Source organism: Bombina bombina, chromosome 2, assembly GCF_027579735.1.
Source record: "Bombina bombina isolate aBomBom1 chromosome 2, aBomBom1.pri, whole genome shotgun sequence".
Classification (NCBI taxonomy): Eukaryota; Metazoa; Chordata; class Amphibia; order Anura; family Bombinatoridae; genus Bombina; species Bombina bombina.
In genome coordinates, this window is record NC_069500.1 from 94,654,194 (window position 1) to 94,798,372 (window position 144,179).

The following is a 144,179-nucleotide window of genomic DNA, read 5'->3' on the forward strand; positions in this document are numbered from 1 at the left end:
CTACAAAGTACTACAAGGTGATATAACAATGAAAATAGCCTCAGTATGCAGAAACCCTCCAAAGAATAAAAGTAAAAAAAAATAAACCTTCCCTGAATGGAGAAACTTTCCAGAAGATGGAATTATACTTATTTCGTATAGCGATGAAAATTGAGGTTAAGAAATGGCAAAGTATGCGAATAAGATAATGCAGCACAGTACCTTGTTTCAGCGTGTTAGGATTACACAGTTTGGCAGTTCAGAGTCACTGCTGATAGGAAGCAGGAAGGAGACTGAGTTCCGGAGCGGAGGTTGCAGAGCTGTGAGTGACGTCAGTTTCAGCTCAATGGAGCCGGAGTGAATGCAAGCAGGTAAGTGTGGTTTTCGGGAGAAACGGCACAGACGAGCAATAGACAGTATTCAGGCAGTAACTTATAAGATGGACAATAGTCACTTACTTAATACAGGGAGGTGCCGGAGGGTAGATGGAATACTCACTGCAAGTAGATTTAGAGTCCATAAGTGGAGAGTGATATCCAAGGGATAAAGGATCACAGATTATAGACGATATTGCAGCCGCCGTACCAGAAGTTCCTTGGTTGGTGATGGTAAAACTCAGCAGACAGGCTAGGAACTAGAAGGCAGAGAAAGTAAATTTTATGATCAGTAGTGCTCAGAAGAGCGAGGCTCAGTGTTACTCAGTTGTGGAATAACAAAATACTAAGCAATGAGTGCTTAGTGAACAGGTGCTTTATGGGAGAACGTAGGCATTGATTGGTAGAGACAATTAAAGGAACAGTATACCTAAATTCCCTGACATGACTCCCCCCTCAAACAAGCTGATCCTCAGCTTGCAGTCTAGGACGATCTGGAAACCTCCGGTGAAACTGGGATACCAGACGGGATGCATTAACATTAGAGGCAGGTTCCCAAGTGTCATCTTCTTCTGAGTAACCTTTCCACCTAATCAAGTATTGTAGAACACCACGTGAAAACCTCGAGTCAACAATCTCTTTCACGTCATAAACCTCAGTATCAGAACTGGATTCAATCGGTGGTAATCGTGGGAGTAAGGTTCGTGTTGGGGTGTAAGGTTTCAGGAGGGAGACATGAAATGTGGAGTGTATTCTCATAGTTGGAGGTAATGCTAGGGAAACAGCATTCCTATTGACTATTTTGACAATAGTAAAAGGTCCACAGAATTTTTGTGTCAATTTTCTGCTAGGTAGATGTAACTTCAAATTTTTAGTGGACAACCAAACCTGATCACCAATTTGGTAGTTTGGTGGTTCTCTGTGTCGTAAGTCGTAGTAATATTTTTGGTTGATCTGAGCTTTATTGATATTTTCTTTGATAAATCTGAAGTTGTCTAGAAGTGCGTTATTTAGTTCATCTACCAAAGGAGAAATGGAAGGTGTGGAACTGATAGTAGTGGTGGTTGGGTGAAATCCGTAGTTAGCAAAAAATGGAGATAATTTTGTGGAAGAGTTGGTTAGGTTATTATAAGAAAACTCAGCGAATGGTAAGTATGTTGCCCAATTTCCTTGTTGGTAAGAACAGAAGCATCTTAAGTATTCATCTAACCATTGGTTGATTCTCTCTACTTGTCCGTTTGCCTGAGGGTGGAAGGCTGTGGTGAATTGATGAGTTATATTGATGGATTGGCAAAGACTTTTCCAGAATCTGGATGTGAACTGAGATCCACGGTCTGAAATCAGAGTGAGAGGAACACCATGTAATCGAATCACATGTTGTATAAAAAGTTTGGCTGTTTCTGAAGCAGTAGGGAGTTTATGAAACGGAATGAAATGTGCCATTTTCGTGAAAGTATCGACAATTACCATAATTGTTGTCTGATTATCAGATGGAGGTAGATCTACTATAAAATCAATTCCTATTTGTTTCCACGGTCTATCTGTAGATGGGACTGACAGAAGTAGTCCATAAGGTGCTTTACATTCTGTTTTGCATGTTTGACAGGTGGCACAACCTTTTATGTAATTTGATACGGTTTTCCTTATATCTGGCCACCAATAAATTCTGGTTATGAGATCAACTGTGCGAAAAACTCCTGGATGTCCAGCTAAAGGTGAATCATGATGTTGTTTTATTACCAGGTCTCTCAAATCATCCGGGATGTAAATCTTATCTTTGTAATAGTATAGTCCTTGTTTTTTTTCCATGGCCACGTTTACATCAATTGGGGGTGTGATTGATGATTTTTTGATGTCTGTGATGAAGTCTGCAGCAAGACCAATGAAACGTTCAGAGGGAATTATGGAAGTGGGCATATCACTTGGGGTGGTTATGGATGTCTGACGAGACAAAGCGTCTGCTTTTCCATTCCTATTGGCTGGGTTGTAAAGAATCTGAAAATCAAATCTTGCGAAATACAAACTCCACCTAACCTGTCTGGCAGATAGAGTTTTGTTATTTTGCAGGTATTGTAGGTTTTTGTGATCTGTGTAGATTATAAACGGCTTTTTTGCACCTTCTAGGAGATGCCTCCAAAACTCCAAGGATTTGCGTATAGCCAATAATTCCTTGTCTCCTATTGCGTAATTTCTTTCAGCAGATGACATACTCTTAGAGAAATAGGAGATTGGATGTAAGGGATCTGTTGATGTTTTCTGTTGGGATAAAACTGCTCCAATAGCAAAATCTGAAGAATCTACCTCAAGGATGTATTGTAAATCCACGTTTGGAAATGTGAGAATGGGAGCTTCTGTGAAAGCTTGTTTAAGGAAATCAAAAACTCTTGAATGTGTGTTATTCCAATGAAACTGTTGTGTAGATCCTGTGAGTTGAGTAAGAGGTCTGACAATTGCAGAGAAATTCTTAATAAATTTTCTGTAATAATTGGCAAAACCTAAAAACCTTTGGAGAGATTTTTTGTCAGTAGGTTGTGGCCAATTTTTTACTGAATCAACCTTCTCGGATTGCATTTGAATGCCTTCCGGAGAGATTGTATAGCCAAGAAAAGATATGGTAGTGTTGTGAAAGGAACATTTTTCAAGTTTGGCATATAGTTTATGAGTTTTCAATCTTGCTAACACCCATCTAACATGTTTTATGTGATCATCTAAATTATTAGAATAGATGAGAATATCATCTAGATATACTACTAAACAAATGTCAAGTAGATCTCGGAATATATCATTTATGAAATGTTGGAACGTTGCAGGGGCATTACATAGGCCGAATGGCATCACAAGGTATTCAAATAAGCCATACCTAGTTCTAAATGCGGTGAGCCATTCGTCGCCTTCTCTAATTCGTATAAGATTGTAAGCCCCACGCAAGTCCAACTTAGTGAAAATAGTAGCATTGCTTAATCTTTCGATTAATTCGGGAATTAACGGGAGTGGATAGCGGTTTTTTACTGTCCTTTTATTAAGCTCCCGATAATCGATTATCGGTCTCAGAGTTGAATCTTTGTTTGTTACAAAGAACATTCCCGCTGCTGCGGGTGATGATGAAGGTCTAATAAAACCTTTCCTTAAGTTATCCTGTAAATACAATTTTAGATGATTTAGTTCAGGTTGACTTAAGGGGTAAAGATGTCCCACAGGTAAAGTTGCACCAGGAATGAGTTCGATTGGGCAATCATATACTCGGTGGGGTGGAAGTGTTTCAGCTTCAATTTTGCTGAACACTTCTTTGAAATCTTGATAAGTTTTAGGTATTTGTAACTGTTCTGTTTCTGAGTGTAATATTACTGGTTGAGGGAAACAAGTGTTTTCACAATAAGTAGAGTGAAATTTAATTGTTAGGTTTGACCACTCTATATGAGGATTATGTGTTTGTAACCAAAATAAACCCAATACTATTGGAAAATGGGGTGAGGGTATCACATCGAACGTTAAGTATTCTGTATGTCCTTCCTTTGTGGTAACTAATATAGGAATAGTGTTATAGGTTATGGGGCCACTAGAAATAACAGAACCATCAATAACTTTTAGCGAGACTGGGTTTTGTTTTAACACAATAGGTATTTTATTCTGTTGTACAATAGATATGTCGATGAAGTTGCCGAAAGCTCCTGAGTCAACAATAGCGGAAGTAGAGAGTCTCCTATGGTCCCACTGCAACAGGAGAGATAAATTACAGTAAGATATAGGTTTTTCAGAATGTTTGGTTATGTTACAGTGTGTAGACTTACTCTTTTTATTCTTGCGTAATATTGGGCAGTCCGAGACTGTATGGCTAGGATTTGCACAATACATGCAGAGTTGGTTAGTTCTTCTCCTAAGCCATTCTTCTGGAGTGAGTGGCCCCCTTAGAACACCTATTTCCATTGGAGTGGGTTGATCTGTATGTGGAGTTTTCTGGTGGGAGTAAGTAGGATTGCTGGATTTAAATGTTGTTTCCATATGTCCTCGTTCTGCCTTCCGTTCTCTAAGCCTGCGGTCGATTTGGATTGCGACTTTCATTAAGGCTTCCAAGGTGTTAGGTAACTCTATGCGTGCCAGCTCATCTTTAACGGGGTCAGAAAGACCTAGACGGAACTGGTTTCTGAGAGAAACCAAGCTCCAAGCTGAATCAGATGCATAAAGCTTGAATTCAGTAGTATATTCTTCTACTGATTTCTTTCCTTGTTTAAGGTTCCTCATTTTCTGTTCGGCAGTGAATTGAATGTCTGTGTCTCTGTACAGCTCATCCATAGCTAGAAAGAATTCAGACAATGAATTTAAGGTGGGATCATTTGTTTCATATAAATGATCTGCCCAGATTCTGGGTTCTGATCTTAGAAAAGAAATTGTAGATAAAACCCTAACCCTTTCAGTAGGGTAAGTCTTGGGTTTTAAACTATAAAGGAGATGACAGGCATTTTTGAACTGCCTATAGGATTTCCTATCACCATAAAATAAATCCGGCAAACTGATCTGTGGTTCAGTAGTGGGGGTTTGTTGTTCTTTACCCTCCTTGATCAATTCCCTGAGTACCTGGTTTTCAACTTGTAGATCTAGTATAGCCTGACCCATTTGGTCTACCTTTTGGCATAAGTTATACAGTGTTTGGGGAATGTCAGCTGGATCCATAATTTTTTTAATGGCTTAGTATTATGTAATAATTAGCCTCCCAGTGGTGATACTGTGGTATCTTGGAAGTAATTCAAATGCAGATTCTGTAGCACTAATTCTAATGGGAACACACACTTTCATATGTTCTCAATTAAAACTGTGTGCCTTTATTGTATGATAGATAATATGTATACAAATAGTTACTGGGAATGAGAATGTACAAATAATATAGTCTATCAGATATCACAGATAGTACAAAAGAAGGCCAAGATCTACAAAGTACTACAAGGTGATATAACAATGAAAATAGCCTCAGTATGCAGAAACCCTCCAAAGAATAAAAGTAAAAAAAAATAAACCTTCCCTGAATGGAGAAACTTTCCAGAAGATGGAATTATACTTATTTCGTATAGCGATGAAAATTGAGGTTAAGAAATGGCAAAGTATGCGAATAAGATAATGCAGCACAGTACCTTGTTTCAGCGTGTTAGGATTACACAGTTTGGCAGTTCAGAGTCACTGCTGATAGGAAGCAGGAAGGAGACTGAGTTCCGGAGCGGAGGTTGCAGAGCTGTGAGTGACGTCAGTTTCAGCTCAATGGAGCCGGAGTGAATGCAAGCAGGTAAGTGTGGTTTTCGGGAGAAACGGCACAGACGAGCAATAGACAGTATTCAGGCAGTAACTTATAAGATGGACAATAGTCACTTACTTAATACAGGGAGGTGCCGGAGGGTAGATGGAATACTCACTGCAAGTAGATTTAGAGTCCATAAGTGGAGAGTGATATCCAAGGGATAAAGGATCACAGATTATAGACGATATTGCAGCCGCCATACCAGAAGTTCCTTGGTTGGTGATGGTAAAACTCAGCAGACAGGCTAGGAACTAGAAGGCAGAGAAAGTAAATTTTATGATCAGTAGTGCTCAGAAGAGCGAGGCTCAGTGTTACTCAGTTGTGGAATAACAAAATACTAAGCAATGAGTGCTTAGTGAACAGGTGCTTTATGGGAGAACGTAGGCATTGATTGGTAGAGACAATTAAAGGAACAGTATACCTAAATTCCCTGACATAAGCTCTCCACACCTTATGATAAATGTGACGTATAACAGGCTTACAAGCCTGAATGAAAGTGTTAATAACCCTCTCAGAGAAACCTCTCTTGGCAAAAACTAAGCGTTCAATCTCCCCGCAGTCAGTCTCAGAGAATCTAGATTTTGATGAACAAAGGGACCCTGTTCCAGCAGATCCCTGCGACAAGGTAACTTCCATGGAGGAGATGAGGACATCCCCACCAGGTCCACATCCTTCACGGCCATGATGGAACAATCAGTATTACTGATGCTTGCTCCTGCTTGATGCGGGCCACTACACGAGGGAGAAGTGGTAACGGCGGAAATATGTAAATTAGATTGAACCTCCAAGGCACTGCTAATGCATCTATTAGCTCCGCCTGAGGATCCCTGGACCGTGACCCATATCTGGGTAGCTTGGAATTGAGCCGGGATGCCATGAGATCTATCTCCAGCATCCCCCATCTGTTGCAAATCTCTGCAAACACCTCGGGATGTAGAGACCATTCCCCCGGATGAAAGGATTGTCTGCTGAGGAAATCTACTTCCCAGTTGTCCACACCTGGAATGTGGATTGTTGACAGCAAGCAGTTGTGTGCCTCCACCCATTCCAGAATCCGAGATACTTCCCTCATTGCTAGGGAGATCCTCGTTCCCCCCTGATGGTTGATGTAAGCCACCAAGGTTATGTTGTCTGATTGGAATCTGATAAACTGGGACGAACCCACAAGAGGTCAAGCCTTCTGAGCATTGAAGATCGCTCGAAGTTCAAAAATGTTGATCGGAGGAGGGATTCCTCTTGAGTCCACAGGCCCTGTGCCTTCCTGGCACTCCAAACAGCTCCCCATCCTAATAGACTTGCGTCCTTAGTCACAAACTCCCAGGATGGTCTCAAGAAGGATGTCCCTTGGGTCAGGTGATCTGGACAGAGCCACCAAGAGAGCGATTCTCTTGATCGGTTGTCCAGAGAAATCTTTTGGGACTGATGCGAATGATCGCCATTCCACTGTCTCACCATGCACAGCTGAAGTGGTCTGAGATGGAATCTGGCAAAAGGAATGATGTCTATGCTGAACACCATAAGACCAATCACCTCCATACACCAAGCCACGGAGGGCCTTAAGGAGCTCTGAAGGGCAAGACAAGCAGAAGATAGCTTGTAACGACTCTGGTCTGTAAGGAATATCCTCATGGATATAGAGTTCACCCTAGTACTGGGAATAAGAGAACTCTTTTTTAAGTTTATCTTCCATCCATGAAGAAATAGAAGAGCTTTTGAATGGTCTTCTGCCAGACAACAGGATGGTGCTTGAACCAGAATATCGTCCAAGTACGGCGCTACTGCTATACCTCTGGTTCTGGCCACTGCAAGCAGAGCCCCTAGAACCTTCGTAGAAACTCTTGGCACAGTAGCTAGACCAAATGGAAGTGCAATAAACTGAAAGTGCTGGTCCAGGAACGCAAACCTTAGGATCCTGAAGTGTTCCTTGTGTATTGGAATGTGAAGGTAAGCATCCTTCAGATCTATTGTGGTCATGAACTAAAGAAGGGATGGACCTTGTCTCTTTCTTGAATGAGGGGACAGCTAGGAATTTGTTTAAGCACTTTAGGTCCAGAATCGGGTGGAAAGTTCCCTCATTCTTTGGGTCCACAAAAAGGTTTGAGTTGTATCCCCGACCTCTTTCTACAAAAGGTACCGGTCCAATGACTCCCAGGGAGGAGAGCTCCCTCACGCACCCCAGAAAGGCTTCTCTATTTTCTGGCCTTGAAGACAGGTTTGATAAAAGAAACATTTGTGACTGTCTGCAAAAGAATCCACCAGCTGACTGGAGTATATCCAGAGTGGAAGTGCTTCAAATTGTCTCTTCTATAGCAGCATCGATAGACGTACAAAGTAGCACCATTTTTAGAATGAAAGAGAGAACAGAGGGGCACCTCATGTGTAGAACCACCAAACAAGTTTATAATCACATTGGTCTAAACAAGCCAAATGGATACTCACATATCGTAGGAGCACCCTAATGTGCTAGTAGATATAGGCTGATGAACTTATGGGCGCATCAGCTCATCAACTCCAGAGGATTCCTGTGCACTGGAAATGGGAAATAAAGCAAATGGGCACCACATGTGCAGATCAACTATAACCAAGTGACAAGTGTATTAAGAATGCCAAAGGGGTACTCATATTTATAACGAGCACACCTATGTGCCGGTAGATACAGACTGATAGATTTTAAAAGGCGTATCAGCTTGCTTACTCCAGGTTCTTTAGTAGTTCCAATATACATGCAGGATAACGTGAGAGTCTATAGTCCAGTTAATATCAGCTAGACTCAGGCAAGTAAGGTAATTCCACTGAGCTTTAGTTTGTTAAAAAAACATATATTTATTTAAAAAACAAAATATAAAAACAACAAGCAGTGGATAAAGGGGTATCCAGGTATCCCCCCTTAACATGCAACACATTTCTCGGCACTAAGAGGGACGTTTCATCAGGCATAAAGGTAACTTTATGTTATAATTATGTAACAATGTGTTGTTTATAGGTAGTTAAGGGAATTTGTATTTGTTATCATATAGCTTTATAAAGCACTAGGCAATAAGCCTGCCCAGGGGGCAGATTATTTAAAAAAACTACATGACCCCCCCCATTTCTGAGTTCGCTCCATCATACCTCAATAAAAACACAACAACCAGTTATGGGGAAGAAAAGGCCCTAGCTTGTTTATTAACCAATAAACAACAAGTTAAACTTTATTATCAACATTATAAACGTTTCATTTTCTTAACATTCACCTAGTGCTTGCTTTTGTTCTCTCTATAAGCCCCCACCCCTTTTCAGGGCGGGGCGTCCACCATCACTTTCCCCTTTCTGTTACCGACAGAAGTACCAGCCATTATCCATCAGACGTAAGCCTCAATAGACCACAGCAAGCACCCCGCCATAGCTGCGACAAACCCTCTTAACCATCATAAACTTGGGAGGGAGGGTGGGAAAATCCCTTCCTTCTGTGCTGCTCCTGACTCTGCAACTGCTGACTTCAGCTGGGGAGGAGTATTTAACTCCTCCTACTGTACTCAACCCCTCCAGCGGAGCATACCAAAACACTACCATAAAGGGGGGGTCAATAATGCCCTATTTCTCCAGGCGTCGCCGGGCTGCTCTTGACCCCCCATTTCTGAGCTCGCTCCATCATACCTCAATAAAAACACAACAACCAGTTATGGGGAAGAAAAGGCCGCAGCTTGTTTATTAACCAATAAACAACAAGTTAAACTTTATTATCAACATTATAAACGTTTCATTTTCTTAATATTCACCCAGTGCTTGCTTTTGTTCTCTCTATAAGCCCCCACCCCTTTTCAGGGCGGGGCATCCACCATCACTTTTCCCTTTCTGTTACCGACAGAAGTACCAGCCATTATCCATCAGGCGTAAGCATCAATAGACCACAGCAAGCACCTCGCCACCACTCGCCCTCAGCGAGTACCGTCACACAGAGCTAAGGCCTTTTCGATCCCCTCTTTAATAGTGAAACCCACTTCATTCAAGTGAACCCCATCACTCAGGTAAAAACACCTGCCCTACTCACCTTCGAACTCCACGTGCCTAAGCCCGATACCCCCCAACCTCCTCTCATACCCACTCATTGTCCTATTCACCTTCCTTCTGGACGATTCTAACTTCTTTGAGTCCCAAGCAGAATGCCACACCAGCCGGCTCTCGATCTCCGACCACACCAAAACCAAACCTGGGAACAATACCAACAATCTATCCAAACCATTCTTCATTTCCCATAACAATTCTTTCTGGGACATGTACCCTAGGTCATTCTCCCCCGCATGAATGACCAAAACCTGGGGAGGGGTAAACATCTTAGAGTAATCCACCACCTTCCCAACCAACTGAGTCCATTTCATCCCTCGAATCCCCAACCACCTTAACTGCACCTGCTCCCTGGAAAAACCCAACTGCAACCCTTTTTCTTTAACGGCAGCTGCCTTCCTCACCCAAAAAACATAGGAGTGTCCTAAGATCCAGCACCTCACCGGCCCTGCCAAATAAAGAAGATTGTAACTTATCAATAGCCCCCCGGTTGCAACACCAAGCCCTGTCTCACGTACCCCCGAAATCTATCAGACCTCCATCTGCCAATCTTTCTGATCACCCCCGCATCCAACCCTAAGCTTGCTGCCTCCGTTGCCGCCCTGATCCGGAATGAATGGGAACGAAATTTCTCCCCTTTCAACCCCATAGCGACCAACGCCTTCCTCAAGATTGCCACAAACTGAAATCTGGATAAAGGGGCCCCGTCCACGTGCACCAACAATGGCCCTGCGGTATGACAGGACACCACCAGAAACTCCTGCATCGTACCCACCGGGCAGCAATGACCCCCAATCTCCCGCAGTACTACCAACACACCTTTCCCTTCCTGATCCGTTTTGGATCTCCTCACCCAAAGCTCCACCGATCCTTCCTTCAACACCACATCCTGCCTACCCAAGCCACTGATATCCCGCCTGTTCATGCCCATCAACTCTGACACCCTGAAAGCTCCGAAAAAGGCCAGCACACACGCCATTCTAAATAACATCTCCTCATACCACGAGGAACAAATACCCCTTAACCTCTCGGTTACCCCATCCAAAATTGCAAACATTAATGGCCGTCGCCCACCTGCCCGCACCCTTCTTCTACATAAACCCTTGACCGCCATACACACCACAAAAACCTTAGTCAAATCTACCCGTCCCAAAACTTTAAACAAAAAGGCCAAAGCCGCCATTCTCTTCCGGATTTCTGAGGGCGACAGCCCCTCTCTCTCCCAACACCTTATCCATTCCACCAGTGTTCTCACCCAATCCTCACCGACTCCTTGTCGCTCCTCCTGCTCTACCCTATTCAGCCACATGCACCACACTCGGACGTAAGCCCTCCATGTGCTAGGAGCTAGTGCCCCTTGTACCAGATTCAACGCTCCTGGCAACCAAGTTGCCACATGTCCTCTCGGCATTCTATGCCTTCCGCGTCCACCCCCCTGCCGCCTCTCGGAACCAATCCCACTGAAACCGGGATAAAGAGTCAGCAATTACATTAAGACGCCCTGGGACATGCACCGCTCTCCATCAAATATTACAATGCAAACATTCCAACACAAAAGCCCTTAGTAAACGTATCACCGCCGGGGAATTTGCCATTAGGCGATTAATAGCCCACACCACACCTAAGTTGTCAGAATGAAAACAGACCCTCTTATTCCTAAGAGCTTCAGGCCAAATTCTCAAGGCCACCACCAACGGGAAAAGCTCCAAAAACGTCAAATTCCTAGTCAGGCCCCATTCTGCCCACACCTTTGGCCAAGCCCCCGCACACCATTTACCATTCAGAAATGCCCCAAAACCATGGGCTCCCGATGCATCAGTATATAAACACAATTGGTCGTCTGACCACCCGGTTTCCTGAATCAAAAGTCTCCCGTTTAAATCTTCCAAAAAGATTTTCCAAATCCTCAAGTCCTCCTTCACCTCCGAAGACAATCGGATATGAAATTTCGGATTGGTCACACCCACCGTTGCCAATGACAATCTGCGACAGAAAATTCGCCCAATGGGTATAATTCGACCAGCGAAATTCAGCTTCCCCAACAGCGATTGCACCTCCCTGAGCAAAACTTTTTTACTGCTCAGGACCCTATCAATCACCATCCGCTGATCCCGGATTTTTTCTTCCGGAAGTCTGCACTCCATCCTGATCAAATCCACCTCGATCCCCAGCAAGCTCAAAGTTGTAGCCGGGCCCTCAGACTTCTCAGCTGCTACAGGAATACCAAAATCCTGAGCAACCACACCAAAAACTTCCACCAGCAGCTCACACACCTCTGACCCAGCCGGGCCCACAAAAAGGAAGTCATCTAGGTAATGAACTATCGAGGCTTTTCCCAACTTCTTTTTCACCACCCATTCCACGAAAGAGCTGAACTGTTCAAAATACGAACAGGATATCGAACAGCCCATTGGGAGACAGAGGTCCCCATAGAACTGGTCCTCAAATTTACACCCCAGGAGGTGGTGACACCTCGGGTGAACCGGCAATAACCTGAAGGTGGATTCCACGTCCACCTTGGCCATCAAGGCACCCCGCCCTGCCGCTCTCACCACCGCAACCACCTTATCAAAGGAGGCATATTTTACCGATACCAGCTCCGGATCAATGCCATCATTCACCAATCTGCCCCGTGGGTGGGACAAGTTGTGTATCATCCGAAACTGCCCTGGGGCCTTTTTCAGCACCACCCCCAATGGGGACACTCTTAAATTCGGAAGCGGTGGGTCCTGAAATGGGCCCGCCATTCTCCCCAGCTGGACTTCTTTCCCCAATTTTTCCCACAACAGCTCTGGGAAATCCCTTACCGATTTCAAATTTCCCGCAAAAACCAACCCCGCCTGTTCCCTGAACGGGATTACAAACCCCGAACTAAACCCCGTTAACAGCAATTTTGCATCCCCCGCTTGCCCCTGCTCACGAGCGTATGCCTCTAACCACTGGACCATCTTTCCTACTTTCACCAGAGTCCGTGCCCGCTGGACCCACTTCCCCTGGCCGGAAACATTTTGCCCTGGAATGGCTCCCTCCGCATACTGAGCACTCGTGCTTCTATTTGCACGAGGTCCCGAACCTACATTGTCCCTCATTGAACTGGAAACATAGGCCCTTGCGTATGGCCGTTCCAGTTCCAGTGCCAACTCCTGCACTACCCCCTGTCTGCCCGTAGCCCTGAAAGGAATGATTACCCCTCAAAGGGGTCATCATCTCCAACCAAATTCCCATATCCCTGTCGTCCCAACGCATCACTGGGCGGACTGCCATCCGCTGCCTAAATCCCTCATCATACCTCCACCACGCCATACCCCCATAAGTCCTGAAGGCACTAGATATCTAATCATAATAGCAAAATAAGGATGCTCCTTGCTCTGGGAACTTCTCACAAAAAACACTAGCTAGAATGCAAAAGGCCCGGGACCAGTTCCCGAAAAGTCTTGGGTAACTTCCTCCACCTTTTCTTTCTCTTCTCCTCCTCCTTCTTGCCCTTCTCCTTCTCGTCCTCCTTCACCTCTAACACATGTTCCAAGGGCAACAGGAAGAAAATCTCCACAAACTCCATCTTCCCTATCTTCTCCCTCAATTCACCCATCAGATGGATACCTAACGGGCCCACCGAGCATAAGCAAGGCCTCTTGAGCACCCCATCTGGCACCCTAATCACCTCCACTACTGCTGCTGTTGGCGTCACCCCTGCACCCGCAACCCCACTAGTCTGCGGAACCGCTCCCGACGTCCCAGTCCCTGGGGGTACCCATGCTGCCGGCTCCGAAACCCCTGACCCACTAGGCTTTTCCAATGCCAACAACAACCCTTTCAAACCAGCTACTATTGTCTCTCTCTCACCGTTCCCCACCACATTCACTCCTGGCGCTCCCTCAGCCATCATCTCACCTGCAGGCTGCTGCACCGTCAACGGTCCCTGTCCTTGGCTCGACACTGGCTCTCTCCTCTGCTCTCTCCCTTCACTCTCCCATCCTCTGCTGTTATCCAACCTCCTCCGCACGTCATCTCGTCTAGCAGGAGACCGCCCCCTGCTGTACCTGCTCCTTCCCCGATCCCTCTCCACTCACGCCCATGTTGGAGAAGTAGGCCTGCCTTCGCCCTGAGGCCGCCGTATCGGTGATCTAGACCTCCGGCATCTGCCGGACCCCACTGTGGGCGAGGAGCCCCTCTCCCTCCTGCTTCCAGAACCTAAAGACTGTGCAGAAGACATGATAAGATCTCCCCTCTTCCCCACCCTATCCCCTCCAGCCCCCCGGTTTCCTTCACCCTGCCCCATCCCCTCTACTCTCCATTGAGGAGACAACAACTGCAGAAGCTGTACCAGCGTAGACATACCCCCTACCTGGCCAGCCGTCCCTGGTCCTGCCGAAGTCCCCTCCAATGGATCCTCCTCATCGAAATTGCCACTAGCCTCCAGCTCTAAAGGTGGATCCGTAATCTGCTCCTGCTGCTCCCTATTTTCTCTTCTCTTCGAGCATAAGCACACCCCTCCTGTCCACCACGGCGGGCCCTGGAAAATACAATAATTAATATCCCCTCCCCACCCCTTCCAATCCCCCTTTCACCCTAGTCCCCCCCCAGCTCCCTTCCTTATTGCCCCTCAGTACCCTTGCTTAGGACCCCCCCTCCACGGGCCTACCATTCCCACTCCCTAGGATAAAGGCGGATGCCCCTCCCCGCCCCAAGCAAACAAACCAGACCAAAGGTTGTCAGCTCCACTCAAGCCCAAACCAGGGAGAGATATTAAATAAAGCTTGACATTGTGCTGTATGACCGGGTGGATCCGGCCCGCTGGCCTCAAGATTGTTACTTAATAACACATACAGAAACCCAACCATGGTAAACCCTGCAGGCCCCGCCGCCCCGGACCCCATAACCCTCCATCAAAAACTATAGAACCGCATCACCCATCCTGCAGGCTAAGCATACTGAAGAATGCCCGTATTGATGTTTATTTGATGTGCTTCCTCTATCTGCCACTAATTTCACCCCACCGTTACAAGCCCCTCCCCCCTCGGCCTTATGCCCCGGCCACGCTCCCGCCTAAACATCAGGCCCACAACTGCATTGCGGCCTTATTCCCCCATCCTACTTTCTTCCTACATGGGCCATATCCCGGCTCCTACACCCGCCCATACTAAATTGCCATGCGGCCTTACCCGGCCGGACCCCTTAAACTTTTTCCCCATGCCTCCTCTCAGCCTTGCCCCTTCCCCTAGCATCCTGAGCCTTATCCCGGCTCCGCAGCCATACCCCGTGAGCCATCCCCGGCACCCGAAGACCCCTTATCTTGAGCCTTATCCTGGCTCCCCAATTAGTGCCCCCACATGCCTCATGAGTAACACCCCAGTGCCTCATACCCCCATGCCTGTCATTTTCCAACCTCCCCCCCTGTCCATCCTTCAACAAGCCTTGGGGCCCAATCTTCGATAGCCCAGCTGGGCACTTACCTTCCTCCGCGCTGTTGGTTCTTCCTCTCAACGATCTCCTTCTGCCACGCCCTGTGCCCGGCTCCTCCTGACGCCTCCCGACCATGACGTCGGCCGCCGGCACCGTCCTAGGCCGCGCTTCGGCCCCAGCTCCCGAACGCTGTCCTCGTCCTCCATCCAGCCGACCGGCCAACTCCGTTGGACGCCCAGGCCCTGCACTACCTCTTCTAGTCCTGGCGCCGTGAAGATCCGGACTTAGTCGTTCCGGTGGCCGCGACCTCCTGGCTGGCCGTCCGCTGCTCCTGTCTGACGTCGCCTCTCCACCTGGGACACCAATAACTGCTGCTCCACCTCTCAGCCGATCCCGGATCCACTCCTCACCGTTCTGCCTGGCGACTGCCAGTAACTCCGACAACAGCGCCTCCATCAGGTAAGAAAAAATCCCTTCCTTCCATGCTGCTCCTGACTCTGCAACTGCTGACTTCAGCTGGGGAGAAGTATTTAACTCCTCCTACTATACTCCACCCATCCAGCGGAGCATAGCAAAACACTCCCATAAAGTGGGAGTCAATAATGCCCTATTTCTCCAGGCGTCGCCGGGCTGCTCTACCCCCAAAACTAAAATTACAAAAAAATTAAAAATGTAAAATTACAGAAAAAAATAAACAAAGCTATCCAAAATAAAACAGTTAAACCTAAACTAATATCCCTATTAAAAATTAAATATCCTCCCCAAAATAAAAACACCCCCTAATCTAATACTAAACTACCAATAGCCCTTAAAATGGCTTTTGTAGGGCACTGGCCTAAGTTAAACAGCTCTTGTACCTAAACAAATTACCAATTATCCCCTAAAAGTTAAAACCCCCCACCCACCAAACCCCACAAAATAATAAAACCTAAACTACCCATTTAAGGGCTTTTGTATGGGGATTGCCCTTAAAAGGGCATTCAGCTATTTTACTGCCCTTAAAAGGGCAATCAGCTATTTTCCATCCCATTAAATACCTAATCTTAAAAATAAAAAAAAACACAAAATAAAAAAAATCCTAACACTAAGCCACAAATCCTAACACTAAGCCACAAGGCAGTGAAACTTGTCAACATTGATTGCTTAGGAGCTGTTAATATGGGTCTGGATAGATTCTCAGAAAGACTCTCCCTGCATCTCTAGACTCTAACATTCGTCAATGCTCTTACTGAGAGGCTCACAAGACTACTTTAAACTCCAGTCCCATTTCGAAGGGTAGATACCCTCCATAAGGGACTACTCCGTATCTTCTGAATATTCTCTGCCAACTTCCTGTGACGAAAGGCATAGAATGACTGGGATATGAGGGAAGTAGGGGGAGTATTTAAACATTTGACTGGGGTGTCTTTAACTCCTCCTGGTCCTCAGGTTCAGTATTTCCCAAAAGTAAGGAATGATGCCGTGGACTCTCCTCATATTAAGAAGGAAACGTACATCTTGAGAAAGGCTGTAAAGCTGAGACGCGTAGATGTTGACGAACAAGCCGTTATTCTTACTTGCTTCAGAGCGCTCCGTCAAGTTCAATTTATACCGCACTGGACTATGAGATACATATTGTGTCTGAAACTTGGATACGTTGTTTAAACAGACTCTGAACTTGAATCCCGGTAATCCACCCTTCTGATTAGTAAGAAGATACGAGACACTAGTTTGGCCTGTTTGCATGTGTGTTAGGTACACTAGTTTAACCTGTTAGAATGTGTGTTAGGTACACTAGTTTAGCCTCTTAGAATGTGTGTTAGGTACACTAGTTTAAACTGTTTGCATGTGTGTTAGGAACATTAGTTTAGCCTGTTAGAATGTGTCAGGTACACTAGTTTAGCCTGTTAGAATGTAAGTCAGGTACACTAGTTTAGCCTGTTAGAATGTAAGTCAGATATACTAGTTTAGCCTGTTTGCATGTGTGTTAGGTACAATAGTTTAGCCTGTTAGAATGTAGATTAGGTACACTAGTTTAGCCTGTTAGAATATGTGTCAGGTACACTAGTTTAGCCGGTGAGAATGTGTGTCAGGTACACTAGTTTAGCCTGTTAGAATATGTGTCAGGTACACTAGTTTAGCCTGTGAGAATGTGTGTTAGGTACACTAGTTTAGCCTGTTAGAATGTGTGTTAGGTACACTAGTTTAGCCTGTTAGAATGTGTGTTAGGTACACTAGTTTAGCAATAACCTACTCACTGGCCTTCCTCTTTACCGCCTCTCTCCCCTTCAATCCATCCTAAATGCCTCTGCCAGGCTGATCCACCTTTCCCGTCGATCTGTATCTGCTGCACCTCTCTGCGAGTCCCTTCATTGGCTCCCCATTCACAGCAGAATTAAATTCAAAATTCTCACCCTTACACACAAAGCTCTCACCAACGCCGCTCCCCTCTACCTATCCTCTCTAATACACAAGTATACTCCAGCACGTCCACTAAGATCCAACAATGACATCTGCAACTATCACCTCCTCTCATGCTAGACTGCAGGACTTCTGTCGTGCAGCACCTACCCTCTGGAACACTTTCCCTCGTGCTGTCAGGCTTTGCATTAATCTTTCTTCCTTTAAATGTTCCCTGAAGCCTTTTCTGTTCAGAGAAGCCTACCACCCAACTCAATAATAAATTAATTTCACTTACCTAACATTTCCCTCATCTAACTCTGTATTAACATCTTTCTCAATCTTGCAGTCCTCACCTCCTGTTTCTCGGGAATAGGGCCCTCACTCCCTCCTGTATGTGTTTGTAAATTTTGTCCTGTCTCTTACAAGTCTTGTATTGTTTTATTTAAATTAATTGTATCCATGGACAGCGCTGCGGAATATGTTGGCGCTTCATAAATAAAGTATAATAATAATAATATTGAGTATATTTAATCTGTCACATAATCCAATTAATTTGGAAGCAAACTTGTTTTTGATAGAATTAGAACTAGATTTCTGCTGGTTAAAAAAACAAAACTGGTTGATATAGAGAATTAAAAATGCAAATCTGAGATTGTGATTGTGCTTCTCGCAAGTCATATAATTACAGTGGTTTTTGGATGAATGCAAACATTAGCAATTTTTTCATTATTCCTTGCAATCTAATAAATCAAATAAACTGCCACCTATAATACTTGAAAGAATAATTAATGAATGTATGAATGAAATTAAATAATACATTTGTTCATTAGTTATTACTTCAATAAAAAAATGCAAACAGCGCATAAGCTCCCTAAACGCCAACCACTTAACCTCCATTACACCAAACCCCCTAAGTGTGTCCTTCCCACTGCACTTAACCCCTGAAAGATACCCCACACCATCTAAACCACACCTGCGGTTAGGGGGCTAATTGCAATGGGGGTCCAGCAGTTTGCAGTTTAGGTGTTTTAGGCGTTAATTATTGTGGGGGTTTGGTGTGTTTTTATTGGTCAGTTTAATGATTAAGTTTTGGTGTTTGATGTCTGCAGGACATCCTATTTGTTTTTAACAAATTTCATTAACAATCATATTTTTGTTAAAAAAGTGTATCTGAAATGAATTCATGAAGAGCCTATCGAATTACAGACAAACTAAATGATTTGTCAAAAACAATTTTTCTCACGTGCACATATCTAAAAATAATTACTTTATTACCTTTGTGCATCTATGAAATAAATGGATTATTTCATTGTTTTGGGGAGTGTATACTCAAGGCATTGTTTCTTCATCTGGATTTTGAACATATATTATTTGATTTGGGATTCTTGATACTTCAATTATGTTGCCTGGTTATTTCATTGCTTCTCATTTTTCTGTGAAGTACAGTAGAAGATAGAAAGTCTAAATCAGTTAGCTAAGTTGATCATCTAATTTGCTTTCACTACAGGTGCACTAGTCAAGATGTGATTTATGTTTGGTTATGGGAACTGGACACAATAACTGAGTGACTGATATTAAAAAAAAAGAAAGAACATAAAGACAGTGAGTCATATTCAAGAAATGTCTTGCGGACCTGATCCGACAGTGCGGATCAGGTCCGCAAGACATCGCTGAATGCGGAGAGCAATACACTCTCCGCATTTAACATTGCACCAGCAGTGCAACGCCGCCCCCTGCAGACTCGCGGCCAATGGGCTGCCAGCAGGGGGTGTCAATCAACCCGATCGTACTCGATCGGGTTGAATTGTTGCGATTCCTGTCCGCCTGCTCAGAGCAGGCGGACAAGGTTATGGAGCAGCGGTCTTTGTGACCGCTGCTTCATAACTGCTGTTTCTGGCGAGTGTGAAGACTCGCCAGAAACACGGGCCGTCAAGCTCCTTTCGGAGCTTGATAGATAGGCCCCAGTACCACCCATTCCTTGATTGACACAGGCTATGCTTGCCAGGCACTTCACCACTGGATATCCAGTCAAACTCACCACTGCATACATAGATATCAGTCCAGCCAAACTCATGAATAAGATCTCATTGTGAGATTGAGACATCACACGTTTCAATGTTGCATTAAAATATTGGTTAGTTTAATAAAAAAAAAATATTCTATAAGGTAAATCAGAAAAGGCGCCTCATAGCGCAATATAGCAAATCCCAAACTTCAATTAAGGCAAGAAAAAAACTCAAATTTGGTGAAGCACATGGTGCGGTTTAGGCAGACCGAATACTTAGAGTCACCCAGCTAACTTGCCTCCCATCACAGAAACATTTGTGACTGTCTGCAAAAGAATCCACCAGCTGACTGGAGTATATCCAGAGTGGAAGTGCTTCAAATTGTCTCTTCTATAGCAGCATAGATAGACGTACAAAGTACACAATTTTTAGAATGAAAGAGAGAACAGAGGGGCACCTCATGTGTAGAACCACCAAACAAGTGTATAATCACAGTGGTCTAAACAAGCCAAATGGATACTCACATATCGTAGGAGCACCCTAATGTGCTAGTAGATACAGGCTGATGAACTTATGGGCTCATCAGCTCATCAACTCCAGAGGATTCCTGTGCACTGGAAATGGGAAATAAAGCAAAAGGGCACCACATGTGCAGATCAACTATAACCAAGTGACAAGTGTATTAAGAATGCCAAAGGGGTACTCATATTTATAACGAGCACACCTATGTGCTGGTAGATACAGACTGATAGATTTTAAATGGCGTATCAGCTCGCCTACTCCAGGTTCTTAAGTAGTTCCAATATACATGCAGGATAACGTGAGAGTCTATAGTCCAGTTAATATCAGCTAGACTCATGCAAGTAAGGTAATTACACTGAGCTTGAGTTTGTTAAAAAAAACATATATTTATTTAAAAAACAAAATATAAAAACAACAAGCAGTGGATAAAGGGGTATCCAGGTATCCCCCCCTTAACATGCAACGCATTTCTAAGAGGGACGTTTCATCAGGCATAAAGGTAACTTTATGTTATAATTATGTAACAATGTGTTGTTTATAGGTAGTTAAGGGCATTTGTATTTGTTGTCATATAGCTTTATAAAGCACTAGGCAATAAGCCTGCCCAGGGGGCAGTCTATTTAAAAAAAACTACAACCCCCAAAACTAAAATTACAAAAAAAATAAAAAATGTAAAATTACAGAAAAAAATAAACAAAGCTATCCAAAATAAAACAGTTAAACCTAAACTAATATCCCTATTAAAAATTAAATATCCTCCCCAAAATAAAAACACCCCCTAATCTAATACTAAACTACCAATAGCCCTTAAAAGGGCTTTTGTAGGGCATTGGCCTAAGTTAAACAGCTCTTGTACCTAAACAAATTACCAATTAATTACCCCCTAAAAGTAAAAACCCCCCACACACCAAACCCCCCAAAATAAAAAACCTAAACTACCCATTTAAGGGCTTTTGTATGGGCATTGCCCTTAAAAGGGCATTCAGCTATTTTACTGCCCTTAAAAGGGCAATCAGCTATTTTCCATCCCATTAAATACCTAATCTTAAAAAAAAAAAAAACACAAAATAAAAAAAATCCTAACACTAAGCCATGAATAGGTACTCACCGTTCCTGAAGTCCTGCGGAGAAGGTCTTCTTCCAGGCGTCTCCATCATCTTCTATCTTCATCCGGAGCAAAGGCAGCATGAAGCGAAGGTGCGGAGCTGTGGATCCTCAGTGGAGGTCCTCACCAGCGGCGAGCAGCTGTCTTCCCTGACACGTGGATCCCCAGCGGCGGTCATCAACGGCGGCGGTCCTTGGCAGCAGCAGCGGTCCTCGGTGGCATGGAGGCTCCTCTTAATCAGATGTCCGTTATACACTAAAGATTTAATGCAAGGTACCGCAATAAATTTTGGGTACCTTGTATTCATATTGGCTGAAATTTTGAAATCAGCCAATAGAATTAGAGCTACTGAAATCCTATTGGCTGTTCAAATCAGCCAATAAGATTTCAGTAGCTCTCATCCTATTGGCTGATTTCTAAATTTCATACAATAGGAATGCAAGGTACCCCAATAAATTTGGGGTACCTTGCATTCAATCTTCAGTGTGCGACGGATGATCACATGAAGAAGAGCCTCCACACCAGTGAGTACTGCTGTCGCCGAGGACCACCGCCATTGAGGACCGCCGCCACTGAGGATCCAGGCATCGGGAAGACAGCTCTGCACCTCCACTCCGCACCGCCTTTGCTCCGGATGAAGATAAAAGATGATGGAGCCTCCTGGAAGAAGACCTTCTCCGTCGGACTTCAGGAACAGTGAGTACCTATTTGGGGCTTAGGTGTTTCTTTTTTTAGATTAGGGTTTTTTGGGGCTTGAAAAAGAGTTGATGTCCATACAAATGCCCCTTTAGGGGCAATGGATAGTTTAGTTTTTTTTAGTGTTAGTTTTTTTTATTTTGGGGTGTTTGGTGGTTGGGGGGTTTTACTGTTAAGGGGGACTTAGTATTTTTACAGGTAAAAGAGCTGTTTAACTTAGGGCAATTCCCTACAAAAGGCCCTTTTAAGGGCAATTGGTAGTTTAGATTAGGGGGTGTTTTTATTTTGGGGGGGGGGGGGCTTTTTTATTTTCATAGGGATTAGGTATAATTTTTTTTATTTTTGATAATTTTGTTTATTTTTTTCTCTAATATTAGACTTTTTTATTTTTTGCTATTTAATGTTAGTTTTTTATTTTAATTGTAATTTCGTAGCAATTGGGGTTAATGTAGGGGGTGTTAGGTTAGTATATATACAGTATATATATATATATATATATATATATATATATATATATAATATATATATATATATATATATATATATATTTGTGTGTGTCTGTGCACCATAAACTAACCAAATATTACACAAACACACACAATTATTCCTCTGTGTATAGCAAATTATTGTTGCCTTATCTTATTAAAAGTATCATGTCTAAAAAAAAAAAAAAAGCAATACAATCAGAAGTAGTTCATCATCTTATTCTTTGGCTGACAAATCTTCTTTTAATATTTTCTATTGAAGATACAGGTACATATATATAAATACATATGTTTGGATTTTGGAATATTTGCATCTGTAAAATTGGACAGTTTGGAGAGGGGATGGGACAAAGTGTAAAATAATATCTTATGTCATTTAGGTGATATTTACATGTAATAATACAGCTTATATTTATATATATAACCTGAAGGTAGTTTTATATGACTTTTATTACTGTTGTATACATAGTACCATCAGAATGATTGTACAGTAATGTAATCAGAAAGGTTATATTCGTTTTTTTAAAAATAAATATAAACCATTATTTACATTTTAGAACACAATAAATCAAAACAAATATATACAGGGAGTGCAGAATTATTAGGCAAGTTGTATTTTTGAGGATTAATTTTATTATTGAACAACAACCATGTTCTCAATGAACCCAAAAAACTCATTAATATCAAAGCTGAATAGTTTTGGAAGTAGTTTTTAGTTTGTTTTTAGTTATAGCTATTTTAGGGGGATATCTGTGTGTGCAGGTGACTATTACTGTGCATAATTATTAGGCAACTTAACAAAAAACAAATATATACCCATTTCAATTATTTATTTTTACCAGTGAAACCAATATAACATCTCAACATTCACAAATATACATTTCTGACATTCAAAAACAAAACAAAAACAAATCAGTGACCAATATAGCCACCTTTCTTTGCAAGGACACTCAAAGCCTGCCATCCATGGATTCTGTCAGTGTTTTGATCTGTTCACCATCAACATTGCGTGCAGCAGCAACCACAGCCTCCCAGACACTGTTCAGAGAGGTGTACTGTTTTCCCTCCTTGTAAATCTCACATTTGATGATGGACCACAGGTTCTCAATGGGGTTCAGATCAGGTGAACAAGGAGGCCATGTCATTAGATTTTCTTCTTTTATACCCTTTCTTGCCAGCCACGCTGTGGAGTACTTGGACGCGTGTGATGGAGCATTGTCCTGCATGAAAATCATGTTTTTCTTGAAGGATGCAGACTTCTTCCTGTACCACTGCTTGAAGAAGGTGTCTTCCAGAAACTGGCAGTAGGACTGGGAGTTGAGCTTGACTCCATCCTCAACCCGAAAAGGCCCCACAAGCTCATCTTTGATGATACCAGCCCAAACCAGTACTCCACGTCCACCTTGCTGGCGTCTGAGTCAGACTGGAGCTCTCTGCCCTTTACCAATCCAGCCACGGGCCCATCCATCTGGCCCATCAAGACTCACTCTCATTTCATCAGTCCATAAAACCTTAGAAAAATCAGTCTTGAGATATTTCTTGGCCCAGTCTTGATGTTTCAGCTTGTGTGTCTTGTTCAGTGGTGGTCGTCTTTCAGCCTTTCTTACCTTGGCCATGTCTCTGAGTATTGCACACCTTGTGCTTTTGGGCACTCCAGTGATGTTGCAGCTCTGAAATATGGCCAAACTGGTGGCAAGTGGCATCTTGGCAGCTGCACGCTTGACTTTTCTCAGTTCATGGGCAGTTATTTTGCGCCTTGGTTTTTCCACACGCTTCTTGCGACCCTGTCGACTATTTTGAATGAAACGCTTGATTGTTCGATGATCGCGCTTCAGAAGCTTTGCAATTTTAAGAGTGCTGCATCCCTTTGCAAGATATCTCACTATTTTTGACTTTTCTGAGCCTGTCAAGTCCTTCTTTTGACCCATTTTGCCAAAGGAAAGGAAGTTGCCTAATAATTATGCGCACCTGATATAGGGTGTTGATGTCATTAGACCACACCCCTTCTCATTACAGAGATGCACATCACCTAATATGCTTAATTGGTAGTAGGCTTTCGAGCCTATACAGCTTGGAGTAAGACAACATGCATAAAGAGGATGATGTGGTCAAAATACTCATTTGCCTAATAATTCTGCACTCCCTGTATATATTTATCAGAATGCTTTTGTTAAACCATAAAACTTCAGTAATATAATTGGATAATAAATAGTTCAATCACTGTCATATATCAGTTACATCTCTTAAACATAAATGTTAGATACCCAATAAAGTCTGTGATCTTTATGTTTTTTTAAAACAATGTTTTTGTGTTCACTTCTAACTGCATCTGGCACATTTTCTTACAAGATAAACACCTTTGAAAAGATTAAGTTCATGGAGTTTCTCCTGCAACCTCTGTTTGTATAGAAAAGTGAAAAAGCTCTGCATGCCAAACATAATAATAATTGACACAAAATGTTGAACTGGCCAGCATGCTCACATTTGTACAGTATATTAATCAGAGGGCATGACTCTAAGCTACATGGTTTACTAATCAGTTTTTACCTTTGAAAACTGTCCAACTATTTATATATATATATATATATATATATATATATATATATATATATATATAGGGCTTGGAATTTCCACCAGTCCTGGACAACTAAGTCATTGCAGTAGATGAGTACTTTTTTCTATATTTAACATTGAGTTGGCTACTAGCCTTTTCTTCTGGGCTAGTAACTTTTACCCCTTGCTAGAAAATATAAGTGGGTTTTTTTCACCCGATATATGTGCGTGTGTATATACTGTGTATATATATATATATATATATATATATATATGTATATACAGTATATATATATATATATATATATATATACAGGGGTGGAAAAATAACACTAGGTTTTACTAGTCTGACGCTATTTACCAGGTTTCCTCACAATCCTTTTTCAGACACCCCCCCCCCCCCAGCGTGTCTATCAGAGAGACTGTTGGCTGCTTAATCCATCCCTCGAGGTAAGGAAGCTACACAATAGGCTAGGGAAAAGGTAATGTGATCTACTCTGGACCGTTCAACACTAATGGGCTTTTCCACATCCAAAAACACAGTCAAATAAGAGCACCGGTCCGCAATAAAATAAAATTACTTTAGTTATATTTTTTCACCCCCATATATATAATACATAGTTAAATTTCTCTGTTTGTGTGCTTGTGCGTGTTTATGTGTGTTTTTGTGTGTGTGTGTGTGCGTATATATGTGTATAAGTATGCGTGAGTGTGTGTATATGCGTATGCATGTGTATGTCTGTATGCATGTGTGTGTGCGTATGTGTGTGCGTATGCATATGTGTATTTGCATATGGGTGTGAATGTGTGTTGCGTGTGTGTGTATTTGTGTGTGCACATATGTGTGTGTGTGGATATGAATGTGTGTGCGTATGCATGTGTGTGTGCGTATGCATGTGTGTATTTGCATATGGGTGTGAATGTGTGTTGCGTGTGTGTGTATGTGTGTGTGTGGATATGAATGTGTGTGCGTATGCATGTGTGTACGTAAGTGTGTGTGTAGTGTGTGCGTATGCATGTGTGCGCAGAAATGTCTGTGTGTGTATGCGTGTGTGCGAGTATATGTGTATGTGTGTGCGTATATATTCATGTATGTATGTGTATCAGAAAATAGGCACTCTATTGTAAAAAAACCCCCAAAACATATGAAAAAAATGGTTTGAAATTGTTTGTAAGTTACGTTAAGAAGGAAAAATCTCAATAATACTAAGTTTAAAATAATGCATTATATCTTCATAATATTTGCTGCTGTGCTGTCAACATCAAATGTCTGCCAATTTAGAAGATTCCGTAATCGCTTATACAATATATATTAACCATGTGTTGAAAGATGCCAATTAAAATAATTAGAACCAGAGTAGACAACACCATAGTATAAAGGGTGAGGTTCTGAGAAAAAAAAGAGGCATGAAATAATTCTGAGAAAATTGTGATATAATGTGGCAGGTTTATTATTTGGCATTCACTTTAGTGCAAGCAGAAAATTTAAGTCAATTATGTAAAAAATGTTTTAAAGTTATATCACAAGAAGTCGCATTGCAGACGTATATCATTTTTATCCTTTAGTTTTATATTTGGAATCAAATTATTTTAGCAAATCAATTTATCATGTATAATGCTCTTTGAAAATCGGCACTTATGACAATTTTTAAATCAAAGGGACAGAATACACCAATTTTCATATAACTGCATGTAATAGACACTATTATACAGAACAATATGCACCTATACTGATATAAAAATCCAGTATAAAACCTTGTTATAAATGTACTTAGAAGCCCCCAAATTAGCACTGTTGATGAGGCTAGACTAGGACACCCATTGAAAGGGGATGGGAAAGCATGAAGGGCAGATATTCCACCCCTCCCCTGCATATGTAGATATCAGAATACATCTAAAACTTTGGGGCTTGGTTATGAGTCTGAAAATCAGCACATTATTTAAAAATAAGCAAATCTATGCATTTTTACAAAAACACCGCCAGATGGGCTATATAAATCCAAAGAAAAATCTAGTGTACATGTCCCTTTAAATTCCAAAAATTATATTTCTCAATCATTGTCACTAATTTGGGCTATAAAAATTGTCCCTACATTATTTTTATTACAAAGCTTCCATACTCAACCAGAATTCAAGGTGATGTACACAAAAGTATATATTTTATTGGATGCTAAAACATGCTAGAATATATTTAAGAATTGAAGTTGCAAAAATGTGTTTGGATAAATAAGCTCCTGGTACTAACTATATACACTACTGGTCAAAAGTTAGAATGAATCAACAATCAACAATTGGAGATAAAAAAATTATGGAATTGTTATGGTTAAGAAAATGTAATCTGCATTTTTGACTCATCAAAGTAGCCAACTTTTGCTGATATAACAGCTGAACACACTCATGGCATTTCTGCTACTATATTAAACAAATATTGTTCAGAAAGGTCTTCTCAACACTGTGGCAGAAGTATACCAGAGGGTATTGCATAGTGCATCAAAATGCTGTGGTAGTCTTTTTTTTGGTTCAGGGTACGGCTCACTGACCAGCAAAAGGGCCCCAATTCTTATTGCTTTCGCCTCCATGTCTTACGTTAAGGCAAGATTTATCAATTTCCCAGAAAACAGGATTCACATGTTGTGAACCTGTCCGCACCTTATTTCTTGTGGGGCAAATTTGCTCCCCATATTTATCATTGCACGAGGGAACACTCGTGCAATACAGTCCCTCTACCCTCACACAAACAATTGTGTGAGAGCAGGGCTTGTCAATAGTGATGTCGCAAACCTAAAATTTTGTGTTCGCGAACAGCGAACGCGAACTTCCGCAAAAGTTTGCGAACGGGCGAACCGGGCGAACCACCATAGACTTCAATAGGCAGGTGAATTTTAAAACCCACAGGGATTCTTTCTGGCCACAAAAGTGATGGAAAAGTTGTTTCAAGGGGACTAACACCTGGACTGTGGCATGCCGGAGGGGGATCCATGGCAAAACTCTCATGGAAAATTACATAGTTGATGCAGAGTCTGTTTTTAATCCATAAAGGGCATAAATCACCTAAAATTCATAAATTGTTTGGAATAACGTGCTATAAAACATCAGGTATGATGTTGTATCGTTCAAGTAGTGTAAGGGTTACGCCCGCTTCACAGTGACAGACCAAACTCCCCGTTTAACGCACCGCAAACAACCGCAAACAGTCCATTTGCACAACCGCAAACTCCCCATTTGCACAAGGTTGGATACCAAGCTAGCCATGTCCCGTTCCTTGTCCTCACTGATGTCACTGCGCGTGCAATAACTTCCTGGGGTAACAGAAAATTCTCCACCCACAAGATGCTCCTATTATATTACTGCACTGAGGATGCTGCCTGTATCTGTGTGTTCTGCTCCCTGGCTGGAGAGCACAGGGGACACCAGGTCGAGCTGCTGAATGAGGCTTCTGAGAAGAAGAAAAAGAAACTGAGAAATGTTCTGCAGAAACTGACCACAAAGAGAGAGGAGACTGAGAAAAAAAGTTCAGAGTCTGCAGAAGCACAGGAGAGGGGTGCAAGAGAATGCAGCTGGTGTAACAGAGAGACTGACTGCCCTGATTAGGGACATCAGGAAACAGCTGGAAGACCTAGAGAAGTGAGTCCTGAGTGAGATCACCCGGCAGCAGGAGCAGGTTTTACTCACAATCTCTGATCTGATCCAGCAGCTGGGAAAAAGAGAACGACGAGCTAACCAGGAAGATTTGTCACATTGAGGAGCTGTGCAACATGACTGACCCATTAACTGTCCTACAAGAACAGGAATCACACAGAGATGAGATGCTTGGTCGGTCCTCCTACTTCTAATTTGGGGCACTGCACGTGCAATCTAATGTGCCACCAGATAGGAGTGGTGTGTTAACTAGTACTATTCTTATCAGTTTAATCCCTGTTATGTCCCCTATCAGGGGACGTGTATATGGCATTGATTTTAGGAACCCGGAGATGATTTTAGGAACCGGGAGATGGAAGATGCTTGGTCGGTCCGGCCACGAGATAGATAGATAGATACATAGATTAGATAGATAGATCAATAGAAGCAATAGATACATTTGATGATAGATACGATAGATAGATAGATTTGATAGATAAATAGATAGATTTGATAGATAGATAATTTACCAGACAGAGAATTACAAGACGGGCGGTCTCGGACACATGGTAAGGTTCCCAGAGGCAGTTGTGGCGCCTGAGGCTCTGATTAGAACAGAGCACTCTGTGTATCTGCCCTCAGCCGAAATCGGAACATTCTTTAGCTTTCTGCCTGTCGGCAAAATGTCCGTCTGCCAAATGTCCGTCTGCCAAATGTCCTTCTGCATTTTGTCAGAGCACCGCGTGCAATCTACTATGCCACCAGATAGGAGTGGTGTGTTAACTAGTACTATTCTTATCAGTTTAATCCCTGTTACGTCCCCTATCAGGGGACGTGTATATGGCATCGATTTTAGGAACCCGGAGATGATTTTAGGAACCGGGAGATGGAAAAAGATGCATGGACACCCAGTACAGGTCGTTCTCTTTCAGCCTTTTTATACGATGGTCCCTCAACAGGCACAACAGCATGAAAGACCCCATATGCAATTACTTCCTTTTGCACAATCGAGTACAGGTATGGCATCGATTTTAGGAACCCGGAGATGATTTTAGGAACCGGGAGATGGAAAAAGATGCTTGGACACCCAGTACAGGTCGTTCTCCTTCAGCCCTTTTATACGAGGGTCCCTCAACAGGCACGACAGCATGAAAGACCCCATATGCCATTACTTCCTTTTGCACAATCGAGTACAGGTATGGCATCGATTTTAGGAACCCAGAGATGATTTTAGGAACTGGGAGATGGAAAAAGATGCTTGGACACCCAGTACAGGTCGTTCTCCCTCAGCCATTTTATACGAGGGTCCCTCAACAGGCACGACAGCATGAAAGACCCCATATGCCATTACTTCCTTTTGCACAATCGAGTACAGGTATGGCATCGATTTTAGGAACCCGGAAATGACTTTAGGAACTGGGAGATGGAAAAAGATTCTTGGACACCCAGTACAGGTCGTTCTCCTTCAGCCATTATATACGAGGGTCCCTCAACAGGCACAACTGCATGAAAGAACCCATATGCCATTACGTCCTTTTGCACAATCGAGTACAGGTATGGCATCAATTTTAGGAACCCAGAGAAGATTTTAGGAACCGGGAGATGGAAAAAGATGCTTGGACACCCAGTACAGGTCGTTCTCCTTCAGCCATTTTATACGAGGGTCCCTCAACAGGCACAACAGCATGAAATACCCCATATGCCATTACTTCCTTTTGCACAATCGAGTACAGGTATGGCATCGATTTTAGGAACCCGGAGATGATTTTAGGAACCGGGAGATGGAAAAAGATGCTTGGACACCCAGTACAGGTCGTTCTCTTTCAGCCTTTTTATACGATGGTCCCTCAACAGGCACAACAGCATGAAAGACCCCATATGCAATTACTTCCTTTTGCACAATCGAGTACAGGTATGGCATCGATTTTAGGAACCCGGAGATGATTTTAGGAACCGGGAGATTGAAAAAGATGCTTGGACACCCAGTACAGGTCGTTCTCCTTCAGCCCTTTTATACGAGGGTCCCTCAACAGGCACGACAGCATGAAAGACCCCATATGCCATTACTTCCTTTTGCACAATCGAGTACAGGTATGGCATCGATTTTAGGAACCCGGAGATGATTTTAGGAACTGGGAGATGGAAAAAGATGCTTGGACACCCAGTACAGGTTGTTCTCCCTCAGCCATTTTATACAAGGGTCCCTCAACAGGCACGACAGCATGAAAGACCCCATATGCCATTACTTCCTTTTGCACAATCGAGTACAGGTATGGCATCGATTTTAGGAACCCGGAAATGACTTTAGGAACTGGGAGATGGAAAAAGATGCTTGGACACCCAGTACAGGTCGTTCTCCTTCAGCCATTATATACGAGGGTCCCTCAACAGGCACAACTGCATGAAAGAACCCATATGCCATTACGTCCTTTTGCACAATCGAGTACAGGTATGGCATCAATTTTAGGAACCCAGAGAAGATTTTAGGAACCGGGAGATGGAAAAAGATGCTTGGACACCCAGTACAGGTCGTTCTCCTTCAGCCATTTTATACGAGGGTCCCTCAACAGGCACAACAGCATGAAATACCCCATATGCCATTACTTCCTTTTGCACAATCGAGTACAGGTATGGCATCGATTTTAGGAACCCGGAGATGATTTTAGGAACCGGGAGATGGAAAAAGATGCTTGGACACCCAGTACAGGTCGTTCTCTTTCAGCCTTTTTATACGAGGGTCCCTCAACAGGCACGACAGCATGAAAGACCCCATATGCCATTACTTCCTTTTGCACAATCGAGTACAGGTATGGCATCGATTTTAGGAACCCGGAGATGATTTTAGGAACCGGGAGATGGAAAAAGATGCTTGGACACCCAGTACAGGCCGTTCTCCTTCAGCCATTTTATACGAGGGTCCCTCAACAGGCACGACAGCATGAAAGACCCCATATGCCATTACTTCCTTTTGCACAATTGAGTACAGGTATGGCATTGATTTTAGGAACCCGGAGATGATTTTAGGAACCGGGAGATGGAAAAAGATGCTTGGACACCCAGTACAGGTTGTTCTCCTTCAGCCATTTTATACGAGGGTCCCTCAACAGGCACGACAGCATGAAAGACCCCATATGCCATTACTTCCTTTTGAACAATCGAGTACAGGTATGGCATCGATTTTAGGAACCCAGAAATGATTTTAGGAACCGGGAGATGGAAAAAGATGCTTGGACACCCAGTACAGGTCGTTCTCCTTCAGCCTTTTTATACGAGGGTCCCTCAACAGGCACAACAGCATAAAAGACCCCATATGCCATTACTTCCTTTTGCACAATCGAGTACAGGTATGGCATCGATTTTAGGAACCCGGAGATGATTTTAGGAACCGGGAGATGGAAAAAGATGCTTGGACACCCAGTACAGGTTGTTCTCATTCAGCCTTTTTATACGAGGGTCCCTCAACAGGCACGACAGCATGAAAGACCCCATATGCCATTACTTCCTTTTGCACAATCGAGTACAGGTATGGCATCGATTTTAGGAACCCGGAGATGATTTTAGGAACCGGGAGATGGAAAAAGATGCTTGGACACCCAGTACAGGTTGTTCTCCTTCAGCCTTTTTATACGAGGGTCCCTCAACAGGCACGACAGCATGAAAGACCCCATATGCCATTACTTCCTTTTGCACAATCGAGTACAGGTATTGCATCTATTTTAGGAACCCGGAGATGATTTTAGGAACCGGGAGATGGAAAAAGATGCTTGGACACCCAGTACAGGTCGTTCTCCTTCAGCCATTTTATACGAGGGTCCCTCAACAGGCACGACAGCATGAAAGACCCCATATGCCATTACTTCCTTTTGCACAATCGAGTACAGGTATGGCATCGATTTTAGGAACCCGGAGATGATTTTAGGAACCAGGAGATGGAAAAAGATGCTTGGACACCCAGTACAGGTCGTTCTCCTTCAGCCTTTATATACGAGGGTCCCTCAACAGGCACGACAGCATGAAAGACCCCATATGCCATTACTTCCTTTTGCACAATCGAGTACAGGTATGGCATCGATTTTAGAAACCCGGAGATGATTTCAGGAACCGGGAGATGGAAAAAGATGCTTGGACACCCATTACAGGTCGTTCTCCTTCAGCCATTTTATACGAGGGTCCCTCAACAGGCACGACAGCATGAAAGACCCCATATGCCATTACTTCCTTTTGCACAATCGAGTACAGGTATGGCATCGATTTTAGGAACCCGGAGATGATTTTAGGAACCGGGAGCTGGAAAAAGATGCTTGGTCGGTACGGCCATGAGATGGATAGATAGATACATAGATTAGATAGATAGATCAATAGATGCAATAGATACATTTGATAATAGATACAATAGATAGATTTGATAGATAAATAGATAGATTTGATAGATAGATCATTTCTCAGACAAAGAATTACAAGATGGGCGGTCTGGGACCCATGGTAAGGTTCCCAGAGGCAGTTGCGGGGCCCGAGGCTCTGAATTTGGGGCACTGCACGTGCAATCTACTGTGCCACCAGATATAAGTGGTGTGTTAAGTTGTACTATTCTTATTAGTTTAATCCCTGTTACGTCCCCCATCAGGGGACGTGTATATGGCATTGATTTATGAAATATTGGCTGTGTACCTTCCACTGCGGTGTCCCAATAGCTACAAATTTTTGGAACGCCTCAGACTCCACCAGCATGTATGGTAAAAGCTGGTGGGCTAAGAGTTCAGACAAGCCAGCTGTCAGACACCGGGCAAGGGGGTAAGTTTGTGACATTGGCTTCTTACGCTCAAACATGTCCTTGACAGACACCTTGACAGACACCGCGTCAAGGTTCCGAGCAGAAGCTGTAGAAGATTGGGTGTCCTGTGTTAGCCAGTCAACTATGTGCTCCAAAGTTTTCGAGTTCAGGGTACATGGCCTCTGCACACTGGGCATTATTCAAGGGAAAAAGGGAATCACAGCACCACGACCACAACGGCCCCTGCGGGGTGGCCTGCCTCTGCCTGTCATTTTTTTTTTAATTAGTGGTACTATGTGTGCAAGCTACTGTGACAACAGATATGAGTGGTGTGTTAAGTAGTACTATTCTTATCAATTTAATCCCTGTTACATCCCCTATCAGAGGACGTGTATATGGCATGGATTTTAGTAACCGGGAGGTGGAAAAACATAATTTATGTAAGAACTTACCTGATAAATTCATTTCTCTCATATTAGCAAGAGTCCATGAGCTAGTGACGTATGGGATATACATTCCTACCAGGAGGGGCAAAGTTTCCCAAACCTCAAAATGCCTATAAATACACCCCTCACCACACCCACAAATCAGTTTAACGAATAGCCAAGAAGTGGGGTGATAAGAAAAAAGTGCGAAAGCATAAAAAAATAAGAAATTGGAATAATTGTGCTTTATACAAAAAAATCATAACCACCACAAAAAAGGGTGGGCCTCATGGACTCTTGCTAATATGAAAGAAATGAATTTATCAGGTAAGTTCTTACATAAATTATGTTTTCTTTCATGTAATTAGCAAGAGTCCATGAGCTAGTGACGTATGGGATAATAAATACCCAAGATGGGGAATTTCCACACAAGAGTCACTAGAGAGGGAGGGATAAAATAAAGACAGCCAATTCCGCTGAAAAAATAATCCACAACCCAAATCAAAAAGTTTTAATCTTATAATGAAAAAAACTGAAATTATAAGCAGAAGAATCAAACTGAAACAGGTGCCTGAAGTACTTTTCTACCAAAAATTGCTTCAGAAGAAGAAAACACATCAAAATGGTAGAATTTAGTAAAAGTATGCAAAGAAGACCAAGTTGCTGCTTTGCAAATCTGATCAACCGAAGCTTCATTCCTAAACGCCCAGGAAGTAGAAACTGACCTAGTAGAATGAGCTGTAATCCTTTGAGGCGGAGTTTTACCCGACTCGACATAAGCATGATGAATCAAAAACTTTAACCAAGACGCCAAAGAAATGGCAGAGGCCTTCTGACCTTTCCTGGAACCGGAAAAGATAACAAATAGACTAGAAGTCTTTCGGAAATCTTTAGTAGCTTCAACATAATATTTCAAAGCTCTAACTACATCCAAAGAATGCAACGATCTTTCCTTAGAATTCTTAGGATTAGGACACAATGAAGGAACCACAATTTCTCTACTAATGTTGTTAGAATTCACAACTTTAGGTAAAAATTTAAATGAAGTCCGCAACACCGCCTTATCCTGATGAAAAACCAGAAAAGGAGATTCACAAGAAAGAGCAGATAACTCAGAAACTCTTCTAGCAGAGGAGATGGCCAAAAGGAACAACACTTTCCAAGAAAGTAATTTAATATCCAGAGAATGCATAGGTTCAAACGGAGGAGCTTGTAAAGCCCCCAGAACCAAATTCAAACTCCAAGGAGAGATTGACTTAATGACAGGTTTTATATTAACCAAAGCCTGTACAAAACAATGAATATCAGGAAGATTAGCAATCTTTCTCTTGAAACAGCACAGAAAGAGCAGAAATTTGTCCTTTCAAAGAACTTGCAGACAAACCTTTATCCAGACCATCCTGAAGAAACTGTAAAATTCTAGGAATTCTAAAAGAATGCCAGGAAAAATGATGAGAAGAACACCACAAAATGTAAGTCTTCCAGACTCGATAATATATCTTCCTAGACACAGATTTACGAGCCTGTAACATAGTATAAATTACGGAGTCAGAGAAACCACTATGACTGAGAATCAAGCGTTCAATCTCCATACCTTCAATTTTAATGATTTGAGATCCTGATGGAAAAAAGGACCTTGAGATAGAAGGTCTGGTCTTAATGGAAGGAGTCCAAGGTTGGCAAGTAGCCATCCGAACAAGATCCGCATACCAAAACCTGTGAGGCCATGCTGGAGCCACCAGCAGAACAAACGAACTCTCTTTTAGAATCTTGGAGATCACTCTTGGAAGAAGAACTAGAGGCAGAAAGATATAGGCAGGATGATACTTCCAAAGAAGTGACAATGCATCCACTGCCTCCGCCTGAGGATCCCTGGATCTGGACAGATACCTGGGAAGTTTCTTGTTTAGATGAGAGGCCATCAGATCTATTTCTGGAAGTCCCCAGATTTGAACAATCTGAAGAAATACCTCTGGGTGAAGAGACCATTCGCCCGGATGTAACATCTGGTGACTGAGATAATCCGCTTCCCAATTGTCTATACCTGGGATGTGAACCGCAGAAATTAGACAGGAGCTGGATTCCGCCCATACAAGTATCCGAGATACTTCTTTCATAGCCAGAGGACTGTGAGTCCCCCCTTGATGATTGACATATGCCACGGTTGTGACATTGTCCGTCTGAAAACAAATGAACAATTCTCTCTTCAGAAGAGGCCACGACTGAAGAGCTCTGAAAATCGCACGGAGTTCCAAAATGTTGATTGGTAATCTCGCCTCCTGAGATTCCCAAACCCCCTGCACTGTCAGAGACCCCCATACAGCTCCCCAACCTGTCAGACTCGCATCTGTTGAGATCACAGTCCAGGTTGGAAGAACAAAAGAAGCCCCTTGAACTAAACGATGGTGATCTGTCCACCACGTCAGAGAGTGTCGTACAATCAAAATTAAAGATATTAACTGTGATATCTTTGTATAATCCCTGCACCACTGATTCAGCATACAAAGCTGAAGAGGTCGCATGTGAAAATGAGCAAAGGGGATCGCGTCCGATGCAGCAGTCATAAGACCTAGAATTTACATGCATAAGGCTACCGAAGGGAATGATTGAGACTGAAGGTTTCGACAAGCTGAAACCAATTTCAGATGTTTCTTGTCCATCAGAGACAAAGTCATGGACACTGAATCTATTTGGAAACCTAAAAAGGTTACCCTTGTCTGAGGAATCAATGAACTCTTTGGTAAATTGATCCTCCAACCATGTTCTTGAAGAAACGACACAAGTCGATTCGTATGAAATTCTGCTAAATGTGAAGACTGAGCAAGTACCAAGATATCGTCCAAATAAGGAAATACCACAATACCCTGTTCTCTGATTACAGATAGAAGGGCACCGAGAACCTTTGAAAAAATCCTTGGAGCTGTTGCTAGGCCGAACGGCAGAGACACAAACTGGTAATGCTTGTCTAGGAAAGAGAATCTCAGAAACTGAAAGTGATCTGGATGAATCGGAATATGCAGAATATGCAGATATGCATCTTGTAAATCTATTGTGGACATATAATGCCCTTGCTGAACAAAAGGCAGAATAGTCCTTATAGTTACCATTTTGAATGTTGGTATCCTTACATAATGATTCAATATTTTTAAATCCAGAACTGGTCTGAAGGAATTCTTCTTTGGTACAATGAAAAGATTTGAGAAAAACACCAGACCCTGTTCCAGAACTGGAACTGGCCCAATTACTCCAGCCAACTCTAGATCTGAAACACATTTCAGAAATGCTTGAGCCTTCACTGGGTTTATTGGAATGCGAGAAAGAAAAAATCTTCTTGCAGGAGGCCTTACCTTGAAACCTATTCTGTGAATCGAATTGATCCAAATTTCTTTGAAAAATCGTAATCTGCCCCCTACCAGCTGTGCTGGAATGAGGGCCGCACCTTCATGTGGACTTGGAAGCTGGCTTTGGCTTTTTGAAAGGCTTGGATTTATTCCAGACTGGGGAAGGTTTCCAAACAGAAACCGTTCCTTTAGGGTAAGGATCAGGCTTCTGTTCCTTATTCTGACGAAAGGAACGAAAACGATTAGCAGCCCTATATTTACCTTTAGATTTTTTATCCTGAGGTAAAAAAGTTCCTTTCCCCCCAGTAACAGTTGAAATAATAGAATACAACTGGGAACCAAACAATTTATTACCTTGGAAAGAAAGGGAAAGCAAAGTTGACTTAGAAGACATATCTGCATTCCAAGTTTTAAGCCATAAAGCTCTACTAGCTAAAATAGCTAAAGACATATACCTGACATCGACTCTAATGATATCAAAGATGGCATCACAAATAAAGTTATTAGCATGTTGAAGAAGTTTAACAATGCTATGAGTATTATGATCTGACACTTGTTGTGCCAAAGCCTCCAACCAAAAAGTGGAAGCTGCCGCAACATCAGCCAAAGAAATAGCAGGCCTAAGAAGATTACCTGAACATAAATAAGCTTTCCTTAGAAAGGATTCAATCTTCCTATCTAAAAGATCCTTAAAGGAAGTACTATCTGCCGTAGGAATAGTAGTACGTTTAGCAAGAGTAGAGATAGCCCCATCAAGTTTAGGGATTTTGTCCCAAAACTCTAATCTGTCAGTTGGCACAGGATACAATTTCTTAAACCTTTTAGAAGGAGTAAATGAATTACCCAGATTATTCCATTCCCTAGAAATTACTTCAGAAATAGCATCAGGGACAGGAAAAACTTCCAGAATAACTAGAGGAGGTTTAAAAACCGAATTTAAACGCTTAGTAGATTTAGTATCAAGAGGACTAGATTCCTCCATCTCTAATGCGATTAAAACTTCTTTAAGTAAAGAACGAATAAATTCCATTTTGAATAAATATGAAGATTTATCAGTGTCAATATCTGAGACAGAATCCTCTGAACCAGAAAAATCATCATCAGAAACAGACAAATCAGAATGATGATGTTCATTTAAAAATTCATCTGAAAAAAGTGAAGTTTTAAAAGACCTTTTACGTTTACTGGAAGGAGGAATAACAGACATAGCCTTCCTAATAGATTTAGAAACCAAGGCCTAGATTTGGAGTTTGGCGGTAGCCGTGAAAACCAGCGTTAGAGGCTCCTAACGCTGGTTTTAGGCTACCGCCGGTATTTGGAGTCAGTCAGGAAAGGGTCTAACGCTCACTTTTCAGCCACGACTTTTGCATACCGCAGATCCCCTTACGTCAATTGCGTATCCTATCTTTTCAATGGGATCTTTCTAACTCTGGTATTTAGAGTCGTGGCTGAAGTGAGCGTTAGAAATCTAACGACAAAACTCCAGCCGCAGAAAAAAGTCAGTAGTTAAGAGCTTTTTGGGCTAACGCCGGTTCATAAAGCTCTTAACTACTGTGCTCTAAAGTACACTAACACCCATAAACTACCTATGTACCCCTAAACTGAGGTCCCCCCACATCGCCGCCACTCGATTAAATTTTTTTAACCCCTAATCTGCCGACCTCCACCTGCGTTATACTTATGTACCCCTAATCTGCTGCCCCTAACACCGCCGACCCCTATATTATATTTATTAACCCCTAATCTGCTCCCCACAACGTCGCCGCCAACTACCTACAATAATTAACCCCTAATCTGCCGACCGCAAAGCGCCGCTACTTACGTTATCATTATGTACCCCTAATCTGCTGCCCCTAACACCGCCGACCCCTATATTATATTTATTAAAACCAAATCTGCCCCCCACAACGTCGCCTACACCTGCCTACACTTATTAACCCCTAATCTGCCGAGCGGACCGCACCGCTATTATAATAAAGTTATTAACCCCTAATCCGCCTCACTAACCCTATAATAAATAGTATTAACCCCTAATCTGCCCTCCCTAACATCGCCGACACCTAACTTCAAACATTAACAACTAATCTGCTGACCGGACCTCACCGCTACTCTATTAAATTTATTAACCTCTAAAGCTAATTCTAACCCTAACCCTAACACCCCCCTAAATTAAATATAATTTTATTCTAACGAAATAAATTAACTCTTATTAAATAACTTATTCCTATTTAAAGCTAAATACTTACCTGTAAAATAAACCCTAATATAGCTACAATATAACGAATAATTACATTGTAGCTATTTTAGGATTAATATTTATTTTACAGGCAACTTTGTAATTATTTTAACCAGGTACAATAGCTATTAAATAGTTAAGAACTATTTAATAGTTACCTAGTTAAAATAATAACAAAATTACCTGTAAAATAAATCCTAACCTAAGTTACAATTAAACCTAACACTATACTATCATTAAATTAATTTAATAAAATACCTACAATTACCTACAATTAAACCTAACACTACACTATCAATAAATTAATTAAATACAATTCCTACAAATAAATACAATTAAATAAACTAACTAAAGTACAAAAAATTAAAAAGAACTAAGTTACAAAAAATAAAAAAATATTTACAAACATAAGAAAAATATTACAACAATTTTAAAATAATTACACCTACTCTAAGCCCCCTAATAAAATAACAAAGACCCCCAAAATAAAAAAATGCCCTACCCTATTCTAAATTACTAAAGTTCAAAGCTCTTTTACATTACCAGCCCTGAACAGGGCCCTTTGCGGGGCATGCCCCAAAGAATTCAGCTCTTTTGCCTGTAAAAAAAACACATACAATACCCCCCCCCAACATTACAACCCACCACCCACATACCCCTAATCTAACCCAAACCCCCCTTAAATAAACCTAACACTAAGCCCCTGAAGATCTTCCTACCTTGTCTTCACCTCACCGGGTATCATACCGATCCGTCCTGGCTCCGATATCTTCATCTAAGCCCAAGCGGGGGCTAGACATCCATCATCCGACGGCTGAAGAAGTCCAGAAGAGGCTCCAAAGCCTTCATCCTATCCGGGAAGAAGAGTAGATCCGGACCGGCAACCATCTTCTTCCAAGCGGCATCTTCTATCTTCATCCGATGAGGACCGGCTCCATCTTGAAGACCTCCACCGCGGACCCATCTTCTTCCGACGACGACTTCCCGACGAATGACGGTTCCTTTAAGGGACGTCATCCAAGATGGTGTCCCTCGACTTCCGATTGGCTGATAGGATTCTATCAGCGAATCGGAATTAAGGTAGGAAAATTCTGATTGGCTGATGGAATCAGACAATCAGAATCAAGTTCAATCCGATTGGCTGATCCGATCAGCCAATCAGATTGAGCTCGCATTCTATTGGCTGATCGGAACAGCCGATACATATTTTTGCCAGCAGCCATTTTAGATTCATTCTGATCCTGCATTCTTAGTGAGAGGAGGGATAGTGTAGCTGCTGCTGATTTTATAGGGAAATTGATAGCTAGGCTAGTGTATTCAGTGTTCACTACAGTCCTGAAGGACTCATCTGATCTCTGCTGTAAGGACAGCACCCCAAAAAGCCCTTTTTGGGGCTAGAACATTTTTTTTTGTTTTTGCCTGTGTAATTTTGCCTGTGAGACATCAGTCTGCTAGTGTAATATAATTGCAGTTGCCTGCCTGCAGTGCCACCACTCATATCTGTTGTAACAGTAGTGTAAATTTTGTAAAAAAAAACTTTTTTGACTGTGAAACATCAGTCTGCTAGTGTAATCTATAAGCAGTTGCCTGCCAGCGTGTGTGCCAGGCCCACTTGCCAACTAGTGCCACCACTCATATCTGTTGTAACAGTAGTGTACATTTTTTAAAAAAAAAACTTTTTTGACTGTGAAACATCAGTCTACTAGTGTAATCTAATTGCAGTTGCCTGCCAGCGTGTGTGCCAGGCCCACTTGCTAAGTGCCACCACTCATATCTGTTGTAACAGTAGTGTAAATGTTGTTAAAAAAAACTTTTTTCATGCCTGAAAATATATGGCAAAAATATGTATCGGCTAAAACAGAGAGGGATATTTTCCTCCAACAAAAAGCCGCAAGTGAAATTAAAAGGACTAATGCGCGGATGTACAAATATGGTGGTAAGATTGGGAGAAATCTAGCCAATCTGGTTAAACAAAGCCGAGGCTCTAACTACATCTTGGCAATTTCTAATAATGACAGAAGAGTTACTGAAGCTTCCGAAATTAGAACAGAATTCTTAGAATATTATAAACAGCTTTTTCTTTCAAGAGAAAGCAATGAAAATAATAAAAAATTATTTTGGGAAATGTTCAAGGTACCCTGCTTAGATAGAGAAACTGCTAAGGCTATGAGTAATCCAATCTCGAAAGAGGAAATTCTACAGGCCATAAAAGAATGTCGTTTGGGCAAAGCAGCAGGCCCTGACACATTGCCGGCAGAGTTTTATAAAATCTTGTCAGAGCAGATTGTTGGCCCTTTGCAGGACCTGTTTAACGCATATTATGTGCAAGGACACTCAATATCTGTGAATTTTAGTGCCTCACTAATAGTCTTGATCCCAAAAAAGGGTAAGAACGTGGAAAAATTGGAGTCGTATCGCCCAATTTCATTGCTAAACGCGGATTACAAGCTTTTAACAAGTATCCTTGCAGCCAGACTACAGAAAATTCTTGTTAACCTGATCCATGTAGGTCAAACAGGTTTTTTAAAGGGGAGAACTTCCTTTATGAATTTACGGAAATGCCTCTTGACAGTTGAATATATCAACACCAGAAAGAAGCTTAATAAACTTGATACGGAGGATAAAGCTATTATCGCACTGGATGCTGAAAAAGCGTTCAATGCCATCAGCTGGGAACATTTGGCTTATACTTTAGATCAATTTGGCTTTAAAGGTCCTTTTCTCTCCTTTATACAGGCGCTTTATGATAAACCTAGATCGGCATTAATAGTTAACGGAGAATGCACAGAATATTTTCAATTATTTCGTGGAACCCGTCAAGGCTGTCCTTTGTCCCCCCTCTTGTTCAATCTGAGTATTGAACCTTTAGCTATTGCTCTCCGGAGCGCAATTAAGGGGATAAAAGTGGGCAACGCGAATGCTCAAATATCCTTGTACGCGGATGATCTTTTAGTATTTCTTTCTAACACCCGGCAGGAGGTACCAGTGCTTCTGCACTTGCTTGAAACTTTTGGATCCTTTTCAGGATACACAATCAATTCAAAAAAATCGGAAATGCTATGGCTAAACCAGACTAGTGACTCTCATATGGCAATACCGTTTCAGGAAGTCAAATGTATTAGGTATCTAGGTATTTCCATATCAGCGTGCCCGGAGCATTGGTATAGGGCAAATTTTTCTGTGGTTATCAATAAAATTATGGAGGATATGAGAAAATGGTCATTCTTTTCCCTTTCATTGGCTGCTAAAATTAACTTAATCAAAATGATCGCTCTACCTAAATTGCTATATGTGATGCAGAATATTCCTCTTTTTCTACAAAAAGCTGATTTAAAACAACTTAATGCAGCGTTTGTGCGATTCTTATGGGATAAAACTAAAGTAAATCTATCCCTAAAAAGGTTGTATCAGCCTAATGAACAGGCTGGCCTGAGTTTCCCTTCGATTCAAAAGTATAATCTCGCATGTCTAATAAAAATAGTTCCGGATTGGCTAACGGAGAAATGGTTTTTGACACTTAGAGAGATGGAAAAAGATATGTTCAAACCTTATTCGCTAAACGCATTAGTTCACTCTAATCAGAAAGAATGGCCATTAGAACTTAAAATTATGAACACTTTTAAAAATCCTATAATTGCCTGGCATAAGTTATGTCATGCTTTGAATATTAATTTTCAATGTTCTAAATATCTCCCTATACAAAATAATCCGATATTTCCGGCAGGGTACGAAACGGATGTGTTTAAAAGGTGGAAAGCACAAGGACTTGAATCATTCATGCAGTGTATTGATTTGGTTAACTATGAGATACATACATTTAGTGCTATGAAAGAAAAATGTAATCTCCCAAACCGTGATCTATTAGGATTCTTTCAAGTTAGGCATTTTCTGAATACACAACAGCTACAAGATTTTAACCGGAACTGGGAGAGAGTATACATGGGTCTAAATTGGTTCCAAAAGGGAAAGGTTGCCATATCACAATGGTATAACCTTCTGCTGCTAAAAGAAGGACAAGTTTTGATGCAACGCTTACAAGAAAAATGGGCCCGGGACTTACCTGGTATAGAGTCTAAAACAATTGAAAAAAGCATATCAAGGGCATGGGTAGCGACGCCACTATTATCTTGGCGTGAATCCCATATTAAATTAATAAATAGAGTTTATATTACGCCAGAGGATGTCGGAAGATGGAATACAGCCCAGATTTTTTCATGCTCACGTTGCAGTATGCATAATGCCAACCTGATGCACTGCATATGGGACTGCCCAAAAGTAAAACAATTTTGGTGCAAAGTATCGTTTTGGCTTTCCCGGATATTAAAGTATGTAGTAACTTTGGATAAGGCGGAAATTTTTTTCTTGAGGAGATATAGGGATCGGGAGGAGAATACTATTTTTATTAATTTCATAATACTTTTTGCAAGAAATGTTATATTTTCCTCGTGGAAGTCTAATAAACAACCTTCCCTCAATAGGCTGCTTAATTTAGTAGAGGCTAAGATGATTTTGGAACAATTTGAAACTTCACTAATCTCTGAAAGTGAAATTGATAACTTTTTTAGAAAATGGAGTGATTATATTTTCTCAAATCCTATAGAGATACAAATAAGATTTATTTCCCCCTTCAAACATTCTAATTGGATTCAAACTGCCTTATTAAGGGGTGAAATCAGTATTGAGAGTCTTGTATAAAGCCTTTAATTAAGGTTAGAGTGGGCAGACAGTGGGGTAAATATAATGGGTTTTTTTTTGGTCCTCTCCTCTTTCTCTCTTTCTTGTTTTTTTTTGTTTTTTTTTCTTCTCTGTTTTTGTGTTCGCTTTTCTGTGTTTGTGTTATAAATATAAAAATCTCTAACAAGTGCATGAATGCCTGTCGGCCTTAAATTTGAATTAAATTAATAAAGGGCATTTAAATAGGAAAAGGTGTTATGGGCCCGCTTTAGGGCCGATTAAGTGGCCCCTAGTTAGCTTTAGACACATCTTAATAAATTGCAGTCCTTAGGTACAGGTCTTATGTGTCTAGGGATATAGATGTTGTTAATTTATTTAACTATGGTTTAAATTTTTCTCGACAATATAGATACAGGTGTTAATTAAACTTGTAAGGTAGAAGTTTATTATTACTATTGTGTTTATAGGGGCCAAAATAAACAGGATTATGTTGTTTTATAATGCTCGGGATCATTAACCCTGCGTGGTGTAATGATCTAGTAATATTGGCTAATTGCTGTATTTTGCTTTGTTGGATAATAAAAAAAAAAAAAAAAAAAAAAAAAAAGGCTGCTGTCCAGGAGCTGGGAGGGTCTGGGAGGGAGTGTCTGCTGCTGATTGGCTGAAATGTGTCTGCAGACTGTGAGATACAGGGTCAAAGTTTTCTCAATGATGACGAATAGGGGGCGGATCGGACATTGCATATGTTCGCCCGCCGCGGCGAACGCGAACAAGCTATGTTTGCCGGGAACTATTCGCGACATCACTACTTGTCAATCACCCAGGTCAAATGAATCAGGGGTAATTTTTCTCCACCAACTCCAGTTTGGTAGAAAGGGTTTACTAACCTCCCAAAATGTTAAAATTTAAAAGAGGGACACCGCCCCACCTGGGCAAAATGTGATATGTGATGGGGAGAGGCTTAACAAAATCATGAGATCTAATCCAATTTACTATAAAGCCAAAATATATCCTAAATTAGGCTCTTCAACTTTAATTATAAAATAGAACTATCACAGCATCTTAGTAATATCTGCTTGAGTAAGTAACTGTTCTCTATTCTCAGCCCACAACCCATGCAATGTATTTCATGTGAAAGTTTTTTCCTCACTAGTTACACACTAACTTTACTTTTACTATTAAATTTACTTTATTCTCTTGGTTTCCTTTGTAAATAATACCTAAGTATGCTTAGGAGCAGCAATGCAATGCTTGGAGATAGCTGCTAATTGGTGTCTACACATAAATGCATCTTGTGTCACCAATGTGTCTAGCTAGCTCTCAGTAGAGCATTACAGATCTGGAGCTCAATTTAACTCTGTCTATAAATAGTGCAATAATATAATGTTAACACATTCAGAGAAGGACTGGCAGCTTTTGTCCCAGGTGGCAAACATAACCCTGTGTCCCAGGTAGAACAACACCTGCTTTCAAGTTTAATACTAAAAAAAAACAAAATAACATGGGAAGCGGATATATAGTGGATTTAGTACATATAGTTGTGCAATAGACATAAAGCCTCTCACAAACACATTCACCCTTAGATTCACCAATACAAATTAAAGTACCCAGGCCCCTGCACTTTCATGTATAGAAGTTCTCCAACACCATATTAAAGTCTACCTCTGCTTATGGGCATAGGAGCCTATAAAATGATGGGGTGATAGAAATAAAAAGCAGGAAGAGACAGTGAAACAATTACACATTTGCATTATTGCATTTATAAGGACACCCAAATTCACTCATTTATCACAAGAACTAGAAAAAACACTGGCATAAGCACTAACACAATCACAGTCAGTAGTCATACCCTACCCACTCACAAAAAGCCATACACTGGAACACAGCCACTCATGAATAAACTAACACACACACAAGCACCCAGAAACACATGCATACAAACACACCCAGGCACTGATACCCACACTGGCACCATCACCCTTATATAGACAGCCAGATTTGCACAAAAGTATTTAGATGTTTGCACAGCATTTACACAGACACCTTTACAAGTTGAAGTACTTAAAGGACACTAAACCCAAAATGTTTCTCTCATGACTCAGGTAGGGAATACAATTTTAAACAGCATTCCAATTTACCTCTATTATCTAATTTGCTTCATTATTTAGATATCCTTTGTTGAAGAAATAGCAATGCACATGGGTGAGCCAATCACATGAGGCATCTATGTGCAGCTACAAATCAGCAGCGACTGAGCTTATCTACATATGCTTTCCAGCAAAGCATATAACGAGAATGAAGCAAATTAGATAATAGAAGTAAAGTAGAAAGTGGTTTAAAATGTCATATTCTTTCTAAATCATAAAAGAAAAAAAATGGGTTTCATATCTCATTAGATAAAAAAATAATATATAAATATGCATGCACACATGCTCACAAACACACTTAGGCAGCAAGATGATACCTGCATTATCAAGCACTCAGAAACATGCACTGCCACACTCATACTCATGTGTTCATACAGAAGTCGATAACAACACATAGAATCCAGGCACAGGCACAGGCACATACACACAAGCTACAAAGCACATATAGCCATTAACAACACAATATAGCAGGCATTCCCCCCTACACCACCCTCACACATTACATAGGCAAAAGGGTACAACACATAACACCTAGCCCTGCACATTAAAACATATGCACAGCTGATTTGCTGGACAGATAGCACAGCATGCTAATGCACTGTGGCTAAGTTCTGTAACAACCCAAGGGTTGCAGGTTTAATCCCTGGCAAGGTCTATTCAGCCTTTCGTCTTTCCAAGGTAAATAAAATGAGCAGTTCCTTGAGACCCTTATGGGTGATTAGCCGCACTTTACAAGTACCCCATACATACATACATTTGAAATACCTGTCTGCATGTTTCATGTTTTATTAGACTCTGGCCTCTACACACAACCTCTGTGGTGCTCCCTGCACACGGAATCCTGCTAGCTGGAGGTGAAGCCGATTTCTTACTGTAATAGCAGCAGGTCCCTCCCTCCTCCACTGTTCTACCATTTTCTGCCTATGCTACCGATTTTTTAAATTGCAGACGGGCATGATACGGTGTGGCGTATCAAGTCGGCCGCACATCGATAAATGCAGACAGAATACGCTGTCGGCATTTATAATTGCACAAGCAGTTCTTGTGATCTGCTTGTGCAATGCCGCCCCCTGCAGATTCGCCGCCAATCGGCCACTAGCAGGGGGTGTCAATCAGCCCGATCGTATAGGATTGGGCGGATTGACGTCCGCAGCCTCAGAGCATATGGACCAGTTAGGGAGAAAGTGTTGGAAATAGCGGCGCTGTGTCACCTCCAGGGAACCAAGCTGCCCACGTTCCTCTGAGTCAACCTTATTGTTTTCACCTCTTCTCCTCAGTAGCCAGTTCATAGCTTTTGATGTTTTATTTCTATTACTATTGGTCTGTTAGTGGGGATTGAAGGAAAATAGTTCTATACAGGTTTTCAAAATGATTCTATATGTTTAAGAACAAGTAACATCCTGTCCTGTTTTCCATAATAAATAGCATTTATTATTCTGCTTGTGATAATAAGCTTTACTATAGATTATAATATCATACATTAAGGCTTTTTATAGTAGCCTTTTAGTGAACATTAGTTGTTTTGACTTTACTGTGTTTTTTGTTTTTGTTTTTTATACTTATATGGTATGGTATTGCCATTTATCGTGCTTTGACCTTGTTTATCAAGTAAATTCAATTTTTTGTATTGTTTATGTTGCATCTCTAACTTGTCCCTCCTTTTATCTTGCCATTTGTACACTTAAATAGCTGACAATATCACTCTATTGAATCGAGACTTCTAAAATGCTATGAGAGCGATATGTTCAGTGTTTCCATTGGAAAAAAGAGGACCTAAGATTGTGATATTGCAGTGGTTATCACGTCCGCTTGACATGCATAAGGTCCTGGGATCAAGACTGAGTGGGGATACTGATTTCTTCTTTGGTTGACACAAGGATACTTGACTAATGTTTATTTTTATTTATTTTTGTTGATTGGTCGCTATCTTTATAGTGATTTTAACATTTAATATTGATGTTAACAGAGATCGCAATAATAAGATGTTTATTTAGGGCACAACTTTTACCTTGTACCAATAGCTAATGTGGTTCATCATCATTTGTATAGTTTGATTTATGCTGCACAAATGAATGTTTAAATAACACATATGTTTTCAAACACAGATTGTTTTTGATACAGATCATTTAGTGAGATATTTTCAATGTAAAGAGATTATCAACACAAAGACATTATAGGTCTGTTGATCTCAGAATGGAAGCTTTTTATGTAGGGAAGTGTAAACATATAAATTTATTTAAGGCATTTGGCATACTGAATTTCATTGGTATATTTCTACACTTCCTGATAGAAAAAGATAGGAATTGGATACAGCCCTGAAGTAAGCTGAATTCAGCACACCTGTGGATGGGTGTGTCTTGAAGAAGGCAGGCAGGGTTTTGAGACAATACATTTGTTTGTTACTATTGCTAGGCTATAATAATTTGTTCCAGAAATTGTTTTAACTGTATGCTCTTGATAAAGGCTTCTTTTAGCCGAAACGCTTTGAGCTGTATTTTAAATAAAACCTGAAGCTGCACCTGAAGACACATTTGTGATGATTTTAATAAAAGGCTTATTTTAACTGCAATCTTGTGAGTATAACCAGTTTGTGCGCCTACCACATTGTCTGAAATCTGATACATTATTGTGAGGTCTTTTATTTTGGAGGTGAAAACAACAAGGTTGACTCAGAGGACATGGGCAGCTTGGTTCCCTGGAGGTGACACAGCGCCGCCATTTCCAACACTTTCTGCTTCTATACATGGTTTGGGAGAACCGGGGCTGGCAGCGAGCACCTGAAGGGAAGTGCTAGCATTGCTTCATACTTTATCCTTTCTAATACGGACCAGTTAGGAAGCAGTGGTCTTTAGACCGCTGCTTCATAACTGCTGTTTCCGGTGAGCCTGAATGCCATTCGGAGCTTGATAATTCGGCCCCAAAGTATAGCTAAGGGGTAGGTATCTGAGCATGGAGCACTAAATAATTTATTTGGGAAATGTGGCACTGGTATAATATCTATTAATGACATTATAAGTGCATGGGTATTAAAAATCAAGCACCAATCTGCACCCTGCTTGAACAGCTACTTACCCCGTGCGCAGTCACCAACCAGAGTGTCTCAGGAACGTCGTCGAGACAGGTTCAGCGCCGCAGGCCCCACATCAAGCAGAGACTGTATTGGAGTGAGACCACATGCAGTCATGTGCACCAAAAACTTCTGACTGGAGATGACATGACTGCAGACTCACTCGTGCACTGTAGGTTGGTATTGGGTGAGACCAACTTCACGTGGTATTTGGAGGACCCAATAGGAATTTAAGATAAAAACAACAACAGTGCTGTGGACCGGGGGACCAGAGGCCAGAGGGCTATGCAGGACATAAAGCACTCTCCTGGGGACAGACTCCTAAAATCAGGACTGTCCCACAAAAATTGGGACAGTAGGGGGGTATGTGTTTATGAAGTAGTGGTTTAAACTACTGCTTCATAAATATCAGTTGCAGGCTCAAATGTGTGAGCCTGCAACCAATTGGGGCATTCCCCTCGTAGTAAATCTTGCCCTTCATATGTCAGAACTTGCTTTTCTCACCTCTTATGGATCCTGCTGAAATCCTCCACACTGCTTCCTGGGTCTCACACACAGCTCCTGCAGCGATCCTCTTGCTGCTTCTTCTGTCCTACACAGCGTATGCATTATAGCTGTTGTCATGGCTCGATCTTCGCCACGCTATTGCATCTTCCAGATCTGACGGTTTCAGCATCGCCTAGCAACGTGATGCACATTCTAGGCCTTCCCGCTCTGATGATGTCAGGCGGGCTATTTCCTCCCGGCTGCCTTGATTCTCTGTGCCCGTTTGTTGAACCCTGTTCAGTTTGTGGCGTCTTATCTGCATTGTGACTTTATGTGCCTATTTGTTACCAGACCCTTGCCTGTCTAACTATTCTGTTGGATCGGCCTCAATTTGCCTATTCTAAGTTACTGGACCTTTGCCTGCCTGACACTGCCACCTCAGTCTGTCTGCTCTAAGTTACCGGACCTCTGCCTGCCTGACACTGCCACCTCAATCTGCCTGCTCTTGGTTACCGGACCTCTGCCTGTCTGACACTGCCTTTGATTAACGCTTTACTGCCTGTTCTAAGTTTCCAGACCTCTGCCTGCCTGACACTGCCTTTGATTAACCCTTACTGCCTGCTCTAAGTTTCCAGACCTCTGCCTGCCTGACACTGCCTTTGATTAACCCTTACCGCCTGCTCTAAGTTTCCGGACCTCTGCCTGCCTGACACTGCCTTTAATTAACCCTTTACTGCCTGCTCTAAGTTACCATACCTCTGCCTGCCTGACACTGCCTTTAATTAACCCTTTACTGCCTGCTCTAAGTTACCGGACCTCTGTCTGCCTGACACTGCCTTTGATTATCCCTATACTGCCTGCTCTAAGTTTCCGGACTTCTGCCTGCCTGACACTGCCTTTGATTAACTCTTTACTGCCTGCTCTAAGTTTTCGGACCTCTGCCTGCCTGACACTGCCTTTAATTAACCCTATACTGCCTGCTCTAAGTTTCCGGACCTCTGCCTGCCTGACACTGCCTTTGATTAACTCTTTACTGCCTGCTCTAAGTTACCGGACCTCTGTCTGCCTGACACTGCCTTTGATAAACTCTTTACTGCCTGCTCTGTTATCGGATCACTGCCTGCCTGTCCAGTATTGTGAGTACCCTTTAATATCTGCTTTAATTTACCTATTGTTCCAGTTCAGACCTGTTGTACTTGTGCCTTGCTTCCTGTTGCAGTTGTGGGTCACATCCTGGATAATACTCAGTGTGCTAGCGTGTGTATCTTAATTCACCCTAGCATTTGGGTCTATTCTGAATTAATAACATTTCCCCTGTCAGCTGTAATCTATTTTTATATAAATAAATGTCCACATGGTTCCATCCTCATGATGACATCATCAGAGCACCAAATTCTTTACATTCAGCTGCACCCTCACAGTCAGTGCTTGGTTATGGCTAAGTCCTTAGTGAATCCTAGCTTTTATTTTCTGTTCTCTTTTCCGTAGTGTCCTCTAGCTTCCTGACCCTTGACCTAGTATTTGACTACCAACATTTGCTGCCTGCTCTGAGCTTTATCCTAGAATTTCAGACTATGTATCCTTGTTGCCTGCCCTGACTCTTGACCTAGAATTTTGATTGCAAATATTATTATTTTTTAATCATATAATTTTTTTATTAAGGTAATATTCAAACAATACAATCATGATAATGTATGACATCATACATATTTCACATACAGACTACTATATAACATACATATTTGGTTTGTACAAGTATCTAACATAATAGGTTGTGTGGTCTCAACCTCTTTAGCTGCATATTTACCAAAGCTTTATCACCTTAATGTATTTTTATTAATTATATATAAATACAATAGAAACCTCTTACATAAATTTTCACCTAATGTAAAATATTACTATTATAAACAGGAAAAACTGAATCGTATCTTCTTTAAGACTCATCTGAGATGTAGGATTGCAGGTGTATAGTTATCAATAATTAATTTAGATACAGTTTGAAAAAAATGTTTTTCCTTTTTACTTTCTTTTCTTTTTTCTTTGTTTTATATACCTTTCTTTTCTTTGTGAGCAGTCACTATGAGTTAATATCTGTGTAATATACTTGATATTTAATTACATATAAGTGTTTTGTTGGGAAATTGAGAGGTGGGGTATGAAGGAAAGTGATGGGAGCTGTGAGAGAGTGGAAGAAAACAAAACACAAAAAAAAAACAAAAAACATATGCATGTACTGTATGTATATGTATATATATTTGTATTTTCTAAGTCCATTATCCAATATGGAACTATTAACTTTGAGGGTAGTTAGTCTGGAAAAAGTTCTGTCCATTGTGCCCAAACCTCAAAGTATAGGGTCACCTTGTCCTTCATTCTAAAGACATAGACCTCCATATTTTTTATGTATTTGATGTAGTTTATAACCATTTGTAAGGTGGGTGGCGCTGGTTTCTTCCATTCTCTAGCTACAGTCAATTTTGTTGCTGTTAAAAAGTATGTGTGAAACATCTTTCTTGCTATGGTGAACTTAGGGAGACCCAGGTTCAATAAGCCTAGAGCTGGTGTGCGTGGTATGTTAAAATTCATGTCTCCTAGTAGTCTGAAACAGTCTCTCCAAAATGGTCTGAGTTTAGGACAATCCCACCAAATGTGTACCCACCTACCCATTTGTCCACATTCTATCCAGCACAAGGGTGAGAACTCACTATATATCCTATGAAGGTGCATTGGAACTAGGTGCAATCTCACTGCTACTTTGTAATGTAACTCTCATAATGTAGCACAATGCAATGTCTTTTTAGCAAATATCAATTCCCTAGTCCATGATTTGGTGTCTACTGTCATGCCAAGGTCTTTCCCCCATGCTATCTGTATGCTAGAATTGGCCTGGGACTGGACATCTGAAATAATATAGTAATTAAATGACAATAGCCCCCCAGATCTCCAGCCTCTACAACAACTACTCTCCCAACGAGTCAACTCTCTCCGGGCTCTATTTAAGAATCCCCAATCTCTTAGCAAGCTGAAGAGTCTGATAATCTCAAAGTGTAATGTTGGTGGTATATAATAGATTCCTATGAATTCCTGTGGGTTTAGCCATTTCCATGTACGAATAGGTCCCTGACCAGCAGGGAACCTATGTTGGACCAGAATAATCTATTTATTTATTGGAGACACCACATAACATTCTTAATGGAGTGTATCGGAGATGGATGGGGTGCAATATTCTCTAGATGTTCGATCCTATCCCAAAAACAAAGGTTTTCCGTCATGATTAGGTGGTCAATTCCTAATTGTTTCCTATAAAATGATGGAATCCATATTAAATCTGAGAGTTGGATATTGTCAGGTATAAGAGCTGATTCGACATCTTGCCATCTCGGAGGGTCAGAAATGTTACTCCATCCGAGGATATGTGACAAGCGTGAGGCATGGCATAGTATTATATTAGGAAGAGCTAGGCCCCCTTGTCTGGTTGATTTTTGTAGTATATGCCTGGCGGTACGTTGTCTCTTACCTTTCCATATATATTGAGAAATCATACCTTGTAATTTATTAAGAATTGTTCTCAGAATTTTAATGGGAATACATCTGAACAAATATGTGATCTTTGGAAGAAATTACATTTTTATAGCAGCAATCCTCCCTGTCCAAGATATTCCTTAGAACTCCCATGACTCCAAGCACAACCTAAATTTTGTCTGTAAAGTTTTTGGAGATAACAGTTGATATGTCAGGGCTAATAAAGACCCCTAGGTGTTTGATATAGTTTGAAGACCAGCTGAAAGACTGCCTACTTTGCAGGTAAGAGAGGTCCTCTCTAGTTAAATTGATATGCAATACTTCTATCTTAGGGACATTGAGTTTGTAATAGTTAATTTTTCCAAAAAGTGTGAGAAGGTCCAGAACTGCTGGTAAAGAGGTTCTGGGAGAAGTGAGCAAAAGAGGGATATCATCCGCAAATAGCGAGATTTTATGTTGCAGCTTGCCTATTTCTATTCCTTTTATGCTTTCTTATAGCCTGTGCTAAGGGTTCCACTGCCAAAGCGAAGAGTAGAGGAGACTGCGGAAACGCCCTGACGAGTGCCGTTTGTTATTTTAAAACTCTCTGTTGTGAAAACTACTCCCCTCACCTTGGCTGATGGGTTAGAATATAGTGCCTTGATGGTCTTTATGAATGGAGCTGTGAATTGAAATGTTCCCAATGTTTCCCACAAATAATCACACCTCACCCTGTCAAAGGCCTTCTTGGCATCTAATGACAGGGCTAGGAGGGGTATCTCGCTTCCCTTTGCTTCTGTTAGTATGTGCATTATGCGTCTAGTATTGTCTGGGCCTTCTCTTCTCGGGCTAAAACCTACCTGGTCACCATGGAATAATTTTAGCTAGCCGGTTAGTTCAAATCTTAGAATACATTTTTGTATCAATATTTATGAGTTAGATCTGCCTATAACTACCGCAATTTTGGGGGTCTTTATCCGGTTTCAGTAATGTGATAATTGTAGCATCAAGGAATTCTGGGGAGAATTTACCCGAAGTCATGACATCATTAAAGAATCTGTTAAGAATGGGAATTAGGATGGGCTGAAAATATCTATAAAATTTAGCTGTGAAGCCATCAGGTCCTGGGGTTTTCCCTAGGTTCAGGTGTTTAATTACATCCCTAATTTCTTCAATTGAAATTGGGTACCCTAGGCATATTGAATGTTCTTGGGAAATCGACAGTAGTTGTAAAGTATCTAGAAATTGATTGCAAATATTTTTACTTGTATGTAGCAGTTTCTTCTGAATCTGGGCTTTATATTCCAACTTCTGACAGTGTCACACAATGAGGAACCATCCTTTTGCTTACTCAGTGTCATACAAAAACCCTGCATAATGAACTGAAGATTTAACATTTTTATTCATTGGTCAATAAGAACCTTCTACCAGTCTTCGGTAGCCAACTGACTGTATTTTATGGCCCAGAAAAGCCTCTTTTTCTTAATTTGCTATCTTAGCATGGCTTTCTTACTGCCACTTGACCTGTCAAACCTGAAGCCTAAAGGGAAACTGAACCCAAATGTTTTCTTCCGTGATTCAGATAGAGCATGCAATTTTAAGCAACTTTCTAATTTACTCCTATTATCAAATTTTCTTCATTCTCTTGGTATCTTTATTTTAAAAGCAAGACTGTAAGTTAAGATGCCGGCCAATTTTTGGTGAACAATCTGGGTTGTTCTTGCTGATTGGTGGATTAATTTAACCGACCAATAAACAAGTGCTATCCAGGGTACTGAACCAAAAAATAGCTTAGATGCCTTCTTTTTCAAATAAAGTTAGCAGGAGAACGAAGAAAAATTGATAATAGGAGTAAATTAGAAAGTTGCTTAAAATTGCATGCTCTATCTGAATCACAAAAGAAAAATTTGGGTTCAGTGTCCCTTTATAAAGTCTTTTTTTCCCAATTCAAAGTATGATTGCTTAATTCAACCAGTGTTAAGCTTGTCCCGTGAGACCCTTATCTCTCATGCTGCCGACTCTAACAAACTTGTCTTCTGCTTTGGCTTTGGGTCTCAAGTTTTCTTACTGTCAGAGTTTCCTCCAGTTTCCAAGTGCATTTTGATAGAAACTGTATTCTTCCCTGTAAAAAAGTGAAAAATAAACTAAAAATAAAACCAAATTGGGGGCACTCTCTCCCACTTACTTATATGTCATAAGGATAGGATATAAGTATATCTAACACATTTTTAAAAAGTCATATAATACCCAAAATATAAAGGGGAATAAAACAATATTCAATATCCAGCTCAGGCTGCTCTCTGTAAATAGGTCCCACTGTGTCAAATATAGAACAAACAGGAGAGCCACATAACGTAATCCAATTAAAGGGACATTCTAGGCCAAAATAAACTTTCATGATTCAGATAGAGCATGTCATTTTAAACAATTTTCCAATTTACTTTTATCACCAATTTTGCTTTGTTCTCTTGGTATTCTTAGTTGAAAGCTTAACCTAGGAGGTTTATATGCTAATTTATTAGACCTTGAAGGCCACCTCTTTTCAGAATGCATTTTAACAGTTTTTCACCACTAGAGGGTGTTAGTTCACATATTTCATATAGATAACACTGTGCTCGTGCACGTGAAGTTATCTGGGAGCAGGCACTGATTGGCTAAACTGCAAGTCTGTCAAAAGAACTCATCAAGGGCTACAATGAGTACCACAAATACAGGGACTGTACAATGTTCTGCATTTCTATTAGAGAAAAGGATAAGAGAATGCCATTTTTTTACTATAATGGCCCTTTAAATCAATTACCTTATATTTTGTATTGCACACAAGACAAATGCTTAACCAATAACCACTTGTAAACGCACGCAATGAATGCACTAATACTGCTCTACTCTATTCATTAAAAGTCTACTGCAGGCTAAAAAAGTTTTGGCTAAGTTCAAATACAAGGATGCAAAAATAAATTTGTAAAAATGGAATATTACACTTTTCTTTGAGATCAACTTAACATTAAAGGGACAGTCTACTACAACCATCATTGTTATATAAATATACTTTACAACCTCTAAATCTCTGCCTGTTTCTAAGCTCCTGCAGGCCACTTCTTATCTCAGTGCATTTTATTAGCTTTTTAAAGCCAGAAAGTGCTAGCTCATGTCTGCCATATTGATAACATTATACTCCCTCCCATGGAGTTATGCATGAGTCAACAATGATTGGCTAAAATGCAAGTCTGTCAAAAGAACTGAAATAAGGGGGCAGTCTGCAGAGGCTTAGATACAAGGTACTTACAGAGGTAAAAAGTAAATTAATGTTACCGTGTTGGTTATACCAAACTAGGGAATGGGTAATAAAGGCATTATCTATCTTTGTAAACAATAACAATGTTCAAGCAGTTTGTCCCTTTAAAGAGATAAAAAAGATTTTTACGTTTCTGAAGGATATTATTTGTTTCTAAATTTGCCATAGCTCTCCTTCTAATACTAATAATAACTTTCACCTAGATTACGAGTTTTGTGCTAAACAAGGTGCGAAACGAACGCAACAAAAGTTGCATTATTTCACTCTCCTTAGTGCTGCCATTACGAGTTTCTGAAAAGCCTCCTTGTGCGTGCGATATGGTTGCGTTAAGCTCCATACCGCACAAAATCCATGGGCTGCTTTGACGTGCTTGTGCACGCTTTCCCCCATAGACATCAATGGGGACAGAGTGTTAGAAAAAAAAACCTAACACCTGCGATAGCGGAATGAAAAATTTCCGTAACCAACCCAATTGATGTCTATGGGGAAAAAAAAGTTACGTTTAAACCTAACACCCTAACATAAACCCCAAGGCTAAACACCACTTATCCGCCTCCCACGATATCGCCAACACCTAAATAAAGTTATTAACCCCTAAACCTCCGGCCTCCCACATCTCTGCCACTAAATAAACCTATTAACCCCTAAACCGCCGGCCCCCCACATCGCAAAACACTAAATTAAACTATTAACCCCTGAACCTAACACCCCCCTAACTTTAAATTAAAATTACAATATAACTCTATTTAAATAAATTAAAACTTGCCTGTGAAATAAATAGAAACCTAACATTAAACTATAAGTTAACCTAACATAACTAATAAAAATACTACCAATTAAAATATTTAAATGACAAATTTAAAAAACCTAACACTAAGAAAAAAAATTAAAAATCTAAATTACAACTAAAAAAAAAAATCCTACGAAAATTTTAAAAAATCTGTTACCAAAAATAATTAAAATCACGACAAATAAAAAACACTAAGATTACAAAAAAATTAAACGAAATTATTAAAAATAAAAACAAATTCAGCTGAGCTAATCTAATAGTTCTATACAAATAAAAAAGCCCCCCCCCCCAAATAAAAACACCCAATAGCCTACAATAAACTACCAATAACCCTTAAAAGGGCCTTTTGTAGGGCATTGCCCTAAATAAATCAGCTCTTTTACCTGTAAAAAAATACAAAGTCCCCCAACAGTAAAACCCACCACCCAACCAACCCCCAAAATAAAAAATTGGCTGCAAGGTCTTCATCCATCCTGGGGGCGTCTTCTATCTTAATCCCAGCGGTGCAGCACGGAGCGGAGCCATCCTGGAAGCCGAAGACATCCTCCTCTTCATACAGTCGCCGCCGTACACTAAAGTTGAATGCAAGGTAGCCGTTTCAACTCCTATTGGCTGATTTGATTCTTCAAATTCAAATCAGCCAGTAGGATGAGAGCTTCTGAAATCCTATTGGCTGTTCAAAACAGCCAATAGGATGAGAGCTACTGAAATCCTATTGGCTGATTTGAACAGATAAAAGGATTTCAGTAGGTCTCATTCTATTGGCTGTTTTGAGCAGCCAATAGAATTTCAGAAGCTCTCATCCTATTGGCTGATTTGAATTTAAAGCATCAAATCAGCCAATAGGAATGCAAGGTACGCTATTTAGAAACAGCTACCTTGCATTCAACTTCAGTGTACGTCAGCGTCCATATGAAGAGGATGCACCGTGGAGGATGGGATTTGTTTTTTTTTAGTTGTAATTTAGATTTTTTTTTTTTTTCTTAGTGTTATGTTTTTTTAAATTTGTAATTTAGATATTTTAATTGGTAGTATTTTTTATTTTATTATATTAGTTATGTTACGTTAATTTATAGTTTAATGTTAGGTTTATATTTATTTCACAGGTAAGTTTTTATTTATTTAAAGATAGTTATATTGTAATTTTAATTTAAAGTTAGGGGATGTTAGGTTTAGGGGTTAATAGTTTAATTTAGTGTTTTACGATGTGTGGGGTCGGCGGTTTAGGGGTTAATAGATTTATTTAGTGGCGCAGATGTGAAAGGCCGGAGGTTTAGGGGTTAATAACTTTATTTAGTGGAGGTGATGTCAGGAAGTGGCGGAATAGGGGTTATTAACTTTATTTAGTGACGGCGATGTCGGGGAGCAGTGAAATAGGGGTTAATGACTTTATTATAGTGGCGGCAATGTCAGGGTGCAAGGGAATAGGGGTTAATATATTTAAATAGTATTGACGATGTGGGTGGGCGCCAGATTAGGGGTTAATAACTTTATTGAATAGTTGCGATGTGGGTGGGTGGCAGATTAGGGGTTAATAGGTTTAATATAGTGTTTGCGATGCGGGAGGGTGGCGGTTTAGGGGTTAATAGGTAGTTTATGGGTGTTAGTGTACTTTGTAACCCATTAGTTATTAGTTTTGTGAAACATTTTTGTGGCGCAAAACTCATAACTACTGGTTGTGCGGTATGAATCATGTCGGTAGAGGCTGTGACGCAGGCTTTTTAGCCTCACCGCACAACCTGTAATACCGATGCTATGGAAATCCCACGCAAAAACATAATTTTTTTGAATGCGGGATTGACGTTGCGTTACAGGCTAAAATGCTTGCCGTATAGCTATACCAACACGACTCTTGATTTTTTTACATCAAAATTTTAATTTTGATTTAAAAAAAAATAAAAATAAAATCTATTTCTTTCACCCCGCAGGCATCTGGTTTATATACTCCATTCGTGCCAGCAGTGTTTATCGTGCATACAAGCCTTTTACTTAAGCATAGTGTTTTGAATCAAAATTATACTTTAGAGAACTGTAAAATGTTTAATATATGTATATGTAAAAAAGGAATAGGCTAGGGTCAAGTATCCCATAAAAAAAGACCTTTATGTATCTTTAACAGGTATGATTTTTTTGTTTATTTTTCATATACAGTAGTTTTTATTTCAGATTAATTTGCTAAAGTTTATTATTTAAAAAAAAACAATACATCTAAACATTAAATGTAAAATCACTAGTTTTTCTAACACTTAAGTGCCCCATCTAGTGGTCAAAAAAGGTAGAAACATTTATCAGAAATGATCAGGAGAGGAACTGAGATAAGAAATGTTAGTCTATATTGTATGCATCCCTGAACAGAAGAGTCTTTAAGGATCACTTAAAACTTCCACAAAATGTGGAAAACTGGGTAAACATAAATGTGAGGAGGTAACAAGAGAGGAGGAGAGAAGGAGATCATGAGCAGAAGGGAGGGAAGGGTATGGGAGGGAGAGTATCTGTAGACAAGGTCTGAGATATATTGGGGAGCAGTGTTATTAAGGGCATTGAATGTTAGGGTTAGGATTTTGTGTTTTATGCTGGAGGCTAGAGGGAGCGAATTAAGGGATTGGCATAGAGGTGCTGCAGATGAGGAGATACGTGTAAGGAAGATCATCCTGGCAGAGGTATTCTTTATGGATTGTATAGGAGATAAACACAGCTAGGAAGACCATAGAAGATAGAGCTGCAATAGTCAAGGTGGGAAATGATAACTAAAAGAGAATTAGATACAGAGTGTCCATATTGTAAATAGTTTCTACTTCTACCTGAAATAGTTTTCTTTCCATATTGCCACCTCTCCAATTTGGTTTGATTTTAATTATACCCCAAAACCTAAAATCCTTCAGATTGTTCTTATTTGTTTCTCAAAAATGCTTGTACAGGTGTATGTCCAAGTTTCCTCTGTCAATACAGCAAATGTGCTCCCTAATTCTCTCCCTCTAGGTTCTGGTAGTTTTGCCAATATATAATTTTTTGCATGAGCATTCTATGGCATAAATGATGCATTTATCCTGGCATCTGATGGTGTCTTTTATTTTCAACATATAGTTGTTAGTTGGGGATTTTATAGATTTAATTTTGTTGCTGTTTTCAAAGGCCCTACATCCAAAACATGGGAAGAAACCAAATAATTTATTCCCCTCTAAACTCCTATCTTGCAGTTTTTCTTTCTCAGGTTTCAGTTCACTCGGAGCTAACTTGTTTTTTTAAATTCTTTGCTTTCCTATAAATCATTCTTGGATGTTCTGATACTTTATCCCCTATAATTGGGTCTGTTTGGACTAGGTGCCAATGTCTTTCTAAAATTTTGTTAATTATTGTGTCACTATTAAAATCTGTTATAAAAGGAACTGTTATTTTATCATTATCTGGGGTTGTAGTGGTTGTATTCATATTCAAATTTTGACTTATAGATTTATTTTGATATATCAAAAGGCTGTCCCTATCCTTAAGGTTTGCCTCTTCCATTGCTTTAATTAATATCTGTGGGTTATACACCCTTTCTAAAAACAATTGCTCCAAAATTTGAGTCTGTTATTCGTAGTCTTTTAACTTAGAGCAGTTCCTTTTTATTTGCAGTTATTGCCCTTTTGGTATGTTTCTTATCCATTTCCCTAAGTGGCAACTCTTAAAATGAATACAATTATTAGCATCCACCTCCTTGAAGTGTGTTGATGTGACTAGTTCCCCTCATACAACTTCTATTTCCAAATCAAGTAAAGTGATGTGTTCTCTACTCATTTCATGGGTAAAAGCTATTCCCATATAATTTGTATTCATGTCGTTAAATCGTCTAATCCTAACATGTTCCCCTTCCACACAAAGATGACATCATTGATGTATCTCCTATATAGCACAAGACCCGCACCCAGTTTATGGTTGGGGAAAAAAAGGTCCTTCCAATAGCCCATAAAAAGATTTGCATAACTGGGTGTGAATCTTCTGCCCATAGTTGTGCCTTTCTTTTGTATATACATTTTTTTTATCAAATGAAAAGTAATTTTGGTTTAAAATAAAATCAATCCCTTTTAAAATGAAGTCTCTTTGCTCGCTATTCAATGTGTGGTCTTTTTTCAGATAGAATTCTACAGCTCTTAGTCCTTATTCATGTTGTATTACAGTGTACAAGGAAGTGACGTCACATGTAACCAGGGTATAATCTGATTACCATTTTAACTGTTCCAAGTTCCTTAGAATATCAGTTGTATCTTTTAGATATGATGGGAGCTTTGTGACATACTGTTGGAGGAAACAATCTATATACTGGGACAAATTGGCCGTGAGTGAGTCAATGTCTGATATGATCGGTCTTTCTGGGGTGTTAAGCTCTTGTGTATCTTTGGTAAAAAATTAAAGATGGGAATTTTTGGAAATTTAGGATACATAAAGTTATATTCTTTAATGTTTAGGATGTTTTTAGATTTAGCTTCCTCTAACATATGGATTAATCTTTCTAAAAATGTTTTTGTTGCGTCCATTTTTAGTTCCTTATATGTTCCCTCATCCCCCAAGAGTCTGTATGCTTCTTGTGTATATTGTGATTTGTCTAAAACCCTATACCCCCTTGTCAGCTGGTTTTATTATTATACTATTATCATTTTGTAAATTTTTGAAAACAGATGCTTCTTGGGTAGTTAGGTTTTTTGTTATATTTTTCCTCACATTACAATTCTTTATATCTCTTTGTACCATTTTTTCAAATAATTCAAGGTTTCTGCCCTTTTCATTGGTCGGATAAAATTTTGACTTGAGTTTAAAGTCCGAATGTTTAAACTCTGGTGTGTTTGGGGATTGTTTCTGTGTAGGTAATGTTTGCAAATTTCTAATAATTGGGTTTTTCATTTAGTGTTAACTTCCTAATGAACTGATTTACATGCACATGTGTGCTGAACTTGTTCAATCTGGCTGTAGATGCAAAATTTAAGCCTGCGTTTAATACTTTTTCTTCTTCTTTATTTAATATTTTAGTGTTTAAGTTAAAAATTCCATTTATTTTTATCTCACTCTTTTCTATTCCCTGTTTTTTTCTCCCTCCTCTTGTCCCTCTCTTGTTCTTTTTCTTAATCTCTTCTCGCCTCTTAGTAAATCTACCCCTAGTGCAAATTTTGTTTGCGGGCAAGAGCACCTGTTTAAACTTGTAATATGCACGATTGTTAGCATGGTCACGATATTGCTTATCACGTCCCGCATGCCATCTAGGCACAGAATAATAGTGAATTGAATAAAATGCTTTGTTAAAGGGGCATGAAACCCAACAGGTTTTTTTCTTGATTCAGATAGAACATTCAATTTTAAACAACTTTCTAATTTACTTCTATTATCAAATTTTCTTCATTCCCATTCCCTTATTATTCTGTGTGGAAGGAGCAGCAATGCACTATCAGGATTTAGTTAAGCACATCTGGTAAACCAATGAAACAAGGCATATATGAGCAACCACCAATCAACAGCTAGCTCCCAGTAGTGCATTTTTGCTCCTGAGCCTACCTAAGTATGCTTTTTAACAAAGGATATTAAGAGATTGAATCAAATCAGATAATAGCAGTTAAATGGAAATTTGCTTAAAATTGCATGCTCTGGGGCCGAATTATCAAGCTTCGAATGGAGCTTGTTGCCCCTGTTTACATGCGAGCCTTCAGGGGTCTTAAGAACGCTGCTCCATAACTGGTCCGCCTGTTTTGAGGCTGCAGACATCAATCTGCCCGATCCTATATGATCGGGCTAATTGACACCCCCTGCTAGCAGCCAATTGGCCGCAAATCTGCAGGGGTGGCGGCATTGCACAAGCAGTTCACAAGAACTGCTTGTGCAATGATAAAAGCCGACAGCTGAGCGGATCATGTCGGACAGACCAATGATAAATCGGCCTCTATGTCTGAACCATGAAGGTTTAATTTTGACTTTATTGACTTTTTATTTAAATTTTTTAAATTTTTATAAACATCCCTACACATATTTTACATTATTTGATAACGTGCCTGTAATGTATAAATAAAGGATGCAAGACAAATCTTCAGTTGAGATATATATTGCTCACATTTTTTATGTTTACCCAGTTTTCACTTGGAATGAATAAAGTGGCTATAATCCTTCAACTGACTTGCAGCAGATGATGTGATACAATTTACAAAGTGTAACAGTAAAGTACAGAAAACTGTTAATCACTTGTAATTCCATAATGAAATACAAGTGCTAACATTTTTCATTGACTCATGCCTATTATATAATATTCTTTTATTTTTGTATTAGGTATTTGGAATGCTTATATTGGACATTTTGTGCATAAGAAAGCAAACTCCTCAGCCACAATTTAATTATTTCACTGCAATTATGTTTTTAGGGAAAGACATAAAATATTTGTGTTTCTTCCAAATGCTGCAGCTGCACAGAACTGTGTCATACATTAGATTGGTTTAGACAGGTAAAACCAACCTTTATGAAACATACTGAATCATAACATATTGTTTATTACAGTTGCCAAGATGCTTAGCTACTGTAAATGTAAAGTGTAAAAAAAAAAAAGAATTTAAACGCTAACAATAATAATAAAAAAGCTAAAAACTTGTCTATAAAACTAATATCTCTCTGAAAATACTTTGCCGATTGTAAATGGCAGAATTCAAAAAGATTTGTAGCTGCTACACGCCAGAACATCACAAAATATTACAAAATAAAAAAATACCCCCTCTATAAAACAAATATGTACAAAAGATAACTATGAAGAAGTTTAAGAGAAATTAAAGGGATATGAAGCCTTTTTATGATTCAGACAGAGCATACAATTTAAAAGAAAAAAGTTTCCAATGTACTTCTACTATCATATTTGCATCATTCCAATAAAATTCTTTGTTGAAGAGATACCAAGTATAGGTTGTCTGAACAACTACATGGTAGGAAATGGTGCTGCCATCTAGTGGACTTGCAAATGGAAAACATTCTTGCAAAACTGCTGCCATAGAGTACTCCAGAAATGTGCACAGTCCTGATTTTGCCCCCCTACTTATCAACAAAAGATACCAAGAGAACAAAGAAAATTTGATAAGAGAAGTAAATTAGAAAGTTGTTTAAACTTGCTTGCTCTATCTGAATCGTGAAAGAAACATTTTATGTTTCATGTCCCTTTAAAGAAAAATAAAAACAGGGTAACATTGTCAGCTATGGAAAAGCAACAGGGACATTTGCATATTTTTAACCCCTTAACTGCTGAGCCATTTCCACTCCTGTGCTGAGCTAATTTTGAGTTTCTAGATGCTGCTCACAATATACCTTGTACTGAACTATATTTAAGACTGTATTTTGTTTTATTTATACTCGACTAGATTACGAGTTTTGCGTTATGAGTGAAAAATCAGCGTTATGGCTCGTTTTCACTACCGCTGCTATTACGAATCTTGTAGGTACAGCTGTACCGCACACTTTTTTGGCCGTCACGCAAAGTAACTACCGCAATTTTTAAAAAGTCCTTTTTCAGTTTTTTTTAGGGGTTAATAAATTTATTTAGTGTTAGTTATGTGGGAGGCCAGAGGTTTAGGGGTTAATAACTTTAGTATAGTAGCGGCGGCGACGTTGGGGGCGGCAGATTAGGGGTAAATAAGTGTAGGTAGGTGGAGATGATGTCGGGTGGGGCAGATTAGGGGTTAATAAGTGTAATGTAGGTGTCGGCGATGTCAGGGGCATAAGATAAGGCGTGTTTAAACTCAGGGTTTTCTTTCCCTATAGGAATCAATGGGGCTGCATTACGGAGCTTTACGCTCCTTTATTGCAGGTGTTAGGCTTTTTTTTAGCCCGTTCTCCCCATTGATGTCTATGGGGAAATCGTGCACAAGTACGTAAAACCAGCTCAAAGCAGCCCTGGTGTTTGTGTGTGGTATGGAGCTCAACGCTGCCATATTGCCTGCTAACACCGGGTTTTTGCAAACCTGTAATAGCAGCGCTATTAAAAGTGAGCGGTGGAAATAACTTGCAAGTTATTACCGAGCCGCTCATAATGCAAAACTCGTAATCTGGCCGTTTATTAATTATGAATCCTTTCATTATTTCATGTTTTCAGCTACGTGAATGCAAAGGGCTCCAATGCACTTATATATATGTGTATATATGTATACATACACATATAAATACATAAGTACATATATACACACAAATATATATAAATTTTGTCACAGAAGGATCCTCACAGGACTTTCATAGATAAAATTCAAATCTTTATTTCAAACTCATAAAACAATAGATTATAAGTCGATGTTTCGGCCCCATGTTAGGCCTTTCTCAAGACAAAATTTTCTAAAAACAGAAAAAAGAAACTTTAAAATCATATACAACTCATATACCTTGTACAATGGTGACAACCCATCACCCCACATTTATAGATAAGACATGATAATAAAAAAAGTGCTATCCAGAGTTCTGAACCCAAAAAAAAAGCTTAGATGTCTTTTTAAAATAAAGATACCAAGAGAATAAAGAAAAATTGATAATAGTTGTAAATTAGAAAGTTGCTTAAAATTGCATGTTCTATCTGAATCACGAAAGTGTCCCTTTAAGATGCATTTGGCCACTGAACCCAAATTTTTTCTTTCGTGATTCAGATAGAGCATGCAATTTTAAGCAACTTTCTAATTTACAACCATTATCAATTTTTCTTTATTCTCTTGGTATCTTTATTTTAAAAAGACATCTAAGCTTTTTTTTTTGGGTTCAGAACTCTGGATAGCACTTTTTTATTGGTGGATGAATTTATCCACCAATCAGCAAGGACAACCCAGGTTGTTCACCAAAAATGGGCCGGCATCTAAACTTACATTCTTGCATTTCAAATAAAGATACCAAGGGAATCAAGAAAATTTGATAATAGGAGTAAATTAGAAAGTTGTTTAAAATGTCATGCTCTATCTGATTCACAAAATAAAAAATTTGTTTTCAGTGTCCCTTTAACCAGACAAAGCCTAACTGACATGAGCGCTGATTATAGTTATTAATGTATCACTTTAGACCTGTAAAACCATATTCTGCTAGCTACCGTGACATCTCAAATAATCTAAGCCTACCCTGTAGAATAAATGGACATTGCACAGAAGTACAGCATCTAAACCACAAAGCACATACGGCAGAATGAAAAAGAAATACTCACTCAATCAAACATATTATTGCAGCGGCTGCTCGGCCGCACTCCCATTGGACAAGCTTCATCAGCCGGTATAACCAGCACTACCTGCCTCAGATTTAAATAGCCGTTATCCTGTAGTACCACCGGGTCACAGGTCAAAGCCGCAACAAATCAACTAATTCCGTGAAGTACCCGGAAAGAGAAAGTGTAACCCATGCCAGATACACCCAGCGCATTCATAAAAACACCCCACACTGTGACAGTTTTTGAAACTAGAAAAATTTACAAATGAAATATGGGCTTAGGTTAATTAGCATGAACGTAACATGCCACTGGCCAACCCAGCAACAAGTACAGGCTTTCAATATAATAGCAAATAACAGAATATACTATGTGCAAACAATGTGCAAACTATGTGCAACAGTTAAAAGCCCATAATATGCCATAATAAATGAGTGGAAGGCCTCGGAAAGTCTAAAGAATAATGACAGCATAATTATTCACCCTGCTGACAAGGGAGGGGCTATAGCAGTCCTTGATTACACATTTTACAGAACTGAGCTGTTGGGCCAACTTGGTGATATTTGCACATATAAGAGATTAGCACATTATCCTACAAAATTGTACAAAGACAACCTGGATAAAGGTTTGACATATGCTTTAAATGGTGGACACATTGATAAATCTATGTTTGATTTTCTCACTACTAAACATCCGGTGTATCCAATTATCTACACGATCCCAAAGATCCACAAAGACCATGTACACCCTCCAGGCCACCCGATAGTATTGGCCGAGGGTTCCATATTTCAAAATGTAGCTAAGTACATTAATTTCTTTTTGCAGGACATTGTAAAAAATGCAGAGGCATTTTTACTGTATTCCATAGAACTCATCAAGCTGTTACAGGACAGAGTATTTCCCAGTCACTGCATTCTAGTCACTGTAGATGTCAATAGCCTCTACACCATCATCCCCCATGAAGTAGGTGTAGAGGCAGTTTGTGAAGCTCTCCTCGATTGTGATTCCTACACAGGTCCCCCCATTGAGTTTCTACTGTATTGGCTTCTGATGTGCCTCATGCATAACTACTTCAGGTTTGAAGACACCCTTTACCTTCAGTTGATTGGTACAGCGATGGGGTCCAGTTTGGCCCCATCTTATGCCAATCTATTCATGTATTGGATTGAGAGAAAGTAAATTTTCATGGACAGAAATCCTCATGTAGTACTTTATAGGAGATACATCTTTGATCGCTTTGTGGTTTGGGTAGGCAGCACTGAAGAGCTCGCATTGTGGATTGACACCTTGAACAGCTTTGAACCATCTGTCAAATTCAAAAATGAGAGTGACAACACAAAGATACATTTTCTTGACCTGTGTATCCTCAAGGTAATGATGGAATATGGATACTCATTACATACCACCCTATATTCCAAACCTACTGGCAGAAACACTATACTTTAATACAGCAGTTACCATCCGGCACAATTCAAAAGAGGTATTGTGAAATCACAGTTTTTGAGAGTCATATGAAATAATTCTAATGTGGATTTAAGACATGAATAACTTGGCAACATGAGATCTAAATTTATCAGTAGGGGCTACCACCCTTGCATGGTAGATGAGATTATTGAACAAGTGGTACACCTTGACCAACCAACCTTAATACAAAGGAAGAGCAAACTGGGCGGTGGGTCCCAAGATCAGATCATCAACTTTGTCACTAATTATACCCCTGCTACTAAGCAGATTGGTGATATACTCAGAAGGAATTGGCCACTGATCAATAAGGATCAGACTCTACTATTTACCAACACTCCCCCACCCAGAGTGGTTCATAGAAGTGGATGCAGTCTCAAAACATTGTTGATGAAGACCGACCCTTGGAAGAAGGAACAGTCTTGGCGGCACAGATCTAAGAATGGCTGTTATAAATGTGGAAGCTGTGTAAGTTGCAACACACTTCTAACTTGAGAAAAATTCCACCATCCCAACAAGGTTCAATCCTACCAGATAAGGCACAGACTGACTTGCACATCTGACTACGTGGTGTATTTTCTATCCTGTTCTTGTAGCCGGTTCTATGTGGGGCAGACCTGCACCCCTTTCAGAGAGAGACTTGCAAACCATAAAAGTGCGATTAGGGCTGCTCTGAGGGATGGACCAGACCAGCTAGTAGCCAGACACTTTTTGGAGCATAAGCACTCCATCTCCTCCCTACATGCTATGCTCATTGATAGGGTAGCCCCCCTGAAACGTGGGGGCGACATAGATAAAGAACTTCTCAAAGTTGAATCACGTTGGATTTTTAAGCTCAACACGTTGTCCCCTGTTGGCCTTAATGTACATCTGGATTTTGTATTATTTTACTACATTTCTGCACTTGTATCTGTATCTCCCCATAATTGGCTTAAAGTGAATGTCAACTTTTACGAATGAAAGCCCTGTTTTTAAAAATACATTGAATCCGTTCTTTTAAAATACTTACCTTTTATTCCTAGCAAGCGTGGAACACCGGAGCAGCGATTCCTCCGCCCCCAGGACGTCTCTTCTTACTTCAGAAATAACGAATCCAGGTTTCCTCCAATCATGGTGTGGCCTCAGGCAATGTTTGCTCTAGGGGGGAAGCCGTTATTGGAGGAAGATGGATTCATCATTTCTGATGTAAGAAGAGATGACCTGGATGTGGGGGGGTTCTACGCTTGCTAGGAATAAAAGGTAAGTATTTTAAAAGAACGGATTCAAAGTATTTTTAAAAACAGGGCTTTCATTCGTGAAAGTTGACATTCACTTTAAGGCAATTATGGGGAGATACAGATACAAGTGCAGCAATTTTGCTAGGAAGAAAACGCAAGTATTTTAAAAAAAATGGCTGCTATGTAAACCTTCATGAATGAAAGTGCCCCTGTTTTTAATAGTATTTTTAAAAACAGGACTTTCATTCGGGAAAGTTGACATTTACTTTAACATATGTATGTATGTCTTTACAGTTCTCTATTTGTCACATAGTATCGTCTCGGTGTATTATAACACATTATCTTGTAATTAGTATGCTCCATACATTCATACCTTCGGCTCCATTTGCCATTTTGTTGACATGAAAGGGTTATTTCACTTGTCCTGCAGTTAATATGGCTTTATAATTTATTATGGCATGTTTGGGGCTTTTATCTGTTGCTCAGTGCTCTTGTAGTATGCACATAGTTTGCACCTAGTGTATTCTGCTATTTGCTATTATACTGAAAGCCTGTACTTGTTGCTGGGGGGTCAGTGGCATGTTACATTCATGCTAATTAACCTAAGCCCATATTTAATTTGTAAATGTTTCTAGTTTCAAGAACTGTCACAGTGTGGGGTGTTTTTCTTAATGGACTGGGTATATCTGGCATGGGTTACGCTTTCTCTTTCCGGGTACTTCCCAGACTTTGCTGATTTGTTGTGGCTTTGACCTGTGACCCAGTGGTACTACAGGATTATGGTTATTTAAACCTGAGGCGGGTCGTGCTGGTTATACCGGATGATGAAGCTTGTCCAACGGGAGTGCGGCCGAGCAGCCGCTGCAATAATATGTTTGATCGAGTGAGTATTTCTTTTTCATTCTGCCGTATGTGCTTTGTGGCTTAGATGCTGTACTTCTATGCAATGTACATTTATTCTACGGGGTAGGCTTAGATCTTTTGAGATGTCACGGTAGCTAGCAGAATATGGTTTTACAGTTCTAAAGTGATTCATTAATAATGATAGTCAGCGCTCATGTCAGTTGGACTTTGTCTGATTAAGATGCATGATTAAGATGCATTTGGCCACTTTTTTTGCAATCTCTCTTTCATTTGTTAAACTTTAGCCAGCTGGTTTTGTTTTGGTACCCAGTTTATGTAGGCAATTTGCATATCCAACCCATTGCACCCGATAGTATCTGCTTTTGCTTTGGTGCGCTGGATAAGAATATGATTGTCCGGGATGATTGGGTCTAAGCGTATGGTATTGGTATAAGATACTCAGTGCTTTCATCTCACCATGAGTATTAGAGCTTGTATGTATTGCTTGAACTCCCAACATGTTGGTGTCTTTGTAATTTAAGCTGATTAGAAATGTTGAGAATAGCATCTTTGATTGTACTGCTTCACTATGTTTCTTTGCATGGGTAATTGGTTGTTATTATTTGTCATATCCTGTATATTTTATGTGTATTTGCTTTAAAGCAAGTCATGTCTTATCATGTCTTATCTATAAATGTGGGGTGGTGGGGTGTCACCAGTGCCCTTCTGTGACAAGATTTGCATATTCGATTCAAGGATTGCATCCGGGCACAAATTGTATATGATTGTTTGGAGTGCTAGACTGTTGGCTATTTACTATATATTTATTTATGTATCTCTATGTTAAAGCCCTTTGTAGTCCTTTTTTTTCTAACACCTACATATCTTTGAGCCTTTATAGCTTTTTAATGCAATTTTTTTAAATAATTTTATTAGACATTGTTATTATGAGTGTTACTGTATTTTTAATGAATTTTGATGTTTTTTTTCCCACTTTTTAGTCGAGCGTAACAGTTAACCAGAGCTCTGAAGTCACAATATTCCAACACGCATTAAATTCAATTGCGCTCTAGTGAACGCTTTTACTTTCAACTCATAATACACACTCTACTTCCGACACCCGCAAAGAGCCTTGATAAACCCCTTTTCACTCATACGCAACAGTAAGTGCACCACTTGTAACCTAGCTCAAAGTTTATTAATGGCAGGAATGAGCACTAGTAATAGGCTGGGAATCACAGGGGAAATGAGCCTTGTGATGGCTAACCCAGCTACCCCGACTGGGTAGCTCCACCAAAGGGTCCTTTCTCTGCCTGGAACAGGCTGCTATGTAGCCAAGGAAAGTGATTTTAGCAGGAGCCCACCCAAATAACTAGACATATTAGCATTCAGGTGAAACAGGTACTGATTTTTTTGGAAAACAGACACTCCTTTTATACACAAAGCTCATCTTGATAAGACACTGGACAATCCCACAATTTTCCTGCCATTCCCGCCTCCAGACAGACCTGCGCCTCCATAGCAGCCACAGTCCCAAAGAATTCCAGGACCCAGGGGTTGCGGTTTTGGGGGGGTTTCCTGGGGGAGCAGCGGCACTTCTACACAACACAAAGCACACCACTCATAACCTAGTTCAAATTTTGTTAATGGCAGGAATGAGCACTGGTAATAGTCTGGGAATCACAGGTGAAATGAGCCATGTGATGGATAACCCAGCTATCCCAACTGGGTAGCTTAACCTAAGGGTCCTTTCTCTGCCTGGAACAGGCTGCTATGTAGCCCAGGAAAGTGATTTTAGCAGGAGCCCACCCAAATAACTAGACATACTAGCATTCAGGTGAAACAGGAACTGATTTTATTGGAAAACAGACACTCCTTTTTTACACAAAGCTCATCTTGATAAGACACTGGACAATCCCACAATTTTCCTGCCATTCCCGCCCCTCCAGACAGACCAGCGCCTCCATAGCAGCCACAGTCCCACAGAGTCCCAGGACCCAGGGGTGGTGGTTTCAGGGGGGGTTTCCCAGGGGAGCAGTGGCACTTCTAGGATGCCATTTTAAAGCTCTTTGTCCCCAAATGCCACAGTCCAAAAAACGCCCTGATTCGTTACTGGGGACCGGAGATACATACCATTGAAGTTATAGGGGTAGGGGTGTCCAAAACCCCCGATTCTCAAAAGAGCTCCCCTCCGGTAATTCCCCCACCTCTTGTCCTCCCAAGGGACTACCAATCCCCCAAAAAACAGAGATCTGGGGCAAAGGGCCACTGGCGCAACCAGGGGTAAAATTAGCAGGTGTCCTGCTGTTCTGTGGCTGCCTGGGAGTTCCAGAAGCCCGGACAGCCTGAGAGGGGTTAGGCGGATGTCCATTGTGAGGCAGCCGACCAGGAGTTCCAGGAGCCCGGCCAGCCTAGGAGGGTTTTTACAGTCAGAGACCAGCTCTTTCAAGACAAGTTCCTGTGGGACAAAATAAGCAACATGAGGCTCCTAGAGATTGTGGTTGCTCCCAGGAGCCCAAAACCGCTGAGAAACAACAGGTTTGAGGCAGTAGGGGGTTAGGGGGTTTAACCCTTGCAGCCCGGTACCCGTGACAAGCCTCAATGAAATTCGAGACTCAATGAAATTCAAAAGAAATCTTGCTTGTAGAACAAAACCCCTTAGCAGCTATAAATCTAGCCCGTAGAACGGCAGGCAGCGTGGGTGAAATTTCCATCTTTTCTTAAGCCATTCCAATTGATTTTAAGAAATGCCATTTGAATTCATAAAACAGTTAACATTAGTAAATTATTTAAATTATATACCTGGAAAATCTAGTTAAAACCAAGATATTTGTTTTCCTCCAATAATTTCTTTATTGCGAGAAGATAACTACAATAAGCATACAAGCTAACAAGGAACATAATATGTAACCGAACAACATTGGGGAAAATCATATCTATCTATCTATCTATCTATCTATCTATCTATCTATCTATCTATCTATCATCAATCATCTATCTATCTATCTATCTATCTTTATATCTATCTATCTATATCAGACAAAGGTACTAGCACTCACTGGATTTAAATCACTCAAATCTTTATTACAGCGATGATTTGGGGTTGTAACCCCTTCCTCAGACAACAATCCCAAAACATCACTGGAACAAAGTTTTGAGTGATTTAAATAAAACAAGTGCTAGTACCTTGTCTGGTGTGGATTGCCTATTAACACCCTGGTCCTGTAACTTTCCTGTTTGTGAGAGTGCTCTGAATCTTGGATACTATATATATATATATATATATATATATATATATATATATATATATATATATATATATATATATACAGTATCTCACAAAAGTGAGTACACCACTCACATTTTTATAAATATTTTATTATATCTTTTCATGTGACAACACTGAAGAAATGACACTTTGCTACAATGTAAAGTAGTGAGTGTACAGCCTGTATAGTGTAAATTTGCTGTCCCCTCAAAATAACTCAACACACAGCCATTAATGTCTAAACCGTTGGTAACAAAAGTGAGTACACCCCTAAGTGGAAATGTCCAAATTGGGCCCAACGTGTCAATATTTTGTGTGGCCACCATTATTTTCCAGCACTGCCTTAACCCTCTTGGGCATGGAGTTCACCAGAGCTTCACAGGTTGCCACTGGAGTCCTCTTCCACTCCTCCATGATGACATTATGGAGCTGGTGGATGTTAGAGACCTTGCGCTCCCCCACCTTCTGTTTGAGGATGCCCCACAGATACTCAATAGGGTTTAGGTCTGGAGACATGCTTGGCCAGTCCATCACCTTTACCCTCAGCTTCTTTAGCAAGGTAGTGGTTGTCTTTGAGGTGTGTTTGGGGTTGTTATCATGTTGGAATACTGCCCTGCGGCCCAGTCTCAGAAGGGAGGGGATCATGCTCTGCTTCAGTATGTCACAGTACATGTTGGCATTCATGGTTCCCTCAATGAACTGTAGCTCTCCAGTGCTGGCAGCACTCATGCATGCCCAGACCATGAAACTCCCACCACCATGCTTGATTGTAGGCAAGACCCACTTGTCTTTGTACTCCTCACCTGGCTGCCACCACACACGCTTGACACCATCTGAACCAAAAAAGTTTATCTTGGTCTCATTGGACCACAGGACATGGCTCAAGTAATCCATGTCCTTAGTCTGCTTGTCTTCAGCAAACTGTTTGCGGGCTTTCTTGTGCATCATCTTTAAAAGAGGCTTCCTTCTGGGGCGTATGGTCTGAGCACTGACAGGCTGACCTTCCACCCCTTCAACCTCTGCATCAATGCTGGCAGCACTCAAACGTCTATCTCCCAAAGACAACTTCTGGATATGGTGCTGAGCATGTGCACTCAACTTCTTTGGTGGACCATGGCAAAGCCTGTTCTGAGTGGAACATCTGCTGTGAAACCGCTGTATGGGCTTGCCCACTGTGCTGCAGCTCAGTTTCAGGGTCTTGGCAATCTTCTTATAGCCTAAACCATCTTAATGTAGAGCATCAATTCTTTTTTTTAGATGCTCAGAGAGTTCTTTGCCATGAGGTGCCATGTTAAAATTTCAGTGACCAGTATGAGAGAGTGTGAGAGCAAATACACCAAATTTAACACACCTGCTCCCTATTCACACCTAAGACCTTGTAACACTGAGTCACATGACACCAGGGAGTAAAAATGGCTAATTGGGCCCAATTTAAACATTTCCACTTAGGGGTGTACTCACTTGTGTTGCCAACGATTTAGACATTAATGGCTGTGTGTTGAGTTATTTTGAGGGGACAGCAAATTTACACTGTTATACAGGTGGTACACGCACTACTTAACATTGTAGCAAATTGTCATTTCTTCAGTGTTCTCACATGAAAAGATATAATAAAATATATAATATATATAATATAAAATATTTACAAAAATGTGAGGGGTGTACTCACTTTTGTGAGATACTGTATGTATATATATATATATATATATATATATATATATATATATATATATATATATATATATATATATATATATATATATATATAAAATGCAAAATATGAAAAGTAAAGCTTCTCAATTTTATATTTTACATTGTAATTTTTATAACGTCTAAACAACCATAGCAAAATAAACACATAGAGTAAATGCAATTTAATTTGAACCCTGAAAGAACCAAGAGCCTCCCAAAAAAACAAGCAAATTCCCACTCTAATTTTCTAATTAGCATTTTTTCGTATCCAATCACTTCAAAGCAATCTTACAAAATACTTTTTGATGTACGGATTTAAATTATGTTCATGTTTCATAATTTATATGTGTGATTTGAGAAATATTCTCCAAGAAAAATGTATGGTGTATTTAACTGAAAGCAAGTGTACAAAAATAATAATATTATAGGCAAGATCGCAATCCTTTCTCAATTGATTGTGACAGGACTGGTACTGTAATGTCTGGAAGAAACAGACAGACACAGATGATCAAGTACAGGCTTCAAGAAATAGGCCAAGGCAGGCTGAACAAATCTAAAGTAAAAAGCAAACTGGTTGATTTCAAAACTGGACACAAACACAGTACAATATTAAGATCCAAACAAAGCAACAAGGAACATATGTCAGGAAATAGGCAATATTGTCAGGAACTGTTCTTGGCTGGTATTGAACTATAGTCTCCCTGTTGCTGTCCCTTAGCTCTGCCCATTTGCCACTCTGAAGTATCTGCTCTGATATTCTTGTACCTGATTCTGACCATGTGACTGGTTTGCAGGGCTGCCGCTAGAAATTTTGGGGCCCCTGGCCTAACCATTAATCAGGGCCCCCCCCCCCCTTTGACATGTGCAATTTTTGACCAAGTGACTAAAATGTTTATTCTTAAGTGTAGTCAAACTTGGAAATGTTGTAAAGGTAGTAGCAAACAAACACAGAAACACACAGACACACTCATACACTGAAACACACACTCACACATAAGGTTTCACATATAGACACTCTAGCAGACATGCAAATAAACACACAATCACACTCAGACACAGACACCCAAACAGACACTCAGCACTTGTTTACATTGACAAGACAAGTAATGAGGTAGACTACAGTTTTGTCAAAAAAGGAGATTTACAAAACAAAATATTGAGTTCTGATTATCTTTTTGTCAAGAAAAATGCCAACTAAATGATGACAACAGCATGCAGTGGCTGAAAGGAAGGGCCCTGAACTGCCTAAACAATAATTGAAAGGTTAAATGGTGGATTGGTGACTTGCAGAAATGTCTCATTAGTCTCAAAGTCTGTAGAAAGATGTGAATAATCAACAGTAAGGTCAGAATGTCCTAAAAAGGAACAGACAATGGACACACACAAACATAAACTTGCACATACACACAAGGAAACACCGACAGAGACAGCCTCAGAAAACACACAAAGACATACACACAGGCACCCACAGAAAACACACAAAGACATACACACACAGAGAGACATCCACATAAAAAACACAAAGACATACATACACACACACACTCACAGAGACACCCACAGAAAATGCAAAGACATACACACACCCTCAGAGAGACACCCACAGAAAACACATAGACATACGCACACGCCCGCACAGAGACATCCACAGAAAACACAGACATACATACATACACTCACCCACCCTCACAGAGACATCCACAGAAAACACACAAAGACATACACACTCACCCTCACAGAGGCATCCAGAGAAAATACACAAAGACATACATACACACACCCTAACAGAGACATCCATAGAAAAAGCACAAAGACATATGCACACACCCTCACAGACATCCACAGAAAATGCACAAAGACATACACACCCACCCTCACAAAGAGACCCACAGAAAAAAAAATTACATACACACTCATAGAGGCAAAAACAAAAGCACAAAGACATGCACACAGACACCCACAGAAACACTCACAGGAGATAAAATTTCTGCACATTGCATCCCCTAAATCAACAGTGTGTGACATGCATGATAAAAAAAAATTGCAGAAATTAAGAGATAACTTTTTAAAGAATCATATTTGTAAATGTGCAAACAAAAATAATTCTGTGAATTCAAAATTGTACTTTAATGATCTGGGTAAATGGCTAAATGAAGAAAAGTACTTTTGAAAGGATGACATATGTTTGGTTTTTCCCCCCATTTTCCCCAACCAAGAGCACCACTTCAAATATGGTGTACAAATGTTTCCATCTGTAAGCTGTACTTATGGATTTTGAAAATGATGTACTCTATATGGTCTTGGTGGAACCATAAGCTGTGGTACTCAGCCTCATACCATTAGATCTGGTTAAATGCAAGATTTAGGCTTGTTTGTATGTATTTCAAAATGAAGTCAGCTGTAGTGTGAACTGAATTTCTCATTTCAAACACTGAGCAGTAAACTGTAATGTGATTTCAAAAAAATATATAATTATATATATATATATATATATATATATATATATATATATATATATATATATATATATATATATATATATTAATAAAAAAAACTCATATCTGCCAAAAGGGCACCTACCATTTGTGTATTAAGGAGGAAACATTTCTGCATGGCTTTAAATATAGAATTTCTACAGCATTGTCAAAAAATCCTAAATACACTGCTGCATATTGCTAAAACAAATTGTTTTTATGAACCCCTGGCCCCACCATACAACTACTACCCCGCTAAAGTTACAATCTGAAATTTCACAAAGAAATAAAAAACATTTACTAAGTAAGTCCTGAAAGTAGAAAGAATGGGACAGGCGCAGCCTGACTCAAGTGAAATACAATTTATTTGAACAGTAAGTGCACAAGACAAATGGCTACTTACAAACATAAAAACATTCAAAGCATATGTTTGAGCAAATTCCAAGGTGAAGACTGCTGCAAGAATCCACACTGTACTTGTTGAAAACACCTTCCAACCCTTGAACCCGGAAGGAGAAACTCGCAACGCTGAGCTAACAGCCTGAATCATCTCTCCTCCAGCTCAAAGGAGAAACACCGGCTTTTTCATCCCCACAGAAAGTTCCAGGACCGTAAGCACCAAAATATTTGGCTCTGTTTGCCTAACTTTTTCTTTTACTAAGTAAGTCCTACCTCCTCTGCAAATGAAAGTGATCTGCTGTCTGACTCAGACACACACTGTACAAACTTAAGTGCCAAGTCTGTCTCACACTGTGCATAGTGGTTTAGTGCACACTCAGAAATCCTCTCAAATGCTAATGCTTTACTCCTTGTAATAACATTTCCCATGCTCAATAGCACTCTGTTGTAGTACCCTCTGGTGGCTGCCAATTTTTTTTAAAAAAGTAAAAAATAATAATAGTTGCTCTTGCCTCATGGGCCCCATTGGTCCCCTGACAGGCGTCACCCCTGTCACCCCCTGATGGGGGCCCTGCTGGTTTGAGCCTATGCAATATCATTTTCTTTTTACTCATTGCTTGATTATTGTGGCTGTTTGTAGCAGTAATCCAGCATTATGTTTACAGTTTTGTTTCATGTGCAACATATGGCTTGCTTGACTTCAATCCATGATTAGGTCATGATTTGACTACTCTGATTCTTCTATCTTTGACTTCGGCTTTCACTACTACACTATTATCTTCTATTTACTAACTATCACTGCTTGCTATACGTCTGTCAGTCTGTCTGTATCAACAACTGGAATCCAACCCAGTATCATTATATAATTAGGAACCAGATTACAAGTGGAGCGTTATTAATCAATATTGCGAACCCAGGCTATGAATAATGTACAATCTGGTATTACAAGTAAATGGCTAAAGATAATTACCAGAGAATGTTTAGTGTTTATACAGGGATAAAAAATGTCAACCACTTTAAGATTCTCTGGTTAACCATTTATAGCGCTGCAGAATCTGTTGGCGCTCTACAAATAACCGATAATAATTTATAGCATCCAATAGTAATACCAGATTATGTGCTATTCTTAGCACGGGACCCAGAGCACGATAACACACCATGCACTATTGACTATGCTCCACTTGTAATCTACCCCAAAATGATAAAATTTTCATAGATATAATATTTGCAATACACTTTCATTATTTGTTTTGCTGCTTTTCATGTAATTTAAGTTTAACCCCCTATTATTAGTAATTGCACCATTTACACAGTTATTTCTTATGCCGATTTAGCAACAAAATATGCTATCTCTCTGCTATAATTTTTTCTTTTTCTCCTCAATTTCTTTCCAATATCTCAACTTCTTTCACACTATCAGAAGACATTCCTGACACTCATCTTCCATTTCTACTTTCTTTTTATGGTGTATTAGACTGTTTCATCATCATTCCCATCTTATAAAAAAGGTTTCTCTCTCTTTCCTCTCCATAGCATATGTCAATATATTCCTCTCTCTAATACATACTATCTGTCCCTAACAGCCTTTTTTCATTCACACCCTGTCTCACTTCTCTACTATTAGAGCAACTCTAGATGCTCTTTCTCATTATCAAAAACTCCTACTGTATATATTCCTTCCAGCTTTAGGACCTCTGTCATAATCCCCAACATATTCTACCACAAATTCATCCCACCATTTTAGTGTTTTTATTTATATATTTATTTTTGCTCTAGATCGGTATTCCCCTTTTTAACTTCCATAAGTTTAATGCACTTCTCTTTTCACACAATTTATGTTATCTCCTTTCTCACTCTTTTCACAAGACAAAATGCTGCCGTAAATGGATTCATCCACACTTATTTGTCTATAATATGGGCTTGATTTATCATCCACGGGCGGACAGGTGCGTATATACATGAGTGAGGCCTTGAGGGGCAGGCTCACTCATGCGAGGCTGCTTTTCACAATATAAGAAGCAGTGGTTGGTTACATGAATGCTAGGTCAGAGGTCTTACCTTCTCTGTCACCTCGGAGGTGATGGAGATATAAAACCTGGACCATGTTCGTTCAGGATAATTGACAGGACCGGCTCTTGCTCGACTAGTCACATAAGAGCAGGGGGCGGAGTTGCATAAGGAAGTCCTTGTGCAATATTATATGAGGCCAGAGGACATACAGAGATGGGAACCTTGTAAGTTTCCCATTTTGTACATGGGCCTCATCTCATTTACAGATAAATTTTAGTTCTTTCCAACACCAGTCACGCCTTACTACTTTAAAGGACAAAGTATTTTTAGAATATAAATAGTTTGCAGAAATAGGGGGTTAAAATACCAAATGAAACATATAAAGGATTGTAATTTTTTTTTTACATTTTCTATTGCATAAACCACATAATGGAAGTTATTGGGCTACATTAGATGTTTGACAAGCTAACAAGGGGTCTCATTAAGGTAAAATTAATAGAATCTTGCTTCGCTTACAGTATGTTTTCCACCATTTTGTGATGTGAAAAAACACATATATTATAGCTGCAACCCTTAAGATACACAATTGTTAAATGGGCCTGTAATTTTAAAATATACACATTGCACAATATGGGCTAGATTACAAGTGAGGTGCTTGGGTTAGCGCGTGTAATACAAGTTGAAATTAAAGAGATTTTTGTTGTTGTCACCATCTTGCAGTTTATGTAGAAAACAAGTAGCAATAAAATATCTAATCATGATATAAAAACTGTGGTTATGATTATTCTTTTAGCGGGGAAATATATTTTTAAGTTGTGGATTATGAAATCTAAACCTAATGTTTCAAAACTAAAAATTGGTATCTGGGCCCAAATACTTAAAGGGATTTGAAACCTTAAATTTTTCTTTCAAATTAAAAAGCATAGAAATGCAAAACTAAATGACTGCACCCCACATAATAACAACAATATAAAAATACCATATTTTAATGGGGGGGTATTTTTTTTTTTATTCCATACTTTTTAACATTTGATTGGGAACTTAAATGCTAACATTTTGCCATTTAATAATCTATCTGCCTATTATCATCTATCTATCTATCTATCTATCTATCTATCTATCTATCTATCTAACGATCTATCGATCTATTTATCTATCTATCATCTATCTCTATCTATCTCTATCGATCTATCAATCTATCTATCTATTTATCTATCTATCTCTATCTATCTATCTCTATCGATCTATTGATCTATCGATCTATCTATCTATCTATCTATCTATCTATCTATCTATCTATCTATCTATCTATTGATCTATCTATCATCTATCATCTATGTATCTATGTATCTATCTATCTATCTATCTATCTATCTATCTATCTATCTATCTATCTATCTATCTATCTATCTATCTATCTATCTATCTATCTATCTATCATCTGTCATCTATCTATCTATCTATTTATCTACAGTCATAGGAATTTGCACTGTCACTATATCCAAAACAGCAGCTACAAGGGTGTCAGGAATCCAATCTATTTTAAATAACAAGAAAGTATCGTCTCTCTCTGGATTTAGAAAACGAACATTAAAGTTATCATTTTATTTAAAGGGACATAAAACCAAAGCTTTAACTTTCATGATTCAGATAAAACATACAATTTTAAATAACTTTCTAATTTACTTATGTTATCATATTTTCTTTGTTTTCTTGTTATCCTTTGTTGAAAAGCAGGAAGATAAGTTGAGGAGTGTGCACGTGTCTGCAGCAAGAACACTAGATGGCAGCACTATTTCCTGTCATGTAGTTCTCCATACATGTGTACACTACCTATCTAGATATCTCTTTAACAAAGAATAATTGGAGAACAACACAAATTTGATAATAGAAGTAAATTGGAAACTTTTGGGTTTCATGTCCCTTTAATTGAATTTTCTGGGAGTCTTGGGAAGGGGAATTTTTGTCCCCAAAACCTCACTAAAATAAGAAAAAAACCCACACTCATATTCTGGGCGCGATCCGATATAGATCGCAGTTTGCGGCGCAAGCGAGGGAACCGGCGTCGCCCGCAGTTTCAGCTCGCAACTCGAGCTATCCCATATAAGTCGCCGTCAGATGCTAACGTGCCGTAAGTCTGACAAACCAGCGATGTCCAGAAATCTGCGCAAGTACAAATTTCTGGCGTCGCCAGTGACTTGCGGCACGTTAGAAACTGCCGGCGCCTATAAAACCTGACTAAAGTCTAAAACACCCGCACTGTCTAACACGCCTCCCTAACATAGCCCGACAAGTCTAACACGCCTCCCTAACATAGCCCGACAAGTCTAACACGCCTCCCTAACATAGCCCGACAAGTCTAACACGCCTCCCTAACATAGCCCGACACGTCTAACCCTCTATCCGCTATCCCCCCTCACTAGCCTAACAATAAAAAAGATATTAACCCCTAAACCGCCGCTCCCGTACCCCGCCGCAACCTAATAAAGTTATTAACCCCTAAACCGCCGCTCCCGTACCCCGCCGCCAGCTATATTATATCTATAACCCCCTAAAGTGAGCCCCTAACACCGCCGCCATCTATATTAAAATTATTAACCCCTAATGTAAGCCCCTTACACCGCCGCCATCTATATTAAAATTATTAACCCCTAATGTAAGCCCCTTACACCGCCGCCATCTCTATTAAAATGATTAACCCCTAATTTAATCTACCTACCCCGCCGCCAGCTATATTATCTATATTAACCCTAAGTATATTATAGTTAATATAGGTATTACATTATATATATTAACTATATTAACCCTAATTATATTAGGGTTAATATAGTTAATATAGTTACTATAGTATTTATATTAACTATATTAACTCTATCTAACCCTAACACCCCTAACTAAATTTATATTAAATTAATCTAATTCATTTATAAACTAAAATATTCCTATTTAAATCTAAATACTTACCTATAAAATAAACCCTAAGATAGCTACAATATAATTAATAATTACATTGTAGCTATGTTAGGGTTAATATTTATTTTACAGGTAAATTCTAACCTAAGTTACAAATACACCTACACTATCAATAAATTTAATAAACTACAAACATCTATCTAAAAATACAATTAAATTAACTAAACTACAAAAAAAAACCCCACTAAATTACAAAAAATAAAAAAAAGATTACAAGATTTTTAAGCTAATTACACCTATTCTAAGCCCCCTAATAAAATAATAAACCCCCAAAATAAAAAAAATTCCCTGCCCTATTCTAAATTAAACAAATTTCAAAGCTCTTTACCTTACCAGCCCTTAAAAGGGCCTTTTGTGGGGCATGCCCCAAAGAATTCAGCTCTTTTGCATACAAATACAATCAGCCAATCAGATTGAGCTTGCATTCTATTGGCTGTTCCGATCAGCCAATCAGATTTTTCTAACTTAATTCCGATTGGCTGATAGAATCCTATCAGCCAATCGGAATTCGGCGGACGCCATCTTGGATGACGTCATTTAAAGGTACCTCATTCGTAGTTCAGCAGTCGGCCGGGATGGATGCTCCGCGGCGGCGGAGCGAAGAAAGAAGATTGAAGATGCCGCCGGAAGAATGAAGACTTTGCTGCCGCTTGGAGGAAGACGTCGCCGGAGGAAGAATTCTTCTTTGCCGCTTGGAGGAAGACATCGCCGGAGGAAGAATTCTTCTTTGCCGCTTGGAGGAAGACATCGCCCGTATCGGATCAGGAGTTCGGCCCGGTGTGGTGAAGACAAGGTAGGGAGATCTTCAGGGGGGTAGTGTTAGGCTTTTTTAAGGGGGGTTTGGGTGGTTTTAGAATAGGGGTATGTGGGTGGTGGGTTGTAATGGGGGGGGGGTATTGTATTTGTATGCAAAAGAGCTGAATTCTTTGGGGCATGCCCCACAAAAGGCCCTTTTAAGGGCTGGTAAGGTAAAGAGCTTTGAAATTTGTTTAATTTAGAATAGGGCAGGGAATTTTTTTTATTTTGGGGGTTTATTATTTTATTAGGGGGCTTAGAATAGGTGTAATTAGCTTAAAAATCTTGTAATCTTTTTTTTATTTTTTGTAATTTAGTGTTTTTTTTTTTGTAGTTTAGTTAATTTAATTGTATTTTTAGATAGATGTTTGTAGTTTATTAAATTTATTGATAGTGTAGGTGTATTTGTAACTTAGGTTAGGATTTATTTTACAGGTAATTGGGTAATTATTTTAACTAGGTAGATATTAAATAGTTAATAACTATTTAATAGCTATTATACCTAGTTAAAATAATTAACAATTTACCTGTAAAATAAATATTAACCCTAACATAGCTACAATGTAATTATTAATTATATTGTAGCTATCTTAGGGTTTATTTTATAGGTAAGTATTTAGATTTAAATAGGAATATTTTAGTTTATAAATGAATTAGATTAATTTAATATAAATTTAGTTAGGGGTGTTAGGGTTAGATAGAGTTAATATAGTTAATATAAATACTATAGTAACTATATTAACTATATTAACCCTAATATAATTAGGGTTAATATAGTTAATATATATAATGTAATACCTATATTAACTATAATATACTTAGGGTTAATATAGATAATATAGCTGGCGGCGGGGTAGGTAGATTAAATAAGGGATTAATCATTTTAATAGAGATGGAGGCGGTGTAAGTGGCTTACATTAGGGGTTAATAATATTAATATAGCTGGCGGCGGTATAGGGGGATTAGATTAGGGGTTAATAATTTTTATATAGGTGGCGGCGGTGTAAGGGGTCAGATTAGGGGATAGATAAGGTAGATGACAGCGGTGTAAGGGGTTCTAATTAGGGGATAGATAAGGTAGATGGCGGCGGTTTTAGGGGCTCACAGTAGGGGGTTAGTTTATATAGATGGCGGCGGGGTCCGGGAGCGGCGGTTTAGGGGTTAATAACTTTATTAGGGATTTCGGGGGGGGGGGGGGGATCGCGGTTGACAGGTAGATAGACATTGCGCATGCGTTAGGTGTTAGGCAGCCAGTTTAGGAAGTTACGGGGCTCCAATAGTCAGCGTAAGGCTTCTTACGGCTGCTTTTTGTGGTGAGGTGAAAATGGAGTAAGTTTTCTCCATTTTCGCCACGTAAGTCCTTACGCTGCATATTGGATACCAAACTGCGCGGGTTTGGTATACCTGCCTATAGCCCAAAAAACTACGGGCGACGGCAGAAATATACGCGCGTAACTTCTAGGTTATGCCGTATATGTGATACCAAACCCGCGCAAATATTGGCGTCGCGGGCGATGATTTTTATCGGATGGACCCCTCTATATCTAAATCCAGTAAATCCTAAAGTATATTAAATTCTCCACATTATTTATTATGTGTTGGAGTTTTAATTTATTTATTTTTATTTTTTGCAACAATAAAAGTATTGTATTTCATTTACAGAAGCTACAGTGATTTTTACTAAGACGAGATAGCAATTTCAATGGTAATGACATCAATTCATTTAAAATAATACTGATGCTGACATCTAAAGTGTAGCAATAATGAAACTGAAGAAGGTACAAATAAAATCACAGTGGGTAGAGAGAATGTAACAGTTTTAACCAGCATTTGTAACATGGAATGAAAGCACGTCAAAGGTCAAGAGCTTAGTATTTCAGGAGACTGTGGTAACATTTAAATTAACAACAATCTAAAGTGAAAAGTCAACATGGCTACCACTATAAAATGTATAAACAGACTTTATTGTGTCTCTGAAACAGCAGCTAGCTTAATAGAAAATGTGACATGTTTATGGCCCTAGATTTACGACATGACTAATAAACACCTTATTACTTAGGATCCAGTCTGTTACCCTAGAAACTAAGAATGCTACTTTGTTAAGGAAAGAAATGTGTTAATGTTAACATTTTGTCTGAGTTTGCCGTGTGCGGTTAACCAAAATATATTTGCTACTGAACGAGAAGAGAATTCTTTTTTTTTTTTTTTTTTTCATAATATTTTTTGTTTTATAGTAAAATGTGAATTTGAATGTTGCATTCAGAAAGGGTGAGTGTAATTTTTTGATAATGCTTTCATAATTTTGCTTTAATTAGCTTTTGAGTTTAAAATTATAATAGGCGTGATTTACGAATGCTTTTTAGACTGTTGAGGGTTTTGTTTTTCAGACAAACTTAAGGTTTAAAATGAATTAACCCTGAAGTGGTTGTGTCTGCAGTAGTCTTTGGTTGATGTTTTTTTGCCTCTATAATTATAATTTGTTTTTAAAGGGACACTAAACCAAATTGTTTTCTTTCATGATTCAGATAGAGCATGCAAATTTAAGCAACTTTCTAATTTACTACTATTATCATTTTTTTCTTCGTTCTATTAATATCTTTATTTAAAAAGCAGGAATGTGATGCATAGGAGCCGGCCCATTTTTGGTTGAGAACCTGGGTTATGCATAATTATTGGTGGGTAAATGTAAGCCTCCAATAAGCAAGAGCTATCCATGGTGAACGGGCAAGAGAACGAAGAAAATCTGATAATAGGAGTAAATTAGTTGCTTAAAATGTCATGCTCTATCTGAATCATATAAGAAAAAGTTTGTGTTTAGTGTCCCTTTAAGCTAAAATGGTATTCCAGGATATATTTAATGTTAAAGTTGAGAAAAATATGAAAATGCTGACTCAAAATACTAATTTAAATCTAAAACCAAAACTAAAACAAACTGGTTTTCATATACTAACTCCTAGATACTATGTAAACTGCTATTTACAATTAAAGTTCCACAAAACAGTTAAAGTCCTTCTGATCTTAATAACCAGCAGGAACTGTGGCAGCTAGCACTTGATAGGAAGAACTGGTAAGAAAGGAAACATAATAATATTGTATTATTCTCAATAATCAATTTTTGTTGAAGCAATTAAAGGGATATTATAATGTTTAGAATTTTTGCATTACTAGGGAGAAATACAAAGGTTAAAAACACAGATGAAGAGCCAATCATGAGTGACATTCCTACTTAAATGCCCCCATTCTGGAGCCAGAAGTTACCAATGTATTTTATCCCTTTACTATAAAGTTATTTAGTAATGCAAAATTGCATGCTCTAATAAATATACATTAGAATGTCACTTAAAGTGATGGTAAATGTCACTTAAAGTGATGGCAAATCCAAGCTTAGAACAAATGCTAGGATTTACCATCAATAAAAATAAACAGTTTCATTCATCATTTACTAAAAAACCACTGTTAAATTCACCCTATAGGTGCCGCAAGTATATCGCTAACTCAGCGCCTCCGGCCGCCCACGGCACAGTGCTCTTCTTCAATGAGGTGACATTTCCACCTCTAAACCAATAGCTGTGCGTGTCAACTGACACCCTAGTGTGTCAACTTTAAAAGCAGGGATACAATTACTTTTAGCTGGACAAAGCGAGATACAAAAGGGAAATGATTCTCTGCGTTGAGTTACACTGTACTAAGCATTTTTCTTTAATCCTTATGAATTAGCAGCATATATTAGCAGCATATGAATACGTAATTTAAAAATAAATAAATTATGAATTAAACGCTAGAGGTATGCATTAGGGGCTTTGGACGAATGCAAATTTGTCAGAATTGTGCTGATTTGTCAAGTCATTTGATTCATTTTATATGAAAAGTCGATATATTATTGGATGAAATAGTCAACAACTAAATGACTGTGTGGCAAAATCAATTTGTTTATTCCATTTGGCACCAAAAAAAGATGCAGCAATAGGGGGAAAGAGTTATATTGTTTGGTTAATAAGCTCATTTGTTTGTAACGATGTACAGGGGTTTTACCATTCATAGGTTTTAGTCATACAGGTATGTATGTTCTTTTAATATTGAAAAATAGGGTATTTTAATTGTTCGAATCCTATAATGAAATTATCTGTTTATGGGCTTGCTTCCGAGTGGAGCGGTATTTTGTGCTCAAGTTGAAAGTAAAAAGTTTCCACACAAGCACTAATCCGATGGGTGCAAAAAGCCAAATTTTGAATATTGCAAACGCGTTTACTCATTCCCCCATAGTCATCAATATAGAGTGAGAAAAGTTAAAAAAACAACAACTAACAAACGTGCAAACCCGATCACGTTTAAGCAAGTGTGCTAACTCTACATGAAATATGAATAGGATACCAGGATACTGGGAGATTTCCTTGTGAGCCAGCGATGGTGGCAGAGCGTGCAGAGGGAGGTCATAGAGCGAGCCTTGTGTGCACGCATAGTGCATCTAATGAAGGTCACTCTTGGCAGCAGGGATGCTGGAGAGGAGGCCTCTGGGGGAAGATCAGTGGTACCTTAGAACACTTGGAATGCAATTTAAAGGGCCGGGACGACGACTGGTCAGGGAGAGAGCTGGGCTCCAGGGCTGGTTTGATTTGCCAGTTCAGCTCTGTCTAGCTCTTTATTTTTATTGCATCATTTAAATAATCATGTAGGCAAATAAATCTGTTAATATATTTACACTGTTTTGCATTTCTGAACCTATCTCACCATGGTATTGCTCACAAGCCTTTAGAAAAGCTCATCTAATGATTTTTATTACAAAATCACCATTAAATCTATTGTAGATAAATCATTTGATAAGTTTTTCTAATGACTTGTGATCAGTCTGTAAGTGTTTAATCCCTTCAAATGGGTTAAACAAATAGATATCACTGGATTTTGGTATTATAGGTCATTTTGTATTTTATTGGAAGTCATTGGCTATATAGACTTGTTTGACATGTGTGGTAAAATGAACTCATCACATGCTTGGGAATTGCTTATTAGAATGTTAGACACATTTTCTTGATATTACAGGCTGAGCATTGCATTTCTAATGCAAGCCATAATCAACTTGAAATAACGCTTTTTAAAAGCTGATGGGTGGGAACAGACCCACTGAGGAATAAAGTCTATCTAGCATCACTGTAATAAAACCTCAACCATCTGATCACCCCAACACATTAAAATCATAAACCACCGCAACCCCCATTGCAGACACCCTAGACTTTTAACTCCTAAACTGTAACAAGTACCCATTTCTAAAACCTATCCATTGCTAAAACCCCCTAACTGATACTAATTTACTACAAGTCTCAGTGTAAACCCCTCGGCAACTAACCCATAACTGCTACAACCCCCAAAAGTAAATTAATTAAACCTTCCTCTATGAACCCCTAAAAATCTTAACCCCTAAACTGCCACAAACACAAATGGTAAAACTATCCCCTATGCTAACCCCCCTTTTCTATTAAGTCCTAAACTCCAAAAGTAAAAACTCTATCCTATTAACCCCCTAATCTCTAATACCCCTTTCCTAAATGACTCCCTCTGCAGCAAATGACTGCTAACCAAAAGATCCTGCTAGTGAAGGTATAGGGGATAGTAGAGGTTAGGGGGCTTTAACTGTGGGGGTTTGCAATATAGAATGTTGGGGGTTAAGTGGTTAAAATTGGAAGAGGGTTAACTATGGGGCTTGAGATATCTTAGGGGTTAATAGTGGAGGGAGTTCACTGTTAGCTGTTGTGGTGGTTTAGAAGTTAATAGTGCAAATAGTGCTATAACAAGCTACTTTGCCCTGGTGCAAATGTCAAAATTGATCTCAAGGCACAAAAATAATAAACAACTACTTGTAATTTGAGGCATGGATTTTGTGCAAGCTTTATTAGTGCTCCATAACTCTTGCATTTTTTTGTTCCACTTCTCATTTGGCCCATAGTAAGCTAAGTTCATTAATGCAAAAATTACAGTTTAGAGCATGTCATTTTAACATTTCAATGTCTGTTTAAATACTGCATTCAATTTCTAAGGACGTCCTTTACTGGACATACACACATTACGGGAATATAAATACATAACATCACACAGCTATTTGGACTTATTATTAGAAAATGTAGTTGCAACACTTCATGTGTCATGCTGTATTTATTATGATAAATAACACACATTACTTGAGTTGTAACATTTGCACTTGAGAGAGCTGAAGAGTGAAGGCTGAAAGAATATTCTATGTATTTTATTCATTTTAAACCAAGGTTGTCTCAACTTGTATTACACTTGAGCACATTCATTTAAGCAGCGTGTTATCCTAGGATATATTAAGTATAAATAAATCTGAATGTAATTACTATGGAGATCGTGCATCATACAGTATATTTTGGTTGGTTGCAAACAATATGCCCAATTGAATACATTTTCCTGTCTAAGCTGTGATTTATGAAGACATTACAATTTGTCTTATGACTAAAAGCATCAATTACGCCATTGTGATTTAACTTTTTTGTTTAACAACCTACAAGATTCAACTAATATAATAAATAAATAAAGAGACAAATGTGCAACTGAGAGTCAAAGAAAATGCATTAAAGGGGCATGAAAATGATTCAGATAGAGCAAGTTTAAACAAGTTTCTAATTTACTTTTGAATTTTCTTAGTTCTTTTTTGTTAAAAAATGTAGGAAGGTAAAATCAGAAGCATGCACGTGTCTTGAGGACTATATAGTAGCAGTTTTGGAATAATGTATACATTTGCAAGAGCACTAGATGGCAGCACTTTTTCCTGCCATGTAATGATCCAGACACCTAGCTAGGCATCTCTTCAACAAAGAATATCATGGGAACAAAGCAAATTTGACAATAGAAGTAAAATTGATACGTTTTTTAAAAAAAAATTGTATGCTCTGTCTAAATCGCAAAATAAATTGTTTGGGTTTCATATCCCTTTAAAGGAATACTCATTGAGAAAATGTTGCATTTATATATTTTTAGAATCTGTATCACATACTCTTAAAGGGACACTCAATCAAAATTAAACTTTCATTATTCAGATAGAGCATGCTATTTTAAACAACTTTCCAATTTACTTCCATTAACTAAATGTGCATAGTCTTTATATATTTAAACTTTTTGAGTCACCAGCTCCTACTGAGCATGTGCAAGAATAAGTGTGTATGTATTTGTGAATGGCTGATGGCTGTCACATGGTACGTTTATGCATTTGTGATTGGGTGATGGCTGTCACATGGTACAGGGGGAGTGGAAAAAAACTTTTAAAATTGTCAGAAAAAAAAATCTACTACTCATTTGAAGTTTAGACTAAGTGCTATTGCATTGTCTTGTTATCTTGCATTTGTTGATTATGCAAATCTACTGTGTTGACTGGTCTTTTAACTGCTATAATTATAATGAAAATTACCTTGTAAAGAAGCTTCCTATCAGGTCCCTGTCCGACCCCCTTGTCTCAGTTTACTGTTTTTTTTTTTCTTTTACAAATTCAGCCTCTATACAAACCATGTATAGGTAAATATTTATTTACTCCAAGCCTTGTCAGGGAGCATGCACTAAAGAGACTGCATTTGGATAGACGTTTGCCTTCTGGTTGGCTCAACTATCAACTAAAATATAAAAGAAAAAATGGGTGTAGCAAGGGGTTCCAGACACACAGTTTATTTATATAGGAAATTTAAAGGGATGTGAAACCCAAACATGTTCTTCCATGATTTACATAGAACTTTCTAATGTACTTCTTTTATATTCATTCTCTTGGTATCTTTTGTTGAAAGTAGGGACATAAGCTCAGGAGCGCGCACATATCTAGAGCACTATATAGCAGCAGCTTTGCAATAATGTTATCGATTTGCAAGAGCACTAGATGGCAGAACTATTTCCAACCATATAGTGCTCCAGACGCCTACTTAGGTTTCTCTTAAACAAAGAACAGCATGGGAACAAAGCAAATTTTATAATAAAAGTACATTTTCTAAATTTGTATTCTCTTTTTGAATAACATAAGAATCACAAAAGAAAATGGCACTGCAGAATGCTGTGGTGGTCTCTTTTTGGTTCAGGGCGTCACTGACTCTGCACAAGTCACCAACTCTGGATCCAGCAAAAGATCATCACTCTTCCTCCTCCATGTTTGGCAGTTGGTGTCACTCAGTGAGGAACCTTTGACCTACTCTAAACCATACAAAAATCATGTGTGATGAATCAAAGATTACATTTTTTTTATTCATCAGTCTATAAGACCTTCATTTAGTTTTCAATAGTCCACTGGCAGTGCTTTATGACCTGGGCAACACTCTTATTCTTATTTTGTCATCTTAGCAATGGCTTTCTAACTGCCACTTAACCTGCCAAACTTTCAGGTCAAAGTCTTTTCTACCCAATTAAAAAGGAAATGACTTACTTTGACAAGTGATTTGCTTGAAGCTGTTGTCCTGTGAGCAACCTACCATGCAAGCTATTGACAGACAGTTGTCTTTTCATTCTGTTATGGCTTCTATAGTTTCCAATTAGATTTCATGGTGTAGGAAATTGTACCTACTGACATTGGATTTCTTTGCAATTTATCTAAAGGAAAGACCTACACTGTAATGGTCTGTCTGTGTTCCTTTGTTAACTGTCTTTTTTTATATATAGGGGCCGATTTACTACTACGATGTAGCGTATCATGTCTGCCGCACATCGTTAAATGCCGACAGCATACGCTGTCAGCATTTATCATTGCACAAGCAGTTCTGGTGAACTGCTTGTGCAATGCCACCCCCTGCAGATTCACGGCTAGTCAGCCACTAGCAAGGGGTGTCAATCAGCCCGATCATATATAATCGGGCAGATTGAAGACCGCAGCCTCAGAGGTAGCGGACAAGTTATAGAGCAGCGGTCTTTAGACCACTGCTTCATAACCACTGTTTCCGGTGAGCCTGAAGGCTCGCTCGGAAACAGGGGCATCAAGCTCCATTCGGAGCTTGATAAATCAGCCCCATAGGGTCAGACTCAAAAATTGTGCACTGGTATTACAAGAAGCATTCGCATTACAGGAAAGCTTTGTGCTTCCGAGAGCGCGCCTCCATAGGCTCCAATAGCAGTCTCATTCTCATGCCATGTGCAGCGATGGGCAGTAAAGTTTAAATATATATGTATATGAATATATAAATATATATTTATGTGTTAATATGTGGATATAGACATATTAACACATAAATATATATGTATATAAGCATATACAGTACGTATATATTTACAGGGAACACACAGTCTCCCTAGACTGCTATGTAAAGGCACATTTCAGTGCCTTTTTTTTCTAACACCCCACACCTGCACATTTCTACAATTTTTATTTAACAAAACGGGACCTCACACTTTATTTTGGGGACAATTGGGGGATATTTTAATGCTGGTTAATTTTTGTAGCACTTATTGCTCCCACGAGATTGCGCAGTAGCATTAACCAGCCACTTGTAATGGCTGGTTATTTACTAAGCACCCGTAAACTGTTGAATTAGCCCATTTATGGGCATGCAAAATATTAGCGCTCTACTTGTAATCTAGCCCTAAGATAGCAATATACTATGTCATGCAGTACAACACAGACAAAATAATGCTTAAGAGCAGTGTTTTTCAACCAGTGTGCCGTGAGAGATCCTCAGGTGTGCCGCGGCAGACTGACAACAATGTGACATATATTTTAAATTTTGCTTGTTTTTTTATTCTGGGCCGTTTTTTTATTTTAAGTGAGATGATGACTGATGGGGGGACTTTTCCCAGTGCGGGGGTGTCCCTCTTTCAAATTTTGAAATATTGGGAGGTATGCGACAGGCTCATCAGGCGTCATTTACAACCATGACATTGACATTCATTCACAGATAATAAATATGAATGTTTGTGAATGAATGTCAATATGTCATGTATAGTTTGTAGGAGGCATGGCATGACAGCACAGTGTGTGTGTGTGTGTATGTATGTGTATGTATATATATATATATATATATATATATATATTTACACACACACACACACTGTATTAAGCTACAATGTGTTATTTTGTAAAATTTTGGGATGGTGGTCTGCCGCAGGTTTTTTTAATGTAAAAAAGTGTGCCACGGCAAAAAAAAAAGGTTGAAAATCACTGCTTAAGAGGGTAATAGAGTCTGATCCAACACTGCTTTTTATATATATATATATATATATATATATATATATATATATATATATATATATTACAGTATGTAATATTTCTTTTTTAATATTTTAATAATGCACATTAAGATTACGAAGCTTTCATGGGCACTAACCCAACCTCGCTAGTCCTCGCTAGTCCTAAATTGCAATCCCCGCTGCGCACATTCTAAATTCCTATGTTCTTCACATAGAAAATAAAGTCGTTTTTATTATTAAATATATATTTCAACATATATCTTATACTGTTCATGTAAAATACTTACCTATACCTATTTATCTATAAGAATAAATATACAGGTATAGGTATATATGAGATATATATGGAAATATGTATTTACATTACAAATTACATTATCCAGTAAGTTAAATATGTACAGTAAATATACAGTACAACACATAAATACTTAAATACATACTCTTCTTAGGATTTTTTCACTACACAATTTCTACACCTATCTGTAGAGTATTTACTTACTCATAATTTTTTCATGTTTGAGGGTATTATCTCCAAAGATGTGGCACAGCTATGGGTGCAAAGTTTGCACCATCCTATGCTAATCTCTATATGGGATTCTGGGAGTTCTGCCACATCTTTGGGGATACTAATCCCTTCAGAAAGAACATATTCTATTTTGGAAGAAATATAGATGAATTGTTAATTATCTGGGATGAAGATGATCAATCCATTAATCAGTTTTATGAATACATAAACAACAACAATTTTAATCTCACATTTACTTTGGCACACACGTGTTGATTTTCTAGACATCACCCTTGCACCAAAGTTGGTCTCACATCAGATTGAAGTTGAATTCTTTAGAAAAAGCACTGTAGGTAACACAATTTTACATACCTCTTCAATTCATCCAAAACATACCAAACATTCAATACCTTATGGACAATTCTTACGTATCAAACGCAATTGTTCATCAGAACACAAATACCAACATCATGTAAAAAATACATACCAAACATACATCATGTAAAAAATACATACCAAACATACATCATGTAAAAAATACATACCAAACATACATCATGTAAAAAATACATACCAAACATACATCATGTAAAAAATACATACCAAACATACATCATGTAAAAAATACATACAAAACATACATCATGTAAAAAATACATACCAAACATACATCATGTAAAAAATACATACCAAACAACATCATGTAAAAAATACATACCAAACATACATCATGTAAAAAATACATACCAAAGATTGGAAGCCTGGGGCTATGGGGCCTATTTATCAAGCTCCGTATCGCGCTTGAAGCCCCGTGTTTCTGGCGAGCCTTCAGGCTCTCCAGACACACAAGTTATGAAGCAGCAGTCTAAAGACCGCTGCTCCATAACCTGTCCGCCTGCTCTCTGCAGGGGGCGGTGTTGCACCAGTAGTTCACAAGAACTTCTGGTGAAATGCTGAATGCGGAGAGCGTAATGCTGTCCTCATTCAGCAATGTCTGTCAGACATGATCCGCTGATCGGATCATGTCAGACAGACATTTGATAAATAGGCCCCTATGACTCAATTCTATTAAAAGACACAAAATTAAGAGTTGATCACATTCAGAGAGATGACCTATTGAGACCAAGAAATAAAAATAAAACTAGTCTTAGAAACAGTAGAAAGCACACCTTTGTAACTACATAAAGTCAAGACTATCCAAAAATATTGCCTTACAATACTCAAAGTAGATGAAGAAGCATTATATCTAATGGATGTCATTTTTCTACAAGAAAAGCTAAAACCTTAAGGAACATTCTTTCCCCCTCTATGTTACCACAAAACAAACCCAGTACTTGGCTTCCTAGAAGGATAGGTTGCTACAAGTGCAATGGAAGAATATGTAAAACATGTGGACACATTAAACAAGGCAATACATTCAGTTCATCCATAACAGGGAGTGAATACAACATTCAGTTTAATATAACATGTAACACAACACATGTCATATATTTGTTAACATGCCAGGGCTGTAACAAACAATACGTAAGGCGCACCAAACGGGCATTGAGACATGGGGTTCTACAACATTTGAGGGATATAAGTAACCCAGACAGCAATACACCCATCGCTTGTCACTTTAGACACGAACATGATTCAAATGATACCTTGTTGCATGTTCAGGGAATAGATCATGTCCCTAAACACAGAAAGGGGTGAGATAGAGAACGCCTCCTGGACCAAAGAGAGGTCTATTGGATTTTTAAACTCCAGACAAAACATCACAACAGATTAAATTCCATTAATAAATAATTTTTACTAAATTTCATGTAAATGAATATTACAGATTAATAGGAACGCAGATAGTCCAGTAGAATAGAAGAAAACAAGTTAGAAACTATATTAAACAGGGAAATATACATGTATGGGACAATTGAATCTTGCAAAGCTTGACAAAACAATTAAATACTTGCTATTATATAAATTACATGGAAATAAGGGAAAAGGAAAATAAAAAATATAGACATAACAAATAGATCAAAGTGACTTTTGTATATGTTTTTTTGTTTTGTTTTTCCTTACACTCCTATGTGGAATTTGAATTGTTAATCATACACAAATAGCCATCTTTAAAATTAACTATATGGAGGTTGTTGCCTTTATAGACAAAACAAGTGTAACTAATCACCATATTACCTCTATATTGCATCTTGGGTAAAGCATCAAACATGCCAGTAGGCTAGAGGAGGTCCGAAACATGTTTGGCAACCTGCTCTGACCAAGGTTTAGGCCTTTATCTTGGAACATTTTGCTTTTATGACTCTGTGCTTTTACCTTTTTAGAATTTTTTTCTTTTTTCTTTTTAGGTCTATGGATTGATTTGATGTGTAAATACATATGTACACACATCTATGCACACATATTTTTATATATATATATATATATATATATATATATATATATATATATATATATATATATATATATATACTCACTGGCCCCTTTTATTAGGTACACCTATTCAATTGCTTTGTAACACAAATTGCTAATCAGCCAATCACATGGCAGCAAATGCCATGCATTTAGGGATCTAAACGTGGTGAAGATGACTTGCTGGAGTTCAAACCGAGCATCAGAATGGGGAAGAAAGGGGATTTAAGTGACTTTGAACGTGGCATTGTTGTTGTTGCAAGAAGGGCTAGTCTGAGTACTGGATTTTTCATGCATATCCATCTCTAGGGTTTACAGAGAATGGTCCAAAATATCCAGTGAGTGGTAGTTGTGTGGATGAAAATGCCTTGTTGATGTCAGAGGTTATAGGAGAATGGGCAGACTGGTTCGAGATGATAGAAAGGCAACAGTAACTCAAATAACCACTCATTACAACCAAGGTATGCAGAATACCATCTCTGAATCCACAACACATCGAACCTTGAAGCAGATGGGCATCAGAAGCAGAAGACCATATATACACACACAGTGCCTGGACATTTTGGCATCATAAACTCTATCAACTATCAACAGATATTAAATGAACACTTGACTGCTTCTGCCAAAAAGATTAAAATGGGCCATGGTTGGATATTCCAACAGGACAATGATCTAAAACATACATTAAAATCAACACAAAAATGGTTTACTGACAAAATCAAGGTCCTGCCATGGCCATCCTAGTCGCCTGACTTGAACAACATAGAAACCCTGTGGGGTGAACAAAAGAGGAGAATCCATTAGCATTGACCTAAAAATATAAAGGATCTGGAGAGATTCTGCATGGAGGAATGGTCTCAGATCACTTGCCATGTATTCTCCAACCTCATCAGGCATTATAGGAGAAGACTTTTATATGTTATCTTGGCAAAGGGAGGTAGCACAAAGTATTGACTAAAAGGGTGCCAATACATATTCCACACATATATTTAACAATTATTATTATTTTTTTATAAACCTGTATTTGCAATTCTTTGATATCCATAAGAGCTGAGTATTTTGTGTATTTTTGGAACAAAAGATCAAAATGTTAAACAATAAAGATGTTTTTTTACTGCCTTCTTTGCTCATAATATTTTATTTGACTATATTGAGTGTTTTGTTATGCATATATTCAAGTGTTAAAGGGATATGAAACCCACATATTTTATTTCATGATTCAGATGGAGCATGCTATTTAAAACTACTTTCCAAATTATTTCTATTATCTAATTTTCTTGGTATCCTTTGTCCAAAACCATCCCTAGGTAGGCTCAGGAGCAGCAATGCATTACTGGGAGCTAGCTGCTAATTGGTGCCTACACATATATGCCTCTTGTCATTGGTTTACCAGGTGTCTTCAGCTTTCTACCTAGTAGGGAATTGCTGCACCTTCACCAAAGGATATCAAGAGAATGATTCAAATTTGATAGTTGAAGTAGACTGGAAAGTTGTTCAGAATTGTAAGACAAAATTGAGTTTCATGTCCCTTTAAAACTTTACTTCAGGTCTCCAAGAGCTCTAAATTGTCCAGCACTTTTTTGTGTTGCATTTGAGCACAACACTTAACTCATCACTTGTTCTATTCATTCAAAGTATAGGGAGTGATAAACATGATTTTAAAGAGAAAGAGAACTAAGTTAAAGAACTAAGTTTAAACTAAAAGAACTTCCATTTCACTCCTGTTATCAAATTTGATTTGTTCTCTTAGTATCCTTTTTTCAAAGAGTAAAACTAAGTTGTCTGATAGGAGCTTATGAGCGTGCATGTGTCTTTAGCAGTCTATGGCAGCAGTATTTGCAACAATGTTTAACATTGCAATAAAAATTGTTGCAAACACTTCTGCGAGATGGCTAAAGACACATGCACGCTCCTGAGCTCACTTAGGATTACTATTTAAAGGACCATTATGCACTAATTTTGTTCACAGTTTATGTACACATTTATGGTCATTTAGTAAATATGTCCCAACGTAATAAAAAATACGTTAGAAATCTTTGTAAAATTTATACTGTAACTTACAGTTTTCACTGTTTGTCAGAGAAGGGCAGAGCTAAGGATGTGTAGGCATTAGTATACTCTTAAACTACTAAAAGGTCGTTTATTCAAATTACCATTTTAAATTTCCCCTTTCTAACTGCGTATTTGCTAGCTCTTACATGCATCGCTTGCTCGTGCATGGCATGCGCATATTATTCTACACCTACTGATGCGCACAGCACGGACTGCCTTTTTTTTTTTGCCATATTTCCTGATAAATGTAAACGGCACATTAGCGTCCCACATCCTCTCTGCTTGCTAGAGTAGCTGTGTATGCCATGCTGGGAAATATATTTATAGCATGTTATACAGCTAATCAGCAAAAGCAGCGCTGTGAGAGTTTGCACATTAGTGGGGATCAGTAAGACAGCCTCATGCCAACAATGCAGAGCTTACGATCCTTCTGCCTATTACTAACACTAGCTGACTAGCTGACAGTTCTATTGTGATGAGCATTTTATTGCGCTCCTCACAATAAAGCTGACATCACCGCCAATGAGAAGCATGGGATCACGGCGCTCCTATGTGCGCTGCTGCGATCCCATGCTGAAGGAGAACTAAAGACAAGCTTAATGGCACACATGCTGTTCACAGGAGCGCGCATAGCCAGAGCAGCCGAACGTATTCTGACAAACTATTTGGGCTTGGTAAGTTTAAAAAAATATAGAGCGTTCGGCTAGAAAAATAATATGCTTCCATTATGTTACCAATGCTCATTAGGGATACACTACGTTAGCAACATGCTAGGTCCAATACATATAAAAAATATGGGTGTATAATGTCCCTTTAACAATGGATACCAAAGCAACTAAGCAAAATTGATCAAATAAATAAATTGGAAATTTTTATATGCATTCCAATTCATTTAGGTTTAATTTTTACTTTACTGTCCCTTTAAAACACTGCATTAACAGAGCCCTATGAGTTTCAGTGCCTTTAAATGAATGTATTCTTAACAAGAAAAACACATTTATTAAATACTATGGGCTAGATTTATGAAGCCCCTACGGCAGCCCTACGGCAGCAAGTTCTCACTAGAACTTGCTCGCCGTGATTTATCAAGCAGCGGTCACAAGACCGCTGCTTCCCTAAGCTGTTCGCCACCTCTAAACTGGCGAAATTCAATCTCCTCGGTCGAGTCTGACCGAGGAGATTGACAGCTCCTGCCCGCGCGTGATTGGCTGTGCGCGGGCAGGGGGCGGGATTGGACGCGAGCGCAAAATTGCGCTCATGTGTAATGCCAAATACCTGCAGGTAATTTCGCCCCGCCACAGGCGAGCTGAGGCGTACAGGGGCGCATATACGCGCCCCTGTACGCCTCAGCTATAATAAATCTAGCCCTATATCTTATTAGACTGATATTTTCAGCAACTAAAAGGTATCCAGTCTAAAAAGTACACAACTCTCTCTGGGACCAATAAAGGAATGAAATAATTTTTATAGGAAGAACAAAAGAACAGTTTGATTCCATCGTGTCTACTTCTAATTTAAATTAAATGAATACTTTGCACGACTACATTTAAAGAAAATAATAAAACCTAACTTCCCTTTGATCCTGATTAAAAAGGGAGAAAAATAATATAAAGGTCTCATAAGGTCTTTGACTATAGAGATCTGAACTAGTGCAAAGTTCATTGTGATTATACGTTATCTCTGATTGGCGTTAGTGAATTTAAAGTTATGAAAAATGCAATTTCCTATCTTTCATCACTGTCATCTGTTGGCAGATAAACAGATTTATCTGTCCAATAAGTACAATCTGCTTCATTGATTGTTACAATTCTTTCAATTTAAGACAAGCGGAATGTAAATTATTTTTCTCAGTAGATACAGTTTACAAATATCACTCATTTCCCTGTCTCATTTCTATTTGTAACAAAAAAAAGTATTTCTGTTCTTATGACATTCACACAGACAACTTTTATTTTTTTGGATAGCTTTCAAAATATAACAATGCAAAACCTGCATTTCTGGGTGTTTTACCAAAGGAAACAGTTTTACTTAAAATAATTGTTTTTGCCAAAATACTTTCAAAGTAACTGGAGAGGAAACAAACCACAGCGGTACTCTCAGCTGTGTTTCTTTTTTGTATTTCCCTTGGTAGTCAGAAGACAGCGCTCAGAAATTTGATATTCTTTAAGGGGGAAAAAATAGATTTTCTGTAGCATGTATCTCCCTAAGTTGAATGACACTGTGAAAAGTGAACATGGTACATCTGCACTCATCTTCTTCTTCCATGGTTGTTTCCAAAACATTCCAGCAAATAAAATGTTAGAAAGTTAAAAATAATAGCATTTAGTAGCAATAGTGTAATGAAGGCTATCCACTTAGAAATAATAAAAAAAAAAACACTTATTTTTCAGATCCTTAAAAGGGACATTAAAGTCAGTTTTATGTATTTGAAAAAAGACATGCCTAATAAATAAATAACTATTATAGGCAACTATTACTTTTTCAGTGATTAGTAAAACTACATTAAAATCCTGAGGATGTTTCTTATCGCCCTTAAAGGGACAGTACTGCAAAATTGTCTTTCTATTAATGTGTTTTCAGTGACTTGTTATACCAGCTGGTGAGTATAAATTGTATAAGAAGTAGATCCTTTAGGTTTATGTTTGTATATGAAATAACAAGTAACCACAACCTATGAAAATGGGTTGAGCTTGCAGGAAAATCAGATTTCCTTTTTTTTATCAGTTTCTGTACACGGATGCTTCTTTATATTATCTCTGCCTGTATACCAAAGTCCAATGCTTAGAGAGAACTAATAAAAATGACTATTTTATTGCTTATCTCTTCTACCGCCCGCTGGGAGTGTAATTTATTCTGCTGGCTAGGTTTACACAGCTTTTATTTAACGTGACAAAACAATGTGCAGTGTTCACATAAATACACAAACAGTATTAAAATAAAATGTCCAAAAAATGTGCACAAATCTGTAAATGGAGGATCCAAGTTATTCCCCACTGTGTCTCCAGGAGATATGTAAAGGAAAAAGAGAAACAATCGTGCACTTGCAATACAAGTCAGGTACTTACACTAATTAGAGCTACAACTCAGCTCTAAGTGTGATTGTAATAAGGTTTTAGCCATTCGGGTTCCCAGGCAAGAAAGGAACCGGTCTTTGTTTAAAATAGTAAAGTACAGATTTATTAAAACACACAGGACTAAGACTAGACACTGTAACAAATAAAGAAATGTACAGAGAGATTGCTAATCCCTCTAAACAGCGTGGCACAGTGCTGTTGAGGCTATTATAGCAATCAAATTACATATGTCCTTAGCAGCAATAACAGTGTAGACAGTCTATAATGGTCCTTAAAAACAGTAAATCCGCTGATCGTTAGTCTGGCCTCATTTGCTGCCTTTTAAAAGGATGATTTCCTCCTGATTGGTCCATTTTCATGATATCACAGGTCCTGTGAGTCACATGATGTAAACAACTCTCACATGATCAGAAAAAAATGTGGCTTTTTTGATGGACGCAACCATTTTGCACATCCGAATAGGGTGATTATAGAATTTAGCTGTTCAAGTATAACTAATAGTAGAAACAACATAATTAACCAGTTGATTAGATGTAATTCCAGCAATATAATTTATTTGTTGCAGTGTTCATGTAATCTTCAATATATAGGTAGAACCTCTAGAAAGCTTTCTAAAAGGTTTCAGGAGCACATATATCACATAAAAAATGTTTTAATAAACATTCCTTATCAGACCATCTTATAATAAACTGCAACAAGAAAGAAATAGTCACATTTGTGGGCATAAACATATAAAAAAAAGAACTGGAGGGGAGGATATGTGACTAATATACTTGGAAAAACAGAGATGAAATTGATATTCCATTTAAACACACGAATACCCAATGAGTTGAATAAAGATTTTTATTTATATAGTTTCCTAGAATAATAGCCACCAATGCTGTGGCTAGCCAACTGGTTAAGGATAAAAATTGGGGTAACATTTTGAAATTGATACTTTTGTAAAGTGGTTCGAATCCCCACTAATACAATCAACTACAATTTAATTTTAATTATAAAGAAAGTGGAAAATATGTAGCATATTGGATATAGAATTTAAAAATACCAAAACAAATTTTACGTCATGTACTATGTAAAAATGATAAAATAATGTAGTCAGAAATCCTTTTTTTCTAATGCAAAGAAAGGATAGCTTAGTGGTAGATTTATAGTTTTTGAATTTTTTTTACATGTATGGATCGGGGTTCAATTCCATTTAAAGCATGTCCAGAGACTTTTGTTAAATTTGTTTTGTTTTGTACTTATATATTTAAATTTATTCAGCATTTAGTGTATGGTATAGTGCCATAACCCTTTGATATACTGTTATAAGTCCTTGATTAATTGTGGCAGATTGATTTTATATACAAACCTGTTTAACCCCTTAGTGAGCAGACCGTTTTTCAATTTTCTTACCCTTAAGGACCATGGCAGTTTTTACATTTCTGCAGTATTTGTGTTTAGCTGTATTTTTTCTCTTACTCATTTACCATACCCACACATATTATATAATGTTTTTCTTGCCATTAAATGGACTTTCTAAACATACCATTATTTTCATCATATGTCTAATGCAAATTCCTATAACAGGAAAATTTGCAGAGGGCGCAAATGTGAAATTATTGTGTTGTGAAAAGAATAAATAAATTATTTTTTTTTAAAAATTGAATAAAATTGGAGAATGTGCAACTTGGGTTTCAATTTGTGTGTACACCTTTAAATAACTGTTGTTTCAGTTCAAACTTGCTTTAAACCCACCAATTGGGTATCTGTATGTGTAAATACAAAATAATTGAAAAATGTGCAATTGTGTGCAATCATGTGTATACAATTCAAAAATGTTATAACATCAATAATCAAATTATATTGTAATAAAATATAATACAATAAAATTAAAAATAAATATATCAGCTCTTCTTCTGGCAGGACTGGACTTGTAAGAAGAATCTAGAAAAGATGTAAAGAAGAGCCCCTCAAAGTCAACTACTTTTTCACTTTGGAACACTCTACACCACTTGTTTAAACCACTTGAAAGTACAATCCAGGGAGGCCTGATTCAGACAGCTGGTATCTGTAACATCCAGCTTGCCTTGTTTACACAATTTCATTGTGCAAACTGAAATGTGAGTACCCAGGTTGTATACTTTCTTGGAATCATTCTGTTAAAGGTTTTACCTGCACCAGGAGAAGTTTTTGTGTCCTTTATGTTTTGAAAGGCTGCAACATCCAGTATCCAGTCTACTGAAATCTGAGGGAGACCTTGCCCAAATCAGTCAGCTGGAGACTGCAAATAAATCCCAGCCTGCGCATATTGCACTTTATTAGTGCCCTTTTGAGTAGTCACTTTTTAGCAACTTTGTATTCACTGAAAATTTACTTTGGATAAACTGCACTATGAGGTGCTCTTCTTTACATATTTTTTAGATTATTTTCATCATATCATATAATTTACTATAATTTTTTTTATAAAATTTGATTAAAAAAAATGAAAAACCCCCCACTTTTTCTAAATTTGACCCCCAAAATCTGTTATGCATCTACAACCACCAAAAAACACCCATGCTAAATAGTTTCTAAATTTTGTCCTGAGTTTAGAAATACCCAATGTTTACCGCCTTAAACACTTAAAGGACCGGACATTTCAGACTAAAACTTTCCCAAAAAAAACCAAAATTTATGCTTACCTGATAAATTTCTTTCTCTTGTGGTGTATCCAGTCCACAGGTTCATCCATTACTTGTGGGATATTCTCCTTCCCAACAGGAAGTTGCAAGAGGACACCCACAGCAGAGCTGTCTATATAGCTCCTCCCCTAACTGCCACTCCCAGTCATTCGACCGAAGACAAGCAAGAAAAAATGAGAAACTATAGGGTGCAGTGGTGACTGTAGTTTAAAAATAAAAAACACCTGCCTTAAAGTGACAGGGCGGGCCGTGGACTGGATACACCACAAGAGAAAGAAATTTATCAGGTAAGCATAAATTTTGTTTTCTCTTGTAAGGTGTATCCAGTCCACGGGTTCATCCATTACTTGTGGGATACCAATACCAAAGCTTTAGGACACGGTTGAAGGGAGGGACAAGGCAGGAACTTAAACGGAAGGCACCACTGCCTGCAAGACCTTTCTCCCAAAAATAGCCTCCGAGGAAGCAAAATTATCAAATTTGTAGAATTTAGAAAAAGTATGAAGCGAAGACCAAGTCGCCGCCTTACAAATCTGTTCAACAGAGGCCTCATTTTTAAAAGCCCATGTGGAAGCTACCGCTCTAGTGGAATGAGCTGTAATTCTTTCAGGAGGCTGCTGGCCAGCAGTCTCATAAGCTAAACAGATTATGCTTCTCAGCCAAAAAGAAAGCCGAAGCCTTTTGGCCTCTCCTCTGTCCAGAGTAGACAACAAACAATGCAGATGTTTGACGAAAATCCTTAGTAGCTTGTAAATAAAACTTTAAAGCATGAACCACGTCAAGATTGTGTAATAGACGTTCCTTCTTTGAAGAAGGATTAGGACACAGTGACGGAACAACATTCTCCTGATTGATATTCTTATTAGATACCACCTTAGGAAGAAACCCAGGTTTGGTACGCAAAACTACCTTATCTGCATGGAAGATAAGATAAGGGGAATCACACTGTAAGGCAGATAACTCTGAAACTCTTCGAGCCGAAGAGATATCTACCAAAAACAGAACTTTCCAAGATAAAAGCTTGATATCTATGGAATGCAGAGATTCAAACGGAACCCCTTGAAGAACTTTAAGAACCAAATTTAAACTCCATGGCGGAGCAACAGGTTTAAACACAGGCTTGATTCTAACTAAAGCCTGACAAAACGCCTGAACGCCTGGAACATCTGCCAGACGCTTGTGCAGAAGAATAGACAGAGCAGAAATCTGTCCCTTTAAGGAACTAGCTTACAATCCCTTCTCCAATGCTTCTTGGAGAAAGGATAATATTCTAGGAATCCTGACTTTACTCCATGAGTAACCCTTGGATTCACACCAATGAAGATATTTACACCATATCTTATGATAGATTTTCCTGGTGACAGGCTTTCGAGCCTGAATTAAGGTATCAATGACCGACTCGGAGAAACCACGTTTTGATAAAATCAAGCGTTCAATCTCCAAGCAGTCAGCCACAGAGAAATTAGGTTTGGATGTTTGAATGGACCTTGGAGTAGAAGGTCCTGCCTCAGCGGCAGAGTCCATGGTGGAAAGGATGACATGTCCACCAGATCTGCATACCATTATTTATTTGTCCATTTTACACAATTACATCTATTTGTCCATTTTACACAATTTCTCTGGAACTACAATGGGGTCACAGTCATCCAGAGTCGCTAAAACCTCCCTGAGCAATAAGCGGAGGTGTTCTAGCTTAAATTTAAAGGCTGTCATTTCAGAATCGGACTGAAGTAACGCCTTCCCTGAGTCTGAAATCTCACCCTCAGATAGCAACTCCCTTGCCGCGGCTTCGGAGCATTGAGAGGGTATATCGGACATAGCTACTAAAGCGTCAGAAAGCTCTGTATTTGTTTTAGCCCCAGAGCTGTCTCGCTTTTCTTGTAACCCTGGCAGTTTGGACAATACCTCTGTGAGGGTATTAGTCATAACTGCCGCCATGTCTTGTAAGGTAAACGCATTGGACGCGCTAGATGTACTTGGCGTCACTTGAGCGGGAGTTATAGGTTCTGACACGTGGGGAGAGCTAGATGGCATAACCTCCCTTTTGTCAGTCTGAGAAACCTCTGGTGATAAATCTTTAAATGCCATAATATGGTCTTTATAATTTATAGAAATTTCAGTACATTTGGTACACATTCTAAGAGGGGGTTCCACAATGGCTTCTAAACATATTGAACAAGGAGTTTCCTCTATGTCAGACATGTTTAACAGACTAGTAATGAGACCAACAAGCTTGGAAAACACTTTAATAAATGTGAAACAGCAATTAAACAAAAACGGTACTGTGCCTTTAAGAGAAAAAAACTATCACATAAACTGCAAAACAGTGTTAAAATGTAGTAAACTCTTCGAAATGTTTACAGTGTGTATAAGGGACTAAAGCAGAATTGCACCCACTTGCAAATGGATGATTAACCCTTTAGGCCCCAAACCGGATTTGAAAAACATTAAAAAACGTTAATAAACAATTAGACACCTTGCCACAGCTCTGCTGTGGCTCCTACCTGCCCTCAAATACGATTTAGGGAAGAAATAAGCCCTCTATAGTGGTCCTTAAATGCCAGAGGACTCCTTTAGGGAAGCTGGATGTCTCAGTCTGAATAAGAACTGCGCATCTAGAGCGCGAAAATAGGCCCCTCCCACCATGCACTCGATGTCAGAGGGCCTTAAGAAAATACTCCTAGGAGTATCTGACAAGCCATGTGGAAACTAGGCCCCAAAAAACGATTTATCACCCTCAGAGAAAAAACGTTCTTTCTATATAACATGTAAACGTTTTGTCACTAAGAAATATGAGTATTAACATGAATATTACCCTTTTTTTGTAAGCATGATCCCAGTCGTTGTTAAATCACTGCATAAGGCTTACCTCAATTATACAAGGCTCTGTCAGCATTTTCTAGACCTTATCATCTCTCTAGAAATAAATATACTGAACATACCTCAAAGCAGTTAATCTGCAAACTGTTCCCCCAACTGAAGTCTTTCCCATATTCTTCAGTTATGCGTGAGAACAGCAATGGACCTTAGTTACAAAGCGCTAAGATCATCAACCTCCAGGCAGATTCTTCTTCTAATTTCTGCCTGGGAGTAAAACAGTACGACGCCAGTACTGTTTAAAAATAACAAACTCTTGATTGAAGGTAAAAACTACACTAAGTCACCACATATCTCTTATACTTCCTATCTTGTCGAGAGTTGCAAGAGAATGACTGGGAGTGGCAGTTAGGGGAGGAGCTATATAGACAGCTCTGCTGTGGGTGTCCTCTTGCAACTTCCTGTTGGGAAGGAGAATATCCCACAAGTAATGGATGAACCCGTGGACTGGATACACCTTACAAAAGAAACAGAGCATTTTTGCTATAATATATATATTATATATATATATACATTTTTGTAGACAACCCAAAGTATTGATCTAGGCCCATTTTGGTATATTTCATGCCACCATTTCACCACCAAATGCGATCAAATAAAAAAAAACGTTAACTTTTTCACAAACTTTAGGTTTCTCACTGAAATTATTTACAAACAGCTTATGCAGTTATGACACAAATGGTTCAGAAATAGCAGACATATATGGCTTTGGCATTGCTTTTTGGTAATTAGAAGGCTGCTGATTGCAGCTGCGCACCACACTTTTTTTTATTCCCAGCAGTGAAAGGGTTAATTAGGTATCTTGTAAAGTTAATTTTAGCTGTAGTGTAGATATTCTTCTCCCACCCCCTGAACCCTCCCTGATCCCTCTCAAACAGCTCTCTTCCCTCCCCCACCCCCCAATGGTCAACCCCATCTTAATTACTGGCAGAAAATCTGCCAGTATGAAAATATAAGGGTATTTTTCTGCAGTGTAGGATCCAACCTTACCCCCCAACCTCCCTGATCTCCCCCCCCCCAAACAGCTCTTTAAACCTCCCCCCTCTAACTGATTTCTGCCATCTTAGGTACTGGCAGCTGTACCCAGTTTGCTATAACTTTTATTTTTTTTTATTAAAAAACAAACATTTTTTCTGTAGTTTAGCTGCCCCTACCTCCCCCTTTGAGATAATATTCTTACCCTCTAATCCCCCTCCACATCTAGGATCCCCCTCTTCCTTCTTTTCCCTCCTCCCCCTCTCTCCTTTCCCTTCACTGCCGCTTTCAGAGAATGTATTTTCTGTAGTGTAGTAGTCCTGACCCACCTGTTCCTGCCCCTCCCACCCCCCTACATCGTTGGGCTGCCTACCCATCTCCCTCCTAACCCTCCCACACCACTAACAATCGGCACTATCACTGCCAGATGCAGGGAGGGCCACAGAGTGGCCCTCTCTGTATTGGTTACTCTCCAGAAGGTATTGCACACTGCCTCAATATTGAGACATTGGGGCAATACTGTAAGAGCAGCTGAAGCAATCACTGATCACTTCCAGCGCTCGTTTTTCCGGAGGACATACCAGGTACGTCCATTGTCACTAACTGTCAATTTTTGGATGACGTACTTGGTACGTCCTCGGTTATTGCTGCTAAGGACTTATGAACTTTGATTGCTATAATAGCCTCAACAGTACTGTGCCACTATACTCTGTTTAGAGGGCTTAGCAATCTCTCTGTGCATTTATTTATTTGTAACAGTGTCTAGTCTAAGTCCTGTGCATTTTAGTAATGCTGTATTTTACTATTTTAAACAAAGACCGGTTCTTGTCTTGCCTATCACACATAGAGCTGAGTTATAGCTCTATTTAGTGTAAGTGCACTATTGTTTCTCTCTCCTTCCTTTACATATCTCCCCCCTGGAGACACAGTGTGGAATTACCAGCATCCTCCATAGCTTACCATTATAAGCACTATATTCTTTACAGATTTATGCAAATTTTTGTTGGACAGCTTCTATTTAGCCTATACATCATTTTAGAAACTTTCAGTATTGATAAGGAAACCACAGCCAACATCAGCTAATTCATATACAGATATAAAGGTAAATGAGCTTTTAATACACTCCAAGCAGTTAAATGAGTAATTGGGAACAAATTAAGGGGGGGATTTAGGATAAACTGTCCCTTTAACTATGGCTAATTAGGACTAGCTGTGAGTTTTACAATGCTCTAAGCAATCACTGTGTAGTTTGTATCTTGTTTTGACAATTTGCAGCAATTTGATGAAAACCTAGATTGCATATATGTTTTTTGATCTGTTTAAAATAATTTAAAATGGTAATTTTATTTTAAATATTTGTGTTTTGCAGTCCAGTCCCTTGTTTATCCTTGTGAAAGTGTTTTGTTTATATCTCCTTTGCTATGGCAAATTAGGGGCTGATATAAATTAAGAAATCACTGAGTAGCATGTTGCTAAGAATGTGTACAGTAAATTACAGTAAAATAGAGGCATATAGATGGTGAAAGTATATGGCATTTTTTTTAATACAATATGTCATTAAAATTGTATGGGTTATATAGTTTTATGTTTAGTTTTGCTAGTAAGACATATTTCATAGTCGTTCTTTTTTCATTTCCAGACTATTTGCATAATAAATAAGTCCTTATTTTAATGCATGTTACTTCAAGAATCTGATTAAATAATTGCATTGTTAAATGATATACATTGGCTATACATCCATCTTATTTAACAATATGATAAATTAAACATGTGCAGTAATAGTAATTATTGGATTAAATTGCATTCAATATTTCAATCATCAACACTATTAATTTGTTTACTTCTAAATCACTTTAGATAATTTATTTTAAGGTGTCTCTGAAAATCTTTTTGTTTGGCTCTAATTTCTACTTGGCATAAAAGTAAGTTTTAAAAATTATACATAGAGCATTAGCAAAGATGATTATAAAACCGAGCCAGGTTGAATCATGTTTTCTTCTAGTTTATCTAATTTTATTTGAGTGACTTATTGAAAAAAAATGTTAGTCTTATACAGATTGTACTTTAAAACCAGCATTTTTAAATAACACATTTCTGTATTAATTGACCATAGGGTGGTTTCAATTGTGGAGACAAATTTAAATTTCCACATTCTTCTGATTAGTTAATAATTATTATGTTTAACCAATCAAATACAATTTACCATAAATGGAAGAAAATCCCAGATGAAGCCCATATCACTGCAGGAAAATGAAGAGGCTGAAGAAAGAACATTCTTTACTGTAGTCAAGGAGATTTTAAGGGTTTTCAAATGTATTTTTTATTAAGAGCATTTTTTCCTTTAGTAACTTGGTGGTTTAACTTTTGGTCAGAAGTTAGTAAGTGATTATGAAGGTTTTGGATTGGGAATTGGGAATCATGCAAATGGTTTCAAGAACTGCTATAGAAGTTTAGTGGTGACCAAGGATGTCAGAATTTATCTACACAAGATGACAAATCCAATATGATGGTAGACACCTTCTAGACACCTTTTAGCCTATGAGAGGGCTGCCATCAGTTAAAGGTGTCCACTTACAAAGTCAGCTGGAATCCTTGAGAAATTCACAAGGCATATTTTGATTTGGTTTCTGCATTAAATATGGAAATAACATATCTAGTAAAATCTGTAAAGTGTAGACCATGGCAGCAGTAGCACCCAGGGTACCCACTGTATCCTACTGTATCCTACTGTATCCTATTCTATGGTGTTGGCCCATAATTTCCCAAGTAGGGGCTTAGTGCCATCACAATTGACACCAAGAAAACTAAAACTGGTAAGTTCTATTTGTTTTCCATTCATAAACCCAACATTTCTAAAAGAGCATAATATATATATTTCAACTACCAGGGTTGTAACCTGTTTCCATTAATTACTCTGTCAAACCCATACCCACATCAGATTAGCATCCTGGTCCTTCAGCCATTATACAGCTGTTCGGTCTGTTCTGTATCAGCACATGGGGCCTGACTGGGCAGGGAGAGTGAGAAAAGCAGACTGCTGCACCTTGTTAATTGATTTCCTGACATCCAAGGAAAAAAAGTGTGAACAGGAGTAAGTGGCACCAAGAGCTGTATCACTCCCTAACTTTTCCCACAGATGTTTATGTACTGTTTTTAACATATTTAAGGGCAGCTGATTTAAATACACAACTGTCCAGTGCAATACCAGAAACCTAGAAGTGCCTTTTGCTACCCATAGTAAGAGTGAGTTGGTGAAATGGAAATATACCACAACCTGGATATGTGAGTGTATATGTAGGTCATTTTAATTGTATATGCCTTCTAAGTTTAATGTGAAGAAAGGGCAGTAAAACACTCTGTAAGATACATTCTCATCACTGGTGTCAGAAGTAGAACTAGAAATGTTCTCTTGCTATCTTTATTTGACAAAGAAGGCATCTAAGCTAAGGAGCCAGCCAATATTTGGATCAGACCCTGGACAATACATGTTTATTGGTGCTGTCCAATCAGAAAGGATAACCCAGGTTGTGAACCAAAAATGGGCCAGCTTTAAAACTTACATTCTTGCTTTTCAAATAAAGATAGCAAGAGAATGAATAAAAATTGATAATAGGAGTAAATTAGAAAGTTGCTTAAAATTTCATGCTCTATCTGAATCATGAAATAAATAATTTGGGTTCAGTGTCCATTTAAAAATGCCATCTATCACAGCATATAATGATTTAAATTGGCTTGTACAGCCCAAGATTAGAATAATGTTTTAAAAGATGGGTGACATTTGCTTAGTCAAAATTTGAATCACTAATTAAAATAATAAAATAAACTATCTTAATTTTCAAAGCTATTAACCGCTAAATCATTTCCACCCCTGTGCTGAGCTGTTTTTGAGCTGCTGCGCAGTGCGCACATTAAAACCCTATTGTAGGTAATTGTTCAGTGTTTAACACAAACAGATTATATAATCTTTTTTTTGTCAGTAGACACAGTATATTTATGTATATGTCATGACACATGGAAACTATGCAATAAAATATGTGACAAAAATTTATATTTTTGTTAAAATATTAACCACTTAATGACCAGCGACATACACTGTACGTATCCTGTGTGTCCTTCTATGGGGGTTGCGTTTTTCATAGTACTATTTGAGGAAGCTAGCAGGAGGGAGGGAGTAATAGCGAGGTCCGTGCTATTATAAACAAACAATCCCTTAACGACCAGCGACGTACAGGGTACACCACAGTCATTAAAAGGGCTAACAAAATTAAATTGTAAAAATAATTGTGTTTGTAAGCGCCCGTCGCCGTCGGCAGCTGCGCACGCATCCTTAAAGGAATGTTGTATGTGCGTGCAGCCACCTCGCAGCGACAGACAGCTTCAGGAGCTCCAACTCTCAGCTGTAACATAACAGCTGAGAGCTGCAGCTTCTGAAACTTCAGGCATCTGCCGCATATGGAGCTGGAGCACGATTGGTGCTCCGCCTCCATATGAGGCCAGATGCCTGATCGTTACAGACAGTGACACTGTGTGTGTCACCGTCTGTAACGATCTTCTGCTGATGCCAGTTGGAGGTGTGAGCGGGTCAGCAGGGAAGGGGAGGCAGTGGGAGTGCCCTAAAAAAAATTAAAAATGGCGGCTCAGCAGGGAAGGGGAGGCAGTGGAAGTGACCCAATTAAAAAAAGGACAGGGGGAGATAGAAAAGAGAAGGGGGAGAGAGCAAAAGAGAAGGGGGAGAGAGCAAAAGAGGGGGGAGAGAGCAAAAGAGGGGGGAGAGAGCAAAAGAGGGGGGAGAGAGCAAAAAAGAGGCGAGAGGGAGTGCAAAGAGAGGGGAGAGCAAAAGAGAGGGGGGAGAGAGCAAATGAGAGAGGGGGAGAGGGAGAGTAAAAGAGAGGGGGAGAGAGCAAAAGAGAGGGGGGAGAGGGAGAGCAAAAGAGAGGGGGAGAGAGCAAAAGAGAGGGGGAGAGAGAGTGCAAAAGAGAGGGGGAGAGAGAGAGCAAACGAGAGGGGGGACAGAGCAAAAGAGAGGGTGAAAGAGAGTGCAAAAGAGAGGGAGACAGAGAGAGCAAATGAGACCCGGAGAAAGAGAAAAAGAAAAAGAGAGGGAGAGAGAGAGCAAAAGAGAGGGGAGAGAGAGCAAAAGGGAAGGGGGAGAGAGCAAAAGAGAAGGGTGGAGAGAGCAAAAGAGGGGGGAGAGAGAGCAAAAGAGAGAGGAGAGCAAAAGAGAGGGGAGAGAGAGAGCAAAAGAGAGGGGGGACAGAGCAAAAGAGGGGGGAAAGAGAGCGCAAAATAGAGGGGGAGAAAGAGAGCAAATGAGAGCTGGAGAGAGAGAAAAAGAGAGGGAGAGAGAGAGCAAAAGAGAGGGGAGAGAGAGCAAAAAGAAGGGGGAGTGAGCAAAAGAGAAGGGGGGAGAGAGCAAAAGAGAGGGGAGAGCAAAAGAGAGGGGGAGAGAGAGAGCAAAAGAGAGGGGGGGCAGAGCAAAAGAGAGGGGGAAAGAGAGCGCAAAAGAGAGGGGGAGAGAGAGAGAGCAAATGAGAGCCGGAGAGAGAGAGAAAAAGAGAGGAAGAGAGAGAGCAAAAGAGAGGGGAGAGAGAGAGAGCAAAAGAGAAGGGGGAGAGAGCAAAAGAGAAGGGAGTAGAGAGCAAAAGAGAAGGGGGGAGAGAGAGCAAATGAGAGAGGGGGGAGAGAGCAAAAGAGAGAGGGGGGAGAGGGAGAGCAAAGGAGAGGGGGGAGAGAGCAAAAGAGAGGGGGGAGAGGGAGAGCAAAAGAGAGGGGGGGGAAAGAGCAAAAGAGAGAGGGGGAGAGCGCAAAAGAGAGGGGGAGAGAGAGAGCAAAAGAGAGGGGGAAAGAGAGCGCAAAAGAGAGGGGGAGAGAGAGAGATCAAATGAGTGCTGGAGAGAGAGAAAAAGAGAGGGAGAGAGAGCAAAAGAGAGGGGAGAGAGAGAGCAAAAGAGAAGGGGGAGAGAGCAAAAGAGAAGGGGGAGAGAGCAAAAGAGAAGGGGGAGATAGCAAAAGAGAAGGAGGAGAGAGTAAAAGGGGGGGAGAGAGAGAGCAAATGAAAGCTGGAGAGAGAGCAAAAGAGAGGGAGAAAGAAAAAGAGAGGGGGAGAGAGAGCAAATGGGAGGGGAGAGAGAGAGCAAAAGAGAGGGGGAGAGAGAGCAAATGAGAGGGGAGAGAGAGAGAAATTAGAGGGGAGAGAGCGCAAATGAAAGGAGGAGGGAGAGCAAAAGAGAGGAGGGGGAGAGCAAAAGAGAGAGGGGGAGAGCCAAAGAGAGGGGGGAGAGAGCAAAAGAGGGGGGAGAGGGCAAAAGAGAGGGGGAGAGAGAGAGCAAAAGAGAGGGGGAGAGAGAGCAAAAGTGAAGGGGGAGAGAGCAAAAGAGAAGGGGGGAGAGAGCAAAAGAGAAGGGGGTAGAGAGAGAGAGCAAAAGAGAGAGGAGAGCAAAAGAGAGGGGAGAGAGAGAGCAAAAGAGAGGGGGGAGAGGGAGAGAAAAGGAGAGGGGGGAGAGAGCAAAAGAGAGGTGGGGGAGGGAGAGCAAAAGAGAGGGAGGGAAAGAGCAAAAGAGAGGGGGAGAGAGCGCAAAAGAGAGGGGGAGAGAAAGAGCAAAAGAGAGGGGGAAAGAGAGTGCAAAAGAGAGGGGGAGAGAGAGCAAAAGAGAGGGGAGAGAGAGAGAGCAAAAGAGAAGGGGGAGAGAGCAAAAGAGAAGGGAGTAGAGAGCAAAAGAGAAGGGGGGAGAGAGAGCAAATGAGAGAGGGGGGAGAGAGCAAAAGAGAGAGGGGGGAGAGGGAGAGCAAAGGAGAGGGGGGAGAGAGCAAAAGAGAGGGGGGAGAGGGAGAGCAAAAGAGAGGGGGAGGGGAAAGAGCAAAAGAGAGAGGGGGAGAGCGCAAAAGAGAGGGGGAGAGAGAGAGCAAAAGAGAGGGGGAAAGAGAGCGCAAAAGAGAGGGGGAGAGAGATCAAATGAGTGCTGGAGAGAGAGAAAAAGAGAGGGAGAGAGAGCAAAAGAGAGGGGAGAGAGAGAGCAAAAGAGAAGGGGGAGAGAGCAAAAGAGAAGGGGGGAGAGAGCAAAAAAGAAGGGGGGAGAGAGCAAAAGAGAAGGGGGAGATAGCAAAAGAGAAGGAGGAGAGAGTAAAAGGGGGGGAGAGAGAGAGCAAATGAAAGCTGGAGAGAGAGCAAAAGAGAGGGAGAAAGAAAAAGAGAGGGGGAGAGAGAGCAAATGGGAGCGGAGAGAGAGAGCAAAAGAGAGGGGGAGAGAGAGCAAATGAGAGGGGAGAGAGAGAGCAAATTAGAGGGGAGAGAGCGCAAATGAAAGGAGGAGGGAGAGCAAAAGAGAGGAGGGGGAGAGCAAAAGAGAGAGGGGGAGAGCCAAAGAGAGGGGGGAGAGAGCAAAAGAGGGGGGAGAGGGCAAAAGAGAGGAGGAGAGAGAGAGCAAAAGAGAGGGGGAGAGAGAGCAAAAGTGAAGGGGGAGAGAGCAAAAGAGAAGGGGGGAGAGAGCAAAAGAGAAGGGGGGAGAGAGAGAGAGCAAAAGAGAGCGGAGAGCAAAAGAGAGGGGAGAGAGAGAGCAAAAGAGAGGGGGGAGAGGGAGAGAAAAGGAGAGGGGGGAGAGAGCAAAAGAGAGGTGGGGGAGGGAGAGCAAAAGAGAGGGAGGGAAAGAGCAAAAGAGAGGGGGAGAGAGCGCAAAAGAGAGGGGGAGAGAAAGAGCAAAAGAGAGGGGGAAAGAGAGTGCAAAAGAGAGGGGGAGAGAGATCGATCAAATGAGTGCTGGAGAGAGAGAAAAAGAGAGGGAGAGAGAGAGCAAAAGAGAGGGGAGAGAGAGCAAAAGAGAAGGGGGAGAGAGCAGAAGAGAAGGGGGAAGAGAGCAAAAAAGAAGGGGGGAGAGAGCAAAAGAGAAGGGGGAGATAGCAAAAGAGAAGGGGGAGAGAGCAAAAGGGGGGGAGAGAGAGCAAATGAAAGCTGGTGAGAGAGCAAAAGAGAGGGGAGAGAGAGAGCAAAAGAGAGGGGAGAGAGAAAAAGAGAGGGGGAGAGAGAGCAAATGAGAGGGGAGAGAAAGAGCACAAGAGAGGGGGGAGAGAGAGCAAATGAGAGGGGAGAGAGAGAGCAAATGGCCACAAACTTAGTATATATTTTCTTTCTGATTAAATAATGGGAATAAAAAAAAATATGTAGTGTGAATAAAGTTAGTGGCTTGTCAAGAGATGGCTAGCGATATTGGGTGATAAGTTATGGAATAAATAAAGCCTGAGTGAAATACTGGATGTGTATCTGCATCTGCATAATAACAGCCAGCTCTATACAAAGACACAGTAGTGACACTGGCACATGGGTATATCCAGAGGAGGGCTGGTTATAGGGTCAGTGGTATCTGCATCAGTATAATAACACCCAGCACTTTTTAATGACACAGTAGTAACACTGGCACATGGGTATAGCCAGAGGAGGGCTGGTTATAGGATCAGTGGTATCTGCATCAGTATAATAACACCCAGCGCTATATAATGACACAGTAGTGACACTGGCACATGGGTATAGCCAGAGGAGGGCTGGTTATAGAATCAGTGGTATCTGCATCAGTATAATAACACCCAGCACTATATAATAACACAGTAGTGACACTGGCACATGGGTATAGCCAGAGGAGGGCTGGTTATAGAATCAGTGGTATCTGCATCAGTATAATAACACTCAGCACTATATAATGACACAGTAGTGACACTGGCTCATGGGTATAGCCAGAGGAGTGCTGGTTATAGAATCAGTGGTATCTGCATCAGTATAATAACACCCAGTACTATATAATGACACAGTAGTGGCACTGGCTCATGGGTATAGCTAGAGGAGAACTGGTTATAGGATCAGTGGTATCTGCATCAGTATAATAACACTCAGCACTATATAAGGACACAGTAGTAACACTGGCACATGGGTATAGCTAGAGGAGGGCTATTTATAGGGTCAGTGGTATCTGCATCAGTATAATAACACCCAGCACTATATAATGACCCAGTAGTGACACTGGCTCATGGATATAGCCAGAGGAGGGCTGGTTATAGGGTCAGTGGTATCTGCATCAGTATAATAACACCCAGCACTATATAATGATACAGTAGTGACACTGGCACATGGGCATAGCCAGACAAGGGCTGGTTATAGGATAAGTGGTATCTGCATCAGTATAACAACTCCAAGCACTATATAATGACACAGTAGTGACACTGGCTCATGGGTATAGCCAGTGGAGGGCTGGTTATAGGATCAGTGGTATCTGCATCGGTATAATAACACCCAGCGCTATATAATGACACAGTAGTGACACTGGCACATGGGTATAGCCAGAGGAGGGCTGGATATAGGATCAGTGGTATGTGCATCAGTATAATAACATCCAGCGCTATATAATGACACAGTAGTGACACTGGCTCATGGGTATAGCTAGAGGAGGGCTGGTTATAGGGTCAGTGGTATCTGCATCAGTATAATAACACCCAGCACTATATATTGACACAGTAGTGACACTGGCTCATGGGTATAGTCAGAGGAGGGCTGGTTATAGGATCAGTGGTATCTGCATCAGTATAATAACACCAAGCACTATAAAATAATGTTTTTAATTTCAAATGTACCTTAGTGTCCTTCACTAAGGTCTCTACTTTGGAAAATGTCCGCCACAGCCTTTGTCTGTGCCTATCTCTGGTTCAGAATAATTTAGAAGTAGTATTAAATAGAAGAGATGTGCATTTGTCTTTCATTGAATAGAAAGTCATCCAAATTTATGTCAGTTTGGTGATTCTTCTGATATACGACCAAACCAAATACTCTATAGGGCAAGCTATTGCTATACCAAATTAATTAATTTGTTTGTACTGTTTGCCACCAAAAAATGTACAGAAAGGGGCAGGAAAGGAATGTATTCATACAGGCTTGTCCAATCATTCCTTAACCTATCACAGGGAAGTGGGAGAATAGTGGACATTTAGCTATTTTTAATCACTTTGGCTAAAAAGGGTTAGAGGTAAATTGTAAATCAGGAAGTCCAAAGAGGTCAAGGCAAATCAGCATTAATTTGGGTCAATCACAAACCTTTAGAAAAAGTTTTTAGACTTTAATGAAAAATTAAGCACTATGAGATGGTAATATAACATGATAAATCATATATACAAAAAAAAAACCCTCTGCAATACACTCTGCAATTATATCCTGTAATTCCATTCTTAAATCATAAGCTTTTCGGTTCCTGTTGGAAATGGCAGTGCAAAACAATGTTATATTCCACACAGTCATTGGCTGCACATTCTATTTATAACTGACACCCCCTGCTGGCGGCCGATTGGTCCGACAGACCTTTGTTAAATAGAGGCTTAAGGGTAGATTTAACATAGGTCAAGCGGACATGAATCGCCGTATATGCATTTTAAATTGCACAAGCATTTCTACACATTCACGGCCAATTGGCAGATAGCAGGGGGTGTCAATCATCCCGATCAGGGGCGAGATTGCATATGCGGTGCAGGCTTCAGCGTAACTGCTGAAACCCGCGTCGCCCATAATTTCCCATTCGCACATCGGAGAATCACATATATACGGCGCCGGCAGTTCATAAAGTGCCATAAGTTGGATAAACTAGCGATGTCCAGAAATGTGCGTAAATACAAATTTATGGAGTCGCCAGTGACTTACGGCACGTTAGAAACTGCCGGTGCCTAAGAAAAAAAAAAAAGTTACATTTCCCATAAAAGTCTAACACACCTCCCAAAAATAAATATAAAAATAAATATAATAAATATAATAACCCCTAATCCGCCATTAACCCACATCGCAATAAACGTAAAAAATGTATTACCGCTAATCCGCCACTAACCCACATCCCAATAAACCTTATAAAACTGTTAACCCCTAATCCGCCATTAACCCACAACACGATTAACCTAATAAAACTATTAACCCCTAATCCGCCAAATCCACACAACGCAATCGACTCCATCAAAAACGAAGTAAGCTCTCAACATACTGCCATTCTCTCACCCCCTCAAATGCTAAAAATCAACCACAACCCACATAGCCATGAAATTAAAAAAGCCCCCCCTAAGATAAATACACCCCCTAATCTAATACTAAGATACCAATAGCCCTTAAAAGGGCCTTTTGTAGGGCATTCCCCCAAGTTAAACAGCTCTTTTACCTTAAAAAATACTAAGTGCTCCCACCCACCAAATAAAAATCCTAACACTAAAAAATCCTAAACTACCCATTGCCCCTAAAGGGGCATTTGTATGGGCATTGCCCTTAAAAGGGCATTCAGCTCTTTTACTGCCCTTAAAAGGGCATTCAGCTCTTTAAAGAGTGCCCAATAAATCCCTAATCTAAAAAAACAACCGCCCCCCCCCCAAAAAAAAGCCTAAATCTAACCCCCAAATAGGTACTCACCGTTCCTGAAGTCCGGCGGAAAAAGGTCCTGTTCCAGGCGGTGAAGTCTTCTTCCAAGCGGCCGACATTTTCTTCTAAGCAGGGACCTCTTCCTTCTTCATCAAGGACCAAGCCGGTGCGGAGCGGAGATGAACGTGGAGCAGGACCGGCGACCGCGGAGTCATGGAGTGTGGAGAATCTTCTTTGTACAATTGCCGCCGTACACTAAATAGTGAATTCAAGGTATTCGTTTAAATATGGCGTCCCTTGCATTCCTATTGGCTAATTTGATTCTTCAAATTCAAATCAGCTAATAAAATGAGAGCTACTAAAATCCTATTGGCAGACTTGAATAGATTTGAACCTCAGCTTCTTAATTTACGTTTTAGGAGAGCCTGAAACGATTGTCGGAGGTATCAGCATCTGCTGCTTAGTAAATATACCCCTAAAACCTTAAACTTATTTTTTCATTATTTAAACAGCTAATGAAACTTTAAAAAATTTATCTTCATGTTATTCTCAGTCTAATCTTTTCTTTGAATGCATTCTATCTAGCATTTATTTAGGGATAGATTACAAGTGGAGCGCAAAGTTTGTGCCAGAGCGATAAGGGGTATATCGCAAGGGTTTGTTGTCATTGGGCTTACCGTTGGTATTATGAGTTGAAAGTAAATGCGATCATGTGTGCACAATCATGCTTTGCGCTAGAATGATTACCGCAACTTCAGAGCACTAGTTAAAAATCAAAATCATCAAAAATACATTACAAAGTACAGGTACATTCATAATAACACAATCTAATAAAAAATATTAACAAAAAATATTGCACACAAAAGTTATAAGGGCTCAAAGATATGAGATCTCGGGTGTTAGAAAAAATACGGTGAAAGGGCTTTAACATTTAAATACATACATATACATCTGTAAAGATGTATTTGTATGTATATATATATATATGTCTATATATGTGTACACACATATAAACACATAAATACATATTTACACATATATAGGCATATATATAAGTGCATTGGAGCCTTTTTACATGAAAACATGTAAAGCATATTTATGCAATATTCAAATTTAATAAAGGTTTTGAATATGTATTTACTGTAAATATTTCACATTCCAATATTTTTCAAATAGCAGAATAGGTTCTATATATTTGTAAATAGATATTTCTATATAAATCTGTATATATCTATATATATAAAGGTATAGATTTATATTGTACAAAAATTCCATCAGATATATGTAGAAATATGTATTTATGAATAAATAGAAATAATTCTGTGAAGGGCATTAGGATGTGAAATATTCCTATTTTCATGTTAGATTTAGTGCAAATGAGAATATGCAATCATCATTTTTTCGTTAATGACTTCTATGGGGGAATACATGAACGTGCATGCGATGTTCTAACTTTGGATTTTTTCGCTTGTCGGGTTACTGGGAGAGCGAAAACAGTTCAGCCCCTTTTTTATCCTTGTGAATGTGTTTTTTTATATCTCCTTTGCTATGGCCAATTAGGGGCTGATATAAATTAGCGCCTGTTAAGAAATCACTGAGTAGCAAGTACAAATTCTATAATGTAAGATTTTTATTAAAATTAGTAAATTTGCTGTTCCCATTGGAAATAATTGGCTAGATTACGAGTTGTGCGTTAGGCTTTAAAAGCAGCGTTAGCCGGTCCTAACGCTGCTTTTTAACGCCCGCTGGTATCACGAGTCTTGCAGGTACAGGTCTACTGCTCACTTTTTTGGCCAGACTTGGAAATACGGCAAATCCACTTACGTAATTGCGTATCCTCTTTTTTCAATGGGACTTGCATTGCGCCGGTATTACGAGTCTGCCAAAAAGTGAGCGGTAGACCCTCTCCTGTCAATACTGGTACTGCATATTAAAGTTAGTACTTAAGAGTTTTACACTACAACGCCATAGCATAAAACTCTTAACTAAAGTGCTAAAAAGTACACTAACACCCATAAACTACCTATTAACCCCTAAACTGAGGCCCTCCCGCATCGCAAACACTAAACATTTTTTTAACCCCTAATCTGCCGAACTGGACACCGCCGCCACCTACATTATACTTATGAATCCCTAATCTGCTGCCCCCAACATCGCCGATACCTACATTATATTTATTAACCCCTACTCTGCCAACCCCAATGTCGCCACCACCTACCTACACTTATTAACCCCTAATCTGCCATCACCAACGTCGCTGCCACTATATTAAAGTTATTAACCCTAAACCTACGTCTAACCATAAACCTAACACCCCCTAACTTAAATATAATTAAAAGAAATCAAAATAAATATTTCTATCATTAGCTAAATTATTCCTATTTAAAACTAAATACTTACCTGTAAAATAAACCCTAAGATAGCTACAATATAACTAATAATTACATTGTATCTATCTTAGGATTTATTTTTATTTTACAGGCAAGTTTGTATTTATTTTAACTAGGTAGAATAGTTACTAAATAGTTATTTTGACTGTAAAGAAAGAACAGCGCAGAGGGACCAGATTCAAGGTAGTAGTTTTATTCACAGGTATGCACAACACAATACAAATCCTACTTACAAAAGGTAGGTTAAAACAAGCCTTTCACAATCTATGATGTGAACATATACGGTCCGGATAAGGAAAGCCCACAGCTAGCTTGTACGTCTCACCGCCACTTCTGGGAACTGCACACAGCTAGGATCACAGCGGGAAGCTTCATCCGGTCCTTTCTAGATAGTATAAAGAGCTCGACGCATTTCCCCCGGAGTACGCCCGGGCTTTTTCAAGAGCAAGATAGTGAATGGAGGGAAGTGTCACTATTTGAAGCCGGTACTTCCACCTGATAGGGTATTAACATTAACCAACCAGGATACACTATAGTCACACACCCTCTTTGCCAACGATATTACAAGTACATAGAAAGTTACAATAACTTGGAAACATTACATATACCATTAACACGGCTAAAATACAAGTAGATGTTTTGCAATAAAATACTATAAAAATTAAGCGATGTTATCAGGTGAATGCAAAAATTGTTGTTCTTAGCGTATATCCGTAAAAATAGCTATTATAATTACACAACATATTAAAGTCATCACATGAGAAGCCTACATTAAAAACAGCATAAATACTTGCTAACAGAAATTTGATATCTACAATCAACATTATAAAATTTATACACCTATACACTTATTAAAAAGTTGTTACAACCTTAAATTAATTGAACCTCACATTCCTAAAACTCACATTAGAGATCAATCCTAATCATACATAAAATTCATGAAATTGCACAAAATTGCATACAAAACAAATTCCACTTTTCCAAATATATCTATTTAAAATTAGTATATAAATTTTTTATTTTTTTTTATCTATAAATGGATGTGAATTCCTGAAACGATATGAAAAAGACAGGCATCAGTTCAGTGATATTCCAAAACAATTCATATTAATATTAATATTACGATACCAGGAGTATAAAAAACCAAAGAGTTAAAAAGTTAAAAAGTTGGAAAAGAACAAGTATTGGGAACATTCAATTACAAAAAGGCCTGTACATCTAAATCAATATTAAGTCCAGAAGGATTCAAACGTTTTAATTTATAAATCCATTCAGTTTCTCTTTGTCTTAAAGTCCTTAATCTATTGCAATTATTAGGTGGTATCCAATCTACAGTATTATTTGAACTTCTAGGCCTCTTGGGTCACTACCATGAACCAAAGAGAAATGATTCGGTACACTATGTTTTTTGAAGCCATTTTTTATTTTGTATAAATGTTAATTGAACCTGGTTCTAGTCTTCCTTTTGGTACGTCCAATATAGATCAGATCACATTTACACCTTAACAAATATACTGTGTATGTTGATTCACAATTACATCTGTGTCTGATTTCAAATTGTTCTGTACCATCAGACTTACTGAACTTATTTCCTCTTTTAACAAATAAGCACATGTTACATTTACTCTTATTGCATTTATATGTACCAGTTGGAAGGGATAACCAATTGCTAAGACTATTTTTATTTTTACTTTCATTGATCCTCGGGTCACTGTTCACATCTTTCCTCAATTTACTTGGGCCTAGATGGTTCTTCAAATTTTTGTTCTTCCTAAAAGTAATGGACGGTTTATCCGTAACTATCTTTCCTAAAATGGGATCAGACTTAAGAATGCCCCAATGTTTATTCAATATCTTTTTTATTACACCAGCACCCTCACTATAGGTTGTTATGAAACGTATTTGATTGTTCCCATCCTCACTATTGTTTAAATGTTTACTTGTATTATTTAGAAGTCTATTCCTATCCAAATTCTTGGATCTTAGTTTTGCTGACTTTAATAATTTGTTCTAATATCCCTTCTCTAAAAAATTTTTATCTAAGGCCTCAGCCTCACTTTCAAAGTCAGATAATTTAGAACAATTACGCCTAATTCTAGTATATTGGCTAAATGGAATGTTATTCTTCCAATTTTTTAGATGACCACTCTTGGCGTCAACAAAACTATTCCTATCAATTGTTTTCTTATGATTTTTCACTATAACCCTATTATCTATAGGGTCCTTCATAAGATTGATGTCTAAGAATACAATTGCATCCTGTGAACAGGTGCCACTAAATTCTAAATCAAAACAATTTTCATTAATATATGTTGAGAACTGTGAAAAGGAAAGGGACGAACCTCTCCAAAGTATAATCACATCGTCAATGTACCTGTAATACTTCACAATGTTACTTTCAAAGGGGTTATTATTCCATATGTATTCTCTCTCAAAATCATCCATAAAAATGTTGGCGTATGAAGGGGCAAACGTAGTCCCCATTGCCGTTCCTTTTAGCTGTAAATAAAAAGAATCTTCAAATTCAAAATAATTATGAGACAGAATAAAAGAAATAGAATCCAAAATAAATTGTAAATGTATATCTGGGATATCATAATACATGAATGCCCGTTGGATTGCTCTAATACCCTTCTCATTTTTAATGTTAGTATACAATGAGGATACATCATAAGTGGCCCACCAAAAGTCCTCTTCCCATTTAAACCCCTCAAAGGTTTTAATCGCTTCAGTAGTATCCTTTAGAAAGGCCCTAGTGTTCTTAACTATTGGTTGAAGATAATAGTCTACATACTTTGAAAGGTTATTGCATAGAGAATCAATCCCAGATATAATGGGCCTCCCTGGGGGTCTAGTTAGGCACTTATGCACCTTAGGCAGGTGATAAAATATAGGTACTTTAGTTTTTTTTTGGATAATAAAGTTAACCTCATCCCATGATAGGATGTCATCTTCTTTAGCTTCCATAACTAAAGTGTTTAATTCTTTTTGGAAAGTGATTGTAGGATCATTATCCAATTTTTTGTAGACACATGTATCACCCAATAGTCTATTCGCCTCAACAACATAATCTATTCTATTTTGGACCACTAATCCCCCTCCATAATCAGCGGCTCTCAGAACAATACTCTTGTTATTTTTAAGTGTCTCTAAGGCATTTCTCTCCTTGTAGCTTAAGTTATCATTATACTTATTTACTGTACACTTAGGTAATTTCATATTTAATTCTTCACATACCGATTTGTTAAAAACAGGCAGTTGATCACCCTGCATATTTATGGGGTAAAACAGGGATTTCCCTTTTAAATTGGAATGACGTATTGGTCTAGCTTCTCCATATTCGGAGAGATCTGAAAGGTTTAGATCAATAGGATCTGTAGGATCAACCGCTTTGGTTAGATCCAAATGCACAGAGTACAAATTACTTTCAAGATCTTTTAGAATTTTTAAAGTTTCCAAGTCAGTGCTTTCTAAGTACATTTTATTTGTTATTAACTATTTAATAACTACCAAGCTAAAATAAATACAAAAGTACCTGTAAAATAAAGAGTAGAAGGAAGCAGCACTCTTAATCCACTGTCCATAAAATCAAAAAAAGTTTATTTCAAGTTGTTTAAAACAAATCCTTACATGTTTCGTGCTATGCAGCACTTAATCATAGGATAAGTGCTGCATAGCACGAAACATGTAAGGATTTGCTCCCCCTCCACTTGTGAAGCTTGTACTGTGCTGTGCTTGTCTATTTGTGTTTTAAACGACTTGAAATAAACTTTTTTTGATTTTATGGACAGTGGATTAAGAGTGCTGCTTCCTTCTACTCTTTACTATTGGATTTGGCTCGATTCTCTTTCTTGCTGGCACCACGCCAACAGTGCTTTTCTCTGTGCCGACATTCTGGGGCTGTAATTGGATAACAGCGCACACACCCTCCTCAGGCTGTAGCGACGTCATTCTCCTACTCACTGTACCTGTAAAATAAAACCTAACCTAAGTTTCACTAACACCTAACACTACACTATAATTAAATTAATTCCCTAAATTAAATACAATTAAATACAATTAAATAAAATGAGCTAAAGTACAAAAATAACAACACTAAATTACAGAAAATAATAAACAAATTACAAGATTTTTAACATAACTACACCTAATCTAATCCCACTAACAAAATAAAAAAGCCCCCCCCCCAAAATAAAAAAAGCCCTACCCTACACTAAATTACAAATAGCCCTTAAAAGGGCCTTTTGCGGGGGGAATTGGCCCAAAGTAATCAGCTCTTTTACCTGTAAAAAAAAATTACAAATCCCCACCCAACATTAAAACCCACCACCCACACAACCAACCCTACTCTAAAACCCACCCAATACCCCCTTAAAAAAACCTAACACTAACCCCTTGAAGATCACCTTAACGGGAGAAGTCTTCATCCAACCGGGCCGAAGTCCTCAACGAAGCCGGGAGAAGTCTTCATCCAAACAGAGCAAAATGGTCCTCCAGATAGGCAGAAGTCTTCATCCAGACGGCATCTTCTATCTTCATCCATCCAGCGCGGAGCAGGTCCATCTTCAAGACATCTGACGCGGAGCATCTTCTTCTTATGACGTCTAACACTGAATGAAGGTTCCTTTAAATGACGTCATCCAAGAATTCTATCAGCCAATCGGAATTAAGGTAGAAAAAATCCTATTGGCTGATGCAATCAGCCAATAGAATGCCAGCTCAATCCTATTGACTGATTGCATCAGCCAATAGGATTTTTTCTACCTTAATTCTGATTGGCTGATAGAATTCTATCAGCCAATCGGAATTGAAGGGACACCATCTTGGATGACGTCATTTAAAAGAACCTTCATTCAGTGTTAGACGTTGTAAGAAGAGGATGCTCTGCGTCGGATGTCTTGAAGGTGGACCTGCTCCACACAGGATGGATGAAGATAGAAGATGCCATCTGGATGAAGACTTCTGCCCGTCTGGAGGACCACTTCTGCCCGGCTTGGATGAAGACTTCTCCCGACTTTATTGAGGACTTCGGCCCGGTTGGATGAAGACTTCTCCCGGTAAGGTGATCTTCAAGGGGTTAGTGTTAGGCATTTTTAAGGGGGTATTGGGTGGGTTTTAGAGTAGGGTTGGTTGTGTGGGTGGTGGGTTTTAATGTTGGGGGGGTATTTGTAATTTTTTTTACAGGTAAAAGAGCTGATTACTTTGGGGCAATGCCCCGCAAAAGGCCCTTTTAAGGGCTATTTGTAATTTTGTGTAGGGTAGGGCTTTTTTATTTTGGAGGGTTTTTTTTTATTTTTAGTGGGATTAGATTAGGCGTAATTATTTTAAAAATCTTGTAATTTGTTTATTATTTTCTGGAATTTAGTATTTTTTTTTTTGTACTTTAGCTAATTTTATTTAATTGTATGTAATTGTATTTAATTTAGGGATTTAATTTAATTATAGTGTAGTGTTAGGTGTTAGTGTAACTTAGGTTAGGTTTCATTTTACAGGTACTTTTGTATTTATTTTAGCTAGGTAGTTATTAAATAGTTAATAACTATTTAGTAACTATTCTACCTAGTTAAAATAAATACAAACTTGCCTGTAAAATAAAAATAAATCCTAAGCTAGCTACAATGTAACTATTAGTTATATTGTAGCTAGTTTAGGGTTTATTTTATAGGTAAGTATTTAGTTTTAAATAGGAATAATTTAGTTAATGATAGGAATTTTATTTAGACTTATTTAAATTATATTTAAATTAGGGGGTGTTAGGGTTAGACTTAGGTTTAGGGGTTAATACATTTAGTATAGTGGCGGCGACAATGGGGGCGGCAGATTAGGGGTTAATAAATGTAGATAGGTGGTGGCGATGTTAGGGATGGCAGATTAGGGGTTAATAATATTTAACTAATGTTTGCGATGCGGGAGTGCGGTGGTTTAGGGGTTAATATGTTTATTATAGTGGCGGCGACATTGGGGGTGGCAGATTAGGGGTTAATAAGTGTAGGTAGGTGGCGGTGACATGGGGGCGGCAGAGTAGGGGTTAATAAATATAATGTAGGTGTCGGCGATGTTGGGGGCAGCAGATTAGGGGGTTCTTAAGTATAATGTAGTTGGCGGCGGTGTCCGGAGCGGCAGATTAGGGGTTAATATTATAATGTAGGTGTCGGCGATGTCGGGGACGGCAGATTAGGGGTTAATAAGTGTAAGATTAAGGGTGTTTAGACTCGGGGTTCATGTTAGGGTGTTAGGCGTAGACATAACTTTTATTTCCCCATAGGAATCAATGGGGCTGTGTTAAGGAGTTTTACACTGGGGAAATCGTGCACAAGCATGTTACATCAGCTCACCGCTAACATAAGCAGCGCTGGTATTGGAGTGTGGTTATGAGCAAAATTTTGCTCAACGCTCACTTCTTGTCTGGTTTGTAAAAATCCGTAATACCAGCGCTGTCTGTAAGTGAGTGGTGAGACAAAACTGCTCATTAGCTTATGGGGGTTACAGGAGGTGCTGATGGGGCTTATGTAGGTTAAAGAGGGGGGGCTTATCGGGGTTACAGGAGGTGCTGATGGGACTTATGTAGGTTACACCTGGGGTGCTAATGGGGTTTACAGGGGGTTCTGTTGGGACTTATGTAGGTTACACAGGGGATGCTGATGGGACATATGTAGGTTACACAGGGAGTGTTATGGGGGTTACAGGGGGTGCTGATGGGGCTTATGTAGGTTACACAGGGGGTGCTGATGGGGCTTTTGGGGGTTACCGGGGGTGCTGATGGGAATTAAGTAGGTTGCACAGTGGGTGCTTATGGGGGTTACAGCGGATGCTGATGGGGCTTATGGGGGTTACAGGGGGTTCTTATGGGGCTTATGTAGGTTACAGAGGGTGGCTTATGGGGGTTACAGGGGGTTCTTATGGGGCTTATGTAGGTTACAGAGGGTGGCTTATGGGGGTTACAAGGGGTGCTGATGGGGCTTATGTAGGTTACAGAGGGTGGCTTATGGGGTTACAAGGGGTGCTGATGGGGCTTATGTAGGTTACAGAGGGGGTGCTTATGGGGGTTACAGGGGGTGCTGATGGGGCTTATGTAGGTTACAGAGGGTGGCTTATGGGGTTACAGGGGGTGCTGATGGGCCTTATGTAGGTTACAGAGGGTGGCTTATGGGGTTACAAGGGGTGCTGATGGGGCTTATGTAGGTTACAGAGGGGGTGCTTATGGGGGTTACAGGGGGTGCTGATGGGGCTTATGTAGGTTACAGAGGGGGTGCTTATGGGGGTTACAGAGGGTGCTGATGGGACTTACGTAGGTTACAGAGGGGGTGCTTATGGGGGTTACAGGGGGTGCTGATGGGGCTTATGTAGGTTACAGAGGGGGTGCTTATGGGGGTTACAGGGGGTGCTTATGGGGCTTATGTAGGTTACAGAGGGGGTGCTTATGGGGGTTACAAGGGGTGCTGATGGGGCTTATGTAGGTTACAGAAGGTGGCTTATGGGGGTTACAGGGGGTGCTGATGGGGCTTATGTAGGTTACAGAGGGGGTGCTTATGGGGGTTACAGGGGGTGCTGATGGGACTTATGTAGGTTACAGAGGGTGGCTTATGGGGTTACAAGGGGTGCTGATGGGGCTTATGTAGGTTACAGAGGGTGGCTTATGGGGTTACAAGGGGTGCTGATGGGGCTTATGTAGGTTACAGAGGGGGTGCTTATGGGGGTTACAGGGGATGCTGATGGGGCTTATGTAGGTTACAGAGGGGGTGCTTATGGGGGTTACAGAGGGTGCTGATGGAACTTATGTAGGTTACAGTGGGGGTGCTTATGGGGGTTACAGAGGGTGCTGATGGGGCTTATGTAGGTTACAGAGGGGGTGCTTATGGGGGTTACAAGGGGTGCTTATGGGGCTTATGTAGGTTACAGAGGGTGGCTTATGGGGTTACAAGGGGTGCTGATGGGGCTTATGTAGGTTACAGAGGGGGTGCTTATGGGGTTACAGGGGGTGCTGATGGGGCTTATGTAGGTTACAGAGGGGGTGCTTATGGGGGTTACAAGGGGTGCTTATGGGGCTTATGTAGGTTACAGAGGGTGGCTTATGGGGGTTACAAGGGGTGCTGATGGGGCTTATGTAGGTTACAGAGGGTGGCTTATGGGGTTACAAGGGGTGCTGATGGGGCTTATGTAGGTTACAGAGGGGGTGCTTATGGGGGTTACAGAGGGTGCTGATGGGACTTATGTAGATTACACAGGGGTGCTTATGGGGGTTACAGGGGGTGGCGATGGGGCTTATGTAGGTTACACAGTGGGTGCTTATGGGGGTTACAAGGGGTGCTTATGGGGCTTATGTAGGTTATAGAGGGGGTGCTTATGGGGGTTACAGGGGGTGCTGATGGGGCATAAGTAAGTTACACAGGGGGTGTTTATAGGGGTTACAGGGGGTGCTGATGGGGCTTATGTAGGTTACAGAGGGGGTGCTTATGGGGGTTACAGGGGTGCTGATGGGGTTTACAGGGGGTGCTGATGGGGCGTAAGCAAGTTACACAGGGGGTGTTTATAGGGGTTACAGGGGGTGCTGATGGGGCTTATGTAGTTTACAGAGGGGGTGCTTATGGGAGTTACAGGGGGAGCGGATGGGGCATATGTAGGTTACAGAGGGGGTGCTTATGGGGATTACAGTGGGAACTGATGGGACTTATATAGGTTACCCCCTCTGTAACCTACATAAGCCCAGCGCCCCCCTGTAACCCCTATAATCACCCCCTGTGTAACCTACATAAGCCCCATCAGTGCCCCCTGTAACCCCATAAGCACCCCCTGTGTAACCTACATAAGCCCCACCAGCACCCCCTGTAACCCTGATAAGCCCCCCTCTGTAACCTACATAAGCCCCATCAGCACCCCCTGTGACCCCCATAAACACCCCCCCCCCCTCCAGGCACGGCAAGTCGGCGGCACGTGATTGACCAATTTGGAAATTGAATGGAGGTGGGCAAATCAAACGGACTACGGACCGATCAGATAGTACATAGGAAAAAAGCGTTACTGCATTACTTGATTGGTCCGTGTGTCCATGAAGTCAGTGGCTGGACAACCAACTGGGTCGTGTTGGCAGTGTGTCACCTGCGCCTTGTCTGTGATGAGTGAGGAGTAGGGCCGTGTGTGCATGCGCGGCATTGTGAGTGCCTGCGCAATAAAGTTTACAGGCTATAGAATTCCTCGACCTGTTGCAGTGAGCGCCACACACCTCCAACAGCTGATTTCACGTCACCGGAAGACTTATTTTAGAACAGATGGCAGCACTATTTCCTGTCATGTAGGGCTTCAGGCATATGCACACTACCTATCCAGATATCTTTTTAACAAAGAATAGCAGAAGAACTTAGCAATTTGATAATAGAAGTATATTAGAAACTTTTTTTAAAATTGTATTCCCTATCTGAATCACAAAATAAAAATTTTGGGTTTCATGTCCCTTTAACAATTTTGAAAACCTGGTATTAATTTTAAAGTATGCTCTTGTGCATTCAAATACAATTTATAATTTTATAGAAAAAAATGAATTAAGGATGATTATGAAACATGACAAGGATTGCAAAATGCATGTGTTTATTTGTTAAAGGGATATAAAACCCATTTGTTTTCTTTAATGATTCAGATAGAGTATACAGTTTTAAAAACTTTCCTATTTATTTCTATTATATATTTTGCTTCATTCTCTTAGTAACCTTTGCTGAATAGAATATCCAGGTAGGCTTAGGAGCAGAAATGCATTACTGGGAGTTATCTGCTAATTGGTGGCTGCACATATATGTCAGCTAACTCCCTGTAGTGCATTTGCTGATACTTCAACAAACAAACTAAGAGAAAAAGAAAATGTTATAATAGAAACCAATTGGAAAGATGTTTAAAATTGCACGATTTAACTGAATCCCAAAATAAACAATATGGGTTTCATATCCCTTTAAGTATATGTCAAATTAACTAAAGGAAAAACTCCACTAATTTAGCACATTTTGTTTGTTTGATCAGCTTTGCACCAGAGCATAATCCAATATTATTAATTTTAGTTCAGACCCTCATAGAAATCTATCATCTGGGGCAAATTAGGTTTCCATGTTATCTGATATGAATACTGCACACCCTACTAGAGCATGCACAATAAATATGAGCCATTGATTTGTAATCTTTGTGTAAAATTGCCAGCACAAATATTATTAGCATTCCATAGCGCTTGCATCTTTACACCAAATTATAATCTTGGTCTTAGCTTCGCTCTAAAAAAATGTTTCAGAAAATGCGTTATAGTGTGCAAGGGCATTTTGTGAACTATTTATTTAAAATAAATAATATAATGAATTAATTAATTCATTAATACTTATTATTATTACTGTTCATAAAATGCCAAGATTTTATGTAGTGCTACACAAGATTACCTATATAAGTATAGGACAGTGCTTAAAGTGATATGCAACTCAAAATGGTTCTTTCATAGATCAGACTATTCAGCTTTTAAATTGGCTTTCTTAAAGTGGTTGTAAAGTTTTAAGATGTACTGCAGCGTATATCAAATCATTCATAAAAAAGGAGCACATTAAAGGTAAGCTAAATTTCAGAACACTCGGTAACGCCATATTACAGTTTGTTTAAAAATAGCCCCAGTTTAATTCATTGTTTTTTACTTATTGCATTCCATAAATCAGTTTACTATCTTATTAAATGCCGAGGCTAACAATCTTTCCGCTGCCCGCCATTTTGTTCTAATTAATTGACAGTATAGTTAGATTTTATCATCCAATGATCTTTCCACCCCCCACGGGGGTTCTGCCCATCGATTGCAATGTCACAAGAGTCATAAGCGCATGCGTTAAACAACTATCATTCTACTTTCAAGTCAAGTACTCAATGAATATTTCACTTCATTGAATACTTTATATCAAAGGAAAATTGCGCATGCGCAGTTCAAATTCTCATCGTGAACGCGCTTTCAACCGTAAAGAGCGGGTGGGACCGCCCAAGAAGAGAAACAAGGAAGTAGCTGCTGGGTGGAGTCAGCTAGGAAACGGTAATAAATTTAAAATAGATATATCACCATAAATGTTGCCTGACCATTAAAATAAAGATAGCGACTGCATTTACATACTATTGATAAGTGCTTTGGGTTTATTCGCAACCGCTTAACTTTACCTTTACTTTAAAGGGACAGTCTAGTCCAAAATAAACTTTCATGATTCAGATAGGGCATGTAATTTTAAACAATTTTCCAATTTACTTTTATCACCAATTTTGCTTTGTTCTCTTGGTATTCTTAGTTGAAAGCTTAACTTAGGAGGTTCATATACTAATTTATTAGACCTTGAAGGCCAACTCTTTTCAGAATGCATTTTAACAGTTTTTCACCACTAGAGTGTGTTAGTTCATGTGTTTCATATAGATAACACTGTGCTCATGCACGTGAAGTTATCTGGGAGCAGGCACTGATTGGCTAAACTGCAAGTCCGTCAAAAGAACTGAAATAAAGGGGCAGTTTGCAGAGGCTTAGATACAAGATAATCACAGAGGTTAAAAGTATATAAATATAACGGTGTTGGTTATGGAAAACTGGGGAATGGGTAATAAAGGGATTATCTATCTTTTAAAACAATAAAAATTCTGGTGTAGACTGTCCCTTTAAGTCATGAAAATGTTTAAGCACGCTTCCTTAGTAAAATATTTACCATTTAGAGATGGTAAACAACGTGTCGTTCCTCCGCCCACATATAATACTTTGTTTAGCAGATTGATGATGAATCTGGCTTCATCCAATTGTTGCGTGCCTCATGACCTGGACGCCAAGTGGAGTACGCAACAATTGGATGAAGCTGGATTCGTCATCAATCTGATAAATAAAGTATTAGATGCGGGCGGAGGAACGGTGCAATGTTTACCATCTCTAAATGGAAATACTAAGTAAGCGTGCTTACAAACTTTCATGACTTAAAGTGCCCCTTTTTTATGAATGATTTGATATACGCTGTAGTACATCTTAAAACTTTACAATCACTTTAAAAATAATACCTAAGTAGGCTCAGGAGCAGCAAAGCACTTCTAGGAGCTAGCTGCTGATTGGTGGCTGTGTATATATCTCTCTTGTCATTGGCTCATCTGTTCAGCTAGCTCCCAGTAGTGCTTTGCTGTCCATTCAACAAAGGATACCTAGATAAATAAGCAAATTAGATAACAGAAATAAATTGGAAAGTTGTTTAAAATTGTATACTCTGCCAAATCAGAGATCCTATGGCTCAGAAAAAAAAAGGAATCATTAATCGAATGTCCATTTAAAGAGGTCACAGACTCATTTAAATATCTGGGAATTATTATCCCGGTCAATCCCTCAGATCTATACAAACTTAATATAACACCAATACTACTATTGATTCGTGAAAAATTGAAAGTCTGGTTAAATCTACCAATTTCACTCTCTGGGAGAATCGCGTTATTTAAGATGGTCCTCCTCCCTAAACTATCATATGTTTTACAGAACACACCAATAATGATGCTCGAAAAAGATATTCGGTCTCTTAACTCTGCAATTAGAAACTTTATATGTCAGGGAAGGAGATCTAAAATCTCAATATCTAAACTTTCAGCAGGGAAAGAATTTGGAGGATTGTCTTTGCCAGATATAAGATCCTACAATCTTACTTTTCTCGCTCGTACGGTGGTAGACTGGTTCTTATCTAAAAACTATGCGACCAACAATCACTTAGATGAAAATATCTGCTATCCTTTTCTCCCTACGGGACTGGCCCACTGTGAGCCTAAAGCACTCCCGCCTGAAATCAAGATACTTAAAACTATGTCAAACCCCATCAAAGCATGGTGGAAGATAGGGAGTCTCTTAAAAGTCGAATGTAGAGCCTCACAGTATTTATCTATACAGGGTAACCCTAACTTTCGCCCTGGCTTAAACTCAGTAACTTTTAATAAATGGTATGCTAGGGGTTTGACGAAAGTCAACCAAATTGTCAGGGCAGATATAAAATGTGTGAGAACATTTGAGGAATTGAAAAATCAATTCAACTTAGCAAATAACGAATTTTTCGCTTATCTGCAATTAAGACACTATATCTTAGAATTAGTGAAAAAGACAGGCTGGTGCTGGGCCATGGGAGAAATGGAGAACTGGCTCTTATTAACAAAGAGCGGGCATACATCAATCACATATTGCTATAGATCTATTTGCAATATCAAGGGTTTGCAAGTATTAGATCAGATAGCAACGGGCTGGAACAGTCTAACTATCTCTAATGACATCGAACCAAAATTTATTCAAAGATCTATCAGAATTGTATCTCAGGCCACGCTTTCTGCGAACTGGAGAGAGACACATGTCAAACTCATGCATAGAGCTTATTTTACGCCAGAGAAGGGCCATAAACTACACAATGTAAACTTTAATACATGTCCAAAATGTTCCCTCTATGCGGCAGACTTAAAACATATGATCTGGAGTTGCCCGAAAATTACCCAATTTTGGCATAAACTAGAGTACTGGCTTAATAACACACTGGGAACCTCCCCTCTGGATATCACATTAACGCAAGTGGTCTTCTGTATAAAAAAGCAGGAAAAACAACCCCCCCAGGATAAATTAGTAACTCTCTCAATATTAGCCGCTAGAAACTTAATTACTGCATGCTGGAAAAAACATAGGGCCCCTACAATATTAGAAGTAAAAAATTATCTTAAAAAACAATGCATGTTAGAACAGAGAGACACAAATCTAAACAATGAGGAAGATATTAAGCTATTTTTCAAGAAGTGGTCAGCATTTATCAAAAGTTTTCCAGACAATGAAGTAGAGCATCTGATCTTTCCATTTAGAAACTCGGAGATGGTGCAGCTAAATGCCTGGTAACAGGGAGGGAGGAGAGAAGAAGGAGAGACAGGTTCCCCTTTTACCTTATGAGTTTTTTTTTTTTTTTTTTTTTTTTCTTCTCTTCTTTTGTGTGTCTGTTTGTTTGTTGTTTTGTTTTTCCCCGTTTTGGTTTTTTGACATGTTTTGTTTAAATTGGTTTTGGTCTATATCATTTTCATTCAGATATATTTTTCTGGCTTAATTGTTAAAAATATAAAAATCCAACAACATGGTTACTTAAACTGTATATGACAAGTATTATTTTCATAAAATGCAGTTCAAAGCATATCTTGAAATAGAATAGGTATGCACATATTTCATTTAAAAACTAGCTTATCACATGATTACAATAATGAGAATTTTTTCTTAGAGTATGTGTTTCATGTAATAATGGCATACCTTGTGTTTAATTTAACACTGTGTAATATTAGAATTTCTATTTTTTGTTTATTTTGTTCATATGTTGGAAATAAATAAAAGATATAAAAAAAAATAATTGTATACTCTATCTGAATCATGAAAGAAAAATGTTGGTTTCATGACCCTTTAAAGAAATTGAAAAGGGACAGACGCATATTTAGTGGTAGCCTATAGCGAAAGAGCCCTACAGATAGGAACACTCTTAAAGGGACACTAAAATCAAAATTAAACTTTCATGATTTGGAAAGAGCTTGCAGTTTTATGAGACTCAAATTTACTTACATTATCAAATTTTACATAGTCTATTTATATGCACACTTTCGGAGTATACTAGTCTGAGATTGACTGATGAATGTCACATGATACAGGGGATCAACAAATGGGGAAAAATAACTTTGTCAGAAAACTATTGATTGCTTATTTGAAATTCAGAGTAATGACCCCATGTACCAAGCAGTCAACAAGCTGTACGTGTGTTTTTTTGCCTCAATATCCACGCACAGATAGAAAATTGTATGTACAAAGTAGTCAACTATGCCAAAACCCGCAATTTTAAACTTGCGAGTGAACTTGTCCACCACACTTCGATCCCACCCTTTTTTTTGGTGAAAAAAGCATTGTTCTGAAGTTACTAAAAAAATCAATTTATCAGCTCATTACTTTTTTCTTGTCAACCTCGTGGATTTTGCCTCGGCACCTTTTAGGTGGTGAGTACAGAACAAAACATTAGGAGGTACAAGAAAGGCGCCTATCACTAGCTGTATAAAAGGTCCAAACTATCTATTTACATACATTATTGATTGAGTCAGCTTCTTTATTTGTTTATTATTCATTTGATGCAAATCAGGGGTTGAAGGCAGAATCGAGAAACAGATGTCGACAATCAATTAAGAAGAAGAAAAATGTCGGTACCCTGTATATATTCCTATTTCGTGTAACTTATCCAAAGTTATTGAATCAATGATGATTATTTTTCCTATGTTTGCTTCCCATCTACCCCTGAAGAGTGGCAATAAATCAAATCCAATGCCCAATGTACTATGTATGTCAAATGTAAATGAACTTTATAAAAAAGTAGATACAGGTACTGTATATATAAGGTATCTGCACAAAAGTTGTCCTTTTTATATAGCTGAATTCTATTCCTGTTACTATTATGACGTCTCTGACACCTTGCAGGTCAAGTGGGAATAATTGTCCTTACAATTCTCAGGACATAATACTAAATTAGATTAATCGCGATGAGCGATGCGGCCAAAGTTATCAATTTCCGCCACTTCCTGCGGCGGATTAGATGCAACATTTTCCAAGGTGTTTTTTAGTACTTAGGGGTATCAGACATCATTTCACTCGCTGCGAGTTAAAGCAAGCTTATTCGCATGTTGACTGAGTGTTACTGCACTCTCTTTTTATCATGCACTTGTTTATTATGCAATTCTGCTGTATTTAGTGGTCCTTTAAGCTTACAACCTAAAGGATTAGGTTATTGTTCCTGGACTTATGTATGGATCCTACTACACAAAAGGTACAATCCATAAATAATCTTTCTTTCTTTCTCCCAGATCACAATAGGGGATATTACAAGGTCTTATATAAAAATTACAAAAATGCTTAGAAATTGTACAGAAAGTATATGTCACATCATCTATTGTTCCCTCTAACACTTTTGTACAACGTTTATACATATTAGCTGCCTCATTGTTGAATTCCTGCTTTCATATCAATACCACGTGTTAATCTTTCACAGTGGGGCATATTTAAAATTCTTCCAAGCTGAACAAGTATATGAAAACACATTACCGAAATTCCACAATCATAAAGTATAGTTATGTACTTCAGTTGGAAACATGAGTACTCTGACACAATAGAGAATGGCAAATGGTTTGCAGTACTTCTAATTTAACACTTTTAGTGCCAAATATATCTCGCACCACGTTTAATAGCTTCTTTGACTTTTATATATTTACTTTACCTTAATAACACTTATTATCAGCAGATCATAGACTTTCCAAACATCTCTTTAGTTAGCAGAACATATAGCTGTCAGCTAAAACATGAAACATTTTCTTTTTTGAGTATTTACATTTTAGCTCACCTATTATCAAGTACATAATAAGAATGTGTGTTATCAATATTTATGTTTGCTCTTCCAGTGCCTGGGTATCAGAATCTCTTTTACTTTACTTGTTTTCTCTGGGATCTTCTGGCTTTTGTTATTATTCCCATGCATCTGTAAAGGGGTCAAAATTACCAAGGAGCTGAAAGAAATTGGTTACTTATAACCTTGGTCTGCAGTTATAAAGCATTCATGTGCTTAAGGACAGGAAGGCCCTGGCCAATTCGATTTAGCCATAACTTGGCCAATGAACTTGATGTGTGGCATTTGCTCAAATTGCTTCATCTGATGACCGCCATCAAATTTGTTTAATAAAGTCTGCTGCTCTTCTCATGGGCTGATGTGATTGCGATTGTTTGCTTCTTGGAGTCGCTTAATTTTTACCGTATCTGCAATACTGAAACCAAAATAAACCAATCAAGCATAATATTTATGTCATAAAGCAGCAGGTTAACTTTTTCCATGTTAGGATTACACTTGTTATTGGTTGATGTAGTGTGTATAAGATATGCTCTCCTATCAGTGATCAAGTCTCCTAGAGACATGAAACATGTATGATGCATAGGGCCATGGTCCTTCCCCCTTGCTTTGTTTTAATTTGCACCCCGGTGCATGATATATGTTCTTATGACAATAAACTTCACACTTGAAGCCTGGCTCGGCTGTTTGAAATAGAGTGTAATGTTGCTCAAGCGCGTTTGTGGATTACAGAGTGCCGGAACTCTTGTGTCACAATGTAAACCTAATTTGCATATCCGTTCCCAGAATTTCCTGAGCCAATCCTGAAGTTTTCTGTGAAACAAAAGATGACAAATTTGGATATGCATGCATTGTCTATCATTATATTATGATGGATTTATTTCCCCATCTTTTTAGTCACACTAACAAATAGAAACTGGTATGAGAACTATATCCTGGTTTCTCTGTTTAGCAATTGTAAAACTATCATGTGCTAATTGGAACATAAATTAAACAGATGCTCAAATCTGTTGATGTGCAATTCTATCAGTGCTGCACCTTAAAGTTGTTTTATGCAGCATTGTACCGCCACTAGAAGTGTGTGTTTAAAATGAATTTTGAAGCTCAAATTTGTGGCATTTTGGAAAGTAATTTGCATTTCCTAACCCATTTTGTATTTTCACTGAATACTCATTAACATATACAAATGAGGAGTTTATTTATATATATATCAAATGTAATAAGATATATAAATATATGGAAAAGTCTGAGAAAGCATTCCCCTGCAGTTTTATATATGACATTTGATGTCTTCCCTAATAACAATGTTGAAATACTAACGTTTTTTGAATTCCACTCATTCCAGATGTGTAAAACAGGCTGTGGGACTACCTAAAAAAATGTGTTCTCCTTTTACAGTTAGTCCAGATAAATATTGAAACAGTAACTATAAAGGAAAACCCCATAGGGTAACAAACACAGACGAGCTTACACAGCTAATACTGGGCAAGTCTGTATCAGCCAGCACACATTCTTTGCGAGGTGCATAGCCTTTTTTCACATTCATAGTCATGAAATGAAAACATTCTTAGTAATCCATATGCTTAAAGGCAAACACTTAGGTTTCTTAGTAACTGTTTCCTAAATAAGTATTAAAAGCATAGTAATTATCACATTTTCACAGGGTTACCATGGAGCTTAAATGCATTTGCTACAACCTGAATAAAGTTTTAGCACTCCCAGAAAGAAGAGAGCTTGCAGGTTAGTTGATAAATATATGGGTTTTTTTTGTTTTTTGTTTGTAAAGCAAATCTCAGAATATCCTTATTGTTGTAGCCAACAGAAAACAAACTGAAATGGTTATCAAATGTGACATTAGTATTCTGTTACCTTGTGTTCTATAATGTTTTTATAATGGGGAAGTAGATTTTGCAAAGTAAATGTAGAATAGCAACAACAGAATAAGCAGTGGGACATTTGTTTTAAACTGTGTAAAAAATTCCAGGTATAACCAACAGAGAACATTATATTTCTATTCATAATAGTTTCTGATTCATTATACAAAAGCACTTATTTAGAGAAGGGGGGATTGATTAATGGAAAAAGAGTTCCAATACAGATGGTAAGGATGGTAATTCTAATATTTCTAGGCTATACAAAAAGTTAAAGGGACACTCAGGTTAAATAAAATTTTTATGATTCAGATACAGCATGTAATTTTAAACAACTTTCCAATTTACTTCCATTAAAAAAAATGTGCACAGTCTTTTATATTTACAATTTTTAAGTCACCAGCTCCTACTGAGCATGTGCAAGAACTCACAGACTATACGTATATGCATTTGTGATTGGCTGATTGCTATCACATGGTACAAGGGGAGTGGAAATATACATAACTTTGAAATTTGTTATAAAAAAATCTACTACTCATTTGAAGTTCAAACTAATTGCTATTGCATTGTCTTGTTATCTTGCATTTGTTGATTATGCAAATCTAATGTGTTGACTGGTCCTTTAAATGTTTAAAAAAAAATAAAAAAAATTCAAAGTAATTCAACATGGCTAGCTCTCATGACAAGAAAACAAGACTACTCTACATCATCTTCTTTTTATGGTATATCATATCCTGACCTGAATTATCTCAATTTCTTATTGAAAATGGGTACCACTATCTGGTGTCTTGTAAACCAAAGGACTGGTTCAATTTTAGCCATTATTCTGTGCATTTATCCATTTTGTTTGCTAGGGAAAGTAGCCAATATTTTAAAATTCCATCCATCATCTACTATAATAAATCCATATCAATTCAGTTGTCATTTTTGTAACATCTCAAGTTGGATCTTCTAAAATGTATGAAAGCCTTCTCTACAATCCTTAATCGTGTAGCTCTCTATATTGTGGCATCCACTGGTTCCTTCAGATATCTACCAGCACTAGTATAAAGCTGCTTGGGTTAAAGGGACACTGAGCACAAAATTTGTCTTTCTTGATTCAGATAGAGCATTCAATTTTAAGCAACTTTCTAATTTACTCATATTATCAATTTTTCTTAGTTCTCTTGCTAACTTTATTTGAACAAGAAGGCATCTAAGCTAAGGAGCCAGACAATTTTTGGTTTAGACTCCTGGACAGCACTTGTTTATTGGTTGGTGAATTTATCCACCAATCAGCAAGAACAACCCAGGTTGTTCACCAAAAATGGGCCAGCATCTAAACTTACATTCTTGCTTTTCAAATAAAGACACCAAGAGAATGAAGAAAATGTTATAATAGGAGTTAATTAGAAAGTTGCTTAAAATTGCATGCTCTATCTGAATCAAAAAAGAAAAAATTTGGGTTCAGTGTCCCTTTAAATTTTACTCCATATTACTCCATGCTCAACACCAGCATCCTTCTGCACCTAATATCCATGTTCATTGTATACATTACTCTTGTGTACCTTTCATATTGCAATCCCATACACTCTAGCACACATAAACCACAACAATACATACCCTATCAAAACAGCCTCGGGCATCCAAGAGGCTCAGCCCAGTGTGTCTACTCTTCAATACTGTGCCACCTTTCACTTAAAGCTATATTCTCCTACATTACCCCCTACTCAACTCCATCCAATAACCTTCTATTAAACACCTAAACACTGCTAAAATAATCCACTGCCTAATTCTTTAAAACCTCTATGCTTATTTATTAAACAACAAGGCATGTAATAATGTTCACTGAGACCCCACCCAATGTACAAAAACTTGATGATACCCATTGTTAGACTTGTGCAGCAATAAATAATTCATTTTGGATGAGACATATGCGGCTTCGGGCGCAAAAGCCGGTGTTGCCAATTTTTTGCCTAATCTAGCAATAACATATACAGTGACGTTATTTTTACTCCCATAAACTAACATAGAACTGGCGTCACAAGTCGGTATCATATTCAGCGCAAGGACTTACGCGCGCAGAATGGAGACATTTTACTCCATTTTCACCTCGCCACACATAGGCAGGTGCAGCAAGCCTTGCGCTGAGTATATAAGTACTGTTACTCCCTAGAACACTTAACAAACACCTAACGCATGCGCAATATCTACCTCTAAACCGTCATCCCCCCACCGCAATAACTAATAAATGTATTAAGTTATTAACCCATAATCCACCAACCCCCACATCGCAAAGTACCTAATAAAGTTATTAACCCCTAATCCGCCAACCCCCCACATCACAATCTTCCTAATAAAGTTATTAACCCCTAAACTGCCAAGCCCCCACAATGCAAAGTACCTATTAACACTATTAACCCTTAATCTGCAATCCACCCACAACGCAAAGCACCTAATTACCCTATTAACCCCTAAACTGCCAATCCCCCACAACGCAATCTACCTAATTAAACTATTAACCCCTAAACTGCCAACCTCCCACAACGCAATCTACCTACTTAACCTATTAACCCGTAATCCGTCAACCCCCCACAATGCAAAGTAGCAATCTAATAACTAAGACCCCTAACCTGACACCCCCTAAGTTAACCCCAATTAAACTACAATTACATAAAATAAAAAAGACTACCTTAAAAAAATATTTTAAAATTACACAAAATAAAAAATACTATCTTGACATGAAAATAAAAAAACCTAAGATTACATAAAAATAAAAAAAACCTGATATTAAATTAAAATAAAAAAACCTAAGATTACAAAAAAATAAAAAAATCTAAGATTACAGAAAAACATAAACAAAATTATCCAAAATAAAAAAATTAAACCTAATCTAATACCCCTATAAAAACAAAAAAGCCACCCGAAAATAAAAAAAAAACCTAGGCTAACACTAAACTACCAATAGCCCTTAAAAGGGCCTTTTGTGGGGCATTGCCCTAAAGCGATCAGCTCTTTTACTTAAAAAATACAAATTACCCCCTAACAGTAAAACCTCCCACCCACACAACCCCCCAAAATAAAAGGGCAATCAGCTCTTTTACTGTCCATTAAAAAAAATACAAAGACCTAATCTAAAAAAAAAACCCACCCAAAACCCCCCAAAAAGCTAACACTAACCCCGAAATAGGTACTATTCCTGAAGTCCAGCGGTGAAGGTCTTCTTACAGGTGGCTCCATCTTAATTCTTCATCCCAGTGTCGCTGAGTGAAGGCGGCGCCATCTTCAATCTTCATCCAGATGTTGCGGAGACGGATCATCGGCATTGCGGTCATCCAAAGTGGAGACTCCTCTTCATGCGATCGTCTGCCGCAGACTGAAGATTTAATGCAAGGTATCTCTTTTATATTGGGGTACCTTGCATTCCTATTGGCTAATAGGGAGAGCCTATTGACCTGGGGTGCTTTAATTGTGCTTTAATTTTTCTGTATCTTTATTCCTTCTCTTTCCTTTCTCCGAATTTCTACTCCCTCCCCCTTTTTTTCTTTTCTTTCTTTCCTCTTCTTCTTTTCAGGCCCCTGGGTCTGTCTCAACAAGGGCCTGATATTTAAACCCTCACCATTCAGTTTAGATATTCTAAGAAGTCTCGTCGGTACGACGAGGTCCATAAAAATTTTTTTAGAAACACAAATTTTAATTTGAGAGATGTTTATGTTTCTATGTAGTGTTCTTTATGTGAAACAGAGATTGCTACATTACAATACAAGGTATAAAAAAATCCCAAAGATTTTGTGTGATTTCTCTCCATGCTTGCAAGGTTTTGAATATCAGCCCCAACCCTCCTTGCTTCCTTACCTACTTGATTTGTCACTATTCCCCCTCTTTTTTTCTTCCTGTAATCTGTTCTCCTCACCCAGATCTCTTACTAGCTCTCATAACTACGTCATATCTAGGTGACTAATGCAATCAATCAAGGTTGGTTGTGCACAATATTTTT